This window comes from Taurulus bubalis (assembly GCF_910589615.1).
Source record: "Taurulus bubalis genome assembly, chromosome: 6".
Classification (NCBI taxonomy): Eukaryota; Metazoa; Chordata; class Actinopteri; order Perciformes; family Cottidae; genus Taurulus; species Taurulus bubalis.
This window is the reverse complement of record NC_136594.1, coordinates 302,501-404,948: the sequence shown is the minus strand read 5'-3', so window position 1 is coordinate 404,948 and position 102,448 is coordinate 302,501. Positions and strand designations below refer to the sequence as shown.

General features: G+C 48.3%; 6 protein-coding genes across 8 annotated transcripts in view; 5 read left to right on the top strand and 1 right to left on the bottom strand.

Moving 5' to 3' along the window:
• Positions 1-534: 534 nt before the first annotated feature.
• polr3f (polymerase (RNA) III (DNA directed) polypeptide F) lies at positions 535-5,286 on the top strand. Its single transcript, XM_079219852.1, has 9 exons — positions 535-674; positions 1,014-1,131; positions 1,739-1,806; positions 2,036-2,103; positions 3,440-3,552; positions 3,651-3,794; positions 4,278-4,385; positions 4,502-4,693; positions 5,085-5,286. Exons 1-9 carry the CDS (start codon positions 613-615, stop codon positions 5,160-5,162), a joined length of 951 nt encoding a protein of 316 aa, XP_079075978.1. The 5' UTR covers positions 535-612; the 3' UTR covers positions 5,163-5,286.
• Positions 5,287-13,262: 7,976 nt separating this feature from the next.
• On the top strand, positions 13,263-37,761 carry LOC306737322 (spectrin beta chain, non-erythrocytic 1-like; the record flags this gene model as incomplete). Its single annotated transcript, XM_079219040.1, has 35 exons — positions 13,263-13,410; positions 14,520-14,671; positions 15,099-15,272; positions 16,414-16,505; positions 16,883-16,963; positions 17,069-17,184; positions 18,638-18,750; positions 19,359-19,546; positions 19,667-19,784; positions 19,978-20,136; positions 20,233-20,535; positions 20,679-20,832; positions 21,059-21,929; positions 22,014-22,151; positions 22,331-23,087; positions 23,910-24,112; positions 24,213-24,303; positions 24,440-24,586; positions 24,800-25,063; positions 25,236-25,460; positions 25,571-25,660; positions 25,782-26,042; positions 26,166-26,296; positions 26,393-26,597; positions 27,250-27,624; positions 27,712-27,956; positions 28,056-28,194; positions 30,565-30,649; positions 31,557-31,753; positions 33,484-33,590; positions 34,156-34,207; positions 34,322-34,548; positions 36,699-36,872; positions 37,059-37,101; positions 37,271-37,761. The coding sequence occupies 35 exons, from the start codon at positions 13,263-13,265 to the stop codon at positions 37,460-37,462; spliced, it is 7,017 nt and encodes a 2,338-aa protein (XP_079075166.1). The 3' UTR covers positions 37,463-37,761.
• A 5,168-nt stretch (positions 37,762-42,929) lies between these two features.
• On the top strand, positions 42,930-82,653 carry LOC306738021 (echinoderm microtubule-associated protein-like 6; the record flags this gene model as incomplete). Its single annotated transcript, XM_079219851.1, has 41 exons — positions 42,930-43,126; positions 46,554-46,713; positions 49,238-49,336; positions 51,053-51,121; positions 52,137-52,322; positions 53,045-53,180; positions 53,456-53,657; positions 53,792-53,929; positions 54,204-54,460; positions 54,626-54,835; positions 55,101-55,268; positions 55,914-56,020; positions 56,106-56,206; positions 56,336-56,522; positions 56,598-56,703; positions 57,552-57,645; positions 57,960-58,060; positions 59,096-59,298; positions 63,425-63,536; positions 65,110-65,237; positions 65,738-65,879; positions 66,760-66,912; positions 66,996-67,127; positions 67,425-67,513; positions 67,588-67,755; positions 67,829-68,030; positions 68,357-68,483; positions 68,601-68,679; positions 68,758-68,887; positions 68,972-69,070; positions 73,107-73,280; positions 73,675-73,883; positions 73,966-74,123; positions 74,647-74,761; positions 75,106-75,294; positions 75,381-75,553; positions 75,638-75,800; positions 76,015-76,118; positions 76,630-76,783; positions 82,102-82,202; positions 82,629-82,653. The coding sequence occupies 41 exons, from the start codon at positions 42,930-42,932 to the stop codon at positions 82,651-82,653; spliced, it is 5,847 nt and encodes a 1,948-aa protein (XP_079075977.1).
• Positions 82,654-86,761: 4,108 nt separating this feature from the next.
• mtif2 (mitochondrial translational initiation factor 2) lies at positions 86,762-95,309 on the top strand (the record flags this gene model as incomplete). Of its 3 annotated transcripts, none has more annotated exons than XM_079219486.1 (14): positions 86,762-86,854; positions 87,435-87,580; positions 87,713-87,836; positions 88,670-88,841; positions 89,414-89,574; positions 91,096-91,272; positions 91,373-91,512; positions 92,038-92,162; positions 92,469-92,673; positions 92,933-93,185; positions 93,289-93,429; positions 93,791-93,955; positions 94,098-94,238; positions 95,140-95,309. In XM_079219486.1, the coding sequence occupies exons 2-14, from the start codon at positions 87,437-87,439 to the stop codon at positions 95,307-95,309; spliced, it is 2,118 nt and encodes a 705-aa protein (XP_079075612.1). In that variant the 5' UTR covers positions 86,762-86,854; positions 87,435-87,436. The 3 variants fall into 3 exon arrangements, with proteins under 3 accessions (XP_079075612.1, XP_079075613.1, XP_079075614.1); XM_079219487.1 differs by lacking the exon at positions 86,762-86,854 and adding an exon at positions 87,143-87,260; XM_079219488.1 differs by lacking the exons at positions 86,762-86,854; positions 87,435-87,580; positions 87,713-87,836 and having other exon boundaries at positions 88,745-88,841; positions 89,422-89,574.
• Positions 95,310-95,588: 279 nt separating this feature from the next.
• sde2 (SDE2 telomere maintenance homolog (S. pombe)) lies at positions 95,589-100,379 on the bottom strand. The gene is made up of 8 exons (XM_079219489.1): positions 100,274-100,379; positions 99,680-99,800; positions 99,489-99,600; positions 99,222-99,391; positions 97,619-97,748; positions 96,151-96,240; positions 95,861-96,074; positions 95,589-95,786 (listed from the first exon to the last, which is right to left on the bottom strand). The coding sequence occupies exons 1-8, from the start codon at positions 100,373-100,375 to the stop codon at positions 95,592-95,594; spliced, it is 1,134 nt and encodes a 377-aa protein (XP_079075615.1). The 5' UTR covers positions 100,376-100,379; the 3' UTR covers positions 95,589-95,591.
• Positions 100,380-101,718: 1,339 nt separating this feature from the next.
• The window catches only part of LOC306738379 (small ribosomal subunit protein bS1m-like), a 908-nt gene continuing 178 nt past the window's right edge, over positions 101,719-102,448 (top strand). Inside the window, exon 1 of the mRNA XM_079220224.1 lies at positions 101,719-102,448. This exon is cut by the window's right edge and continues 178 nt beyond it. Coding sequence (XP_079076350.1) covers positions 101,756-102,364 — 609 coding nt within the window. The 5' untranslated portion in view covers positions 101,719-101,755 and the 3' untranslated portion in view covers positions 102,365-102,448.

The following is a 102,448-nucleotide window of genomic DNA, read 5'->3' as shown; positions in this document are numbered from 1 at the left end:
ACATGAATGTACATGAATAGTGCAGTAAAAGTACAATAGTCCCGTGAGATAGAAGAAGTACATCAGATGTAAACACTCATCATACTACTGCTCACAGACTGTGTATAAATACTATATATATATATATATATATATATATATATATATATATATATATATATATACTACTACACCCGTCAGAGCCGCGTCGCACTGCGCATGTCCGCATAATTACACATAAATACAGTAGAATAATAAATAATCTTACTTCAGATTCAAGAAGACTCGGAGGACACTTCCGTGTACCGACGCGTCACCATGGCAACGAGCTCCGCCTTATTTAAATATATAAACACTTCCACAGAAAATAACTGACGATAAAATGTGCCTTTAAAGTGTTTTCATACTGTGTTTTAAATCAATAAAACAACAACAACAACAACAACAACAACAACAACAGAAGGCGAAGCGTTTCTTCTTTGGTCGCCCGTGTTTTATTAAACAGGCAGATCCCAGGACGCCCTACGGCAACTTTAAGGACCCCTGAAGTGGCGTGTCGGTCTGACACAACATTAGCTAACAAGCTAACAGGCTACATAACAGTCAGCTGGGAGGAAACGTAAGAAACTCAAGATGGCGGACGTCCCGCTGAAGAAGGAGACCAACACTCTGGACGTCGCGGAGGTGGAGAGCAGGTCCGTCTGGTGACGTCAGCGAGCTTTACCCGCCGCTCACGCGCTGTAGCGCCAAACTGCGCGCGCGTTCTGCCTCATTTAGTGTTTCCTCGCGCACCGCCGGACACACACGAGTTACATATTCATGAGAAACACATGTTCTGATCCGCGGAGAGGTGGTCGGGGGTTCGGCCTGCTGCCAACTCACGCACGCGCCTCCTGCTGCCCCAGAACCTGTGTTTACTCACGGGGTCTGACGTCAAAGTTCAGCTTTGTGTGTGTGTGTGTGTGTGTGTGTGTGTGTGTGTGTGTGTGTGTGTGTGTGTGTGTGTGTGTGTGTGTGTGTGTGTGTGTGTCCAGGATCAAAGTGCTGTGCCAGCAGTTCCCTCATGGCATCACAGACCAGGTGATCCAGAACGACATGCCTCACCTGGAGCCCCAGCAGAGAGCCATGGCCATCAACAAGCTGCTGTCACTGGTCAGTCTGACCGTACTGGTGTTACCTGTTGTGTTACCTGTTGTGTTACTGGTGTTACCTGTTGTGTTACCTGTTGTGTTACTAGTGTTACCTGTTGTGTTACCTGTTGTGTTACCTGTTGTGTTACTGGTGTTACCTGTTGTGTTACCTGTTGTGTTACCTGTTGTGTTACCTGTTGTGTTACTGGTGTTACCTGTTGTGTTACCTGTTGTGTTACTGGTGTTACCTGTTGTGTTACCTGTTGTGTTACTGGTGTTACCTGTTGTGTTACCTGTTGTGTTACTGGTGTTACCTGTTGTGTTACTGGTGTTACCTGTTGTGTTACCTGTTGTGTTACTGGTGTTACCTGTTGTGTTACCTGTTGTGTTACTGGTGTTACCTGTTGTGTTACCTGTTGTGTTACTGGTGTTACCTGTTGTGTTACTGGTGTTACCTGTTGTGTTACCTGTTGTGTTACTGGTGTTACCTGTTGTGTTACCTGTTGTGTTACCTGTTGTGTTACTGGTGTTACCTGTTGTGTTACTGGTGTTACCTGTTGTGTTACCTGTTGTGTTACTGGTGTTACCTGTTGTGTTACTGGTGTTACCTGTTGTGTTTCTGATTCCAGGGTCAGCTGGACCTGCTGAGGAACAGCTCAGGTCTCCTGTACAGGATGAAGGACATGCAGAGCGCCAGGTACACACACTCAAAGTACTACTGTCAAAGTACTGTGTAGTACTGTCAAAGTATTGTACACTACTGTCAAAGTACTACTGTGTAGTACTGTCAAAGTACTACTGTGTAGTACTGTCAAAGTACTACTGTGTAGTACTGTCAAAGTACTACTGTGTAGTACTGTCAAAGTACTACTGTGTAGTACTGTCACAGTACTGTGTACTTGATGAGTCTTCTTCTGGCATTGCAGTAAGATGAAAGGCTCAGACAACCAGGAGAAGCTGGTCTACCAGGTCATCGAGGACGCAGGAAACAAAGGTAACGCACTGGTTATGATGGTTGTGATTGTTGTGATGGTTGTGATTGTTGTGATGGTGATGATGGTTGTGTTATGATGGTTGTTATGATTTTTGTGATGGTTGTGATGGTTATGATTGTTGTGATGGTGATGATGGTTATGATTGTTGTGATGGTGATGATGGTTATGATTGTTGTGATGGTGATGATGGTTGTGTTATGATGGTTGAGATGGTTGAGATGGTTATGATTGTTGTGATGGTTGTTATGATTGTTGTGATGGTTATGATTGTTGTGATGGTGATGATGGTTGTGTTATGATGGTTGAGATGGTTATGATGGTTGAGATGGTTGAGATGGTTATGATTGTTGTGATGGTTGTTATGATTGTTGTGATGGTTGTGATTGTTGTGATGTTATGATGGTTGTGTTATGATTGTTGTGATGGTTGTTATGATGGTTGTGATGGTTATGATGGTTGTGATTGTTGTGATGGTTATGATTGTTGAGATGGTTGTTATGATTTTTGTGATTGTTGTGATGGTTGTGATGTTATGATGGTTGTGTTATGATTGTTGTGATGGTTATGATTGTTGTGATGGTTGTTGTGATGGTTGTGATGGTTATGATGGTTGTGTTATGATGGTTGTGATTGTTGTGATTGTTGTGATGGCTGTGATGTGATGGTTTTGATTGTTGTGATTGTTATGATTGTTGTGATGGCTGTGATGTGATGGTTTTGATTGTTGTGATGGTTATGATTGTTGTGATGGTTATGATTGTTGTGATTGTTGTGATATGATTGTTGTGATGGCTGTGATGTGATGGTTTTGATTGTTGTGATGGTTGTGATGTTTATGATTGTTGTGATTGTTGTGATGGTTGTGATTGTTGTGATTGTTGTGATGGTTATGATTGTTGTGATTGTTGTGATGGTTGTGATTGTTGTGATTGTGACCTTATGATAGGAGCGGCTGTAGCTCAGGGGGATGAGTGGTCGTCCCGCAACCACAAAGTAGCTGGTTTGATCCTCAGTCCCCCCATAGCTCACATGTCGAAGTGTCCCTGAGCAAGACACCCAACCCTCAACTGCTCCCCGGGCGCCTCTCAGGGCTGCCCACTGCTCCCCATCCAGGGATGGGTCAAATGCAGAGAAGAATTTCCCCAAGGGGATTAATAAAGGATACTTTCTTCTTCTTGTTGTGATGGTTATGATGGTTGTGATAGTTATGATGGTTGTGATTGTGATGTGATGGTTGTGATGGTTATGATTGTTGTGATTGTTGTGATGGTTATGATGTTGTTCCTTCAGACCAGCAGCCTGTGAACGGTTCTCGTGTTCTTGTGTTCTCTGCAGGGATCTGGAGCAGAGACATCCGCTTCAAGAGCAACCTCCCTCTGACGGAGGTCAACAAGATCCTGAAGAACCTGGAGAGCAAGAAGCTCATCAAAGCCGTCAAGTCCGTCGCCGTGAGTCCAACGTCTAGAACGTAGAGATGCGACGGCACGAGGGTTCCTCTGACTGTGTGTGTGTGTGTGTGTGTGTGTGTGTGTGTGTGTGTGTGCAGGCGTCCAAGAAGAAGGTGTACATGCTGTACAACCTGCAGCCGGACCGCTCGGTGACTGGCGGCGCCTGGTACAGCGACCAGGACTTTGAGTCTGAGTTTGTGGAGGTTCTCAACCAGCAGTGCTTCAAGTTCCTGCAGAGCAAGGTGTGTGTGTGTGTGTGTGTGTGTGTGTGTGTGTGTGTGTGTGTGTGTGTGTGTGTGTGTGTGTGTGTGTGTGTGTGTGTGTGTGTGTGTGTGTGTGTGTGTGTGTGTGTGAGTGAGTGAGAGAATACGGTGCAACAGCAGCATGTGTTTGTGAGAGAATACGGTGCAACAGCAGCATGTGTGTACATAAAAAGTACAAAAGTATTAGCATCAAATTATATATGCAGAATAATATGTATTTTATATTATTGCACTATAAATATTGAAACATTAATGTGTTCATCACTTTAATATCACGTATCTCGCTGCCGTTGCACCGTGTGTATGCTAATGTTGCACCGTATGTATGCTAATGTTGCACCGTATGTATGCTAATGTTGCACCGTGTGTATGCTAATGTTGCACCATGTGTATGCTAATGTTGCACCATATGTATGCTAATGTTGCACCATATGTATGCTAATGTTGCACCACTGTGTCCAGGCTGAAGCAGCGCGGGACAGCCAGCAGAGCCCCATGGTCCAGAGGAACAGCTCCTTTGCCACCTCGCATGAAGTCTGGAAGTACATCTGTGAGCTGGGGATCAGCAAGGTGCCACAGCCCCGCCCCCCTATGACATCACACCCCTTCCGAACCAGACTCTGAGTCTTAGTCGAGCGTGAATAACACGTCTGTCTCCAGCTTGAGTGACGGGTGTGTTCCCGCAGGTGGACCTGTCCATGGACGACATCGAGACCATCCTCAACACGCTGATCTACGACGGGAAGGTGGAGATGACCATCATCGCCGCCAAGGAGGGGACGCTGGGCAGCGTGGACGGGCAGATGAAGCTGTACCGCGGCGTGAACCCCGTGCTGCAGCCCACGGGCCTGGTCAGGACGCCCTGCGGACTCTGCCCGGTAACAGAGGGACCAGTTCTGACCTGGGACCGTCATGAGTTTAAAATGGTTATCGCCAGGCCTGGAAAAGTCATGAAAAAAAATATAATCCGAAAAGTTTAGTAAATGTGTTGTATTCATGTGTTCATGACGTTCATTCACGCATCCATACAGGCATCTATATAAATGTTTATTCTTTTAATCAAACTATCATTTAAGGTTTACTGTATGCTTTGTATTTTCATTGTTAGTTTAAATACTACATTTACTCAATTATTTCTGTTTACACCCAGATTTCACTAAATGTTTGTAATGACATTTGGTTTAAAGTCATGGATCCACTGGTCAGGATGTGCATGAGGTCGTTGGGGTTCCGTGTGGCGAGCGCTGACTTCCTGTTTCCTGTCCTCAGGTGTTTGACGACTGTCACGAAGGAGGAGAGATCTCTCCGTCTAACTGCGTCTACATGGCGGAGTGGCTGGACTTCTGACCGCCGCCCGGCTCTCGCTGCTCTTTTCTCTGTGAGGAAGTCTTCGGTTTATTTTCCCAGCGATCTGTGATCCTCTTTTTTATGTTTTATTTATCTGGACGTTGAAATAAAAGTCTAAAGGTGACTGTGTGCAGTGAGATTCATACACGATGAGCGGATGTTCTCATGATGTTCCATCAGAGCTGCTGACCGGCTCACGTTACACAGCCTCCTGCTCTATCGAGCCTTCCTCAGGAACCTCTGTCCTCTCAACACTACACTACCCATGAGCCTCAGCGACTGTCCAGCCAGGAGACAACCTCCAGTTTAGCCCTCTGCAGTCGGGGGGCATTTTATCTCTTTTACATCATTTCTTAAATTCACCTTTTAAAGTCACTTGCATATGATAGATACCATGTGTGTTATATCTAACATTACAGAACAACCTCATCTCTGTATAATGAGGCACCATGGACATACGGCACAAGTGTAAAGAGATAATATGACTAAAGCTGAAAAATTTAATCTCGAGGTGGTATATCGGTTTTGGAGATGGAAATAGTTTTACCAAAGGTCTTAGGTTCACAAATGCAGTGGAATATATATGAATAAAATGGAAGACACATGTAAATAAATGTGTAAAACCAGGTGACGTGTTGGATGCTGCATGTTGTCCTCTGGACCCTCACTGTGAATCCTCTCTGTAAAATACTTTACTACTAGTCAGTATGAGTTCACTAAAAGTAATTTTAATAATTACACACCAACATGTAAGGAAGATCCAACACTGACTATGATCAAGACATGAGCTACATGTGCTAACGTTGCTAAGCTAACGTCAACAAACTATCGATAGTTACATTCTTACAGTTCAGTAAATACTTACCTTCTTCAAATGGATCCTTTTATTGGCGTAGTCAACTCCCTGCTCTCTCCTCTGGTTGTATAGAAGTCTATGCTTCATGTGTTAAAGCTGCATTCTCTCTCCTGACCACCAGGGGGTGACTCCTCTGGTTGTATAGAAGTCTATATAAATGACTCTACTTCTCTTGATGTATTCCCTCAGTAAACATTGTAAACATGAGTTTATGTCTCAATCTCTAGTTTCAAGTCTTCTTCAATACAGCATGATGTTCATTTAGTACATTATGGTCATTTAGAGTCAAACAGACCATAAAGCAGGGGACGCTTTAGGGCGGGGCTGAAGGTGATTGACAGTAGAAGAACCCATACGGCTGGAGAACGTTCCCTCGGCCTCCACGACCTCTGAGTATGTTCTGGTATGACGTCATCAGACGTTAACGTTCCTTCATGGGAGGAATAAACTACACTACCCATAAGGCTCAGCGGCCGTAGCTCTGGACAGCGCTCAGTGAAATCACAGACAAACTGCAGCTCCGTTGAGCTCATTCATTATTCATGACCACCGAGCCACGCCCTCGCGTGACATCACTTCCGGAATCCAGCCCAAAACAAACCAGTGTTCCTGCTGTAACATCTATTGTTATTATTATTGTTCTCTTGTAACAATAACATTCATATCAAATATATACTGTATTTATATAAATACATATATATAAATAAATATATTTATGTAAATACATTTATATAAATATATTTCATTCATATCAAATATATACTGTATTTATATAAATACATATATATAAATAAATATATTTATATAAATACATTTATATAAATATATTTATTTATTTTTATTTATTTATATACATATATATGTATATAAATACATTTATATATATATATAAATGTATGTATTTATATATATATACATATATATATATGTATATATATATAAATATATTTATATTATATATATATAAATGGGTTAGGGTTAGAGGAAGAGGAGGAAGGAGAAGAGAAGGAGGAGGAGGAGGGAGAGGAGGAAGGAGAAGAGAAGGAGGAGGAGGAGGGAGAGGAGGAAGGAGAAGAGAAGGAGGAGGAGGAGGGAGAGGAGGAGGAGGAGGAGGAGGGAGAAGAGAAGGAGGAGGAGGAGGGAGAGGAGGAGGGAGAAGAGAAGGAGGGAGGAGGGAGGAGGAGGGGCAGTGCGGATTCCTCCGTCATTCTCTGCCGCAGCAGCCGCAGCAGCAGCTCGTCTCCTCTCCTCTATCCTCCCCTCTCGTCTCCTCTCCTCAGCAGGTAAGCAGCTCCTGCTGGTCTGTGCTGGTCTATACTGGTCTATACTGGTCTGTAGTAGTCTGTAGTGGTCTATGCTGGTCTCTGTTGTCGCTGAGCTGTGATTGGAGCGGAGCGACACACGGATCCTCTGCAGACTCCCCGTACCCGCACCCGGTCTGCTCCGGACCCGGTCTGCTCCGGTCTGGAGGTCCCCCCGGAGGCGCGGTCCTCTGTCGCCGGGCCGCGGCGCTCCTCCGCCCGCATGCCCGCGGCGCGCTCCCCGCCATTAGAGCCGGAGGATGGAGCCGAGTAACGGCGCGCGCGGCAGAGCAGGCGTGGCCGCGGGAGCAGTGTGCGCGCGCGCGTGTGTGTGTGTGTGTGTGTTTATTGTCCCGCACGCACGCGCGCACGGCACAATAAACAGGACGTGCGCGGTGTGTTTTGTTGCCCGGCCTCCAGCTGCTGTCCCCGGCGTGGGGAGGCTCAGCAGGCCGGGGACAGCGCTCCACACGTGGATAGGAGAGGAGGAAGACCGGAGGACTAGGGGGACGAGGGGTCCCCCTAGTTTTCCTGGTCCTCCTGGTCCTCCTAGTCCTCCTGGTCCTCCTGGTCCCCCTAGTCCTCCTGGTCCCCCTAGTCCTCCTGGTCCTCCTAGTCCTCCTAGTCCTCCTGGTCCTCCTAGTCCTCCTAGTCCTCCTGGTCCTCCTAGTCCTCCTGGTCCCCCTAGTCCTCCTGGTCCTCCTAGTCCTCCTGGTCCCCCTGGTCCTCCTGGTCCCCTTGGTCCCCCTAGTCCTCCTAGTCCTTCTAGTCCTCCTGGTCCTCCTAGTCCTCCTGGTCCCCCTAGTCCTTCTGGTCCTCCTGGTCCCCCTTGTCCCCCTTGTCCTCCTGGTCCTCCTAGTCCTCCTGGTCCCCCTGGTCCCCCTAGTCCTCCTGGTCCTCCTGGTCCCCCTAGTCCTCCTAGTCCTCCTGGTCCTCCTAGTCCTCCTGGTCCCCCTAGTCCTCCTGGTCCTCCTAGTCCTCCTAGTCCTCCTAGTCCTCCTGGTCCTCCTAGTCCTCCTGGTCCCCTTGGTCCCCCTAGTCCTCCTAGTCCTCCTGGTCCCCTTGGTCCCCCTAGTCCTCCTAGTCCTCCTAGTCCTCCTAGTCCTCCTGGTCCCCTTGGTCCCCCTAGTCCTCCTGGTCCTCCTGGTCCTCCTGCTCCTCCTGGTCCCCCTGGTCCTCCTAGTCCCCCTGGTCCTCCTAGTCCTCTTGGTCCTCCTGGTCATCCTGGTCCTCCTAGCTTTTAAAGGACTCGTTTTGAAAACCAGCCGCTCAATGTTCAGAGAACCGTGTGCTGGACCACAAAGGTTCTCCTACGGTCTCTACAGAACTTTGGATGAACGTTCCTAAACAGAACGTCCAGTCAATTAATTAACCTGGAGAACGTTCTATGGAGAACGTTGTTACTGATGGAACCAGGAAGTGGTACTGATAGAACCAGGAAGTGGTACTGATGGAAACAGGAAGTGGTACTGATGGAAACAGGAAGTGTTACTGAGGGAAGCAGGAACAGGAAGTGTTACTGAGGGGAACAGGAAGTGTTACTGATGGAAGCAGGAAGTGTTACTGATGGAAACAGGAAGTGGTACTGAGGGAAGCAGGAAGTGTTACTGAGGGAAGCAGGAAGTGTTACTGATGGAAGCAGGAAGTGTTACTGATGGAAACAGGAAGTGTTACTGATGGAAACAGGAAGTGTTACTCAGGAAAACAGGAAGTGTTACTGAGGGAAACAGGAAGTGTTACTGAGGTAAACAGGAAGTGGTACTGATGGAACCAGGAAGTGTTACTGAGGGAAACATTACTGATGGAAACAGGAAGTGTTACTGATGGAACCAGGAAGTGTTACTGAGGGAACCAGGAAGTGTTACTGAGGGAAACAGGAAGTGTTACTGAGGTAAACAGGAAGTGGTACTGATGGAACCAGGAAGTGTTACTGAGGGAAACAGGAAGTGTTACTGATGGAAACAGGAAGTGGAACCCGTAACATCCGCCTGTGTGAGGACCTTGTTGACTTGTTTACAGGCTGTAAACAAACAGTCGATCAATAACCCCTGAACATGAATAATGAAGGAGCCTTGCTCTCAGACTCTCACCTCTCACAGGTGGGCGAATCCAACGCACCCACTCGCCTTTACTGCTCCATGGGCGTCCATCATCGCTACTACTAGGTACATGTAGTACTGTATACTGTATACATCTCAGAGGTGCATGTAGTACTTTATACATCTCAGAGGTACATGTAGTACTGTATACATCTCAGAGGTGAATGTAGTACTTTATACTGTATACATCTCAGAGGTGAATGTAGTACTTTATACTGTACTACATCTCAGAGGTACATGTAGTACTGTACTAGATCTTAGAGACATATAGTACTTTATACATCTCAGAGGTACATGTAGTACTGTACTAGATCTTAGAAGCATATAGTACTTTATACATCTCAGAGGTACATGTAGTACTGTACTAGATCTTAGAAGCATATAGTACTTTATACATCTCAGAGGTACATGTAGTACTGTACTAGATCTTAGAAGCATATAGTACTTTATACATCTCAGAGGTGCATATAGTACTGTACTTCGTTCTAGATACACGTAGTACTGCAGTATCTTTGTTATTTGATCAGCTCCTCTGAACTTATTGATTAACGATCATCTGGTTGTTTCCATGTCTCGATGCTAAGCTAATCAGCAGCTTCATGTTTCTACAGATAAAGGGTGGGGTCAGTAACCAGGAAGTGTGTGTGTGTCCATTAACTCCACCCGGCTCTGTCCGGAGTGATGATGTCATTCTTCAACAGTCGACTCTCTGGTCTCATGTTCATAGTACCTGTATTTATACATCATATATGTACCTGTGTGTATTTATACATCATACATGTAGTACATTTAGCTGAAGCTTTTATCCAAAGGGACGTACATCCTTCTACAGCCACGGGGGAGTAGGGGTTAAGAGTCTCAAGGACACAACGACATGGACTAGCTGAGCCGGGGATTGAACCACCGATCCTCTGATTGAAAGAGGGGCATGTATAGGGGGGCATATATATATATATATATATATATATATATATATATATATATATATATATATATATATATATATATATATATATATGTATACATATATATATATATATATATATATGTATACATATATATATATATATATATATATATATATATATATATATATATATATATATATATATATGTATATATATACACACATATATATATACACATACATACATATGTATATATATATATGTATATATATATATGTGTATATATATATATATACACATACATAAATATATATATATATATATGTATATATATATATATGTGTATATATATATATATATATATATATATATATATATACACAATATAAATGTGTGTTTGACTCCAGCTGCTCTGTGTCGTCTTCATGAACACACACACACACACACACACACACACACACACACACACTCACAGACATGTCAGCATCCTAGTTCAGTGCTCCTCACGTGGCTCTAAAGGAGTGGAAGTATTGATTCTTCTATCTGATGAGCCTTAATGTTGATATGTACTCCTTCATATCCTGTTTAGTTTAATCTACACTAACGCTTCAAACTAAGTACAAGTACTACCAGCAAGTACTCGAGTTAAAGTACTGCGTTACGTTCCACCTCTGCTTCTTCTGGAGTTCCTCTCCTGACCTCTGACCCTTGGTCCTGAGCTGGTCAGAGAAGTGTTTCCATCATCCAGCAGAGGATTCTGGGAAGCCGGATCCATTAATGGTCCCTGAGGCTCTGATGTCTGAGTGCTCTGATGGATCCTCTGATGGATCCTCTGATGGATCCTCTGATGGATCCTCCTGCTGCGCAGTGCAATAACTGATGTGATCAAGGAGCTCTTTACTGCCTCCATTACCTCCAGTCAGCTGACCGAGAGCTATCGGCACGACAACACAACATCATGGTATCATGACACATCATCATCAACACACATCATTTAGCTGAAGCTTTTATCCAAAGCGACATAGAATAGAATAGAATACTTTAATGTCATTGTCAAAAACAACGAAAAACAGTTTAGCAGCTCATACAGTAAAGACAAACATTAAAAACAACCATAGAAACATTCACAACACAAGTAGACAGATAAATAAGTGGATCATCATAAAGTGCACGTGCTATTGAATATTGTTCAGTGTCCTCAGGTTTTGGGGGGGGGGGTTCTATACATTTGACAGCCTGTGGACATACATTCCTTCTACAGCGTAGTCACAGCCACGGGGAGCAGTAGGGGTTAAGCGTCTCAAGGACACATCAACATGGACTAGCTGAGCCGGGGATCAAACCACCAATCCTCTGATTGAAAGAGGGTCATGCTAACCACTGAGCCACAGTCACCCACATCATGACAGCTCATGACATCACATCATCATGACATCATCACGACATCATCGTCACATCATCATGACAGCTCATGACATCATCATGACAGCTCATGACATCATCGTCACATCATGACATCATCATGACATCATCACGACATATACTATACTATACTATACTACTATAGTACTGTACTACTATACTACTGTACTGCTGTACTACTATACTACTGTACTGCTGTACTGCTGTACTACTGTACTACTGTACTGCTGTACTACTGTACTACTGTACTGCTGTACTACTATACTACTGTACTGCTGTACTACTATACTACTGTACTGCTGTACTACTATACTGCTGTACTACTATACTACTGTACTGCTGTACTACTGTACTGCTGTACTGCTGTACTACTATACTACTGTACTGCTGTACTACTATACTGCTGTACTACTATACTACTGTACTACTCTACTGCTGTACTACTATACTACTGTACTGCTGTACTACTATACTACTGTACTACTATACTACTGTACTGCTGTACTACTGTACTGCTGTACTACTGTACTACTGTACTGCTGTACTACTATACTACTGTACTACTATACTACTGTACTGCTGTACTGCTGTACTACTGTACTGCTGTACTGCTGTACTGCTGTACTACTGTACTGCTGTACTACTGTACTGCTGTACTACTATACTACTGTACTGCTGTACTACTGTACTACTGTACTGCTGTACTACTGTACTGCTGTACTGCTGTACTACTATACTACTGTACTACTATACTGCTGTACTACTATACTACTGTACTGCTGTACTACTGTACTACTGTACTGCTGTACTGCTGTACTACTATACTACTGTACTACTATACTGCTATACTACTATACTACTGTACTGCTGTACTGCTGTACTACTGTACTACTATACTGCTGTACTACTATACTACTGTACTGCTGTACTACTGTACTACTGTACTACTGTACTGCTGTACTGCTGTACTACTGTACTACTATACTACTGTACTGCTGTACTACTGTACTGCTGTACTGCTGTACTGCTGTACTACTGTACTACTGTACTGCTGTACTGCTGTACTACTGTACTACTGTACTGCTGTACTGCTGTACTACTGTACTGCTGTACTGCTGTACTACTGTACTGCTGTACTACTGTACTACTGTACTGCTGTACTACTATACTGCTGTACTGCTGTACTACTGTACTACTGTACTGCTGTACTACTATACTGCTGTACTGCTGTACTACTGTACTGCTGTACTGCTGTACTACTGTACTACTGTACTGCTGTACTGCTGTACTACTGCATTGAAGTACAATGTTTAGGTACTTTGCTGGAGTACTTTTATGTTTCCATACAACCCGTCTTCAGGGTTTCAGTCTGCCGTCACGAACACAAAGTTCTGATGATGATGATGATGATGATGATGATGATGAGCCTGACTTCCTGTCGTCTTGCAGGGCTCGGCTGACGCTGCCGATGTGGACGCGTCCCCGCTGACTCAGGCGTCAGGTGAAAGGTCAGGATGACGACGGTGGCGGCGGAGCTGGAGCACATGGAGCTGCAGCAGCAGTACAGCAGCGGCACGGTCAACAACCGCTGGGACGAGGACTGGGACAACGAGAACAGCTCGGCTCGCCTCTTCGAACGCTCCCGCATCAAGGCGCTGGCCGGTAGGAGGGAGTGGCAATAATATCATATAGAATATATATATATATATATATATACACACATAATATATATATATATATATATATATATATATATATATATATATATATATATATATATATATATATATATATATGTGTGTGTGAGTGCAGGATGTTTGTTTCTTACTTCCTGTCCTTCAGGAATGTGAAGGAACAATGAAGGGAAACACCCCTGATGACATCATTGTCAAACTGTCACGTCATTGGCTGAGAGGTGAAGCTCCTCCCACACACTCTGAGACACGAAGGAATCTTGTTTTTAATTCATATTGAATCAGAATAAACGAATGATTAGTGAATAACAGAAAAACTACTGACGTCCTTCAAATGTTCACCAATCATTTACATCTTTAACAGTCTGCAGTGGGCGGGGCTTCACACACACACACACACACACACACACACACACACACACACACACACAGACCTCTGGACTAGTTTCTTTCTGCTCCTGGAGACACGAGGACGTCTTCGTGGACTTTTCTTTTCTTCTTCGGTGGTTTTCTTTGGGGTTTCTCTCTAGACTGGATTCCCTCGGTAGAGAATGGACAGCAGGTTTACGCTGAGTCAGCTGCTCCTCTCTGCGCTCTTCACTACTCGTCTTCCTCTCTGCTGGACCTGAAGACCATCACATATATATACATATATCATAAATATAAATAGGAGCTGAGGACTCGATGGAGGCGGAGCTGCTGGAGGGTCGGTTCAAACAGCTGCAAGGTAGGCAGAGGAAGAGAAGGAGGAAGAAGAGTCAAAGGGTTGAGGTGAAGGGTTCGAGGTGAAGGGTTCTGATCTGGTTCTGGTTTCAAGAGAATCTGGACCTCTTCCTGCAGCTGGAGGGGCCGACCAATCACAGCCTCCGCTGAATATACATGAATATGAAATACATCACGAGACTCCTCCTTCATTTCATGACGCTGACGTGTGTGTGTGTGTGTGTGTGTGTGTGTGTGTGTGTGTGTGTGTGTGTGTGTGTGTGTGTGTGTGTGTGTGTGTGTGTGTGTGTGTGTGTGTGCGTGCGTGCGTGCGTGCGTGCGTGCGTGCGTGCGTGCGTGTGTGTGTGTGTGTAGACGAGCGGGAGGCGGTCCAGAAGAAGACCTTCACCAAGTGGGTGAACTCTCACCTGTCCAGAGTCTCCTGCAGGATCTCAGACCTCTACGTGGACCTGAGGGACGGACGCATGCTCATCAAGCTGCTGGAGGTGCTGTCTGGAGAGAGGCTGGTCAGTACAAGTACACACAGTACACACAGTACACACAGTACACAGTAAGTACACATACAGTTAGTACACAGTAAGTACTGCATGACTTTACAGACTTTAGACTTTTCTGATGCTTTTTGGATAAATTGATCTGAATGTTTACTTTATTTACTTTGTTTACTTTATTTGCTTTGTCACCCTTAAAATATTTAATCTTCATAACATTTAAAAACAACAGACAGGAGCTTGAATTCATAGAAGAAGAAAAAGAGTGTAATGTAGTCAGTTTGCAGAAGAGGCTGCTGGGTAATGTAGTCTGTTTCTAGAGAAGTTTGAAGAGTTTGACCACAACAGCTCTACAACCAACTGACCTTCTTCTTCCTCTTCTTCCTCCTCCTCCTCCTCCTCCTCCTCCTCTTCCTCCTCCTCCTCCTCTCCTCCCCCCCAGCCTAAGCCCACTAAAGGCCGGATGCGGATCCACTGCCTGGAGAACGTGGACAAGGCTCTGCAGTTCCTGAAGGAGCAGCGGGTTCACCTGGAGAACATGGGCTGCCACGACATTGTGGACGGGAACCACCGCCTGACGCTGGGCCTCATCTGGACCATCATCCTGCGCTTCCAGGTAACTCACCTGAGAGGACAGGTACCTCACCTGAGAGACAGGTGTAACTCACCTGAGAGGACAGGTACCTCACCGGAGAGGACAGGTTCCTCACCTGAGAGGACAGGTTCCTCACCTGAGAGGACAGGTACCTCACCTGAGAGACAGGTGTAACTCACCTGAGAGGACAGGTACCTCACCTGAGAGGACAGGTGTAACTCACCTGAGAGGACAGGTGTAACTCACCTGAGAGGACAGGTACCTCACCTGAGAGACAGGTGTAACTCACCTGAGAGGACAGGTACCTCACCTGAGAGGACAGGTGTAACTCACCTGAGAGGACAGGTGTAACTCACCTGAGAGGACAGGTACCTCACCTGAGAGGACAGGTGTAACTCACCTGAGAGGACAGGTGTAACTCACCTGAGAGGACAGGTACCTCCTCTGAGAGGACAGGTGTAAATCACCTGAGAGGACAGGTGTAACTCACCTGAGAGGACAGGTACCTCATCTGAGAGACAGGTGTAACTCACCCGAGAGACAGGTGTAACTCACCCGAGAGGACAGGTGTACCTCACCTGAGAGGACAGGTGTACCTCACCTAAGAGGACAGGTGTAACTCACCTGAGAGGACAAGTGTAACTCACCTGAGAGGACAAGTGTAACTCACCTGAGAGGACAGGTGTAACTCACCTGAGAGGACAGGTGTAACTCACCTGAGAGGACAGGTGTAACTCACCTGAGAGGAAAAGTGTAACTCATGAGAGGACAGGTGTAACTCATGAGAAGACAGGTGTAACTCACCTGAGAGGACAGGTAACGGCTTTAGTAATTTAGTAAATATTCTGGTTTGCATTAACTTTAATAAACGCAGTTTAACTGTATGGTAAAGTTATTAAACAGCTCGTTATGGAAACCCGGACAGGTGGAGGTTATACACTCACTTGTAAGCACCAGACAGGTGTATACAGGTGGAGGTGTGTACAGGTGGAGGTGTGTACAGGTGGAGTTGTGTGTACAGGTGGAGGTGTGTACAGGTAGAGGTGTGTACAGGTGGAGGTGTGTACAGGTGGAGGTGTGTACAGGTGGAGGTGTGTACAGGTAGAGGTGTGTACAGGTAGAGGTGTGTACAGGTGGAGGTGTGATGATGTGCTTGTCTCAGATCCAGGACATCAGCGTGGAGACTGAAGACAACAAAGAGAAGAGATCAGCTAAAGACGCTCTGCTGCTGTGGTGTCAGATGAAGACGGCCGGGTGAGTGCAGTACCTGTACTTATACTACTACTACTACTACTACTACTACTACTACTACTACTGACTCTAGTACTACTACTACTACTACTGACTCTAGTACTACTACTACTACTGACTCTAGTACTACTACTACTACTACTGACTTTAGTACTACTACTACTACTGACTCTAGTACTACTAGTACTGACTCTAGTACTACTACTACTACTGACTCTAGTACTACTACTACTACTACTGACTTTAGTACTACTACTACTACTGACTCTAGTACTACTAGTACTGACTCTAGTACTACTACTACTACTGACTCTAGTACTACTACTACTACCAATACTTCTACTACTTGTTGACTGAGCTCGTCTTCTTGGTTTCTTCAGATATTCCAACGTGAACATCCGTAACTTCAGCACCAGCTGGAGAGACGGCATGGCGTTCAACGCCCTGATCCACAAGCACAGGTACCTCTTCATCACCTTCATCATCATCATTACATCATCACCAGTATCACCATTACATCATCACTTTAAACCATTTGTGTAAATAAAGTTGTTTTTAATTTTCAGACCTGATTTGATTGATTTTGACAAACTGAAGAAGTCCAACGCTCATCACAACCTGCAGAACGCCTTCAACCTGGCGGAGCAGCACCTGGGCCTCACGCGGCTGCTGGACCCCGAGGGTAGGCCTGAGTCTAACTAAGCCTGGCTGAAACACAGTCTAACTAAGCCTGGCTGAGACACAGTCTAACTAAGCCTGTCTGAAACACAGTCTAACTAAGCCTGGCTGAGACACAGTCCAACTAAGCCTGGCTGAAACACAGTCTAACTAAGCCTGGCTGAGACACGTCTACCTAAGCCTGGCTGAGACACAGTCTAACTAAGCCTGTCTGAAACACGTCTAACTAAGCCTGGCTGAAACACAGTCCAACTAAGCCTGGCTGAAACACAGTCTAACTAAGCCTGGCTGAAACACGTCTAACTAAGCCTGGCTGAAACACAGTCTAACTAAGCCTGGCTGAAACACGTCTAACTAAGCCTGGCTGAGACACAGTCTAACTAAGCCTGGCTGAAACACGTCTAACTAAGCCTGGCTGAAACACAGTCTAACTAAGCCTGGCTGAAACACGTCTAACTAAGCCTGGCTGAAACACAGTCTAACTAAGCCTGGCTGAAACACGTCTAACTAAGCCTGGCTGAAACACAGTCTAACTAAGCCTGGCTGAGACACAGTCTAACTAAGCCTGGCTGAAACACATCTAACTAAGTCTGGCTGAGACACGTCTAGCTAAGCCTGGCTGAAACACAGTCTAACTAAGCCTGGCTGAAACACAGTCTAACTAAGCCTGGCTGAAACACAGTCTAACTAAGCCTGGCTGAAACACAGTCTAACTAAGCCTGGCTGAAACACGTCTAACTAAGCCTGGCTGAAACACAGTCTAACTAAGCCTGGCTGAGACACAGTCTAACTAAGCCTGGCTGAGACACGTCTAAGCCTGGCTGAGACACGTCTAACTAAGCCTGGCTGAGACACGTCTAAGCCTGGCTGAGACACGTCTAACTAAGCCTGGCTGAGACACGTCTAAGCCTGGCTGAGACACAGTCTAACTAAGCCTGGCTGAGACACGTCTAATCCTGGCTGAGACACGTCTAACTAAGCCTGGCTGAGACACGTCTAAGCCTGGCTGAGACACAGTCTAACTAAGCCTGGCTGAGACACGTCTAAGCCTGGCTGAAACACAGTCTAACTAAGCCTGGCTGAAACACAGTCTAACTAAGCCTGGCTGAAACACAGTCTAACTAAGCCTGGCTGAAACACGTCTAACTAAGTCTGGCTAAGACACGTCTAACTAAGCCTGTCTGAGACACGTCTAACTAAGCCTGGCTGAAACACAGTCTAACTAAGCCTGGCTGAAACACAGTCTAACTAAGCCTGGCTGAGACACGTCTAACTAAGCCTGGCTGAAACACAGTCTAACTAAGCCTGGCTGAGACACGTCTAACTAAGCCTGGCTGAGACACGTCTAACTAAGCCTGGCTGAGACACGTCTAACTAAGCCTGGCTGAGACACGTCTAACTAAGCCTGGCTGAAACAGCCAGTAACTAGACCTGAGTTTAACGTTGTTGTGTTGCAGATATCAGCGTGGACCATCCTGATGAGAAGTCCGTCATCACCTACGTGGTGACGTACTACCACTACTTCTCCAAGATGAAGGCTCTGAAGGTGGAGGGCAAACGCATCGGAAAGGTTTGACCACAGATTCAAACCAACAAAGCTTGACTTACAAATATCTGTTCAATGACGGTGTGTTTTCAAGCAGAAAGTATCGACATGAAACCTTCAGGAATACATAAATACTTTAAAAACATGGATTTAACAGCATTTTACTGGAGACATGTATTATCTCTATGATACAGCAGTGATGCCCTTAGTGGACACCAGGAGAATAACATGTATTATCTCTATGATACAGCAGTGATGCCCCTAGTGGACACCAGGAGAATAACATGTATTATCTCTATGATACAGCAGTGATGCCCCTAGTGGACACCAGGAGAATAACATGTATTATCTCTGTAATACAGCAGTGATGCCCCTAGTGGACACCAGGAGAATAACATTATCTCCATAGATCAAAAATTACAAAATGGATCAATGTGGTAGAAAATGTATCTGCATTGACAAACCTTACTTACTAGAATACATGAGTTCATGCTGTAATGGTTAAACACTGTGGTTACAATGGGACATGTTGTCTTTACTGACCTGAGTGTCAGGTTCAGGACAATAAAAGGAGAAGCATTTAAGCGATCTGAAGAATCAAGCATATGACACGTCTCTGTTTCTCTGTCCAGGTGTTGGATAACGCCATCGAGACGGAGAAGATGATCGAGAAGTACGAGTCTCTGGCCTCAGACCTGCTGGAGTGGATCGAACAGACCATCATCATCCTCAACAACAGGAAGTTTGCCAACTCTCTGGTCGGCGTCCAGCAGCAGCTTCAAGCCTTCAACACCTACCGAACAGTGGAGAAACCCCCGAAGTCAGAACCTCTGGCTTGTAGTTTCATCAAACAAAACATTTCAGAACTCAAACTGACGGCTGTATGAAATACTACCTCTGTTTGCTCCTCTTAACTCTTGTCCCTCTCGCCTGTCTTCAGGTTCACAGAGAAGGGAAACCTGGAGGTTCTTCTGTTCACCATCCAGAGTAAGATGAGAGCCAACAACCAGAAGGTTTACACGCCCCGAGAGGGAAAGCTCATCTCGGATATCAATAAGGTGAGAGCTGCTCCACCTCCAGGCCACAGGGTCAGATCCTCCAGTCATGAACGTTAAATACGAAACACCGCCAGTACCTCGACCACAACCGGAGGAGAGCGCTCTGCAGGATATGCATATTAAACAGGGAATTGATTTAATCAGTACAATCATTTGAGAGCAAGTGTTTGATGGTGATGGTGTTCGCCGGCAGACCTGGGAGCGACTGGAGAAGGCGGAGCATGAGAGGGAGCTGGCTCTGAGGATGGAGCTGATTCGTCAGGAGAAACTGGAACAACTCGCCAGACGCTTCGACCGCAAGGCGGCCATGAGAGAGACCTGGCTCAGCGAGAACCAGAGGCTGGTGTCGCAGGTGAGAAGACGCACAGCCAGCAGCGGCATGCAGGCGCAACTGAAAGGAAACTGCATGTGTTTGTTTCATGAGCGCCGCTGTTTCCTTTCTCTCCAGGACAACTTTGGGTTTGACCTCCAGGCCGTGGAGGCGGCCACCAAGAAGCACGAGGCGATAGAGACGGACGTCACGGCGTACGAGGAGCGCGTCCAGGCCGTGGTCTCTGTGGCCAAGGAGCTGGAGGTGGAGCACTACCACGACATCAAGCGCGTCACAGCCAGGAAGGACAACGTGATCCGGCTGTGGGAGTATCTGCTGGAGCTGCTGAAGGCCCGCAGACAGAGGCTGGAGATGAACCTGGGCCTGCAGAGAGTCTTCCAGGAGATGCTCTACATCATGGACTGGATGGACGAGATGAAGGTACGCTGATGGAACAAACCCAAACATAGAGAAGATGGAGATCGTCCAGCGAAGGAAGCCCAGGAAGTGTTTAGCTCAAAGACCAGAACCGGAAGCCGATCACTGCCATCCTAACTCGTCCTATGTCTGTCTTTGGTTTCCAGATGTTGCTGCTGTCTCAGGACTATGGGAAGCATCTATTGGGTGTGGAGGACCTGCTGCAGAAACACGCCTTGGTGGAGGCTGACATCGCCATCCAGGCTGACCGGGTGACGGCAGTCGGCACCAACGCCACCAAGTACTCCGTCAACGATGACGGTGAGCCGCGCCCTCGTCCCTCTGTTGAAACATTCTGTCTAAATTAGAAGGTGTTTTCACAAATGGTTTCCTAACGAGGAGCATGGACAAGCATTTCACTTTGTCCAACCAGTAAAAGCTTCTCGTTCTAGTGGTTTGTGGCAGCAGTGTAAAGTTGAGATTACTTCAGAACTTAAAAACCAGAACTAAATCAGCTAAGTCCTGATAATAGTGTGTTCTTGTCCAGGCTACAAGCCCTGCGACCCTCAGGTCATCCAGGACCGGGTCTCCCACCTGGAGTTCTGCTACCAGGAGCTGACCCAGCTGGCCGCTGAGCGCCGCGCTCATCTGGAGGAGTCCCGCCGTCTCTGGAAGTTCTTCTGGGAGATGGCCGAAGAGGAAGGCTGGATCCGTGAGAAGGAGCAGATCCTGTCCTCCGTCGAGCACGGCAAGGACCTGACGGGGGTGCTGCGCCTCCTCAGCCAGCAACGCGCCCTGGAGGACGAGATGAGCGGCCGCGCCGGCCACCTCAGGCACACCATTGCAGAGGGCCAGGTAATGGTGCAGACCGACCACTTCGCCGCCACCAAGATCCAGGAGCGTATCGATGACCTGCAGGCTCAGTGGGCGGTGCTGGAGCAGCTGGCAGCGGTGAGAAGGAAGAGGCTGCAGGAGGCTCTGGCACTGCACCAGTTCCAGGTCGATGCAGACGATGTCGACGCCTGGACGTTGGACGCCCTGCGAATCGTCTCCAGCGGAGAGACGGGCCATGATGAATTCTCCACCCAGGCTCTCTTCAGGAAGCACAAGGACGCAGCGGCGGAGGTGGCCAGCTACCGGCCGGTCATTGACTCGCTGCACGAGCAGGCTGCCTTACTGCCTCAAGAGGAGGCGGAGTCGGAGGAGGTGCGTGGACGTCTGGCCGGCATAGAGGAGCGCCACAAGGAGGTGACAGAACTGACGAAGCTGAGGAAGCAGGCACTGCAGGATGCTCTGGCACTCTACAAGATGTTCAGTGAGGCCAATGCCTGTGAGGTCTGGATCGACGAGAAGGAGCAGTGGCTGAACAGCATGGAGATCCCAGAGAAACTGGAGGACCTTGAGGTCGTACAGCACAGGTAGGACTACGAGATGCTGCATGCATAGTCACTGTCCATCCCGTTCTGTCAGCACTGTATTCATGTGGACTGTCTCCTTGGCAGGTTTGAGAGTCTGGAGCCGGAGATGAACAACCAGGCGTCTCGTGTTGCTGTGGTCAACCAGATCGCCCGGCAGCTGATGCACAACGGTCACCCGAGTGAAAAGGACATCAAATCCCAGCAGGACAAACTCAACAACAGGTACAAACGGATAAAACGTGTGAAATCTAAGTCCGTTTGTCTTCGGTGTAAACGCCATGAAACTGTTGGTGTGATCGTACCTGTGGACCGTGATGATCGTTTGTCTTCGGTGTAAACGCCATGAAACTGTTGGTGTGATCGTACCTGTGGACCGTGATGATCCTGTCCTCTACTTCTAGGTGGAGCCAGTTCCGAGATCTGGTGGACCAGAAGAAAGAGTCCCTGAACTCGGCTCTGGGTGTGCAGAACTACCACCTCGACTGCAACGAGACAAAGTCCTGGATCAAAGAGAAGACCAAAGTCATCGAGTCCACCCAGGAGCTGGGCAACGACCTCACTGGGGTCATGGCCCTGCAGCGCAAACTGACCGGCATGGAGCGCGACCTGGCTGCCATCGAGGACAAACTGGGCGACCTGCGAGGCGAGGCTCAGCGGCTGGCAGAGGAGCACCCCGACCAGGCAAAGGCCATCACGGGCCGCCTGGCCGAGATCACCACCGTCTGGGAGGAAATGAAGAACACTCTGAAGAACCGCGAGGAGTCCCTGGGCGAGGCCAGGAAGCTGCAGCAGTTCCTGCGCGAACTGGACGACTTCCAGACTTGGCTGTCTCGCACTCAGACGGCCATCGCCTCCGAGGACATGCCCAACACTCTGGCCGAGGCCGAGAAGCTCATGGCCCAGCACGAAGGCATCAAGAACGAGATCCGGAACTACGAAGAGGACTACCAGAAGATGCGGGACATGGGGGAGATGGTGACACAGGGCCAGACGGACGCGCAGTACATGTTCCTCCGACAGAGGCTGCAGGCGCTCGACACCGGCTGGAACGAGCTGCACAAGATGTGGGAGAACCGACAGAACCTGCTGTCCCAGTCTCACGCCTACCAGCTGTTCCTCAGGGACACCAAGCAGGCAGAGGCCTTCCTCAACAACCAGGTAAAAAAAAGAAACATGCACATTGTGTAAACATTGTAAATAGTTTGTTTTTCTATAGAACATATTCTGACTCAAATATATAGTAAATATTTTGTTTGAAAACAAAAGCAGTTGAAAAATGAATTGTTCATTTGCACACACCATGAAGCTTGGTCTGTACATGAAGTCATTCTTCAGTCTCTCTCTTTGATGAAAGTAGTGACAGGCAACACTTCTACTCAAAAAACATAATACAACATTCTACCATTTTATTCATATATTCCACTGCTTTTGGGAACATAAGACCTTTGGTAAACCATAGTCCATCACCAACACATTTCATCCACATGAGTAAAGTTATGTTTTCACAAGAGATATGAAGAATTTCAAAAATGATCACTTTACACTTGTGCTTTATGACAATGGTGCCTCATTTTATAGAGATGAGATTGCAAATGTATGATATACAACACAGGGGTATCTATCATATGCAAGTGCCTTTAAAAAGGTGAATTAAGAAATTGTGTAAAATCGAGAAAAATGACCTCTGACCCCAAATGTCATGGGGATCAGGATTGGACCCATTCTAGCAGGTTCCTCAGTGATAAACTCACTGCTGACCAGAGAACCTGAAACAAAGTGAGCCTCTAACAAGAACCCAGTCTTTGGTGGCCACATCCCACTTGTGGCTCAGGACTTGTATTTTCCTGACCTGCATGGATGTGCAGGTCCTCACAGGACCATCCCCACAGCATGCAGGCACAGATAGGTACAGATACCCAGAAGAAGAACCCACCTTTCCCCACACAAACACGGTACTGAACCCCGTGTCCTCGCCCACAGGAGTACGTCCTAGCCCACACCGAGATGCCCACCACTCTGGAGGGCGCAGAGGCCGCCATCAAGAAGCAGGAGGACTTCATGACCACCATGGACGCCAACGAAGACAAGCTCAACGGCGTGGTGGAGGCCGGCAGGCGGCTGGCCAGCGACGGAAACATCAACGCCGAGCGCATCCAGGAGAGAGTGGCCTCCGTGGACGACAGGTGGGCATCAGCTTCAGATCCAACTTCAGACATTAGAGCAATCACCCCAGATCACAGAGTCCAGTAAACGTCTTGATCTGACCTCGGCCTCATGTTTCAGACACAAGAGGAACCGGGAGGCTGCGGTGGAGCTGCTGATGAGACTGAAGGACAACAGGGATTTGCAGAGGTTCCTGCAGGACTGCCAGGAGGTGAGTTCCATTGCTTTGTTTGGCTCTAAGCAAAGTAACTTTTTACAATCTGGTTTCTGCTCCACTGGAGGGTACAGATGGCCATGAGTGATATCAATGCATTAATCGCAGGAGGAACCTTTGTGTTTGTGTCCAGCTGTCTCTGTGGATCAATGAGAAGATGCTCACGGCTCAGGACATGACCTACGACGAGGCCAGAAACCTGCACAGCAAGTGGCTGAAGCACCAGGCCTTCATGGCCGAGCTGCAGGCCAACAAGGAGTGGCTGGACCAGATCCAGAAGGTACGGAGCTCTCTGTGTCGAGAGACTCTCATGGACCAGTCGACAGACATGCATACTATGTATAGAGATATGCATGTATGTGTATATACCTATATATACATATACAGATACATACATATATGTATCTGTATGAACACATACAGATACATACATATACACACAGATGTGTGAACACATACAGAAGGTGACGGGTCTTGGGTGGGGTGCCTGCAGGATGGGATGCTGCTGGTGTCGGAGAAGCCGGAGACCGAGGCAGTGGTGAAGGAGAAGATGGCGGCGCTGCACGCCATGTGGGAGGAGCTAGAGTCGACCACGCAGACCAAGGCTCAGTGTCTGTTCGACGCCAACAAGGCCGAGCTGTTCACGCAGAGCTGCGCCGACCTGGACAAGTGGATGGGAGGCCTGGAGGGCCAGATCCAGTCCGACGACTACGGCAAGGACCTGACCTCCGTCAACATCCTGCTGAAGAAGCAGCAGGTACAGTACCAGAGGTAGTACTGCAGTACTGAGACCAGAGGTAGTACTGCAGTACTGAGATCAGAGGTAGTACTGCAGTACTGAGGCCCTCCCTAGATGCTGGAGAGCAGGTTGAGGTGGGGTAGTAGTACTATCAGTACTAGTACTATCAGCAGTGCTGTGTCCTCCCTAGATGCTGGAGAAGCAGGTGGAGGTGCGGCAGAAGGAGGTGGTGGAGCTGCAGACCCAGGTGAAGGCGCTGGGCCAGGAGGTGCAGGACCCGGAGGAGGTGGACGGGCGCCGGCAGCTGGTGGAGGACAAGTTCCAGGAGCTGCTGGAGCCGCTTCGCCAGCGCAAGAGCTTCCTGGTGGAGTCGAGAGAGGTTCACCAGTTCCACCGCGACGTGGAGGACGAGATCGTGAGTACAAGTACTCGTCTCCTAGTAGAACTACTCGCCTCGTAGTAGAACTACTCGTCTCGTGGTACAAGTACTCGTCTCGTGGTACAAGTACTCTGTGTGTCTTCCAGCTGTGGGTCCAGGAGAGGATGGCCGTCGCCACGTCCTCCGACCACGGACACAACCTGCAGACGGTCCAGCTGCTCATCAAGAAGAACCAGGTGAGTCCTGTAGACCTGGACCAGGTCCCGGAGACCGGGTCTGATGCATCCATCTATATATCTATGTATGTATGTATATATATATATATATGTATATATATGTGTGATGTCTGCTCCTCAGACCCTGCAGAAGGAGGTGCAGGGCCACCAGCCTCGTATCGATGACATCCTGCAGCGCAGCCAGAGCCTCCTGAAGGACGAGGTCCGGCAGCGCCTGCAGGACCTGCAGCAGCTGTGGAGGCGGCTGACGGAGGAGGCGGAGCTTCGGCACGGCCGGCTGGAGGAGGCGCACAAAGCCCAGCAGTACTACTTCGACGCCGCCGAGGCCGAGGCCTGGATGAGCGAGCAGGAGCTGTACATGATGTCAGAGGAGAAGGCCAAGGTGGGCATCGTGTTCTCCTTGACCATGGTCAGATCCAGCTGGTGATCAGTAAAGAGATCAATGTTCTCCTTGAACATGATCAGATCCAGCCGGTGATCAGTAACAGGGTGCTCTCCCCCTCAGGACGAGCTGAGCGCCGTCACCATGCAGAAGAAGCACCAGACCGTGGAGCAGGCGGTGGAGGACTACGCCGAGGCCGTCCACCAGCTGTCCAAGACCAGCAGGGGCCTGGTGGCCGACGGGCACCCAGACAGGTGGGTGTTACTGCACCTGTGAGGACGCGCTCTGGTCACTGTGTCTGACCTGTGTGTGTGTGTGTGTGTGTGTGTGTGTGTGTGTGTGTGTGTCAGTGAGCGGGTCAGCATGCGGCAGTCTCAGGTGGATAAGCTGTACGCTGGCATGAAGGACCTGTCCGAGGAGAGGCGGGGCCGACTGGACGAGAGGCTCCGCCTCTTCCAGCTGAACCGAGAGGTGGACGACCTGGAGCAGTGGGTCGCTGAGCGGGAGACGGTGGCCGGGTCCCACGAGCTGGGCCAGGACTACGAGCACGTCACGGTACCAGAGCCTACATATACATATATATATAAATATATACTACATATATATATATATATATACTACATATACATACATATATACTACATACATATATATGAGCTGGGCCAGGACTGCGAGCACGTCACGGTACCAGAGCCTACATATACATATACATACATATGTACTACATATGTATACATATATATACATACACATATATACATATACGAGCTGGGCCAGGACTACGAACACGTCACGGTGAATGTCTCCTGTCACTTCGTCTCCTGTCTCCTCATCTCCTGTCTCCTCATCTCCTGTCTCCTCGTCTTCTGTCACTTCGTCTTCTCGTCTCCTCGTCTCCTGTCTCCTGTCTCCTGTCGCCTCTCTCCTCATCTCCTGTCTCCTGTCTCTTCATCTCCTCGTCTCCTGTCTCCTCATCTCCTGCCTCCTGTTTCCTAACCCCTGTCTCCTCATCTCCTCATCTCCTGTCTCCTAACCCCTGACCCCTGTCTCCTGTCTCCTGCCTCTCGTCTCCTCATCTCCTGTCTCCTGTCTCCTGTCTCTTCATCTACTCGTCTCCTGTCTCCTGTCTCCTCATCTCCTGTCTCCTGCCTCCTGTCTCCTAACCCCCTCCCCCTGTCTCCTAACCCCTCCCCCTCCCCGTGTCCAGATGCTGCAGGAGCGTTTCCGTGAGTTTGCGCGGGACACCGGGCTCATCGGCCAGGAGCGCGTGGACGGCGTGAACCGGCTGGCGGACGGGCTGATCACCGGCGGCCACGGCGACGCGGCCACGGTGGCGGAGTGGAAGGACGGGCTGAACGAGGCCTGGGCCGACCTGCTGGAGCTCGTGGACACGCGCACGCAGATCCTGGCCGCCTCCTTCGAGCTGCACCGGTTCTACCAGGACGGCCAGGAGGTTCTGGGCCGCGTCCTGGACAAGCAGAAGAAGCTGCCGGAGGAGGCGGGCCGCGACCAGAACACGGTGGAGACGCTGCAGAGGATGCACAGCGCCTTCGAGCACGACGTGCAGGCCCTGGGGACGCAGGTCGGTGCCCGAGGGCCGCCGGGTGTACAGAGACGCGCCGGTTCGCGAACGCAACCGGTCGCCTCACCTTGACCTTTGACCCCGCAGGTGAGGCAGCTGCAGGAGGACGCGGCGCGCCTCCAGTCGGCGTACGCCGGGGACAAAGCCGACGACATCCAGCGGCGGGAGGGCGAGGTGCTGGAGGCCTGGAGGCGCCTGCTGGAGGCCTGCGACGGGCGCAGGGTCCGCCTGCTGGACTCAGGGGACAAGTTCCGGTTCTTTGGCATGGTGCGGGACCTCACGCGCTGGATGGACGACGTGATCCGGCTCATCGAGGCCCAGGAGAACCCCAGGTATGCCGAGTCCTCCACGGCCCGCGGGCGCCATCTTGGATCTGAAGCTGAGCGGCTGTGTGTGTGTGTGTGTGTGTGTGTGTGTGTGTGCGTGTGCAGAGACGTGTCGTCTGTGGAGCTGCTGATGAACAACCACCAGGGCATCAAGGCCGAGATCGACGCCCGCAATGACAGCTTCAGCGCCTGCATCGAGCTGGGGAAGAGCCTGCTGGCCCGCAAGCACTACGCGTCAGAGGAGGTGAGGGAGGGGGAGGAGTCAGGAAGAGGGGGAGGAGTCAGGAGGAGGAGGGACGAGGGGGAGGAGGAGGGAGGAGTCAGTAGGAAGGGGAGGAGTCAAGAGGAGGGGGGAGTCAGGAGGAGTAATAGATTTAATTTAAAGAAAGGTTTTAGGATAAAAGTCATACAGGTCTAAGTCAACATATAGAACATGTAGAACAGGTAGAACATGTAGAATATGTAGAACAGGTAGAACATGTAGAATATGTAGAACAGGTAGAACATGTAGAATATGTAGAACAGGTAGAACATGTAGAATATGTAGAACATATAGAACATGTAGAACAGGTAGAACATGTAGAATATGTAGAACAGGTAGAACATGTAGAATATGTAGAACATATAGAACATGTAGAACAGGTAGAACATGTAAAACGGGTAGAACATGTAGAACAGGTAGAACATATAGAACATGTAGAACAGGTAGAACAGGTAGAACATGTAGAACATGTAGAACAGGTAGAACCGGTAGAACATGTAGAACCGGTAGAACCGGTAGAACATGTAGAACATGTAGAACAGGTAGAACCGGTAGAACATGTAGAACATGTAGAACCGGTAGAACAGGTAGAACATGTAGAACCGGTAGAACATGTAGAACAGGTAGAACAGGTAGAACCGGTAGAACATGTAGAACCGGTAGAACATGTAGAACAGGTAGAACAGGTAGAACCGGTAGAACATGTAGAACCGGTAGAACATGTAGAACAGGTAGAACAGGTAGAACCGGTAGAACATGTAGAACCGGTAGAACATGTAGAACAGGTAGAACAGGTAGAACCGGTAGAACATGTAGAACAGGTAGAACAGGTAGAATAGGTAGAACCGGTAGAACAGGTAGAACCGGTAGAACAGGTAGAACATGTAAAACATGTAGAACAGGTAGAACAGGTAGAACATGTAAAACATGTAGAACAGGTAGAACAGGTAGAACCGGTAGAACAGGTAGAACATGTAAAACATGTAGAACAGGTAGAACCGGTAGAACCGGTAGAACATGTAGAACAGGTAGAACAGGTAGAACCGGTAGAACAGGTAGAACAGGTAGAACATATAGAACATGTAGAACAGGTAGAACATGTAGAACAGGTAGAACATGTAGAACAGGTAGAACAGGTAGAATATGTAGAACAGGTAGAACATGTAGAACCGGTAGAACCGGTAGAACATGTAGAACAGGTAGAATATGTAGAACAGGTAGAATATGTAGAACAGGTAGAACAGGTAGAACAGGTAGAATATGTAGAACAGGTAGAACAGGTAGAATATGTAGAATATGTAGAACAGGTAGAATATGTAGAACAGGTAGAACAGGTAGAATATGTAGAACAGGTAGAACAGGTAGAACCGGTAGAATATGTAGAACAGGTAGAACAGGTAGAATATGTAGAACAGGTAGAATATGTAGAACAGGTAGAACAGGTAGAACATATAGAACATGTAGAACAGGTAGAACATGTAAAACGGGTAGAACATGTAGAACAGGTAGAACAGGTAGAACAGGTAGAACCGGTAGAACATGTAGAACCGGTAGAACCGGTAGAACATGTAGAACAGGTAGAACCGGTAGAACATGTAAAACATGTAGAACATGTAGAACCGGTAGAACCGGTAGAACATGTAGAACAGGTAGAACCGGTAGAACAGGTAGAACATGTAGAACAGGTAGAACAGGTAGAACATGTAGAACCGGTAGAACCGGTAGAACATGTAGAACATGTAGAACAGGTAGAACCGGTAGAACAGGTAGAACAGGTAGAACAGGTAGAACCGGTAGAACATGTAGAACAGGTAGAACCGGTAGAACATGTAGAACAGGTAGAACATGTAGAACAGGTAGAACCGGTAGAACCGGTAGAACATGTAGAACATGTAGAACCGGTAGAACCGGTAGAACAGGTAGAACATGTAGAACATGTAGAACAGGTAGAACAGGTAGAACAGGTAGAACAGGTAGAACCGGTAGAACCGGTAGAACAGGTAGAACAGGTAGAACCGGTAGAACAGGTAGAACAGGTAGAACCAGTAGAACATGTAGAACAGGTAGAACATGTAGAACAGGTAGAACCGGTAGAACCGGTAGAACATGTAGAACAGGTAGAACATGTAGAACCGGTAGAACATGTAGAACCGGTAGAACAGGTAGAACATGTAGAACAGGTAGAACCGGTAGAACAGGTAGAACAGGTAGAACCGGTAGAACCGGTAGAACATGTAGAACAGGTAGAACATGTAGAACAGGTAGAACCGGTAGAACCGGTAGAACATGTAGAACATGTAGAACCGGTAGAACAGGTAGAACATGTGTGCTGAGTCGTGTGTTTGTGTTCAGATCAAAGAGAAGCTGCTGCAGCTGACGGACAAGAGGAAAGAGATGATTGATAAGTGGGAGGACCGATGGGAGTGGCTACGACTCAGTAAGACTCACTCATTCATCTGCATGAACACAGAGGTCAGAGGTCACAGCGGGCTGACAGCCGATTGGACGCTGAGGTGATGAGTCAGCGCTGATGAAGACTCCTCATGAGGTGGTGAGTCAGTGCTGATGAAGACTCCTCATGAGGTGATGAGTCAGCGTTGATGAAGACTCCTCATGAGGTGATGAGTCAGTACTGATGAAGACTCCCCATGAGGTGGTGAGTCAGTGCTGATGAAGACTCCTCATGAGGTGATGAGTCAGCGTTAATGAAGACTCCTCATGAGGTGATGAGTCAGTGCTGATGAAGACTCCTCATGAGGTGGTGAGTCAGTGCTGATGAAGACTCCTCATGAGGTGATGAGTCAGTGCTGATGAAGACTCCTCATGAGGTGGTGAGTCAGTGCTGATGAAGACTCCTCATGAGGTGATGAGTCAGTACTGATGAAGACTCCTCATGAGGTGGTGAGTCAGTACTGATGAAGACTCCTCATGAGGTGATGAGTCAGTGCTGATGAAGACTCCTCATGAGGTGATGAGTCAGTGCTGATGAAGACTCCTCATGAGGTGATGAGTCAGTGCTGATGAAGACTCCTCATGAGGTGGTGAGTCAGTACTGATGAAGACTCCTCATGAGGTGATGAGTCAGTGCTGATGAAGACTCCTTATGAGGTGATGAGTCAGTGCTGATGAAGACTCCTCATGGGGTGGTGAGTCAGTACTGATGAAGACTCCTCAGGCTCTTCTGAACGAGCAGGAAACGCTGCAGCTGCTTGTCTCCTCGTCTCCTGTCTCCTGTCTCCTCGTCTCCTGTCTCCTTCTTCTCTCCATACTGACGACTCACTCAATGCATAGTATGAATAGGAAGTCTTGTTGAGGGCTGACTACTCCCCCCCACCCTCCCTCAGTCCTGGAGGTGCACCAGTTCTCCCGTGATGCGGGCGTGGCGGAGGCGTGGCTTCTGGGTCAGGAGTCGTACCTGTGCAGCAGGCAGGTGGGTCAGAGCGTGTCGGAGGTGGAGAAGCTCATCAAGCGGCACGAGGCCTTCGAGAAGTCTGCCGCCACCTGGGAGGAGCGCTTCTCTGCCCTGGAGCGGCTGACCACGGTGAGAACTAACTAACCCACCTGTAACCAACCCACCCAACCCACCTGTAACCAACCCACCTGCAACCAACCCACCTGTAACCAACCCACCTGTAACTAACCCACCTGTAACTAACCCACCTGTAACCAACCCACCCAACCCACCTGTAACCAACCCACCTGCAACCAACCCACCTGTAACTAACCCACCTGTAGCCAACCCACCTGCAACCAACCCACCTGTAACTAACCCACCTGCAACCAACCCACCTGTAACCAACCCACCTGTAACCAACCCACCTGTAACTAACCCACCTGCAACCAACCCACATGTAACTAACCCACCTGCAGTCACTACCCCACCTGTAACTAACCCACCTGCAGTCACTACCCCACCTGCAGTCACTAACCCACCTGTAACCAACCCACCTGCAGTCACTAACCCACCTGCAGTAACCAGCCCACATGTCACCAACCCACCTGTAGTAACTAACCCACCTGCAGTCACTAACCCACCTGCAGTAACCAACCCACATGTCACCAACCCACCTGTAGTAACTAACCCACCTGCAGTCACTAACCCACCTGCAGTAACCAACCCACATGTCACCAACCCACCTGCAGTAACTAACCCACCTGTAGCCAACCCACCTGCAGTAACTAACCCACATGTAACCAACCCACATGCAGTCACTAACCCACCTGTAACCAACCCACCTGCAGTAACTAACCCACCTGCAACCAACCCACCTGCAGTCACTAACCCACCTGCAGTAACTAACCCACCTGTAACTAACCCACCTACAGTAACTAACCCACCTGCAGTAACCAACCCACCTGCAGTAACCAACCCACCTGTAACCAACCCACCTGTAACCAACCCACCTGCAGTCACTAACGCGGCTGTGCATTGACTTAACATGTAATCTGGACGCGCGAATATTTCGCAACTGTTTTGGTGTGAACACGGAATTACTCACCTACAGTAACTAACCCACCTGCTGTAACTAACCCACCTGTAACCAACCCACCTGCAGTAACTAACCCACCTGCAGTAACTAACCCACCTGTAACCAACCCACCTGCAGTAACTAACCCACCTGTAGCCAACCCACCTGCAGTAACTAACCCACCTGCAGTAACTAACCCACCTACAGTAACTAGCCCACCTGCAGTAACTACCCCGCCGACAGTAACTAACCCACCTGCAGTCACTAACCCACCCGTAACTAAGCCACCTGCAGTCACTAACCCACCTGCAGTCACTAACCCACCTGCAGTAACTAGCCCACCTGCAGTAACTAACCCATCTGCAGTCACTAACCCACCCGTAACTAACCCACCTGCAGTAACTAACCCATCTGCAGTCACTAACCCACCTGCAGTAACTAACCCACCTGCAGTAACTAGCCCACCTGCAGTAACTACCCCGCCGACAGTAACTAACCCACCTGCAGTCACTAACCCACCCGTAACTAAGCCACCTGCAGTCACTAACCCACCTGCAGTCACTAACCCACCTGCAGTAACTAGCCCACCTGCAGTAACTAACCCATCTGCAGTCACTAACCCACCCGTAACTAACCCACCTGCAGTAACTAACCCACCTGCAGTAACTACCCCATCTGCAGTCACTAACCCACCCGTAACCAACCCACCTGCAGTAACTAGCCCACCTACAGCTACCTGTCCTGCCTCTGGGCGGGGCCAGGGTCCTCTCAGCCAATCACAGCTGTCCGTGTGTGTCTGCAGCTGGAGCTGCTGGAGGTGAGGAGGCTGCAGGAGGAAGAGGAGAGGATGAGGAGGCCTCCGACTCCAGAGCTCCTGATCCAGCAGGAGGAGGAGGCTCAGCCGCAGAGGTGAGACTCACTCACTCACGCCCTCACTCATTTACTCACTCACTCATTTACTCACTCACTAACTCCCTCACTCATTTACTCACTCACTCACTCATTTACTCACTCACTCACTAACTCGCTCACTCACTCATTTACTCGCTCACTCACTAACTCCCTCATTCACTTACTCACTCACTCACTCAGACACTCACTCGTTCACTCACTCACTCAGACACTCACTCATTTACTCACTCACTCACTAACTCGCTCACTCACTCAATTACTCGCTCACTCACTAACTCCCTCACTCATTCACTTACTCGCTCACTCACTCATTTACTCACTCACTCAGTCACTTACACACTTATACACTCACTCACTCATTTACTCATTCACTTACACACTCACTCACTCATTTACTCACTCACCCACTCACTTCCATACTTACACACTCACTCACTTACACACTCACTCATTCACTTCCTCACTAGTTCACTCACTCGTTCATTCACTTATACACTTTCTCTCTTACTCGCTCACTCGCTCATCGGCTGGTGGAGTAAGTGCTGTGTTTGTGTGTCCCCAGTGGCCTCCCTCAGACCGGACCCCCGTGGGACCAGGACCAGGACTCTCCTCGGGTCAGTGCTCTCTTTGATGACTGGCTGATTGTCTCTCTGATGACTGGCTGAGTGTCTTAAGGTGGACCTGCAGGTAGTTTTGTTGATACCTGTCCCTGTGTGGTTCCGGTTCAGGACGGTGATCTGGTGAACGGTGTCGGCGAGCGGAGCTCCAAGGAGCCGAGTACCGGCGGCTCCCCGGCCTCCAGCAGGAAGAGGACCAGCCAGTCCTCCACGCTGCCCCCCAGGGACCAGGACTCACACAGGGACCAGGACTCACACAGGGGCCAGGACTCACAGCTGGAGGGGCTCCTGCACCGTAAACACGAGTGGGAGGGCCCCAACAAGAAGGCCTCCAACAGGTGACCCCTGACTCCTTACTCCCTGACCCCTGGACCTTCTGACTCCCTGACTCCCTTGACTCTCTGACCCTCTGAACCCCTGACTCCCTGAACCCCTGACTCCCTTGACCCTCTGACCCCCTGAACTCCTGACCCCCTGAACCCCTGACTCCCTGAACCTCTGAACCTCTGACTCCCTGAACCTGTGATCCCCTGAACCCCTGACTTCCTGAACCCCTGACTTCCTGAACCTCTGACTCCCTGAACCCCTGACTCCCTGACTCTCTGACCCCCTGAACCCCTGACCCCCTGAATCTCTGACACCCTGAACCTCTAACTTCTGGAACCTCTGATTTCCTGAACCTCTGACTCCCTGAACCTCTAACTTCTGGAACCTCTGACTTCCTGAACCTCTGACTCCCTGAACCCCTGACCCCCTGAACCCCTGACTCCCTGAACCTCTGACCCCCTGAACCTCTAACTTCTGGAACCTCTGACTTCCTGAACCTCTGACTCCCTGAACCCCTGATTCCCTGAACCCCTGACTCCCTGAACCTCTAACTTCTGGAACCTCTGACTTCCTGAATCTCTGACTCCCTGAACCTCTGACTCCCTGAATCTCTGACTCCCTGAATCTCTGACTCCCTGAACCCCTGACTCCCTGAACCCCTGATCTCCTGAACCTCTGACTCCCTGAACCTCTGACTTCCTGAACCTCTGACTTTCTGAACCTCTGATCCCCTGAACCTCTGATCCCCTGAACCTCTGAGCCCCTGAACCTCTGACTCCCTGAACCTCTGACTTCCTGAACCTCTGACTCCCTGAACTTGTGATCCCCTGAACCCCTGACTTCCTGAACCTCTGACTCCCTGAACCCCTGACTCCCTAAACCTCTGACTCCCTGAACCCCTGACCCCCTGACTTCCTGAACCCCTGACTTCCTGAACCTCTGACTCCCTGAACCCCTGACTCCCTGACTCTCTGACCCCCTGAACCCCTGACCCCCTGAACCTCTGACACCCTAAACCTCTAACTTCTGGAACCTCTGATTTCCTGAACCTCTGACTCCCTGAACCTCTAACTTCTGGAACCTCTGACTTCCTGAACCTCTGACTCCCTGAACCCCTGAACCCCTGACTCCCTGAACCTCTGACCCCCTAAACCTCTAACTTCTGGAACCTCTGACTTCCTGAACCTCTGACTCCCTGAACCCCTGATTCCCTGAACCCCTGACTCCCTGAACCTCTAACTTCTGAACCTCTGACTTCCTGATTCTCTGACTCCCTGAACCTCTGACTCCCTGAATCTCTGACTTCCTGAACCTCTGACTCCCTGATCCTCTGACTTCCAGAACCTCTGATCTCCTGAACCTCTGACTCCCTGAACCTCTGACTTCCTGAACCTCTGACTTTCTGAACCTCTGATCCCCTGAACCTCTGAGCCCCTGAACCTCTGAGCCCCTGAACCTCTGACTCCCTGAACCTCTGACTTCCTGAACCTCTGACTCCCTGAACTTGTGATCCCCTGAACCCCTGACTTCCTGAACCTCTGACTCCCTGAACCCCTGACTCCCTAAACCTCTGACTCCCTTAACCCCTGACCCCCTGAACCTCTGACTCCCTGAACCCCTGACTCCCTAAACCTCTGACTCCCTGACTCCCTGACCCCCTGAACCCCTGACTCCCTGACCCCCTGAACCCCTGACTCCCTGAACCTCTGACTTCCTGAACCTCTGACTCCCTGAACATGTGATCCCCTGAACCCCTGACTTCCTGAACCTCTGAACCCCTGACTCCCTGAACCCCTGACTCCCTGAACCTCTGACTCCCTGAATCCCTGACTCCCTGAACCTCTGACTTCCTGAACACCTGACTTCCTGAACCCCTGACTCCCTGAACCTCTGACTCCCTGAACCCCTGACCCCCTGACTCCCTGAACCCCTGACTCCCTGAACCTCTGACCCCCTGAATCCCTGACTCCCTGAACCCCTGACCCCCTGAACATCTGACTCCCTGAACCTCTGAGCCCCTGAACCTCTGACTCCCTGAACCTCTGACTCCCTGACCCTCTGACCCCCTGAACCCCTGACTTCCTGAACCCCTGATTTTCTGAACCCTCCAACCCCTTGACCCCCTGTCCCCTGACCCCCTGACCCTGTCTGTGATTGGCAGGTCGTGGCACAACGTGTACTGCGTCCTCAACAACCAGGAGGTGTGTTTCTACAAAGACAGCAAGGCGGCGGCCCAGAGAGTCCACTACCACAACCAGGTCCCTGTGGACCTGAAGGCCGCCACCTGCGACGTGGCAACGGACTACAAGAAGAAGAAGCACGTCTTCAAGCTCCGGTAACGAGTCTTCCTCACGCTCTTCCTCGCTCTTCCTCACGCTCTTCCTCACGCTCTTCCTCACACTCTTCCTAACACTCTTCCTCACACTCTTCCTCACACTCTTCCTGACTCTTCCTCACACTCTTCCTCACTTTTCCTCACGCTCTTCCTAACTCTTCCTCACACTCTTCCTCTTCGTTTCAGAGTCCTGGATGGAAACGAGTTTCTGTTTCAAGCCAAAGATGAAGTGAGTGACTTTAATGACTTTATATAATCTATAATAAAACATAATGTTTTAGTTAATAATCTGAATCTGTAAAGAAACTAAAGATAAATGTAGTAAATAGATATTTAGTATAAAGTAGCAGGAAGTGGAAACACTCAGTTCTAAGTGCAGTACTGGTGTCGCCCTGCAGGAGGAGATGAGCACCTGGATCCAGGCCATCCTGAACGCCGGCAGCAGCCCTGGCACGCCGACGTCCGGCCGCGCTCACACGCTACCGGCCGCCGTCACGCTGGCCACCGAGTCGAGTCCCGGCAAGAGAGAGAAGGACAAGGAGAAGGACAAGGAGAAACGCTTCAGCCTGTTCAGCAAGAAGAAACAGTAGAACCCAAACCCTTCAGGGGGATCCTGACGCACGCTCCTCTTTACCGCCAGCCGGGAACCCGGACAACCGGAACCGGCTCCAGAGCGCGAGTCCAGATTCCCGCTGCCGTCGGCTTCATGAAAGTTTTCTCCGAAAGAAACATCAAAGGACAAGCGAACCCATCGCTCACCTCGCTCTGAGAAGACCTTCGTTAGCCGGTACCTTACCCTGCGGCACTAACGTTTAGTCGGCTGACACTCACGATGACACAGAACCCGTTGATCCACAAATTGTGTTTTTAAATTGAATTTGGTGTAAAAAGTCTCTAATTTCTAAATCTAGATTATTATTAATGGGATTTTGAACCGCCAGCAGTCATTCAAACAACCCTACAGTGCCGCTGTCGCTCTGATGTCACTCTGATGTCACTCTGATGTCACTCTGACGTCACTCTGATGTCACTCTGATGTCACTCTGATGTCACTGCTGATGTCACTCTGACGTCACTCTGATGTCACCGCTGATGTCACTGCTGATGTCACTGCTGATGTCACTCTGATGTCACTGCTGATGTCACTCTGAGGTCACTCTGAGGTCACCGCTGATGTCACTCTGATGTCACTCTGAGGTCACTCTGATGTCACTCTGATGTCACTCTGAGGTCACTCTGAGGTCACTCTGAGGTCACTGCTGATGTCACTCTGACGTCACTCTGATGTCACCGCTGATGTCACTGCTGATGTCACTCTGATGTCACCGCTGATGTCACTCTGATGTCACTCTGATGTCACTGCTGATGTCACTCTGAGGTCACTGCTGATGTCACTCTGAGGTCACTGCTGATGTCACTCTGAGGTCACTACTGATGTCACTGCTGATGTCACTCTGATGTCACTCTGATATCAGTCTGATGTCACTCTGAGGTCACTCTGATATCAGTCTGATGTCACTCTGATATCAGTCTGATGTCACTCTGTCACTACTGATGTCACTGCTGATGTCACTCTGATGTCACCACTGATGTCACTCTGATGTCACTGCTGATGTCACTCTGATGTCACTGCTGATGTCACTCTGATGTCACTCTGATGTCACTCTGAGGTCACTGCTGATGTCACTCTGATGTCACTGCTGATGTCACTGCTGATGTCACTCTGAGGTCACTGCTGATGTCACTCTGATGTCACTCTGAGGTCACTCTGAGGTCACTGCTGAACAGCCAATGACAGAGGTGTCCAGCTGCAGCAGAGAACTGTCAAAGTTTTACCAAAGTGCGCCGTCGGGTTGTTTTTGTGTTTATTCTCAAAGCAGTTTTGTTTTGTTCCGTCTGTGTTTTTATATTTGCTGTGTGATTCTCTTGGTGGGTTCAGACGGTTCCTCCTCACACGTTGAGTAACTGCTGGTTAAAACGTTGCGATGTCATTATTTTAGTTCTGACGTCGGTCAGTTTGGGACGATTCGCCCGTTTGCCGACGATCAGCCGCTGTTCCTCCACGCCATCTAACCCACCGCTCCGCCTCCAGCGACGGCAGCAGGAACCACACACACTTTCCTTTGTTTGATTTATACTTTGGTTATTTTTGTACTTTTTTTATTTAGATTTTTGACACGTCTTCAGTTTTGAGAGGACGTCTTCCTTCTTCCTCTGCCGTGGAGAAATTGGACCAATAGTGCATTTAGTTTTTATTGTTTCCACTCAGTGATTTTCTTTTGGTCTTTAAAATCATCTGATCACCTGGGAGGAGGAGCTCCATTAGAAGGTCCACCTGCATGCTCGGTCCGGCCTGAACCGCTCACCTGAAGCTAAACGGCGCTCATCTTTTCCTTTGGGTCCGACGCAGGGCTGTGCGGTATACCGCTTTCAAATATCCAAGTTTGTAACACTAATAATTGTACATTTATAAAAATTACACCGCCGAACTGCATGCTGGGTACAGCTCGCCCACTATCACAACAAGAAGGGACTTGTTCACCTCCATTCCCCTGGGTCCTAAGTCCCTCCGTGTTTAGCTAATACCCTCTGTGTACCAATGTACAAACAGCTGCTGAATGTGACATACCGTGAAACCACCAGAATCTTACAAAATACGGTGACATGAATTGTTGGCCCTGCCGCCCAGCCCTAGTCCGACGTGTCCCGATGAAGAAGCTCGCTCGTCAGCGCCGGCTCTTTGGTACTCGTGCTGCTCTCCGTCTGTGTGTCTATCGTACCCAACATGTATGGAAGTTACCCATCTTACTGCACAATCAGAACCACATCTATAGGAATGAAGAAGAAGCTGAATATTTAGCCCATAACGGCTTTTCTCATGTATGAAACTGCACCTGTAGACTTTAACGCTCTCTGTCCAATATGTGCGATGTCATTAAAGCTTTTAAACTTCACGCTTCCTGTTTCCTCTTTTTCACTCAGCGTCTTCATTCACCATCTCTCATTTGATCCAACATCTAAAGGTCTTTAGTTTACGATCGCAGAAGACAAGACCTGGAACCAGAAACTGGTTCTGAGGCGTCAGGTTGTAGTCCTGCTAGAAGGACTACAACCTGACGCCTCAGAACCAGTTACCACATCTCTACTGCCTGCTCACGGTCCTGGAGGGTCCTCAGGGTCCTGGAGGCATAAGGGTCCTGGAGGGTCCTCATGGTCCTGAAGGGTCCTCAGGTCCTAGAGGCATAAGGGTCCTGGAGGCATCAAGGTCCTGGAGGGTCCTCAGGGTCCTGGAGGCATAAGGGTCCTGGAGGGTCCTCATGGTCCTGAAGGGCCCTCAGGTCCTAGAGGCATAAGGGTCCTGGATGGTCCTCAGGGTCCTGGAGGCATAAAAGTCCTGTAGGGTCCTCAGGGTCCTAGAGGCATAAGGGTCCTGGAGGGTCCTGGAGGCATAGGGGTCCTGGAGGGTCCCCAGGGTCCTGTAGGGTCCTGGAGGGTCCTCAAGGTCCTGGAGGCATAAGGGTCCTGGAGGGTCCTGGAGGCATAGGGGTCCTGGAGGGTCCTCAGGGTCCTGGAGGCATAAGGGTCCTGGAGGGTCCTCAGGGTCCTGAAAGCAAAGGGGGTCCTGTAGGGTCCTCAAGTTCCTAGAGGCATAAAGGTCCTGTAGGGTCCTCAGAGTCCTGGAAGCATAGGGGTCCTGGAGGGTCCTCAGGGTCCTGTAGGGTCCTCAGGGTCCTAGAGGCATAAAGGTCCTGTAGGGTCCTCAGGGTCCTAGAGGCATACATGTCCTGGAGGGTCCTCAGGGTCCTGTAGGGTCCTCAGGGTCCTAGAGGCATGAGGGTCCTGTAGGGTCCTCATGGTCCTGGAGGGTCCTCAGGGTCCTAGAGGCATAAAGGTCCTGGAGGGTCCTTGTGGTCCTGAAGGGCCCTCAGGTCCTAGAGGCATAAGGGTCCTGGATGGTCCTCAGGGTCCTGGAGGGTCCTAGAGGCATAAAGGTCCTGGAGGGTCCTGGAGGCATAAAGGTCCTGGAGGGTCCTGGAGGCATAAAGGTCCTGGAGGGTCCTCAGAGTCCTGGAGGCATAAAGGTCCTGTAGGGTCCTCAGGGTCCTAGAGGCATGAGGGTCCTGGAGGCATAAAGGCCTTGGAGGGTCCTCCGTTACCTGGAGGGTTCTCAGGGTACCGAGGTTCTACGGTAGCCCAGAACGGACAAACCACACGCTGGAGCGTTCTCTGCTGGACTCACAGGAAGTGTTCTACTATTATTATATCTGATGGTTCATATTACAATATAAACTACAATATAATATCTTATCTCACAATAAAACACAATGTTTCCTCTGAGGTGTAGTGGAGGAGTAGGAAGTACTCTATTGAAGTACACTGAAGTTGTACTAATACACAGTAGCCGAGTAAATGTACTTGGTTACTTTCTACCAGATGACCCTGTATTCACATTCAGTCAGTAACGATAATACTCATTTAACATACTGTACGTTATCAGTAAAGTAGCCTGACTACAGCTCCCATCATGCACCGCGGGCCGCTGCGCTAAAGCCGCACCTGACCTGACGCTCGCGGAGGTCACCGTGAGAAAGACCGGAAACAGGTGTATGGGCCTTCAACATAAAAGTGATTTAAAAAGAAATTACTCCACGTCACACATTCTATCAAAATACACACATGTGTAATGTAGATAATTTAAATAATACAACACATTCCTTTATTAAACATACAACCTGAAAAAGTGAGACGTTCTTCACTGTGAAATATTGGCTGTAGATGAAATAACCTCAATAACCAGATATGTTTTCCTCTACAGACACTTTTGTTGTTAAGAGGTTAAATAATCCAACGAGTCATTATTGTGAGCTATTACTCAAGTTTGTATTACGAGAAAACGGCTTTTTAACCCCAAAACGCTGCCAGTGAGAACTTTATTCTGAAAATCCCAGCCGGAAGTGTCGGTATTTATTCTTTCGGTTTGACGCGGTCGGTGATCCCCGGGGTTTCCCGTTAATATCCCGGCTTTCCGTCACCATCTTTCACGTTTCTCCGGTCTCTCTCGGAGCCGCGCAGCTGCTGCAGGTCCTCGCCGGGTTCCCGCGTCCCTCCGCCGGCCTCCCGCTGTGCGAGCGCTCGGTGTCGGAGCGACGGGGATCAATCTGCGCCGTAATCTCTCCGGATCTTCTTTCCCCGCGAAACCGCGAGCAGACGGGGTTTCCTCTGGTTTCAGCTTCCGCACGGGGTTCGTTTGTGGAACCGCGTTAAAAAAATGAATTGACGGATGTTTTAACGCACATGCGCAGTGAACGCGTTCTATGAGATTTAAACACGGCTTCCGGCATTCCTCCATAACCTTCACACCTCGGGTCTCCAGTTCTCCACACCTTCTGGTCTCACCTCAGGAGCCTCAGAGGAACCCTGGAGAACAGCTAGAACCTGTTGTGGTCGTCCATGTGATTCAGAACCATCACCTGCAGAACCCATTGTATTTCTTTGGGTTCTTGTTTGACAGTTCAGGCAAAACGTGAGACTTAACAAAGATGTCAGGACTACAGAACATCCTGAGAACGTTTCACTTCATGAGACGTTAAAACATTACAACACAAATACAGTCCTGCTGTGACCTCACTGTGACCTCACGTGATCCTGGCGTCCATGTTGGTCAGGTGACTTCCTGATCAGTCAGTGTTTTAGTCGTTAACCTTGAACCTCCGGTTGGTTTCCATGCCGACGACCTCCGCGTCCTTCGTTAGCTAACGAGAGTCCGGACTCGTTAAGGACAGAAACAGGAAGTGCACACGTTTACACTTCTCGTTAAAGAACAACTGGTTGTAGTGGACGAAGCAACACAAACCGTAATAACATGAGTTAGCGGCGCCGAGGCTGCCGCTCGGCATTATGGGACCTGTGGTTGGCTGTTGCTCAGTTAAATGGACTGCAGCTCCCGGCAGCGCTAGCTGATGCTACAACGAGGAGCCGGCTCGCTTCCCGTCACACTTCCTGGTTTGGACCGAGAAGCCGTGAACACTCGAGCCCGAGCTTCAGCGGGAAGCCGCCATGTCGGACAAGACGGCGCCGCGCTGCCAGCTGAGGCTGGAGTGGATCCACGGCTACAGGGGTCACCAGTGCCGCAACAACCTGTACTACACCGCCGGGAAGGAGGTGGTGTACTTCGTGGCCGGGGTGGGCGTGGTCTACAACACCCGAGAACACACCCAGAAGTTCTACCTGGGACACAACGATGACATCATCAGGTGAGGGGAAACGCATGTCTGATGAAGACGCCGACGTTCAGGTTTCACAGCGTATTAGAGCTAATATTATATAGCTAACATTTATGAGAAAAACGTTTTCAAGGAACCACATCGCTTCATTTTATCAACGACTTCCCACCAGACATCGCCTATCCATTCATCTATATGGATATATAGATATATAGATGAATGATAGGTCTAATCACTGTTAGATATATATCTAACAGTGATTAGACCTATCATCAGTGTTGGGGTAGTTACTCAGAAAAAGTAACTAGTTACAAGTTTCTAGTTACTTCTGATAATTGTAACTAGATTACTTTACTAGTTACTGCATTTGAAAAGTAACTTCACTACTAGTTACTTTACTTTCCATTTTTTTAAGCAAATGTCCAAATTAACCGTAAAGATACCTGGACAAACATCATGGCCCTTTCATCACTTTATGTTCAATAAAGGGCATCTCTTAGCCTTTCCACAGAGTGTATTGTAAACATGTAAAACAAAATGGCATAAAACTCAGCCATTAACTTGAAGGAACATTAACCCTGTTCACACTGTCTGACCAAAGAAATATGCCTCACTTTAGAATCCACAACCAACAGGATCCAAGAGGCTGTGTGTGGTGGGGACATTCAGGTCAAACAGCATAACACATTAAAACAGGCTTTTGGAAACATGAGACCCACTAAACCAAATGTTTAAGAACAAAACCAGCTTGTTGTAGGAATCATTGTAGTGGTTTAACAATACTGCCCAGGCTGAAAGCCTTTCCACAGTGTTGTAACTTGTTTTATTACATGATTTACTCTTATTGTGAAGAGCAAACAGGAAGTGCTTTTACTTTGAAGGCATAAAGTACAGTGATACGTGCTTGTTGTGTCTAACTGATGTTGATGTTACGTGTGGAAAATATATACATGTCTGGTGCAAGAGCGCGTTCTCAATGCTTTAACAGCTGTAATACTGCAGTTCACCAGTAGAGGGAGTCCGTTCATACAGACGTGTCTTGTCCTCACTAGAAGCTCCACGTCATTACAGACAGGTGCACTTGATGGTATTGAGTGTTGTATTGCTTTGCAATATCCTTAATCCTAGGGAACCTGGAGAGAACCTCCCAGTTGGATCCGGGCTCTCCGTCTCCGTCTCCTCCATTCCCCGCTTCCCTCCTTCTACGCACCAGCAGCTACGTCACTCAGATCACTCAGATGGAGTTCTGTGATTGGCTGTTCATCAGGAAGTGTCGTGTGACTCGCGCGCCGCTAAAAGAGAACTTTTCGGACTGGTACAAATGTCTTGAGTAACACAGGAACGCGCGTTACTGAGGTCTAGTAAAGTAGTGTAGTTACCAATATGTTGAGTGTAATGCGTTACTTTACTTCGTTACCTATACAAGTAATTACGTTACTGTAATCCGTTACTTTGTAACTCGTTACCCCAACACTGATTACCATCATATAGATGATAGGTCTAATCACTGTTAGATATATATATATCTATCAAAAATGATTATCAATGGAAATGTCTACAATGAAACATCTGTATAATATATACAGTAGGAATATATATTGAAAATACAGCACAGTATTTATAAATATATTGTAATGGGTGGTGGCAGAGGCAATGTGAAGAAGTCCACCTGGTTACTGACTGGTTTCTGTATGGTTACTGACTGGTTACTAGATGGTTACTAGTTACTGACTGGTTACTGGATGGTTACTGACTGGTTACTAGTTACTGACTGGTTACTGGATGGTTACTGACTGGTTACTGGATGGTTACTGGATGGTTACTAGTTACTGACTGGTTACTGGATGGTTACTGACTGGTTACTGACTGGTTACTAGTTACTGGATGGTTACTGGATGGTTACTGGATGGTTACTGACTGGTTACTGGATGGTTACTAGTTACTGACTGGTTACTGACTGGTTACTGACTGGTTACTGGATGGTTACTGGATGGTTACTGACTGGTTACTGACTGGTTACTGACTGGTTACTGACTGGTTACTAGTTACTGACTGGTTACTGGATGGTTACTGGTTACTGTCTTGTTACTAGTCACTGTCTTGTTTAGGGGTGGGTATCGTTTGGGTTTTTTCCGATACCGGTGCTAAACCGATACTTTTAAAACGATACCGGTGCCTAAACGGTGCCTGAACCAATACTTTTTTTTGCCATGGCCATTTTTTTTCTTCAAATTGAACAATATTATGAACTGTTTAAAGTATACTATAGATATAAATAAATAAGTACATACAAAACACTTGACTTCAAACTACAGCTTCAAACCTTTTAACTTCAAACTATAAAAATATATATTTAAAAAAGAACAGACACCAGCATCATGGCCTGATGGGACCGTGTGCAACAGAACTCAGACTCTGTTGATCCTAAAACTGCTGCTTTACTGGACTACACGTCACCATTAATATCAACTGGAGAGATTTGTTCCATCAAGCCGAGGACGGCGTTCAAAAGCTCGTGCTCGTGTCTCCAGCGGTCTCTGTGTGCACGCACTGTGTGTGTGAGCGCTGGAAGCCCCGCCCCCTCGAGCCCCGCCCCCTCGAGCCCCGCCCCCTCGAGCCCCGCTCTGCATGCAGGCAGACAGAGAGCAGAGCAGCAGTGTGCTCTGATCCTCTATTTTAATAATCGTTTTTAGCGTGCGGGCACCGCGCTTCCTTTTTAGTATCTATATACCGAGCAACTTTACAGAGTAGTGTAAAAAAAAAAAGTACCGGAAGGAAGCACCGAAATCTGCGTTGCTTTTCGGTCCGGTAGGTACCGGACGTGTTGGAAGCTCGGTACCCAACCCTAGTCTTGTTACTAGTCACTGACTGGTTACTAGTTACTGACTGGTTACTGTATGGTTACTAGTTACTGACTGGTTACTGTCTTGTTACTAGTCACTGACTTGTTACTAGTTACTGACTGGTTACTGTCTTGTTACTAGTCACTGACTTGTTACTAGTTACTGACTGGTTACTGTCTTGTTACTAGTCACTGACTTGTTACTAGTTACTGACTGGTTACTGGATGGTTACTAGTTACTGACTGGTTACTAGTCACTGACTGGTTACTGTATGGTTGCTAGTTACTGACTGGTTACTGACTGGTTACTAGTTACTGTACGGTTACTAGTTACTAACTGGTTACTGTATGGTTACTAGTTACTGACTGTATGGTAACACACACTATCCTCAGAGTCTGTATAACTGTCCCAGGACCTCACGGTGGGTCAGGAAACACTCAATGTGCTTCTTCAGCCCACTGGTCTGACGGGACTCCAGTCTTTCCTTGGTGTTTCCTCCAGCTACACCGTGACGTAACCGTGACGTCGGCTGTAAAGGTTCATGGGTTAGCCGGTCGCACGCCTTGGTCCTCTCTCTCTCTCTCTGACTGTGTCCCCATCTGTCTCTCTCTCAGTCTGGCGATCCATCCAGATAAGGTCCAGGTGGCGACGGGCCAGGTGGGTAAAGACCCGTTCATCTGCATCTGGGACACCTACTCCATGCAGACGGTGTCCATCCTGAGGGACGTCCACACCCACGGAGTGGCCTGTCTGGCCTTCGACTCCGACGGAGAGGTCAGACACTGTTCCTGATCGGTTTACACTGATGAGGGTATTCAGTTTAACGTACAACGACCTCATCCTCAGTGAATCCCTCGTGGTTCTATTGTGTGTGTCTAAGCGTCCTTCGTCTAAATAAGTCAAAGTGTAACATTAGGAGCTAACGGATGTATGTCATCGTGTTCCAGTGGTGGAGGACTTGTTGGACCTTTCATTCCTCCAGCTTCTCTATAGGTTCTCTATGTAATGTGTTCCAGTGGTGGAGGACCTGTTGGATCTCTTTCATTCCTCCAGCTTCTCTATAGGTTCTGTAGCGTGAACGGTGGTCTTGCCAGGGAAAGAGGAGGGTAGGGGGCAGAGTAGGAAAGGCAAGACCTCGCACCTAACTCGGTGGCACTCCGTCGGCTAATTATCCTAGTGATCCCGGAGGAAATAATAATCCTCATCCGATATTGGCATAACGCCTTCGGTCTTTTATCTCACCCCGTGCTATATCGTTAGGTTTTTGTGTTATTTTCAAATTAAGTTATAGGTTTTGTCGAGGGTGTTTAATGCCGTGTTCACACCGGACGCGACACGAATTTGCGGCGCCGCGTCCACCGCGGAAGTTTACTCGCGCGAGTAGAAAGAGGGCGTTCACACCAAACGCGAATTCGCGGCGCGACCAAAGGGGCGTGGCTTAGCTCTGTTGCTTGCCTCTGTGAGAGACAAGCGACGAAGCTTTCATTTCCGCTATCGACCATGGAATAAATAACCACTAGTTCTGCTTTATACTTGTTGTGGAAGTCCTAAACATGTCGGAACATGAAACCCTCGTGTTTGGGTTCATAACATCATCCGTAGCCGCACACAGCTCGGTGAATTTCACCGACTCCTCCAGGAACAGCGTCTCGCGTATCTCCGTAAAACGATACCGATTATGCCATCCAGCATGGAAATAACCACCAGTTCTGCTTTATACTTGTTGTGTAAACTCCACATATGTCGGAACATCAAACTCCATGGTGTCTGGGTTCATAATATTACCCGTAGTCCCACAACAGCGTCTCAATGAAGCCGCTGTCAGCGCTGGTTCAGGCGGAGCAGCAGCAGTGTCATTCAGAACCGGGGAGAGGCGGTGGTGACGGGCGGAGCTTCTCAACGCTGATTCTCAACGCTGATTGGCTGCCGCAACTTTGCGTCACGCGATTTCTCCGCCAGAGTTGGGATAATTCAACTCACGCGAATTCGCGCCGCGTCCTTCGCTTTGTTCGCCCCAGGTCAAACGTTCTGTTTGCGCCGCCTCCAACGCGTCTATCTCGCCGCAAGTTCGCAAATTCGCGCCGCAGCGCGTCTGTGGATTGACTTTACATGTAAACTGGTCGCGCCACAAATTCGCGTCGCGTCCGGTGTGAACACGGCATTACAGCTTGCGCTCTAGGTCCCCTGCAGTAGGCTGTAACTCCTCTCAACCCTTATCAAGCGAGTACGTATATCATCTATACCTTCTCTCTACCTATTGACACCATCTCATCATTATGACAAACACTGCAAAAGTCTTCACCCAAAGATACTTACCTTAAGTCTCTTTGGTAGATTCAGTCGTCACTTCTGTATCTCACAGTGATGGACAGGGAAAGAGGGTTTAAATTGTTTTAAAGAACCAGAACCTTTGGTTTGGTTTTAAGTCCCTTACAAATGGTAAGGCCGAGTTTTTATTCAAAGTTTATCTTACATACAAAAAAATAAATTCAATCAAACAGTTTAAAAGTCACAAGTAACTAAGAGAAAGGGTTAAGTTTTTAGAGCTGGTGAGTGAACACCTCTTCTCTCTTGTCTACTCCTGCACAGAATTGCCAGGCACCCCCCTCCTGATAGCAGAGGTTTCTTCCAGACTCTAAAGCTGGAGACCTGTCCAACCCCTAAGGGCTGGGACAGGTCCAATCTGATTTTTCTCCTTTTCTAGTAAAGATGCATATTAATTAACTAAGAGAAAGGGTTAAGTTTAGAGCTGGCGAGTGAACACCTCTTCTCCTCTTCTACTCCTGCACAGAATTGCCAGGCACCCCCAAAAAACATGCATTTCTACCCCCTCTTTTATACACCAGAGTACATAAGTCATCCTGTCACCAGAGTTGGACAGAGGAGGTTTCACTACCTTATTTGGTAATACTGCCAATGCATGCTTTTAACAAAGGAGAGAACATTTAACACATCTCATTCAAAAAGAGTATATAGCAACTTATAGCGTCCTATGAATTTTATGTGGTCTAATCACAAACTATAATGAAAAGAAAAACCAAACAGTATATATATATATATATATATATATATATATATATATATATATATATATATATATATTCAAATGGTTATATAGAAAAAGAAAATGATTATACGGTTATAATAGTTAGACCTTTTTACTTTCATATTTTTCCTCGGACACTCAACAGTTCCCTATGTAATGTGGTTCTGCGTGAGGAGCTCCAGTACTACACTGTAGTGGTGGGCAGAGCTGCTGCTTTCAACTCTCCTGTGTTTGTTTCTGGTTCTGTTTCAGAGGATGGTGTCTATTGGTCTGGACGCCAAGAACACGTTGTGCGTCTGGGATTGGAGGAGAGGACGAGTCCTCGCCATGGCAACCGGACACTCAGACAGAGTACGACTCCTCATTCACTGAAGCTGTTTGAACTGTGTTTAGCCCTTTTGTTTGCTGAGGCACCTGGTACCTCTGATAACTACTGTAGTACCTCTAGTACTTCAGGTACCTCTGATAACATTAGTACCTCTCATAACACTAGTACCTCTCATAACACTAGTACCTCTAGTACCTCTCATAACACTAGTACCTCTCATAACACTAGTACCTCTAGTACCTCTCATAACATTAGTACCTCTCATAACACTAGTACCCCTCATAACACTAGTACCTCTAGTACCTCTCATAACACTAGTACCTCCAGTACCTCTCATAACACTAGTACCTCTAGTACCTCTCATAACACTAGTACCTCTCATAACACTAGTACCTCTAGTACCTCTCATAACACTAGTACCTCTAGTACCTCTCATAACACTAGTACCTCTCATAACACTAGTACCTCTCATAACACTAGTACCTCTAGTACCTCTCATAACACTAGTACCTCCAGTACCTCTCATAACACTAGTACCTCTCATAACACTAGTACCTCTAGTACCTCTCATAACACTAGTACCTCTAGTACCTCTCATAACACTAGTACCTCCAGTACCTCTCATAACACTAGTGCCTCTCATAACACTAGTACCTCTAGTACCTCTCATAACACTAGTACCTCTCATAACACTAGTACCTCTCATAACACCAGTACCTCTAGTACCTCTCATAACACTAGTACCTCTAGTACCTCTCATAACACTAGTACCTCTCATAACACTAGTGCCTCTAGTACCTCTCATAACACTAGTACCTCTCATAACACTAGTACCTCTAGTACCTCTCATAACACTAGTACCTCTAGTACCTCTCATAACACTAGTACCTCTCATAACACTAGTACCTCTCATAACACTAGTGCCTCTAGTACCTCTCATAACACTAGTACCTCTCATAACACTAGTACCTCTAGTACCTCTCATAACACTAGTACCTCTAGTACCTCTCATAACACTAGTACCTCTAGTACCTCTCATAACACTAGTACCTCTAGTACCTCTCATAACACTAGTGCCTCTCATAACACTAGTACCTCTCATAACACTAGTACCTCTAGTACCTCTCATAACACTAGTACCTCTCATAACACTAGTACCTCTCATAACACTAGTACCTCTAGTACCTCTCATAACACTAGTACCTCTCATAACACTAGTACCTCTCATAACACTAGTACCTCTAGTACCTCTCATAACACTAGTACCTCTAGTACCTCTCATAACACTAGTACCTCTCATAACACTAGTACCTCTCATAACACTAGTACCTCTCATAACGCTAGTACCTCTAGTACCTCTCATAACACTAGTACCTCTAGTACCTCTCATAACACTAGTACCTCTCATAACACTAGTACCTCTAGTACCTCTCATGACACTAGTACCTCTAGTACCTCTCATAACACTAGTACCTCTAGTACCTCTCATAACACTAGTACCTCTAGTACCTCTCATAACACTAGTACCTCTCATAACACTAGTACCTCTAGTACCTCTCATAACACTAGTACCTCTAGTACTTCTCATAACACTAGTACCTCTAGTACTTCTCATAACACTAGTACCTCTAGTACCTCTCATAACACTAGTACCTCTAGTACTTCTCATAACACTAGTACCTCAGGTACCTCTGGTTTCAAAGGCGCTGTAGGAATAAGGTGTTCTTTGTTTTCTGCAGATCTTTGATGTTGCCTGGGATCCATTCCAGTCCAACCGCCTGGTGAGCTGTGGAGTCAAACACATCAAGGTGAGACGGATACGGTTTGAGATCCATACATGTTAACAGTAGCGATCATGAGATCTACACATGTTAACAGTAGGGATCAGGAGATCCATACATGTTAACAGTCGGGATCATGAGATCTACACATGTTAACAGTCGGTATCATGAGATCCATACATGTTAACAGTAGGGATCATGAGATCTAAACATGTTAACAGTAGGGATCATGAGATCTACACATGTTAACAGTCGGGATCATGAGATCCATACATGTTAACAGTAGCGATCATGAGATCTACACATGTTAACAGTAGGGATCAGGAGATCCATACATGTTAACAGTCGGGATCATGAGATCTACACATGTTAACAGTAGGGATCATGAGATCTAAACATGTTATCAGTAGGGATCAGGAGATCTAACATGTTAACGGTCGGGATCAGGAGATCTAAACATGTTAACAGTAGCGATCATGAGATCTAAACATGTTAACAGTAGGGATCAGGAGATCCATACATGTTAACAGTCGGGATCATGAGATCTACACATGTTAACAGTAGCGGTCATGAGATCTAAACATGTTATCAGTAGGGATCAGGAGATCTAACATGTTAACGGTCGGGATCAGGAGATCTAAACATGTTAACAGTAGCGATCATGAGATCTAAACATGTTAACAGTAGGGATCATGAGATCTACCACTCATCCCACTGAGCTACAGTCGCCCCCATAGCTACAGTCGACCCAGTAGGGGCGACTGTAGCTATAAACAGTAGGGATCAGAAGATCTAAACATGTTAACAGTAGGGATCATGAGATCTAAACATGTTAACAGTAGGGATCAGGAGATCTACACATGTTAACAGTTGGGATCAGGCTCTTTTATATCGATATGTTCAGTCTGGTTCAGATTGAAGTGATGAAGTGATCTGGTGTTGACTCAGTCCGCTGTGGTCTGTTCTGATCGTGAACACGTTACATAGATGATAATGCCGACGTGTCTGGAATGCCGATGATCATGATGGTTTGTGTCTGTAGTTCTGGACTCTGTGTGGGAACGCTCTGACGCCGAAGAGAGGCATCTTTGGGAAGGCAGGCGACCTGCAGACCATCCTGTGTGTTTCTGCAGCCAAAGAAGAGCTGACGTACTCCGGAGCTCTCAACGGAGACGTCTACGTGTGGAAAGGGATCACTCTGGTCCGGACCGTCCAGGCTGCACACGGGGTGAGTCACAGCTGCTGGTGCTGCACCTCTACCCGCTCACCCTGACCTCCACTGCACCACAGGGGGCGCCGTCACCTTTCCAGGGGCCAGACTCCTGTGTGGAGGGCCAGGGTTCTTCGGCTCATGGAGAACCTGGAACAGTCATGGAATTTTAAAATGGTTATTTCCAGGCCTGGAAAAGTCCTTGAAAAAAATATAATCCCAAAAGTGTAGTGAAAGTTATGTAAATGTGTTATATTCATGTGTTCATGTCGTTCATTTACGCTGAGTTTGAAATAATGAATATGCTTTTAAAAGAAAGACTCAAAATATAAGCAGGCATACATACAGGCATCTATATAAATGTTTATTCTTTTAATCAAACTATTGTCTCATTCATTTGAGTCATTTAAGGTTTACTGTATGCTTTGTGTTCTCATTGTTAGTTTAAATACTACATTTACTCACTTTTTACTGTTTACACCCAGATTTCACTAAATGTTTGTAATGGATATTTGGTTTAAAGTCATGGAAAAGTCGTGAAACCCACTGGTCAGGATGTGTCTGAATCCGGAGGGACAGACTGTGAGTTACAGACTGTGAGTTATAGACTGAGAGTCACAGACTGAGAGTTAGAGACTGAGAGTTATAGACTGTGACAGTACATGTTTAGTTCAGAGACGGAGCACTCGCAGTGTTCAGAATAATCTCAGAACTATGTTGTTTCTGCGTAACTTGTTCAGGCGGGGATCTTCAGCATGCACTCCTGTGAGGAAGGATTCGCCACGGGAGGACGGGACGGCTGCATCCGGCTGTGGGACGTCGACTTCAAACCCATCACCAAGATCGACCTGAGAGAGGCCGAGCAGGGGTACAAAGGTCTGTTAGCAGTTATCAAAGACTCTCAAACTAAATGAAACTCACTTCTGCTGACGAGTAGTCAGCAAGAAGTGGAAATTCATAATTTGGTCAGAGTTTTGGTTGGACAGCAGCAAAGTAGATCTGATTATGTGGTGAAGTCACACTGTTGGTCGGTCGACCCATTGGCGGTTCCTCTTTAAGGAGGAACACGTCCGGCTTCAATGCACCTCATTCACACGGCGGCCATTTCCCTGTGTGCTTCCTGTTTCAGGCAGGTGTGCTCTTTGTTTCAGGGTTGTCGATCCGCAGCGTTTGCTGGAAGGCCGACAGGATCCTGGCGGGGACGCAGGACAGCGAGATCTTCGAGGTCATGGTGCGAGAGCGCGACAAGCCGGTTCTGCTGATGCAGGGTCACAGCGAGGGCGAGCTGTGGGCGCTAGACCTGCACCCCAAGCAGCCGGTCGCCGTCACAGGGAGCGACGACCGCTCGGTCAGGTCGGTCTGACCCGCCAATACCGCCAATACCGCCAATACCGCCAATACCGCCAATACCGCCAATATCGCCGCCTGGCTGCTAATCCTCTTCGTGGACCTCTCACCTGTCTGTCTCTCCCCTGTCTGTCTCTCAGGCTGTGGAGTCTTCCTGACCACACCCTGCTGGCTCGCTGTAACATGGAGGAATCTGTCCGCAGTGTTTCCTTCAACAATGATGGCTCTCAGCTTGCTCTGGGCATGAAGGACGGATCCTTCACTGTGCTACGTGTCAGGTGACCTCCCTCACTCGGGCCTCAGGATGGTGTTGATAGTAGTTCAACCAGCTAACCACCAGCTACATTGGATGAAAGTAGATCCCTGAACACATGATCTAGTAGTTAATCCAGCAGGATAGTCACTTGGATGCATGGTTGCTATAGTTTGGGACCTGAAATACTTCTGGCTGGAAGAACACCATGAAAATCTAATGGCATTTGTTCAAAACCTCCGATTGAGGTTTAATTGAATTTGCTGAGGAACTTGCGGTAACAAGCTTTTTTTCTTCAGGGACATGACAGAGGTTGTGCACATCAAGGACAGGAAGGAAGTAATACATGAGCTGAAGTTTTCACCAGATGGTTCCTTCCTGGCGGTGGGATCAAACGACGGTATGGTGGACGTGTACGCCGTCGCTCAGCGTTACAAGAAGATGGGCGAGTGCAGCCGCTCCACCTCCTTCATCACCCACCTGGACTGGTCGGTCGATAGCCGCTTCCTGCAGACCAACGACGGCACCGGAGAGCGGCTCTTCTACCGGATGCCAGGTACCGTCTGATTCTGAGGCTCCAGCACACTGAAACTTAAACATTGTCCCAGTGATTCAAGTAGTACTTTGGGACTTACCTGTCTAAACTTGGACCTGACTTGGGACTTACCTGTCCAGTCTGGGACCTGACCTTCTGACCTTTTGAATCGTCCTGGTCCTGCAGCGGGGAAGCTGGTTCCTAAAGAGGAGGCAAAGGGGATCCACTGGATGACATGGACAGGTGTCATCGGTCCAGAGGTGAACGGCATCTGGCCCAAATACTCCAACGCCTCCAACGTGAACTCTGTGGACGCCAACTACAGCAGCGCCGTGCTGGTGACCGGAGACGACCTCGGCCTGGTCAAACTCTTCAGATTCCCTTGCCTCAAGAAAGGTGGGTGAACCTCGACAGCCTTTCTTCCAGTGAGAGCAGCTGAGGCTCATGGGACTGAACTGTACCGACTCTGTGGGAGTACTTTCTAAAGCGTCCACAACCGTACGGCCACTCTTGATCCTTGGCTTGTACTTATTTATAATGTGAACCTTAACAGATTTGATTGCTTCAGGATTCAGACTCTCTGACGTGCCCCCACCCTCCTCAGTAGCAGACCATCAGTGAGTTGTTTCTCTAAACTCTTTGCGGCTTCGTCCTCAAACAGGTGCCAAATTCAAGAAGTACATCGGCCACTCTGCCCATGTGACAAACGTCCGTTGGTCCAACGACCTGCAGTGGGTCGTCAGCACCGGCGGAGCCGACCACGCCGTGTTCCAGTGGAGGTTCCTGCCCGAGGGCGTCATGAACGGCGTCCTGGAGCCCCTCCTCCAAGGTAGCACCTTTTACTACCGCAGGGTTTATCTGACAAGGACTGGAGTCCCTCAAATCAGAGGTGTTCACTTCCTGTGGCTCCTTTTGGTTATCCTTAAATCACGATCTGTGACAGTATCGTTTGCTATCCCATCTGCAAATTACTATGTATGACTACCTTAAATCACCATTGTGATCCCAGAACTGCTATCTGTAAATAATACATGCACTGGACACGGACCCTGTATCTCATCTGTAAACACAAAAACATTTTAGAAATGAGTTACCATTTGTATCATCTGTAGAACCTCATCCAACAACAATCTATAAACTCTTCATTTGTTATCCCTAAACTTCCATTACCAGCCAATACCTGTGCACCATTTGTATACTTACTTGTCCTCCCTAGATTACCATACTGCCCCAGAATATATAATAATTCATTAATTATCTGATTCAAAGTGTTAGATTACCAGAACTCCACGACCATTGTAATCCATTTAGGGGTGTGGGGGTACATTATTACATTGCTGTCGGTTATCCCTTCAGAGATATTTAGAAACCGCACACATAGAAACACAGATACATCTTCCTTGCTTACTGAAAAACAGAAATTTAAATAAGTAAAAGAATAATGAATGAGTTTTTTCCGTGTTGGTGTGTTCAGAGGGTTACGCCGATTCCAACAGCGGAGAGTCGGACTCTGACGTGTCGGACGTCCCGGAGCTCGACTCAGACATCGAACAGGAAGCTCAGACCAGCTACCAGCGCCAGGTGACCAAACACACCAGTAACTGTCTGTCTGTCTGTCTGTCTGTCTGACTGACTGACTGACTGACTCACCTGTGTCTGTCTGCAGGTGTATAAGGAGGACCTGCCTCAGCTGAGGAACAAGCTGATTGGTTCCCTGAAGCGTCAGAAAGCTCCAGAGGAGGGGCTTCGCCTGCAGTTTGTTCACGGGTAAAAACAGACGGTCAAACAACCCGTTGGGTCCTTTATTGTGGCGGTGCTGTTTCCTGCAGGTACCGGGGCTTCGACTGCCGTAACAACCCGTTGGGTCCTTTATTGTGGCGGTGCTGTTTCCTGCAGGTACCGGGGCTTCGACTGCCGTAACAACCTGTTCTACAGCCAGACCGGAGAGGTCGTGTACCACGTGGCCGCCGTGGCCGTCGTCTACAACCGGCAGCAGCACAATCAGAGGTTCTACCTCGGCCACGACGACGACATCCTCAGCCTCACCGTCCACCCGCTCAAAGACTACGTGGCCTCAGCACAGGTACGGCCAATCAGAACCCAGCATGTGACCGTCAGCCCGACTGAGAGCGTTTCTGATTGGCTGTCTGTGTTTCAGGTGGGCAGAGACCCGGCGGTCCACGTCTGGGACGTCCAGACTCTGAAATGTCTGTCTCTGCTGCAGGGACACCACAGCAGAGGAGTGTGCGCCCTGGAGTTCACAGGTACGCACCTTTGCCTGTAGAGCGCCTACAGGTACGCACCTTTGCCTGTAGAGCGCCTACAGGTACGCACCTTTGCCTGTAGAGCGCCTACAGGTACGCACCTTTGCCTGTAGAGCGCCTACAGGTACGCACCTTTGCCTGTAGAGCGCCTACAGGTACGCACCTTTGCCTGTAGAGCGCCTACAGGTACGCACCTTTGCCTGTAGAGCGCCTACAGGTACGCACCTTTGCCTGTAGAGCGCCTACAGGTACGCACCTTTGCCTGTAGAGCGCCTACAGGTACGCACCTTTGCCTGTAGAGCGCTCTGTAGAGTCTCTGGGAGGTTGTTAATGCAGCTTCTAATGTCTCTCTGTCTCTGTATCTTGTCTCTTTGTCTCTCTGTCTCTTTGTCTCTCTATCTCTCTATCTCTGTCTCTTTGTCTCTCTGTCTCTGTCTCTTTGTATCTATGTATCTTTGTCTGTTTGTCTCTTTGTATCTCTGTCTCTGTCTCTGTCTATCTCTGTCTTTGTCTCTCTGTCTCTCTGTCTCTTTGTCTCTCTGTCTCTCTGTCTCTTTGTCTCTCTGTCTCTCTGTCTCTTTGTCTCTTTGTCTTTGTCTCTCTGTCTCTCTGTCTCTTTGTCTTTGTCTCTCTGTCTCTTTGTATCTCTGTATCTTTGTCTTTGTCTCTCTGTCTCTTTGTCTCTTTGTCTCTTTGTCTCTCTGTCTCTTTGTCTCTCTGTCTCTCTGTATCTTTGTATCTCTGTATCTTTGTCTCTCTGTATCTTTGTATCTCTGTATCTTTGTCTCTCTGTATCTTTGTCTCTCTGTATCTTTGTATCTCTGTATCTTTGTCTCTCTGTGTCTCAGCGGACGGGAAGAGTTTGGTCTCAGTTGGAATTGATGAATTTCACTCCATCGTCATCTGGGACTGGAAGAAAGGAGAGCGACTGGCCAAGGCCAGGTACACCTGTCTGTCTGCTGCTCTGATGCTGCTATGTTTGGACTCAAGCCAACAGTGAACGTATCCTGATAGATCTTCATCAAAACTCCTTCATCGTCATCGTCATCATCATCATCATCATCATCGTCACACATCGTTCATTCTGACTGAAAATAGTCCCAAAAAAACACGTTTTCCTCCTGTTGGTTTGATAACAACTGGAGTGAATGATTGATTAAAAGATTAAAGTCAGACAGGAAGTGAGACCAACATGTCGTCTGTTGATGATGATGATGATGACGATGATGGAACGTAGAATAACTTGTGTCCTTCAGGGGTCACAAAGACAAAACCTTCGTGGTGAAGAGTAACCCGTTCAGGATGGACAAGCTGGTGACGGTCGGCATGAAGCACATCAAGTTCTGGCAACATTCAGGTAGTCCTCTTGTTCCAGAGTTCACAGGTGGTCCTCCTCCTCTTCCTCCTCTTCCTCCTCCTCCTCCTCCTCCTCCTCATCATCACCTTCATCACGAAGCAAACCAACAGCAGTGGAACTGAGAGTGATATTATATTCTGAACCGACACAGAAACCTTTATTACTCCTTTCAACCACATCCTCTCCTTCCTTCTCACCTTTCACAATAAGAGCTCCAGACATGTTTACAGCCGGAGGATTTAATTAGTGAGAGAAACATCACAACAACGTCGTCATCAACAACTGACTGTTCAATTCAATAATTATATTTCAACAATATTTATTGGCAGTTTTCAAATTTAACCTCTAAAAATAGATGAATGTTCAAGTAAAATAACGTCTGCGTTAGAAGCAGCTAGCTTCAGGCTAACGCTGTAATTCAGACGCTGCCTTCCATCCCTTCTCAGACGAAGCGTTTCTGTACATAAATACTGCTCACCGTATGAAGATGATCTCGGGCTTTGTAAACTCCAGTCGCCCCATTTTGACCTCAAAACAAAGAAGAACCTCCGGGGCATCTAACGGGGAGTCTGGAGTTACAGCGCCCTCTTGGGGTCGGTTTCAGGGTCGGCTGATCGGACGCTCCATTGGGAGATTCATCTAAACCGTGTGTACTAAATAAATAAACTTCACTTCATCAAAGAGACTCTAAACATAGTGAGCTGTGATGACTGAGCGTTTGAAGCAGTCTGCTGCGTCATTCTAAGAGATATTCATCCTGGACGTTTTTCCGTCTTTTTCCGTCTTCATTAACCTTTAACCAGTAACACGTATACTGCTATATACACAGATGAAATACTCACAAGGGTTTCTTTATTATAGCCCTTGTGGTTGAGGAGATAACCCCGTTTTTCTATGGGAATGAAAACATTTGCAATTTTGTCGAAACACAGGTGTTTTTCATCAGGTTGTACTAATAACCAAATAAGACCCGGATCAGCATAGTTCTGGTCTCCACCCGCAGCTGAACTAACACACGACCCTCATCGCCTGCAGGCGGCGGGCTCACGTTTAAACGGGGAATCTTCGGGAACCTGGGCAAGCAGGAGACGATGATGTCGGCGTGTTACGGCCGATCCGAGGACCTGGTCTTCTCCGGAGCCACAAACGGAGACGTCTACATCTGGAGAGACACGACGCTCATCAAGACCATCAAAGCCCACGACGGCCCCGTGTTCGCCATGTGCTCCCTGGACAAGGTAACACCTGGGTCACCTGGGACACCTGGGTCACGTGGTACACATATGGGTCACCTGGGTCACCTGGGACACATATGGGTCACCTGGGACACATATGGGACACCTGGGTCACGTGGTACACATTTGGGTCACCTGGGTCACCTGTTACACATTTGGGTCACCTGGGTCACGTGGTACACATATGGGTCACCTGGGTCACCTGAGACACATATGGGTCACCTGGGACACCTGTTACACATATGGGTCACCTGGGACACGTGGTACACATATGGGTCACCTGGGACACCTGTTACACATATGGGTCACCTGGGACACGTGGTACACATATGGGTCACCTGGGACACCTGTTACACATATGGGTCACCTGGGACACGTGGTACACATATGAGTCACCTGGGTCACCTGGGACACGTGTGACACATATGGGTCACCTGGGACACCTGGGACACATATGGGTCACCTGGGACACCTGGGTCACCTGGTACACCTGGGTCACATATGGGTCACCTGGGACACATGGGTCACCAGGGACACCTATGGGTCACCTGGTACACCTGGGACACATGGGTCACATATGGGTCACCTGGGTCACCTGGTACACCTGGGTCACATGGGTCACATATGGGTCACCTGGGACACATGGGTCACCAGGGTCACATATGGGTCACCTGGGACACATATGGGTCACCTGGGACACATAGGTGTCACCTGGGACACATATGGGACACCTGGGTCACATATGGGTCACTTGGGACACGTGGGTCACATATGGGTCACCTGGGACACGTGGTACACCTGGGTCACCTATGGGTCACCTGGGACACCTATGGGTCACCTGGGACACGTGGTACACATATGGGTCACCTGGGACACCTGTTACACATATGGGTCACCTGGGACACGTGGTACACATATGGGTCACCTGGGACACCTGTTACACATATGGGTCACCTGGGACACGTGGTACACATATGGGTCACCTGGGTCACCTGGGACACGTGTGACACATATGGGTCACCTGGGACACCTGGGACACATATGGGTCACCTGGGTCACCTGGTACACCTGGGTCACATATGGGTCACCTGGGACACATGGGTCACCAGGGACACCTATGGGTCACCTGGTACACCTGGGACACATGGGTCACATATGGGTCACCTGGTACACCTGGGTCACATGGGTCACATATGGGTCACCTGGGACACATGGGTTACCAGGGTCACATATGGGTCACCTGGGACACATATGGGTCACCTGGGACACATAGGTGTCACCTGGGACACATATGGGACACCTGGGTCACATATGGGTCACTTGGGACACGTGGGTCACATATGGGTCACCTGGGACACGTGGTACACCTGGGTCACATATGGGTCACCTGGGACACCTGGGACATACAGGTAAAAGCCAGTAAATTAGAATATTTTGAAAAACTTGATTTATTTCAGTAATTGCATTCAAAAGGTGTAACTTGTACATTATATTTATTCATTGCACACAGACTGATGCATTCAAATGTTTATTTCATTTAATTTTGATGATTTGAAGTTGCAACAAATGAAAATCCAAAATTCCGTGTGTCACAAAATTAGAATATTACTTAAGGCTGATACAAAAAAGGGATTTTTAGAAATGTTGGCCAACTGAAAAGTATGAAAATGAAAAATATGAGCATGTACAATACTCAATACTTGGTTGGAGCTCCTTTTGCCTCAATTACTGCGTTAATGCGGCGTGGCATGGAGTCCATGAGTTTCTGGCACTGCTCAGGTGTTATGAGAGCCCAGGTTGCTCTGATAGTGGCCTTCAACTCTTCTGCGTTTTTGGGTCTGGCATTCTGCATCTTCCTTTTCACAATACCCCACAGATTTTCTATGGGGCTAAGGTCAGGGGAGTTGGCTGGCCAATTTAGAACAGAAATACCATGGTCCGTAAACCAGGCACGGGTAGATTTTGCGCTGTGTGCAGGCGCCAAGTCCTGTTGGAACTTGAAATCTCCATCTCCATAGAGCAGGTCAGCAGCAGGAAGCATGAAGTGCTCTAAAACTTGCTGGTATACGGCTGCGTTGACAACGTGGATCCTGTGCCTCTCCTGTCCTCCTCCAGACTCTGGGAGGCACAGGATCCACGTTGCCTGAAGTCTAGTGTAAAGTTTCCCCCATCAGTGATGGTTTGGGGTGCCATGTCATCTGCTGGTGTCGGTCCACTCTGTTTCCTGAGATCCAGGGTCAACGCAGCCGTATACCAGCAAGTTTTAGAGCACTTCATGCTTCCTGCTGCTGACCTGCTCTATGGAGATGGAGATTTCAAGTTCCAACAGGACTTGGCGCCTGCACACAGCGCAAAATCTACCCGTGCCTGGTTTACGGACCATGGTATTTCTGTTCTAAATTGGCCAGCCAACTCCCCTGACCTTAGCCCCATAGAAAATCTGTGGGGTATTGTGAAAAGGAAGATGCAGAATGCCAGACCCAAAAACGCAGAAGAGTTGAAGGCCACTATCAGAGCAACCTGGGCTCTCATAACACCTGAGCAGTGCCAGAAACTCATGGACTCCATGCCACGCCGCATTAACGCAGTAATTGAGGCAAAAGGAGCTCCAACCAAGTATTGAGTATTGTACATGCTCATATTTTTCATTTTCATACTTTTCAGTTGGCCAACATTTCTAAAAATCCCTTTTTTGTATCAGCCTTAAGTATTATTCTAATTTTGTGACACACGGAATTTTGGATTTTCATTTGTTGCAACTTCAAATCATCAAAATTAAATGAAATAAACATTTGAATGCATCAGTCTGTGTGCAATGAATAAATATAATGTACAAGTTACACCTTTTGAATGCAATTACTGAAATAAATCAAGTTTTTCAAAATATTCTAATTTACTGGCTTTTACCTGTATATGGGTCACTTGGGTTACTTGGGTCATCGCTTCTTTTTTTATACTAATAGTCCTTATTTTAGATTTAGTTCTAATTAGGGGTGGGTATCGTTTGGGTTTTTTCCGATACCGGTGCTAAACCGATACTTTTAAAACGATACCGGTGCCTAAACGGTGCCTGAACCCATACTTTTTTATTGCCAAGGCAATTTTTTTTCTTCAAATTGAACAATATTATTAACTGTTTAAAGTATACTATATATATAAATAAATAAGTACATACAAAACACTTGACTTCAAACTACAGCTTCAAACCTTTTAACTTCAAACTATAAAAATATATATTTAAAAAAGAACAGACACAAGCATCATGGCCTGATGGGACCGTGTGCAACAGAACTCAGACTCTGTTGGATCCTAAAACTGCTGCTTTACTGGACTACACGTCACCATTAATATCAACTGGAGAGATTTGTTCCATCAAGCCGAGGACGGCGTTCAAAAGCTCGTGCTCGTGTCTCCAGCGGTCTCTGTGTGCGCGCACTGTGTGTGTGAGCGCTGGAAGCCCCGCCCCCTCGAACCCCGCCCCCTCGAGCCCCGCCCCCTCGAGCCCGGCCCCCTCGAGCCCGGCCCCCTCGAGCCCGGCCCCCTCGAGCCCCGCTCTGCATGCAGGCAGACAGAGAGCAGAGCAGCAGTGCGCTCTGATCCGCTATTTTAATAATCGTTTTTAGCGTGCGGGCACCGCGCTACCTTTTTAGTATCTATATACCGTGCAACTTTACAGAGTAGTGTACAAAAAAAAAAGTATTTAAATCGGCTCAGGCACCGGAAGGAAGCACCGAAATCTGCGTTGCTTTTCGGTCCGGTAGGTACCGGACGCTCGGTACCCAACCCTAGTCCTATTGCAAGAAGATCAAATTGTCATATTATTAGATTACGTTGTAATTTGTCACAATAATATTAGAAAGAGTTGAGACTAAAATATAGTTCCCAGACTTTTCAAATTTTACATTGACACAAAGAGTGGATTATTTTAATCGGAGAAATTATTTTCCAGTTGAATTTTCATTCTTGCAAACATTTAAGTTGAAATATGATTTTAGTTTTGTGGCTTTTATTCACAAACTGAAAAACTGAATTTTATTTAGAGTTTAGTTTGTTTGGATCAGCAGCTCTTTTCTTAGTGTGGATGTTAATAAACTCTCTGACATGTTTCCGTGTGGCGTTCACTGTCCAGGGTTTCGTGACGGGAGGGAAGGACGGCGTGGTGGAGCTCTGGGACGACATGTTCGAGAGGTGTCTGAAGACGTACGCCATCAAGAGAGCCGCTCTGTCTCCGTCCTCCAAAGGTCTCACTGTCTTTCCTTTTCATCATGGTTTTATGATTCACTGTGAACTGCCTTGATGGTCCTGGACTCAATTATGAACTTTGCAACCCTACTGTTCTGCAGTGCTCTAAGCTACTGGTCTTGAGATGCTTAAATTTACATGGAATATTATATGGCTAGGTGGCAAAAAGCATAGTGCATTTGGAGTTTAAAGTACATACAGCTGAATAAAAATGCACTTTGAAATGACATTTACAAAGAGGACCATCCAGGTCCATAAGGGACCCAAAGAGGTTCCTTATGTCCTGACCTCTTCTACATAGAGCCGTGCTCTGTGGTCTCTCGTCCCCGATTCTGTTTTCATGGACAGGATATCAGGGCCCAGGCGGGGGAGGGTAGGGTCTGGTTTGAGGACCTTTAGAACTGTGTCTCGTCTCTTTGCAAATGTTGTTCTGCCGGCTCTGGTCTTGTTGAGATGGAGGATCAGTGAGGAAGACGTAGTCCCTCTGGTCTTGTTGAGATGGAGGTTCATTGAGGAAGACGTAGTCCCTCTGGTCTTGTTGAGATGGAGGTTCATTGAGGAAGACGTAGTCCCTCTGGTCTTGTTGAAATGGAGGTTCATTGAGGAAGACGTAGTCCCTCTGGTCTTGTTGAGATGGAGGTTCATTGAGGAAGACGTAGTCCCTCTGGTCTTGTTGAGATGGAGGTTCATTGAGGAAGACGTAGTCCCTCTGGTCTTGTTGAAATGGAGGTTCATTGAGGAAGGCGTAGTCCCTCTGGTCTTGTTGAGATGGAGGTTCATTGAGGAAGACGTAGTCCCTCTGGTCTTGTTGAAATGGAGGTTCATTGAGGAAGACGTAGTCCCTCTGGTCTTGTTGAGATGGAGGTTCATTGAGGAAGACGTAGTCCCTCTGGTCTTGTTGAGATGGAGGTTCATTGAGGAAGACGTAGTCCCTCTGGTCTTGTTGAAATGGAGGTTCATTGAGGAAGGCGTAGTCCCTCTGGTCTTGTTGAGATGGAGGTTCATTGAGGAAGGCGTAGTCCCTCTGGTCTTGTTGAGATGGAGGTTCATTGTCAGCAGTGAGGAAGACGTAGTACTGGAGTGTGGTGGTGACGAGGGAGCTGAGCCAGGAGACAAAGGTCTGGATTCACCAATGTGTCTTCGATCTCATGTCGTAACATAAAGAATGAGATCGAGGATCCAATCGTCTGAAGGATCTCGTAGGAAGTCTGGACTTAGAGTTAAAGAGAGATGAGTGGACCGCCAGGTCTGAAGAGACCAGCTGAGGATTCAGCATCTGACCAGTAGACCCAGAACAGACCTGGATAAGAGCAAGGTAGTGGATCCATCATGTTTCTGAGGTTCTCCAATGCAGCTGACCTCAGATCAGTCAGACTGATAATGGAGACACTCGGACTACATGGGATCTGACAAAGACTTAGAACAGCTGATCAGCTTCAAAGGGTTTGTCTCCGTTTAGCATCCATCAGAAACAATACACTATAAATGTCACATGACTGAGATCCACTTGCAGACACAAGATGTATCAATATAATACACAATATAATAATAATAACCTGTTCTGATGGTCAGGTCTGCTGCTGGAGGACAACCCGTCCATCAGAGCCATCACTCTGGGTCACGGACACATCCTGCTGGGAACCAAGAACGGAGAAATCCTCGAGATCGACAAGAGTGGACCGATGACGCTGCTGGTTCAGGTGAGACGGGAAGTATCAGTCATGGTCACCTGATCACTGGGTCTCCTGATCACCTGGTCACTTGATCACCTGGTCACTGGATCACCTGATGATCACCTGGTCACTGGGTCACCTGGTCACTGGATCACCTGGTCACCAGATCACCTGATGGTCACCTGGCCACTGGGTCACTTGATCACTGGATCACCTGGCCACTGGATCACCTGATCACTGAATCACTTGATCACCTGGCCACTGGATCACCTGGTCACTGGATCACCTGGTCACTGGATCACTTAACCACCTGGTCACTGGATCACCTGGTCACTGGGTCACCTGGTCACTGGATCATCTGACTACTTGATCACTGGATCACTTGACCACCTGGTCACTGGATCACCTGGTCACTTGATCACCTGGCCACTTGACTCTACTTACCTGTAGATGGAGGGCGAGGTGTGGGGGCTGGCGGCTCTACTTACCTGTGTGTTACCTGTGTTTTACCTGTGTGTTGTGTTCAGGGTCACATGGAGGGCGAGGTGTGGGGGCTGGCCGCTCACCCTCTACTTCCTGTCTGCGCCACCGTCAGCGACGACAAAACTCTGAGGATCTGGGAGCTGTCGGCCAATCACCGCATGGTCGCCGTCCGCAAACTCAAGAAAGGTGAGAATATAAATGTGTGTAACACACAGATAACACACACACAGGTAACACACACAGGTAAAACACACAAGTGCTACCTGTGTGTTACCTGTGTGTGTGTGTTACCAGAGTGTTACCTGTGTGTGTCACCAGTTTGTGTCACCAGTGTGTGTTACCTGTGTGTCACCAGTGTGTGTCACCAGTGTGTGTTACCTGTGTGTCACCAGTGTGTTACCTGTGTGTCTTACCTGTGTGTCACCAGTGTGTGTCACCAGTGTGTGTTACCTGTGTGTCACCTGTGTGTGTTTCCTGTGTGTCACCAGTGTGTGTTACCTGTGTGTCACCAGTGTGTGTCACCAGTGTGTGTTACCTGTGTGTCACCAGTGTGTTACCTGTGTGTCTTACCTGTGTGTCACCAGTGTGTGTCACCAGTGTGTGTTACCTGTGTGTCACCTGTGTGTGTTTCCTGTGTGTCACCAGTGTGTTACCTTTGTGTGTTACCTGTGTGTTACCTGTGTGTTACCTGTGTGTCACCTGTGTGTCACCTGTGTGTTACCTGTGTGTGTTACCAGTGTGTTACCTGTGTGTCACCTGTGTGTCACCAGTGTGTGCTACCTGTGTGTGTCACCAGTGTGTGTCACCAGTGTGTGTTGCCTGTGTGTCACCAGTGTGTGTTACCTGTGTGTGTTACCTGTGTGTCACCAGTGTGTGTTACCAGTGTGTGTTACCTGTGTGTCACCAGTGTGTGTCACCAGTGTGTGTTGCCTGTGTGTCACCAGTGTGTGTTACCTGTGTGTGTTACCTGTGTGTCACCAGTGTGTGTTACCTGTGTGTGTTACCTGTGTGTCACCTGTGTGAGTTACCTGTGTGTCACCAGTGTGTTACCTGTGTCACCTGTCAGGTGGGCGGTGCTGTGCCTTCTCTCCTGACGGTAAAGCTCTGGCCGTGGGTCTGAACGACGGCAGCTTCCTGGTGGTGAACGCCGACACGCTGGAGGACATGGTGACCTTCCACCACCGCAGGGAGCTCATCTCAGACATCCGCTTCTCCCAAGGTACCTGAACTCACCACGGAGGTGTGGCACGGGACGAAGACGATTGGCCCGTCTGTGATGAGTCACAGCTCTGTGTGTTTCAGATGCGGGGAAGTACCTGGCCGTGGCCTCCCACGATTCCTTCGTGGACATCTACAACGTCCTGACCAGCAAGAGGGTGGGCATCTGTAAAGGAGCCGGCAGCTTCGTCACCCACATCGACTGGGACTCTCGAGGTGAGGGACTTTAAAACTACACCACGCGTTAGTGAGGAAGAGCATCGCCCTCATCATCCTCACTCCTCGCCCCACTGTGTTCCTGATGAAGAGTCTCCTCGTCCTCATCACTCTGTCTGATGATAAGATGGAGCTTCTAGGTTAAAATCACCAGTTTATGATATTTACAGTTACAACGTTGACATCATATCATTAAAAGATGGCGGCGGGAGGTTGATCCAACCTCCAGTTCTTTACTCATGAACGTATGACTTTCATTATTTAATATCCCCCTTCATGGAGTCTGTCCTTGCTCAGGTAAACTGCTGCAGGTGAACACCGGAGCCAAAGAGCAGCTGTTCTTCGAGGCGCCGCGAGGACGCAAACAGAGCATCAGCGTGGCGGAGGTCAGACTCTGGACGCATGTTCCCGCCTTGTGTTTCCGTTCTGCAGACGAACACGTTTGCTTGTGTGTTCCCAGTTTGAGAAGCTGGACTGGGCCAGCTGGACGTCCGTTCTGGGTCCGACCTGTGAGGCAATATGGCCGCCGCTCAGCTTGGTTAACGCCGCGTCGCTCAGCGGAGACGGCTCGCTGCTCGCCACCGGAGACGACTTCGGCTTCCTCAAGCTGTTCAGCTTCCCGTCCAGGGTGAGGCCCGGTCCTGCACGCCGCCGTCCGGTCCAGTCCTTCTCATTCTGACTTGTCTCCGCTCTGACCTCAGGGCCAGTTTGCCAAGTTCAAGAAGTACGTGGGGCACAGCACCAACGTGACCAACGTCCGCTGGTCCAATGACGACGCCGTGCTGCTGTCGGTGGGCGGGGCCGACACGGCGCTGATGATCTGGACCCGAGAGCCGGCGGGTCACAAAGAGAGCAAAGCTGTGGACAGCGAGGAGTCGGACGATGACGCCGAGGAAGACGGAGGTAACGGAGACCGAAATAGACCTCAGAGACCCTCAGAGACCGAAATAGACCTCAGAGACCCTCAGAGACATCAGCTCCTTTCAATCCAGATGTGCTGTTGCCTTTAATTGAACCGGATTCAAGGATTTTAATTAACTTCTGCATCGCATTTTATTTCTTAACCTGCAACTTTTATTCTATTTTTAGCTTTTTAATACTGACTGTTTTTAACGTTCTAATGAATGTTCTTAATTGTTTTTAAATCTTCTTTTCTTGTCGTTTTGATGCTTTAAATGGTTTTATGTGAAGCTCCACAATGAACGCGCTTTGCCTCGTGGTGTTTCCAGGGTACGACAGCGACGTGGCCCGGGAGAAGGTGGTGGACTACGTCACCAAGATCTACTCTGCCAGCATCAGGAACATGTCAGGAACCAGACCTCACCTGCAGCTCAAAGAGCTACCTGTGGAGGAGAGGTGACCAGATGACACACACACACACACACACACACACACACACACACACACACACACACACACACACACACACAGTGTTTCACCATCTGAACTGGTTCTGGACCGGCTCCTGTCCAGGCCTCCTGTGAGCCGAGCCGCCCCGCTGCCAGACAAGCTGCTGAAGAACAACGTGACCAAGAAGAAGAAGGCGGTGGAGGTCAGTCTGGACCTCCTCTGCAGCGTCCGGTCCACTGGCGGTGACTTCCCCTCAAACAGCTGCTGTGTCTGGTTTCAGGAGCTGGTGCTGGAGCACGTGTTTGGCTACAGAGGCTTCGACTGTCGCAACAACCTGCATTACCTCAACGACGGCGCTGACATCATCTTCCACACCGCGGCCGCCGTGGTTATCCAGAACCTGTCCGCCGGTCAGTGCAGCCCTCAGACCGGCCTCTAGTGTTGCATGTTGTTGTTGATGATGACGTCACAACACCTGCTTCCCGTCCCGACAGGAACCCAGAGTTTCTACCTGGAACACACCGACGACATACTCTGTCTGACCATCAATCAACACCCAAAGTACCAAAACATCATCGCTACGGGACAGATCGGTGAGTAAAGACTGGACTGTGTTCATGCTATCTTCTTACAAACAGTAAGTAGCTTTAATATCTGCAAAATCTTTTCAACTGCAGAAGACCACAAAGAGACTTAAAACAACCACAAATAGACACTTAACAACCACAAAGAGACTTAAAACAACCACAAATAGACACTTAACAACCACAAAGAGACTTAAAACAACCACAAGGAGATGTAAAACAACCACAAGGAGACGTAAAACAACCACAAGGAGACGTAAAACAACCACAAGGAGACACTTAACAACCATAAGGAGACACTTAACAACCACAAGGAGACACTTAACAACCACAAGGAGACGTAAAACAACCACAAAGAGACACTTAACAACCACAAGGAGACGTAAAACAACCACAAGGAGACACGAAACAACCACAAGGAGACTTGAAACAACCTCAAAGAGACACAAAACAACCACAAGGAGACTTAAAACAACTACAAAGAGACACTTAACAACGACAAGGAGACTTAAAACAACTACAAAGAGACACTTAACAACCACAAGGAGACGTAAAACAACCACAAAGAGACTTCAAACAACCACAAGGAGACACGAAACAACCACAAGGAGACTTGAAACAACCTCAAAGAGACACAAAACAACCACAAGGAGACTTAAAACAACTACAAAGAGACACTTAACAACCACAAGGAGACGTAAAACAACCACAAAGAGACTTCAAACAACCACAAAGAGACACTTAACAACCACAAAGAGACACTTAACAACCACAAAGAGACACTTAACAACCACAAAGAGACTTAAAACAACCTCAAAGAGACACGAAACAACCACAAGGAGACTTGAAACAACCTCAAAGAGACACAAAGAGTTGGCACAAAGGGAAGGGAACAGTTTAGAGTGGGGATACAACAGATGAACAGTTGTGCTCATGCATGACCGCACTGCTTTTTGCCCATTGCACTTCTTTTCTTTTCCACTGCTTCCTCATTGTCACTCCTCACCTCACCTCCAGGCGACATGGCCGACCTGCCAGGTAAGTCTGCTGTCACTCAGCATCCCGATCATCCACACACACATTCTGTTGACGTGTGGGAACTGTGTGTTTGACGTGTTGGTGTCGTGTGCAGAGGCTGAAGTGTCCGGTGAGTATCTGCAGTCAGGATCCAGTTCAGGTCTGGTTCTTCTGTGTAGCTCCACCCCCAGTCTGTCACAGACCAGGTCCACACTAACGTGGATTCAGATGAAAACACAGCTTCTTTGTGGAATCCATTCACAATAAACCAAAGACCCCGTCAGCTCTGATCCTGGAGACTTCTTTCTTCCTTTGGATAAATCGTGGTCCAAGTAATAAAAGTCTGAAGACAACCAGACTGGACCACTGGCAGTGCTTTGAGCCGGAGCAGCGGGGGAAACGTGTGAACGTTCATTCTAGAAAGTTCTTTAAACGAGTTGATAGTTTTGTTGTGATGTCGCAAGAAGGAAACCAGACGGTGAAGCTGTGACGAGGCCTTAAAGGGCTCAGAGGGGAATTCATTGAATGTTTCCAGGATTAGAGTTCGACGCAGTTACTGTGAACTTAATGGACCATTCAGAGCTTCCTGTGGAGGAAGACGAGGAAGAGATTAATATCATACAAACAGCAATCTGAAGCATTAGTGTGGATGGAGAACCTTTTTGTAAACGGTGTTTTCAAATGAGTCCACTTCAGAGTGAGCGTGGCAGGAGAGAAACTAAAGCAACCACGCCTTGCTTAGCAGCTCCTATTAGCATGTCAACATGGGCTGCTGCTGGTGACACTGTGATTCAGAGCTGCTGGACCCGGACCTCTGGTACTGATGCAGGAGATCTCAGGGATCTTTCATCACCCGGTCTGATTCAACTCGACAGCCGTGATCACACCCTTCATTTACTGGAGATGTTCACGGTCCCCAGAGGAGGAGTCTAATGAAAGAACATTATAAATGTACAAACACAGATATTCACAGTCCCCAGAGGAGGAATCTAATGAAAGAACATTATAAATGTACAAACACAGATATTCATGGTCATCAGAGGAGGAATCTAATGAAAGAACATTATAAATGTACAAACACAGATATTCACGGTCCCCAGAGGAGGAATCTAATGAAAGAACATTATAAATGTACAAACACAGATATTCATGTTCCTCAGAGGAGGAAGCTAATGAAAGAACATTATAAATGTACAAACACAGATATTCATGTTCCTCAGAGGAGGAATCTAATGAAAGAACATTAGAAATGTACAAACACAGATGTTCATGGTCATCAGAGGAGGAATCTAATGAAAGAACATTATAAATGTACAAACACAGATATTCATGGTCCTCATAGGAGGAATCTAATGAAAGAACATTATAAATGTACAAACACAGATATTCATGGTCATCAGAGGAGGAATCTAATGAAAGAACATTATGAATGTACAAACACAGATATTCATGGTCATCAGAGGAGGAATCTAATGAAAGAACATTAGAAATGTACAAACACAGATGTTCATGGTCCTCATAGGAGGAATCTAATGAGAGTACATTAGAAATGTACAAACTAAGAAATGAGATATACAACTTAATGATGTTAACTGAAGGGACTAAACAGAAGTAGGTGGCCACAGCTGAAGGAGGGGTGGACCGTTTAAAGGTCCGATCACATTTGGAGGAGAACCTGATGACTCGAATAGACGTCGAAGAGGAATTACGGACATTGGAGATGGAAGCTGCTCTGACGCTTCTAAATACACAACTGGTCCCAACTGGCCGACTTTAGCCTTCAGGTCATGTGACTATGACACAAGGTGGAGGGGAAAACAAGCAGTTTGTACTCTGAATCAAAACAGTCTCTTACCAGACGTTCTCTGTTGAGTCAGCATGTCAGTGCCAGATAGAAGACTGATCCCCTATCTCCTCAACTCCTGTTTCCTAGCCTGTTCTCCCTGATACTCTCCTCACTGCCTTTTGGTTCCCGCTATCCTTTTCTTCAACGGTTCCTTACCTCTTCAGTCCATTGTTTCCATTATTATTTGGTGTTTTGCATCCTTGATTCCATGGCTTTTTGGTTATTTGGTCCATCAACTCCTTGATTCCATGATTCTCTGTTTCTAATTGTTCTGCTGTTTCTCTGTTCTTTGCTTCCTCTTGGTTCCCTTATTACCTTAAGTCCTTGATTCCTTGTGTGTTGCTTCCACATTGCCTAGGACCCTCTAGTCCTGTGCTCCTTGGTACTGTGGGTCTTAGGTTCCTTTGTTCTACTGTTCTTTGAATCCTCGATTCAACAGTTTCAAGGATCCAAGCAAATAACCAACGATGGTGCTGAACAGCTAAGGATGGTTCCTTGGCTGCCTTAATGCCGTTGGTCCTTGGTACCACAGTCCCTGGGATTCTTGGTTCCTTGATACTGTGACATTTAGGTTCTTTGGATCTTATGGTTCCTCAGCTTCCTTACTGTCTCATGGACTTAGGCCTTTGGTTCTATATTTTCTGGGTTGCGAGGGTCTTTGCCTGCAACAACAAATCGATTAAATTGACTAAACTCAATTCTAAAAATAGTTGGCAATGAATTTCATCATCAATTGGTTGGGTCAATGTTACGATGCCGTGGAGCCAGCCAATGAGGAGCTCACATGTTGAGCTGTTCTCTTGTCTCATGAAGCTGTTTTAAAGTTAACACTGGATGAAGCTAACGCCCTGATCAACCTTTTTAATGTTATTAGATTCATAATCGATTAATCAAAGTAATAATTGACAGAATAGTTGACTATCAAAATAGTTGTTAAGTGCAGCACTAGATAGGTCCTTTGGTTCATTGAGTCCTGGACTACCACAGTACCTCAGGTCTCTGGTTCTACTGTTCCTTGGCCCATTGGTACTGTAGTTCTTAGGTTCCTATGTGCTATGGTTCCAGGGCTACCTTACTGCCTCAGGTCTCTGGTTCTACTGTTCCTTGGCTCCTTAGATGAGTTGCCTTGGTTCTGTGGCTCCTCAGTTCTTTGGTTCCTACATATCTGGTCTCCTCTATCAGGCCTTGCTCCGTCCATCCATGTATGGGATGCCATGACCAAGCAGACGTTGTCCATCCTCCGCTGTTCCCACGCTAAAGGTGTCGGCTACGTCAACTTCAGCGCCACAGGAAAGCTGCTGCTGTCAGTGGGAGTGGAGCCTGAACACACCATCACCGTGTGGAGGTGGCAGGAAGGTACATCGGTCTTCTTTATCACTTTTAGGACGGCTGTGGTTCAGGAGGTAGAGCGGTCACCATTAGGATGCAAGAAGAACCCCAAAGAGTGAATGTTAATCACTCCTGAAGGGTGTGTGTGTGTGTGTGTGTGTGTGTGTGTGTGTGTGTGTGTGTGTGTGTGTGTGTGTGTGTGTGTGTGTGTGTGTGTGTGTGTGTGTGTGGACTGTCACAGGACATGTCTGTTTGTGGCTAATAAACACACAAATGTAAAAAATTGCTTTATTTTCATACATTAAGCAGTTTTAAGGATATTTTGACCAGTAAGGACTAACGTGAAGCAAAGAGCCTTTCTACATGTAACACCAACAGAGTTCACTGTGACTTGAGACGTGACCTTTGACCTCTCTGCCAGGCACCAAGGTTACCTGTAAAGGTGGCCACGCTGAGCGGATCTTTGTGGTGGAGTTCAGACCGGACTCCGACACCCAGTTTGTGTCGGTGGGAATCAAACACATCAAGTTCTGGACTCTAGTCGGAGGTTCGCTCGTGTACAAGAAAGGCGTGATCGGCTCGGTGGAGGACGGCCGCATGCAGACCATGCTGTCTGTCGCCTTCGGTGCTGTAAGACCACAACCTAGCTTTGGCTCACCTTCTAAAATAAGATGTTGAAATCCGGATATTGAGCCAGTGTTTTTGTCTCCAGAGCAACCTGACGTTCACCGGCGCCATTAACGGAGACGTTTACGTGTGGAGGGAGCACTTCCTGGTTCGAGTGGTGGCGAAGGCGCACAGTGGTCCGATCTTCACCATGTACACCACCCTGAGGGACGGACTCATCGTCACCGGAGGGAAGGAGCGGCCGTGAGTACCCTGGAATCAACGGGCTTGACCCCAGCTACAGTTAGAAGTCACAGACCAGTTCGCTTTCAGTGGTAACTTCTGATCCACCTCACTGAGGGCAGCGGTTCTCATTGAGCTAGCTATAACATAACAGTGCATTACCTCCATCTTTGAATCCCAGTTATGTTGAGGCTGACTCTGGGGGGCCAGCAGGTTGAGTTCCAGGTGACAAACTGTGGCTCTTGACTCCTGTGATGGGTCAAGATGATTAGAGATAACTGTGACAGGACTATGGACATGAGGGCCAACTCTTTGTTTCGGGTGAAAGACCAGACCATTGGTTCTTTCCTGACTCCCATATTTGGTTGAAGCAGGAATAGGGACAACCGGAAACGTGGGGGGGCAGTTGGTTCAGTTCTTCTGGATCCACAATGGCTGCTGATGTTCCTGGCGGTTCATCTGGCAGCATGGGAGCAAAGGGATTGGCTTTTATGACACATAGAGAAGCAGTGCACTGAGAACTGTCTGTTGGTGCATGTGACAGAACTAAAGAGGGCGGCGCTGTGAAGCTGTGGGATCAGGAGATGAAGCGCTGCAGAGCCTTTCAGCTGGAAACCGGCCAACCGGTGGAGAACGTCCGGTCTGTCTGCAGAGGGAAGGTACGAGGCAGTGGCAACAACCACTGCAATGTGAAGACGAAATAGTCAAAACGTTCTAGAGCAGTTGGTAGCATTATATAGAAGGTCTTTGTAGGAATAACTAATGGGTTAACATTTTATTTACCAAGTTTCTATCTGCTCGATGTACTCAAGGAGACATCTGTGTGAAGTAGCAGCAACTGATTTTTAGCTTCGCTAAATGATACAATTCAGAGATTTCTTTAAAAAAAAAGTGGTTTGAAAGAGGGAAGACTAATTCTTCAGCCGCAGGCAGGATGATCTTAAATGTCGTCACTGAAACAACAATCGCAAACCTTCCGTGTCCTTTGTCCCCGGGGATCCAGGGTAAGATCCTGGTGGGCACCAAAGATGGCGAGATCATCGAGGTTGGAGAAAAGAACGCCGCCTCCAACACCATGATCAACGGACACACTCAGGGAGGGATCTGGGGTTTGGCAACTCATCCTTTCAAAGACGTCTTCATCTCCGCCAGCGACGACGGGACCATCCGGATATGGGACCTGGCCGACAAGGTAGCGGCCCGAAGGCTGACACGGAGACGTCTGTTCAACAGCTTAACAGTCTTCTCACTCGGTCTGTTCTTGGTTTTCTGTGTCAGAAACTTCTGAACAAGGTGAGTTTGGGTCATCCCGCCAAGTGCACCTCCTACAGTCCCAACGGAGAGATGGTGTCCATCGGCATGGAGAACGGAGAGTTCATCGTGCTGCTGGTCAACTCCCTCACCGTCTGGGGCAAGAAGAGAGACCGCAGCGTGGCCATCCAGGACATACGGTACGACATTGGGTCTTTAGCGCCTCTGTGTTGAACCTGAACCGACTACACATGTCTCTGGGGTCTGGGGTCTTTGTGGTTCAGGTTCAGTCTAGACAACCGGTTCTTGGCGGTGGGTTCAGTCGAGAGCGCCGTGGACTTCTACGACCTTTCTCTGGGGCCGTCCCTGAACAGGATCGGCTACTGTAAGGACATCCCCGGCTCCGTCATCCAGATCGACTTCTCGGCCGACAGCAAACACATCCAGGTTAAAAAGACTACAATTCTGAGAATTATGACACATTATGACGGGCTCAGTTTCGTCAGGAGCAACGGTTTGGGCTGTGACCTCTGACCTTTCACTAACAGCTTCTTGTTATGTGGTGGAGGTGCCTTTACTACAGTTAAGCTCAGTGAAACTCTTTCATGAGATCTGCATCAGTGAACTGACTACAGCGTGAACTCCTTCATTCCCTCCCCAGGTGTCCACCAGCACCTACACTCGGCAGGTGCATGAAGTTCCCTCAGGAAAGATTGTCACGGAGCAGTCTGTATTTGAGAGGATCACCTGGGCTACCTGGACCAGGTGAGGCTGTGGCACAAAACCAATGCTCTATTCTACTGTGTGGTGTGTTGCGTTTAGGGAACATGCTGCTGGGCCTCAGGAACGTATGGAAGAACTTATCCTGCGGTGCTAAAGGAAAAGATACTAGTGGAAATACACTTTCTTTACACCTTACAACTGGAACTAAACGCTAGACGCGGTTCATTTGATTCAGGACCGACCATGAAGATCAGTTCACATATTGTAGAACTAATGAGAGAAATACACCATGCAGGCAAAAGAACATCATGTAGAGATCAGGGAACCGTAGAACATGCTGGGGAAAGTTTTAGGGAACATGCTGGGGAAAGTTTTAGGGAACATGCTAGAGAACATGCTGGGGAAAGTTTTAGGGAACATGCTAGAGAACATGTTCGGGACCATGTTGAGGAACATGCTAGAGAACATGTTAGAGAACATGCTAGGGAACATGTTAGAGAACTTGTTGGTTCCCCTACTGACCCTGACCTTGCTGGTTCTGGTGGTTCCTCAGCATCCTCGGGGACGAGGTTCTTGGCGTGTGGCCTCGTAACGCGGAGAAGGCCGACGTGAACTGTGCGTGCGTTTCCCACGACGGCCTCTACCTGGTGACCGGGGACGACTTCGGCCTCATCAAGCTCTTCGACTTCCCGTGCACCGACAAGTTTGTGAGTGACCTCTGTTTGTGAGTGACCTCTGTTTGTGAATGACCTCTGTTTGTAGATGGCCTCTGTTTGTAGATTACCTCTGTTTGTAGATTACCTCTGTTTGTGAATGACCTCTGTTTGTGAATGACCTCTGTTTGTAGATGGCCTCTGTTTGTAGATTACCTCTGTTTGTAGATGACCTCTGTTTGTGAATGACCTCTGTTTGTGAATGACCTCTGTTTGTAGATGGCCTCTGTTTGTAGATTACCTCTGTTTGTAGATGACCTCTGTTTGTGAATGACCTCTGTTTGTGAATGACCTCTGTTTGTAGATGGCCTCTGTTTGTAGATTACCTCTGTTTGTAGATGACCTCTGTTTGTGAATGGCCTCTGTTTGTAGATTACCTCTGATTGTAGATGACCTCTGTTTGTGAATGACCTCTGTTTGTGAATGACCTCTGTTTGTGAGTGACCTCTGTTTGTGAGTGATCTCTGTTTGTAGGTGACCTCTGTTTGTGAATGACCTCTGTTTGTAGATTACCTCTGATTGTAGATGACCTCTGTTTGTGAATGACCTCTGTTTGTGAATGACCTCTGTTTGTAGATGGCCTCTGTTTGTAGATTACCTCTGATTGTAGATGACCTCTGTTTGTGAATGACCTCTGTTTGTGAATGACCTCTGTTTGTGAATGACCTCTGTTTGTAGATGACCTCTGTTTGTGAATGACCTCTGTTTGTAGATGACCTCTGTTTGTAGGTGACCTCTGTTTGTGAGTGACCTCTGTTTGTAAATAAACTCTGTTTGTAGATGACCTCTTTTTGTAGGTGACCTCTGTTTGTAGGTGACCTCTGTTTGTAGATGACCTCTGTTTGTGAGTGACCTCTGTTTGTAAATGACCTCCATTTGTGAGTGACCTCTGTTTGTAAATGACCTCTGTTTGTAAATTACCTCTGTTTGTAGGTGACCTCTGTTTGTAGGTGACCTCTGTTTGTGAGTGTCCTCTGTTTGTAGGTGACCTCTGTTTGCAACTGACCTTTGTTTGTAAATGACCTTTGTTTGTAGATGACCTCTGTTTGTAACTGACCTTTGTTTGTAAATGACCTCTGTTTGTAGATGACCTCTGTTTGTAGATGACCTCCATTTGTGAGTGACCTCTGTTTGTAAATGACCTCTGTTTGTGAGTGACCTCTGTTTGTGAGTGATCTCTGTTTGTAGGTGACCTCTGTTTGTAAATGACCTCTGTTTGTAAATGACCTCTGTTTGTAGGTGACCTCTGTTTGTAAATGACCTCTTTTTGTAGGTGACCTCTGTTTGTAGATGACCTCTGTTTGTAAGTGACCTCTGTTTGTAGATGACCTCCGTTTGTAGATGACCTCTGTTTGTAGATGACCTCCGTTTGTGAGTGACCTCTGTTTGTGAATGACCTCTGTTTGTAGATGACCTCTGTTTGTAGATGACCTCTGTTTGTAGATGACCTCCGTTTGTGAGTGACCTCTGTTTGTAAATGACCTCTGTTTGTGAGTGTCCTCTGTTTGTAGGTGACCTCTGTTTGTAACTGACCTTTGTTTGTAACTGACCTTTGTTTGTAGATGACCTCTGTTTGTAACTGACCTCTGTTTGTAAATGACCTCTGTTTGTAGATGACCTCTGTTTGTAGATGACCTCCGTTTGTGAGTGACCTCTGTTTGTAAATGACCTCTGTTTGTGAGTGACCTCTGTTTGTGAGTGATCTCTGTTTGTAGGTGACCTCTGTTTGTGAGTGACCTCTGTTTGTAAATAAACTCTGTTTGTAGATGACCTCTTTTTGTAGGTGACCTCTGTTTGTAGATGACCTCTGTTTGTAGATGACCTCCGTTTGTGAGTGACCTCTGTTTGTAAATGACCTCTGTTTGTGAGTGACCTCTGTTTGTGAGTGATCTCTGTTTGTAGGTGACCTCTGTTTGTGAGTGACCTCTGTTTGTAAATAAACTCTGTTTGTAGATGACCTCTTTTTGTAGGTGACCTCTGTTTGTAGATGACCTCTGTTTGTAGATGACCTCCGTTTGTGAGTGATCTCTGTTTGTAGGTGACCTCTGTTTGTAAATGACCTCTGTTTGTAAATGACCTCTGTTTGTAGATGACCTCTGTTTGTAAGTGACCTCTGTTTGTAGATGACCTCTGTTTGTGAGTGATCTCTGTTTGTAGGTGACCTCTGTTTGTAAATGACCTCTGTTTGTAGATGACCTCTGTTTGTAGATGACCTCTGTTTGTGAATGATCTCTGTTTGTGAATGACCTCTGTTTGTAGATGATCTCTGTTTGTGAATGACCTCTGTTTGTAGGTGACCTCTGTTTGTAAGTGACCTCTGTTTGTAGGTGACCTCTGTTTGTAGGTGACCTCTGTTTGTAGGTGACCTCTGTTTGTAAATGACCTCTGTTTGTTGGTGACCTCTGTTTGTAAATGACCTCTGTTTGTAGGTGACCTCTGTTTGTAGGTGACCTCTGTTTGTGAGTGACATCTGTTTGTAGGTGACCTCTGTTTATAAATTACCTCTGTTTGTGAGTGACCTCTGTTTGTAGGTGACCTCTGTTTGTAGATGACCTCTGTTTGTAAGTGACCTCTGTTTGTAGATGACCTCTGTTTGTGAATGACCTCTGTTTGTGAATGACCTCTGTTTGTAGATGATCTCTGTTTGTGAATGACCTCTGTTTGTAGGTGACCTCTGTTTGTAGGTGACCTCTGTTTGTAAATGACCTCTGTTTGTAGGTGACCTCTGTTTGTAGGTGACTGCTGTTTGTAAATTACCTCTGTTTGTAGGTGACCTCTGTTTGTAAGTGACCTCTGTTTGTAGGTGACCTCTGTTTGTAGGTGACCTCTGTTTGTAAATGACCTCTGTTTGTTGGTGACCTCTGTTTGTAAATGACCTCTGTTTGTAGGTGACCTCTGTTTGTGAGTGACATCTGTTTGTAAGTGACCTCTGTTTGTAAGTGACCTCTGTTTGTAGGTGACCTCTGTTTGTAGGTGACCTCTGTTTGTAAATGACCTCTGTTTGTAGGTGACTGCTGTTTGTAAATTACCTCTGTTTGTAGGTGACCTCTGTTTGTAAGTGACCTCTGTTTGTAGGTGACCTCTGTTTGTAGGTGACCTCTGTTTGTAAATGACCTCTGTTTGTTGGTGACCTCTGTTTGTAGATGACCTCTGTTTGTTGGTGACCTCTGTTTGTAAATGACCTCTGTTTGTAGGTGACCTCTGTTTGTGAGTGACATCTGTTTGTAAGTGACCTCTGTTTGTAAGTGACCTCTGTTTGTAGGTGACCTCTGTTTGTAGGTGACCTCTGTTTGTAGGTGACCTCTGTTTGTGAGTGACATCTGTTTGTAAGTGACCTCTGTTTGTAAGTGACCTCTGTTTGTAGGTGACCTCTGTTTGTGAGTGACCTCTGTTTGTAGGTGACCTCTGTTTGTAGGTGACCTCTGTTTGTAGGTGACCTCTGTTTGTAGGTGACCTCTGTTTGTGAGTGACATCTGTTTGTAGGTGACCTCTGTTTATAAATTACCTCTGTTTGTGAGTGACCTCTGTTTGTAGGTGACCTCTGTTTGTAGGTGACCTCTGTTTGTAGGTGACCTCTGTTTGTGAGTGACATCTGTTTGTAAGTGACCTCTGTTTGTAAGTGATCTCTGTTTGTAGGTGACCTCTGTTTGTGAGTGACCTCTGTTTGTAGGTGACCTCTGTTTGTAGGTGACCTCTGTTTGTAGGTGACCTCTGTTTGTAGGTGACCTCTGTTTGTGAGTGACATCTGTTTGTAGGTGACCTCTGTTTATAAATTACCTCTGTTTGTGAGTGACCTCTGTTTGTAGGTGACCTCTGTTTGTAGATGACCTCTGTTTGTAAGTGACCTCTGTTTGTAGATGACCTCTGTTTGTGAATGACCTCTGTTTGTGAATGACCTCTGTTTGTAGATGATCTCTGTTTGTGAATGACCTCTGTTTGTAGGTGACCTCTGTTTGTAGGTGACCTCTGTTTGTAAATGACCTCTGTTTGTAGGTGACCTCTGTTTGTAGGTGACTGCTGTTTGTAAATTACCTCTGTTTGTAGGTGACCTCTGTTTGTAAGTGACCTCTGTTTGTAGGTGACCTCTGTTTGTAGGTGACCTCTGTTTGTAAATGACCTCTGTTTGTTGGTGACCTCTGTTTGTAAATGACCTCTGTTTGTAGGTGACCTCTGTTTGTGAGTGACATCTGTTTGTAAGTGACCTCTGTTTGTAAGTGACCTCTGTTTGTAGGTGACCTCTGTTTGTAGGTGACCTCTGTTTGTAAATGACCTCTGTTTGTAGGTGACTGCTGTTTGTAAATTACCTCTGTTTGTAGGTGACCTCTGTTTGTAAGTGACCTCTGTTTGTAGGTGACCTCTGTTTGTAGGTGACCTCTGTTTGTAAATGACCTCTGTTTGTTGGTGACCTCTGTTTGTAGATGACCTCTGTTTGTTGGTGACCTCTGTTTGTAAATGACCTCTGTTTGTAGGTGACCTCTGTTTGTGAGTGACATCTGTTTGTAAGTGACCTCTGTTTGTAAGTGACCTCTGTTTGTAGGTGACCTCTGTTTGTAGGTGACCTCTGTTTGTAGGTGACCTCTGTTTGTGAGTGACATCTGTTTGTAAGTGACCTCTGTTTGTAAGTGACCTCTGTTTGTAGGTGACCTCTGTTTGTAGGTGACCTCTGTTTGTAGGTGACCTCTGTTTGTGAGTGACATCTGTTTGTAAGTGACCTCTGTTTGTAAGTGACCTCTGTTTGTAAATGACCTCTGTTTGTAGGTGACCTCTGTTTGTAGGTGACCTCTGTTTGTAGGTGACCTCTGTTTGTGAGTGACCTCTGTTTGTAGGTGACCTCTGTTTGTAGGTGACCTCTGTTTGTAGGTGACCTCTGTTTGTAGGTGACCTCTGTTTGTGAGTGACATCTGTTTGTAAGTGACATCTGTTTGTAAGTGACATCTGTTTGTAAGTGACCTCTGTTTGTAGGTGACCTCTGTTTGTAGGTGACCTCTGTTTGTAGGTGACCTCTGTTTGTGAGTGACCTCTGTTTGTAGGTGACCTCTGTTTGTAGGTGACCTCTGTTTGTAGGTGACCTCTGTTTGTAGGTGACCTCTGTTTGTGAGTGACATCTGTTTGTAAGTGACATCTGTTTGTAAGTGACCTCTGTTTGTAGGTGACCTCTGTTTGTAGGTGACCTCTGTTTGTGAGTGACATCTGTTTGTAAGTGACATCTGTTTGTAAGTGACCTCTGTTTGTAAGTGACCTTAGCGTGCCGGTGGTTCCTCGACGTGCGCGGGTTCCCTCACGGCTCTTTGTGCTTCCTCCCGGTTCCACAGGCCAAACACAAGCGCTACTTCGGCCACTCGGCTCACGTCACCAACGCTCGCTTCTCCTGCGACGACAAGTTCGTCATCAGCGCCGGAGGCAGCGACTGCAGGTGAGATAAACACCTGAGGCCTCGGAACACCTGAGACCCAAACACTCACATACTCATTGAAAAAAACGCTGCTAACGTTACTAGCTCTCCTCCTGTTGGTTCTCCATTAGCGGTGCTGCTAATGTTACTAGCTCTCCTCCTGTTGGTTCTCCGTTAGCAGTGCTGCTAACGTTACTAGCTCTCCTCCTGTTGGTTCTCCGTTAGCGGTGCTGCTAACGTTACTAGCTCTCCTCCTGTTGGTTCTCTGTTAGCGGTGCTGCTAACGTTTCTAGCTCTCCCTCTGTTGGTCTAAACACTGATTGGTTGTTCACAAAGTCACATGATCAGAGATCAGAGACTAGAGAAACATCCATGATACTGGATACTGGAGGATAAAACCGTATTTACACCCTGATGGTTAACGTTTTTTCTGTTTCTTCCCTTCAGTTTATTCGTGTGGAAATGTCAGTGAGATCCACAAGAACCCTTCTGGGTCCTCCACCTGGGTCCTCCACCTGGGTCCTCCACCTGGGTCCTCCACCTGGCCCTCCGGAGCCGGCGGTGCTGTGTTTTATTGTGACGTAGCTCAGATGCATTTCATGTGAAACTGGTTCATGTTTCAGGTCTGTGTTCCTTTGTGTTGTTAAAGTTTTCTGGTTGAACCGGTTTGAACGAAGTGGAATCTGTTTCATGTGTTATAATAATATGTGTATTATATGGTATATAATGTGTATACTATGTGTATTATATATTATATATAATACACATAGTATATTCCATGTTTCTGTTTGTCAGGATGTGCCTTTTTCACAAACTCTGACCAAACATTTGATACAACTTTATTTATAATGGTGCTATGAAACGTGATCATTTAGGGCTTTTTACAGATGTTGTATTGTTTTGTATCTTGTACTGTGATGAAGATGAAGTTCTATATTACTGCACTGAGTACTGAAGTGAAGAAGATGGATCTGAGTTTGATCCCAGTGGGAAAAAAGTCTTTCTACCTCAAAATGCATAATGTGAAACTTATAGTAAAAAAGATTTAAGGTAGAAAATATTAATTAAATTCATTGAGCAGAACAGAGACTTGGGAACGTTTTCTATCCACAGAACCGTGTTCTCTCTGAGCAGAACCGTGTTCTCTCTCTGGTGTTTCTAAACGTGAAGAAAGTGAACGCTGCTTGTGAACGAGGATTTAAAGAGAAACACCAGCGGGTTAATTACCTGATGATCCTCTGTCCTGTCAGGAACCGTTCTATATGGAGCTGTTCTGTAAGCAACTGTTCTGTTTTAATCTGTTCTATAAGGATTTGTCCTGTCAGGAACCGTTCTATAAGGTACCGTTCTATAAGGTACCGTTCTATAAGGTACCGTTCTCTAAGGAACCCGTGCAACAACAGATATGTATCCTTGAGTCCATGACGTTTACGTTCTGTCTGTCAAACTGCTTTGAGTTATTTACCTAATGATCCTCTGTTCTGTAAGAACTGTTCTGTAAGCAACTGTTCATTAAGGAACCGTTGTCTAAGGAACTGTTCTCTAAGAAACCGTTGTGTAAGGAACCGTTGTGTAAGGAACCGTTGTGTAAGGAACTGTTGTGTAAGGAACCGTTGTGTAAGGAACCGTTGTGTAAGGAACTGTTGTGTAAGGAACCGTTGTGTAAGGAACCGTTGTGTAAGGAACTGTTGTGTAAGGAACCGTTGTGTAAGGAACTGTTGTGTAAGGAACCGTTGTGTAAGGAACCGTTGTGTAAGGAACTGTTGTGTAAGGAACCGTTGTGTAAGGAACCGTTGTGTAAGGAACTGTTGTCTAAGGAACTGTTGTGTAAGGAACAGTTGTCTAAGGAACTGTTGTGTAAGGAACCGTTGTGTAAGGAACCGTTGTGTAAGGAACTGTTCTCTAAGAAACCGCTATGTTAACCATTGTGTAAAGAACCGTTGTGTAAGGAACCCGTGCAACCACACAAAGAGTCCACAATGTTACGGTTCAGGTCAGGAGGGAAGTTAACGGGTTCTAAATGTAAATCTCTGTTTGGATCTAAACTTCATGAACAAACTGCTCCACTAGTCCTGTTCATCTTTAGACTTTAGTGGAACTCAAGAATATAAATACTCGTATGTATAGGACTGGTTTGGTAAAGGACTGGTTTCTGGTAAAGGACTGGTTTCTGGTATAGGACTGGTTTCTGGTAAAGGACTGGTTTGGTATAGGACTGGTTTCTGGTATAGGACTGGTTTCCGGTAAAGGACTGGTTTGGTATAGGACTGGTTTCCGGTATAGGACTGGTTTCCGGTAAAGGACTGGTTTGGCATAGGACTGGTTTCCGGTAGAGGACTGGTTTCCGGTATAGGACTGGTTTGGTAAAGGACTGGTTTCTGGTAAAGGACTGGTTTCTGGTAAAGGACTGGTTTCTGGTATAGGACTGGTTTCTGGTAAAGGACTGGTTTGGTATAGGACTGGTTTCTGGTATAGGACTGGTTTCCGGTAAAGGACTGGTTTGGTATAGGACTGGTTTCCGGTATAGGACTGGTTTCCGGTAAAGGACTGGTTTGGCATAGGACTGGTTTCCGGTAGAGGACTGGTTTCCGGTATAGGACTGGTTTGGTATAGGACTGGTTTCCGGTAAAGGACTGGTTTCCGGTAGAGGACTGGTTTCCGGTATAGGACTGGTTTGGTATAGGACTGGTTTGGTATAGGACTGGTTTCCGGTAAAGGACTGGTTTCCGGTAGAGGACTGGTTTCCGGTAGAGGACTGGTTTGGTATAGGACTGGTTTCCGGTAAAGGACTGGTTTCCGGTAGAGGACTGGTTTCCGGTAAAGGACTGGTTTGGTATAGGACTGGTTTCCGGTAAAGGACTGGTTTGGTATAGGACTGGTTTCCGGTAAAAGACTGGTTTGGTATAGGACTGGTTTCCGGTAGAGGGAACCGTCGTCTTCATAAGTTATGGCAGAACATTAATGTTGGGACTTTGAGGCTGTAAACAAAGAAACGGGGAACCACTTCAGAGCTTCTGGGTCGTACTTGTGGAGCTCCACAGGGTTCTGTGTTGGGTTCCGTGTTCTTGTGTTCTCTTACTTCATTATTTACGTGAACAAACATGAGAACGTCAAGGTAACCATGGCAAAATGTTAAACACGGAGACCGTGATATTATAGAGATTTAATTATGAACGTCAAGGAATTAGTAAAAAAATGAAAGAGATGACGTCTCTTTATATAATATAATAATATAATGTCTTTACTTTGTAGAATCAAAGGTGGAAGCTGTTGAGTGATTAATAAAGTAAACTTGACTTGACGAAAAATGTCTGACCGTATTAATGTGTTTGTGGTTCATTCAAAAAATGAGATTTTCACAGTTTGATGACTTTACAGCAGTTTGATCACTTAACAGGAGTTTCCCAACAGATTATTGAAAGTTCATCTAAACATTTCCAAGTTATGCCCACGGTTAATTTTATGATCTGCGTTTGTCTTCATGATCGTTTGTTCTCGTGACTGGCCGAATGATACGTCACTTTAAATTACCACAGAATTACCTCTAGTACAGGAAGGTATGGTGTTTCCTATGCTAAAGGAGCTAGTAAAGGAAGGTACAGTGTTTCCTATGCTACAGGAGCTAGTAAAGGAAGGTACAGTGTTTCCTATGCTACAGGAGCTAGTAAAGGAAGGTACAGTGTTTCCTATGCTACAGGAGCTAGTAAAGGAAGGCACGGTGTTTTCTATGCTAAAGGAGCTAGTAAAGGAAGGAACGATGTTTCCTATGCTAAAGGAGCTAGTAAAGGAAGGAACGATGTTTCCTATGCTACAGGAGCTAGTAAAGGAAGGAACGATGTTTCCTATGCTAAAGGAGCTAGTAAAGGAAGGCACGGTGTTTTCTATGCTAAAGGAGCTAATAAAGGAAGGTACGGTGTTTCCTATGCTAAAGGAGCTAATTAAGTAAGGTACGGTGTTTCCTATGCTAAAGGAAGGTCCAGTGTTTCCTTTGCTAAAGGAGCTAATAAAGGAAGGTACGGTGTTTCCTATGCTAAAGGAGCTAATAAAGGAAGGTACGGTGTTTCCTATGCTAAAGGAAGGTCCAGTGTTTCCTTTGCTAAAGGAGCTAATAAAGGAAGGTACGGTGTTTCCTATGCTAAAGGAGCTAATTAAGTAAGGTACGGTGTTTCCTATGCTAAAGGAAGGTCCAGTGTTTCCTTTGCTAAAGGAGCTAATAAAGGAAGGTACGGTGTTTCCTATGCTAAAGGAGCTAGTAAAGGAAGGCACGGTGTTTTCTATGCTAAAGGAGCTAATAAAGGAAGGTACGGTGTTTCCTATGCTAAAGGAGCTAATTAAGTAAGGTACGGTGTTTCCTATGCTAAAGGAAGGTCCAGTGTTTCCTTTGCTAAAGGAGCTAATTAAGTAAGGTACGGTGTTTCCTATGCTAAAGGAAGGTCCAGTGTTTCCTTTGCTAAAGGAGCTAATTAAGGAAGGTACAGTGTTTCCAATGCTCAAGGAGCTAAAGGAAGCAGGTCCGCTCCAGACCAGCAGGAGGCGCTGTCGGTCTGGAGCGGACCCGTCCCGGAGAGCAACTGTCATGGCGGCGCCCTGTCGGACTTCACGGTGAAACTGAAGCAGCGGATGAACAGGAGTTCGTTTCAGGATGAGCTGAAGGAGAAGCGCGTGACCGTGAGGTGAGACACCGTTCACCTGCGAGCTGTTCCTGTGCACGCGCTCACTGTTACTGTCCGCGCGCTCCCTGCTCCCGTGCACGCGCTCCCTCTGACTCTGAGCCCACACACACGTCCCTCGCACCAGACTCCACTGCCGCTCTGCGTGCTTCAGTGCCGGCAGGTAAACGCACCTGCGCGAGCTCCACCCCGACAGGGTTTCTGAAACTTGTGTTTCTAATAATGGATTCGGCCCTGAACTAATCCACCAAACACCTGTAATCTCAGGTGAGCGTCAGGATTTACGGGAGCCTGGTCTCAGAGAGCTGCTGGCATACGTCACAGGTGAAGGACGTGACGTCACGTCCTTCACCTGTGCATCGCAGAACTCTTTCATGGTTATTGATTAGGACACCTGCTGGAACCAAAGGTTGGTCCACACTTCATTATTCATATACTTCAGCTGGAGGTTCAACAGTGAACAGACTGAACTTCCTGTGTTTTATTTTGAAAAGTCTCATTAATATGTTTTCATGTTGAGATTCTTTGTTCACCAGAGCACCAATCAGAGAGCAGCTCCCTTTCTGCACCTGTGCCTCTGCAGGTATGAGTGTGATGTCATCAGTGATGCGGGGGGCCCGCCGCCTCGTCCTCGCAGACCACTTCCTGTCTGTGCCCCGCCTCTGTCCTGCTGGAAGCCACGCCCCCCTGCTCTCCGGTCAACACAACAGGAAGTTCGCCTCCAAACAGGTGAGTGCGCCTGACGCGCCCGTCTGCTATTGGCCGATCTCAAACTGCTCGTGATGCCATTGAAACATCTGTCGGATTACATATGAAATTAAACACATCGACATTATATTTCAACATGTTGTGTGTCTGCAGGTCAAAGGTCAGAGGAAAGATCAGAAGAACCAGAAGGTCAAAGCCAAAGTGGACAAACAGGAAGTGGAGATCAGACAGAGGATGACGGTGGCGTCTCTCGCCGAGGCCATGAACAAAGACTTTGGTAAGAAACGATACATTTATTTAATGTGTTGAGTATTTGTAGCTTAATGTGTATTCATGTGTTGAGTCTTTGTAGCTTAATGTGTATTCATGTGTTGAGTCTTTGTAGCTTAATGTGTATTCATATGTTGAGTCTTTGTAGCTTAATGTGTATTCATGTGTTGAGTCTTTGTAGCATGGTGTGTATTCATGTGTTGAGTCTTTGTAGCTTAATGTGTATTCATGTGTTGAGTCTTTGTAGCTTAATGTGTATTCATGTGTTGAGTCTTTGTAGCTTAATGTGTATTCATGTGTTGAGTCTTTGTAGCTTAACGTGTATTCATGTGTTGAGTCTTTGTAGCTTAACGTGTATTCATGTGTTGAGTCTTTGTAGCATGGTGTGTATTCATGTGTTGAGTCTTTGTAGCTTAACGTGTATTCATGTGTTGAGTCTTTGTAGCATGGTGTGTATTCATGTGTTGAGTCTTTGTAGCATGGTGTGTATTCACGTGTTGAGTCTTTGTAGCATGGCGTGTATTCACGTGTTGAGTCTTTGTAGCATGGCGTGTATTCACGTGTTGAGTCTTTGTAGCTTAACGTGTATTCATGTGTTGAGTCTTTGTAGCATGGTGTGTATTCATGTGTTGAGTCTTTGTAGCATGGTGTGTATTCATGTGTTGAGTCTTTGTAGCATGGTGTGTATTCACGTGTTGAGTCTTTGTAGCATGGCGTGTATTCACGTGTTGAGTCTTTGTAGCATGGTGTGTATTCACGTGTTGAGTCTTTGTAGCATGGTGTGTATTCATGTGTTGAGTCTTTGTAGCATGGCGTGTATTCATCGTTTCCTGTCTTTAGACCACGTCTTGGAGGCTCTGCTGAACACCTCTGTGGATCTGGACTCTCTGGAGCCGGACTCGGTTCTGGAGGAGAGGTGGATTAAGGAGGTGGTGACTCGATCAGGGATGAAGTTCAGATGGGCCAAACTGAGTGAGAGCAGAGTGAAACCCAACAGGGACGTCCACAGGAAGTAGGAATCCTCCTTTCACATCACATGATTTCATGATGTTCATTCTTGTTGTTGCACATCCAATGAGAAGAGGACTAGACGACAGAACAGGAAATACCATAGCAAAGATAAACTAGATTAAATGATGTGGATCCTGGTTCTGGTTCTGGTGTGAAGCCCAGCTGCTGAGTTCTGTAGTCGGAGGAGATGAAAGCATCAACAATAGTTTCTCTTCTCTTTACAGTATTTCTCAGCTCCATGTCGGTGTGTTCGGTTTGTTCTGTTGTGTTTCAGTAGAAGAAGAGTCTGTTATGTAGAGAACCAATGAACGGGTTCAACAGAACAATGAACAGGGATGACGTGTAGGGACCACTAAGTGACCCTTGATGGACACCATACCGAGACACGGAACCGATCGAGTACAGTACCAGAGACGAAAACCAGATGAAAAAGCTTCAGAATACAAACCAACCAATCACAACATAGCAGGAAGTGATGCAGAATACACTAAAGCTTAGCTGTTGATTGATCACCACTCATATTATCATATAATCAATATAATCAGTTTGAGACTTTGACCTCTGACCTGTCAGGCCTCTAGCAGACCCGTCTCTCCTGGCGCCGCGCAGCCCGGTGGTCACCATCATGGGTCACGTGGACCACGGGAAGACCACCCTGCTGGACAGTCTGAGGAAGAGCCAGGTCGCCTCCACGGAGGCCGGAGGGATCACTCAGCACATCGGGGCCTTTCTAGGTAACGTCCCCCGAAGGGTCTCGTCTGATGTTCTAGTTCCCCCGAAGGGTCTCGTCTGATGTTCTAGTTCCCCCGAAGGGTCTCGTCTGATGTTCTAGTTCCCCCGAAGGGTCTCGTCTGATGTTCTAGTTCCCCCGAAGGGTCTCGTCTGATGTTCTAATTCCCCCGAAGGTTCTAGTTCCCCCGAAGGCTCTAGTTCCCCCGAAGGCTCTAGTTCCCCCCCGAAGGCTCTCGTTCCCCTGAAGGCTCTCGTTCCCCTGAAGGCTCTCGTTCCCCTGAAGGCTCTAGTTCCCCCCTGAAGGCTCTAGTTCCCCCCTGAAGGCTCTAGTTCCCCCCTGAAGGCTCTAGTTCCCCCCTGAAGGCTCTAGTTCCCCCCTGAAGGCTCTCGTTCCCCCGAAGGCTCTAGTTCCCCCCTGAAGGCTCTAGTTCCCCCCTGAAAGCTCTAGTTCCCCCCTGAAGGCTCTAGTTCCCCCCTGAAGGCTCTAGTTCCCCTGAAGGCTCTAGTTCCCCCCTGAAGGCTCTAGTTCCCCCGAAGGCTCTAGTTCCCCTGAAGGCTCTAGTTCCCCTGAAGGCTCTAGTTCCCCCCTGAAGGCTCTAGTTCCCCCCTGAAGGCTCTAGTTCCCCCCTGAAGGCTCTAGTTCCCCCCTGAAGGCTCTAGTTCCCCCCCGAAGGCTCTAGTTCCCCCCTGAAAGCTCTAGTTCCCCCCTGAAGGCTCTAGTTCCCCCCTGAAGGCTCTAGTTCCCCTGAAGGCTCTAGTTCCCCTGAAGGCTCTAGTTCCCCTGAAGGCTCTAGTTCCCCCCTGAAGGCTCTAGTTCCCCTGAAGGCTCTAGTTCCCCCCTGAAGGCTCTAGTTCCCCCCTGAAGGCTCTAGTTCCCCTGAAGGCTCTAGTTCCCCCCTGAAGGCTCTAGTTCCCCCCTGAAGGCTCTAGTCCCCCTGAAGGCTCTAGTTCCCCCCTGAAGGCTCTAGTTCCCCCCTGAAGGCTCTAGTTCCCCTGAAGGCTCTAGTTCCCCCCTGAAGGCTCTAGTTCCCCCCTGAAGGCTCTAGTTCCCCTGAAGGCTCTAGTTCCCCCCTGAAGGCTCTAGTTCCCCCCTGAAGGCTCTAGTCCCCCTGAAGGCTCTAGTTCCCCCCTGAAGGCTCTAGTTCCCCCGAAGGCTCTAGTTCCCCCCTGAAGGCTCTAGTTCCCCCCTGAAGGCTCTAGTTCCCCCCTGAAGGCTCTAGTTCCCCTGAAACGATTGTTTTTATTATCTGTTTTCTTGAATTGTTCTTGAATACATTTTTTATTAAATGTTTTTTTAAAAGCTCACATTCAAATTCAGCATTATTTCTTTATTATATTGTATATTTTCTGTCGATTTTAAATGATTTATGGACTGTTTTGGCTCTAGTGTGTGTGTGTGTGTGTGTGTGTGTGTGTGTGTGTGTGTGTGTGTGTGTGTGTGTGTGTGTGTGTGTGTGTGTGTGTGTGTGTGTGTGTTTTTCTGACGTGTCTATAAAACCAGACTGGTGGGTTTTGTCTTCCAGTCCAGCTCCCAACTGGTGAGAAGATCACCTTCCTGGACACTCCGGGTCACGCTGCCTTTTCCTCAATGAGAGCCCGCGGGGCCGACGCCACCGACATAGTCGTTCTGGTGGTGGCGGCCGACGACGGCGTCATGAACCAGACGGTCGAGTCCATCCAGCATGCCAGGAGAGCCAAAGGTATGGGCTCCACCTGGCGGTTCAAACTGAGGGACTGTTTCCACTGTTTGCGCCCCATTTCCACTGTTTGACCCCGTTTCCACTGTTTGTTGTGTTTCAGTTCCGATAATTGTGGCGGTGAATAAGTGCGATAAGCCTCAGGCCGACCCTCAGAGAGTCAAACAGGAGCTGTTGGCTCATGATGTCGTCTGTGAGGAGTTTGGAGGAGACGTTCAGGCGATCCACGTCTCAGCTCTCAAGGTGAACTCAATATAAATACATTTTGTTTAGTCTTAAAGCTGCATTCTCTCTCCTGACCACCAGGGGGCGACTCCTCTGGTTGTATAGAAGTATATGCTTCATGTGTTAAAGCTGCATTCTCTCTCCTGACCACCAGGGGGCGACTCCTCTGGTTGTATAGAAGTATATGCTTCATGTGTTAAAGCTGCATTCTCTCTTCTGACCACCAGGGGGCGACTCCTCTGGTTGTATAGAAGTCTATATAAATGACTACTTCTCTTGATGTATTCCCTCAGTAAACATGAGTTTATGTCTCAATCTCTAGTTTCAAGTCTTCTTCAATACAGCATGATGTTCATTTAGATTCATGTAGATTATTGAGCAATAACCAAGAGGGAGACGGACAACAAACTCAAGGCTTCAGATTAGATTAAATAATGTAATAATATATGTAATAGTTCTCAAACCAATGGGTGATGTCACGGAGTCTAGGCCACTTCATACACGTCTACGTTCAGGATGGTGACATCGTTGTCGGTGTTCTAGGGAGACAACCTGCTGGCTCTGGCCGAGGCCACGGTGGCGCTGGCCGAGGTTTTGGAGCTGAAGGCGGAGCCTAGCGGTGCCGTGGAGGGGCTGGTCATCGAGAGTCGCACCGACAAAGGCAGAGGGTGAGTTCTCTGGGTCCTACGTACCTCCACTTACATGTAACTGATTCTCTGGGTTCTACATACCTCCACATACCTCATGTAACTCTGGTTCTCTGGGTTCTACATACCTCCACATACCTCATGTAACTCTGGTTCTCTGGGTCCTACATACCTCCACATACCTCATGTAACTCTGGTTCTCTGGGTTCTACATACCTCCACATACCTCATGTAACTCTGGGTTCTACGTACCTCCACATACATGTATCTCTGGGTTCTACGTACCTCCACATACATGTAACTGGTTCTCTGGGTTCTGCCCCTCAGCCCCGTGACATCGGCCATCGTCCAGCGTGGCACGCTGCGGCGCGGTTCTGTCCTGGTGGCGGGGAGGAGTTGGGCTAAAGTCCGTTTCCTGTTCGACGAGAACGGGCGCGCGCTGACGGAGGCGGGGCCGAGCACCGCGGTGGAGGTGGTGGGCTGGAAGGAGCTGCCGTCGGCCGGAGAGGTCATCCTGGAGGTCGAGTCTGAGGTGAGACGGAAACCACGACGCACCGGCGGTTCGATCCCCGCGTAGCTCTGAGTTGGGGCTGGGCGGTATGGCCAAAAATTCATATCACAGTATTTTTTTGTCCTGTTTTTTGTTCACCTACATTCCCCTGGGTCCAAAGTCCCTTCTTGGTGTGATAGTGGGCGAGCTGTACCCAGCATGCAGTTAGGCGTACATGTATACATTTATCAATGACGAGTGTTCACGTTGGTTCTGGTCTCGTTGGGTTTTTGGCGAGCAGCAGCGAGCGAGGGAGGTGGTGGAGTGGAGGATCTACGCGGAGGAGCAAGAGAAGCTGCAGGAGGAGCAGAGCGCCATCGAGCTCAAAGCGACACTGCACCTGTACGAGTACCGGAAGGAGAGGGCGGGGCTAGCGCACCTGAGCTGGCGGCAGAGGAAGGCGGCGCTGTACCGAGCCAACAAGTCCAAGTTCGCCACGCGGACGAGCGAGAGGACGCAGAGGGACGAGCCCAACCTGTCGCTCGTCATCAAAGGTACACGCCCACTGGGCTCTGATTGGCTGCCCAGAGTTATTAAAGCACACCTGGTGGATGGTTTATGATGCGTTATGAGTTACTAAAGCTCCGCCCCCTGCAGGAGACGTGGACGGCTCGGTGGAGGCGGTGCTCGGCATCCTGGACGGGTACGACCAGCAGCAGCAGTGTCGGCTGGAGCTGCTTCACTTCGGCCTCGGGGACGTTTCAGAGAACGACGTCAACATGGCCGACGCCTTCGCAGGTAACGGCGGCCCGGAGGCGGGGCCAGACCCGTGACCCAGACAGGAAGTGACCCGTGACCCAGACAGGAAGTGGCCTGTGACCCTGACAGGAAGTGGCCTGTGACCCTGACAGGAAGTGACCCAGACTCTGACAGGAAGTGACCTGACAGAAAGTGACCCGTGACTCTGACAGGAAGTGACCCAGACAGGAAGTGACCCGTGACCCTGACCGGAAGTGACCCGTGACTGACAGGAAGTGACCCAGACAGGAAGTGACCCGTGACCCTGACCGGAAGTGACCCAGACTCTGACAGGAAGTGACCTGACAGGAAGTGACCTGTGACTGACAGGAAGTCCTCCTGACGCTCCGCCTCTCAACAGGTTCCATCTACGGCTTCAACGTGGCAGCCAGCAAGTCCATCCAGCAGCTGGCGGCGGCGCGTGGCGTCTCGCTGAGGCTCCACCGCGTCATCTACAAGCTCATCAACGAGCTGAAGGACGAGCTGAGCAGCAAACTGCCGCCGCTGCGCTCGGAGAACGTCGTCGGTGAGGAACCTTAGACCTGTGGAACCTGCCTCCAAGATCCTGTTCTGTAGTTCAGGAGATGTTCTAACTAAACTCTGTTTAGTACCTGATGCGTCCTTCATGTCAAGAACCAGGACACCAACAGGAAGTGTTTTCTCCCCAGGGGAAGCCACGGTCCTCGCCATGTTTGACGTCTCCGTGGGGAAGAAGAAGGTTCCTGTTGCCGGCTGCCGGGTCCAGAAAGGTCAGCTGGACCGGCGCCTGAAGTTCAGACTGATCCGAGGCCGAGACACCGTCTGGGAGGGTGAGTCAGACCTGGACCCGTCACCCAGTACTGTCTGCCCTTGGACCAGGAACTAGTTAGGACAGGAAGTAACGCTGTACTGGTCCAGAACAGCTTTACTTCCTGTCCTAACTAGGCCAGTAAAGCTGTACTGGTCTAGTGTGTTCCCTCACTTCTTCCTCCCCGCGTTCCCTCACTACTCCCTCTTCGCCTTCCCTCACTACTCCCCCTTCGCGTTCCCTCACTACTCCCTCTTCGCCTTCCCTCACTACTCCCTCCACGCGTTCCCTCACTACTCCCCCTTCGCGTTCCCTCACTACTCCCCCTTCGCGTTCCCTCACTACTCCCTCCACGCGTTCCCTCACTACTCCCTCCACGCGTTCCCTCACTACTCCCTCCACGCGTTCCCTCACTACTCCCTCCCCGCGTTCCCTCACTACTCCCTCCCCGCGTTCCCTCACTACTCCCTCCCCGCGTTCCCTCCCCGCGTTCCCTCACTACTCCCTCCCCGCGTTCCCTCACTACTCCCTCCCCGCGTTCCCTCACTACTCCCTCCACGCGTTCCCTCACTACTCCCTCCCCGCGTTCCCTCACTACTCCCTCCCCGCGTTCCCTCACTACTCTCTCTTCGCCTTCCCTCACTACTCCCTCCCCCTTCCCTCACTACTTCCCCTTCGCCTTCCCTCACTACTCCCTCCCCCTTCCCTCACTACTCCCCCTCCCTTCGCCTTCCCTCACTACTCCCCCTCCCTTCGCCTTCCCTCACTACTCCCCCTCACTACTCCCCCCCCCCGCCTTCCCTCACTACTCCCTCCCCGCCTTCCCTCACTACTCCCTCCCCGCGTTCCCTCACTACTCCCCCTTCGCGTTCCCTCACTACTCCCCCTTCGCGTTCCCTCACTCTTCCTCCCTGCTTCCCCAGGTTCTCTAGCGGCGTTGAAGCACCACAGAGACGAGGTGCCGGTGGTGAAGTTGGGCGTGGAGTGCGGCGTGTCGGCGGTCGGCGACGTGGACTTCAGACCCGGCGACGTCATCGTCTGCTACGAGGAGCTGGAGGCTCGGCAGGTCACTTCCTGGGACCCCGGCTTCTAAACACCGCTTCCGACAGCTCAACAGACTTAACTGATGTAAACGTGATAATTTTCTTTGTTTGGACAAATCATCTGCAGCATAACATCACTGGTCTGCTGGTTTAATGGCTTACTGGGATGAAACCAGTTCAAACTAATGAATCAACAGCTGTTTTTCTTTCAGAAACATTTTAATGCAAATTTTAATGTGACAGTTGCAAAGAAAATCAATAAACCAAATAGGCGTTACAATATTTAAAAAGTGAATCCTGCATTCTGATTGGACGAGGCCGGCGCTGTGACCTCACTTCCTCCTGGCCGGCTTGGCGAGCAGCGCCGGGGGGATCTGGGTCAGACCCCGGACAGAGAAGAGCCGCTCGGCGCGCTCCTTCAGGGTCCCGCCACACTTAAGACCCCGAGACATCAGCTCCTCCTTCAGGAGGTCCAGACCCAGAGACTCCAGCTGGGCCACGGAGGACTGGTCCACCTGAGCCCGGCCCTGAGGAGGAAGACTGCAGGTTTAGGAATGGACCACCTCTGGTGAACTCTGATATTATGGGATGGACTACTGACCTGCTGCTGAGACAAACTCTGGTCCTCTGAGGATCTGCTGGTCTGGTCTTTTGGAGTTTCTGGGAGACCCTGGTCCTCTGAGGGTCTGCTGGTCTGGTCTCTAGGGGCGTCTGGGAGACCCTGGTCCTCTGAGGGTCTGCTGGTCTGGTCTCTAGGGGCGTCTGGGAGACCCTGACCCCCTGCAGGTCTGCTGGTCTGGTGGTCTGAGGACGAGCTGGAGGAGACGGTGATTTCAGTGAATAATAAATAGGTGTAAATGTTTGTGGTACTGAAGTGGATCTGGACTCTACCTGCCGCTCTGCTTGGGGTCCTCCGCCGCCGCCTCCTCCTCATAATCATCATCCTCATCCTCTGAGCTCAGCATCTCACCGACCCCTGTCCTGTAACAATGGCAACGTGTATCAATATAGTGACGCTAATCAATATTAATATATAATTATGCTGCCAATTAGGCGCGTCACGCTACAGGCGCGTCACGCTACAGGCGCTAGACCGCAGGCGCGCCACGCTACAGACTACAGATGCTACAGACTACAGGCGCGCCACGCTACAGGCGCGCCACGCTACAGGCGCTACAGACTACAGGCGCGCCACGCTACAGGCGCTACAGACTACAGGCGCGCCACGCTACAGGCGCTACAGACTACAGGCGCGCCGCGCTACAGGCGCTACAGACTACAGGCGCGCCGCGCTACAGGCGCTACAGACTACAGGCGCGCCGCGCTACAGGCGCTACAGACTACAGGCGCGCCGCGCTACAGGCGCTACAGACTACAGGCGCGCCACGCTACAGACTACAGGTGCGCCACGCTACAGGCGCGCCACGCTACAGGCGCTACAGGCACTACAGGCGCGCCGCGCTACAGGCACTACAGGCGCGCCGCGCTACAGGCACTACAGGCGCGCCGCGCTACAGGCACTACAGGCGCGCCGCGCTACAGGCACTACAGGCGCGCCACGCTACAGACTACAGGCGCTACAGACTACAGGCGCTACAGACTACAGGCGCTACAGACTACAGGCGCGCCGCGCTACAGACTACAGGCGCGCCGCGCTACAGGCGCTACAGACTACAGGCGCGCCACGCTACAGGCGCTACAGACTACAGGCGCGCCACGCTACAGACTACAGGCGCGCCGCGCTACAGGCGCTACAGACTACAGGCGCGCCATGCTACAGGCGCTACAGACTACAGGCGCGCCGCGCTACAGACTACAGGCGCGCCGCGCTACAGACTACAGGCGCGCCAGACGCTACAGGCACTACAGGCGCGCCAGACGCTACAGGCACTACAGGCACTACAGGCGCGCCAGGCACTACAGGCGCGCCAGACGCTACAGGCACTACAGGCGCGCCAGACGCTACAGGCACTACAGGCGCGCCAGACGCTACAGGCACTACAGGCGCGCCAGACGCTACAGGCACTACAGGCGCGCCAGACGCTACAGACTACAGGCGCGCTGCGCTACAGACTACAGGCGCGCCAGACGCTACAGGCGCGTCATGCTACAGACTACAGGCGCGCCAGACTACAGGCCCGTCACGCTACAGGCGCGCTACAGACTACAGGCACTACAGGCGTGTCACGCTACAGGCGCGGCATGCTACAGACTACAGGCGCGCCAGACTACAGGCCCGTCACGCTACAGGCGCGCTACAGACTACAGGCGCGCTACAGACTACAGGCGCGCTACAGACTACAGGCCCTACAGACTAGCGCGTTAAAGAACTAGGTGTTAAAGAACTAAAGAGTCTCACCAGAAACAAGCTGCAGCTGCCGTGTTCTTCTTCTTCTTCTGCGGCGGCTGCTCGCTCTGATCAGAGTTTGGTCTCTTTGCTGCAGAGACGTCGTCCACCTTCACCTGAGAGCTGGAGGACGCCTGCAGACCTGAGAGGAGGGCACACGACCCGTTAGTATCGATAGAGCAGCGGTTCACAAACTTTTTAGGCCACGCACCCCCCTCTACATCCCGACCGGGTTCACGCACCCCCAATCCCCCACACCTTAAAGAAAAACGCAACAGAGCTTATTTATAGCCGCATAAAATCGGACCAATGCGAGAACTGTTTGCTCTCGCGTGGCGTTTGTTACAAGATTTAGTCCGCTGTATAAATGTCAGTTACACAAGGCGTCACTTTTAAAGAGCAATAAGGATGGCGAGGACACACACACAGGCTCAGAGGCAGATTGCATTTCACATTTATTTACTTAAACACAGTAACCACGTAAAGAACAAAGAGTGGCACATGATAGGCTCAGAAACAGATATAAATAAAAAAGAGGCTCCAGGGGTGCGCACCACACTTTGGGAATCCCTGGTGTAGACCCAACACGTGGATGAGACTGCAATTGTTTTTGGCTGTTTTGTTTTGTCTTCCAATGTGGATCTAAAAATGTAAGGGGCTTCTGACTTGCACTGGCATGCTTGGTGTTCAGGTGGCGGCGCAAATAAGAGGCTTCAGACAGCTGTTAGCCAGAACCTCACTGCACAACACGCACTGTGGCTTCGGGCAATCTGCATTCCAATCCAAGTGAAGCCCAGACCCAGAGAATTGTCATCATGTTTCCTCTTTTTTCCCAGTCTGATGCTCACTCTCGTCTCCTCTTTCTTCACCTTGACTCTTCGATGGGTCTCTGTGCTCCCGGTTTGTCTGATGTCTCTTCCTCCTTCTCGGTCTCCTCCGTCTCCTCTTTCTCCGACTCCCGGTCGGTTTCTTCTCCCGGTCTCTCCCCAACGCACCTCTCTGTTTCTCTCCCTCCGGTTCCTCCCTCTCTCTCTGTCCCTCTCCTCTTTTATTACTGATAGCTTCAGATGTCCCACCTGACAGCTTCCCTGATTTCAGCCAGTTTCACATGTTTTCATGGATGTTGCTGAATGAATGAAATGACGTTAGGTGCACAAGCTAGGCTAGCTAGTGTGTACTAAAAGACAGTCTGTCGGCCGGACCGGAAGTGCATCTATTTATTAAATTGTACGTTTTTAATTGTAATTAAATGTAAATCTTACAAAGGGAATTTTTATAATTAAAAAAAAAAAATCCTACTTATTTTTTTTAAATTATGTTTAATATTAATTATTACACCATTAGACCACCATTACATTTTTCCTCTCGCGCACCCCCTAGAGGCAGCTCACGCCACACTTTGGGAATCCCTGGATTAAGATATGGTTTACAAAGAGTAAATGAGTCTGACCTTGGAAAATGGCTTTCCCACACTTTGGGAATCCCTGCGATAGAGGACGCCTGCAGACTGAGGAGGACGGGCCATGTGCCCTCCTCAGTCTGCAGGCGTCCTCTCTCGATACTAACGGGTCTCGCCTGCAGACCGAGAGGAGGGCACACAGAGGGTCTTCCTCACCCTTCATCACAGAGTCCTCCAGCCGCTCTGACAGGTCGTGGCACTGCCTCTGGTACTCCGGGTCGGTGAAGTGGTGTTTGGGTTCAGACAGTTTCCTCTGGAGTCGCTCCACGCGGCGCTGCTCCTTCTCCGCCTCGCGCTCCGTCGTCTTCTTCAGCCACTCCGCCATCCTAAACACCACAGAAGAAGAGTTACTTACTTCAACCCTAACCCTGGAGGAGGATCAGCAGAAGCCTCAGAAGAAGAATCAGCAGCCTCTTCACTCACTCCTTCTCGTGGTTCACGTCCCTCAGCCTCCTCCCGCTCAGGTCCCTGCAGGCTTCTCTGTTGGTGGTTTTCTCGATCTGAGCGCCCAGCGCTCGCAGCATGGAGCCGAACCCTGAACACCACAGAAGAAGAAGTTTGTCTCCCGGGCTCTTTGTTTGAGAGTTAGTTTGTGTCTATTTCCTGGAACACACCTCCCTTCCCCCCGCGCAGGCGGGGCTCCAGGTGATAGACGGCTCCACAGTGCAGAGGATCCTCCAGAGGAGACAGGCGGCCATTACGCACCACGTAGAAGTCTGCAGAAGAAGCAGCTCCCTGAAGACAACACACACAGTTTACACACACAACACACACAGTTTACACACACAACACACACACAGTTTACACACACAACACACACACAGTTTACACACACAACACACACACAGTTTACACACACAACACACACACAGTTTACACACACAACACACACACAGTTTACACACACAACACACACAGTTTACACACACAACACACACACAGTACACACAGTTTACACACACAACACACACACAGTTTACACACACAACACACACACAGTTTACACACAACACACACACAGTTTACACACCCTTGATACAAGTTAACTTAGAACTTCCCGTTTCATCGAATCAAAAACACTGTGTTTGTTAGCTAACGTTAGCATCACTAGCTAACTGCCATGCTAGCTTTAGCATCAGGGCGCTCTACATAGCATCCTTGAGCCGTTTGCTTCAGGTTTCCCGCCTCCACCTGCCGGTGACACTCACCTGCTGCCGGACGAACCGGGTCAGCACGTCCCGGACCAGAGACCCGTCCGGAAACACGCAGTGAGAGAAGCTGGACCCCGGAGCGCTCACGAACACCTCCATGTTGTTAGCTACAGCACAAGGCGCATGCGCTGTGCTGCCACTTCTTATGCGCTCCTGGCAAGAGAGGCGGCGTCTTACGTCATCACGTTACCACGACGCTCCCTCCTAACGTCTGATAAGCACGTCGTGACGTGTTCTGCTTATACGCGCAGGATCGTTTTCTACCGCGGAATGCGTCTTATTTATTATTTATATATATATATATATATATATATATATATATATATATATATATATGCATATGCATATATATATATATATATATATATATATATGCATATATATATATATATGCATATATATATATATATATATATATATATATATATATATATGCATATATATATATATATATATATATATATATATATATATGCATATATATATATATATATATATATATATATATGCATATATATATATATATATATATGCATATATATATATATATATATATATATGCATATATATATATATATATATATGCATATATATATATATATATATATGCATATATATATATATATATATATATGCATATATATATATACATATATATATATATATATATATATATATATATATATATGCATATATATATATATATATATATATATGCATATATATATGCATATATATATATGCATATATATATATGCATATATATATATGCATATATATATATATATATATATATATATATATATATATATGCATATATATATATATGCATATATATATATGCATATATATATATGCATATATATATATATATATATATATATATATATATATATATGCAGACAGTTTTCATGTGTTTTCATGTTCCATCTTTAATCCCTGATGTTGTAGATGTATTCTATCACGTGTCTCTTTGTTTACCTTTGTTTACGTCTTCATGCTTCCATTGGGATCTGCGTGTTTAACGTCACATTGCTATGAATTGTGGGTAATTTCCTTAGGCAAAGGGATCATAAAGAGTCAACATGGAATGGTAATGCACCTTAAAACCCCAAAAGAAGATTAAGTCAAATACAATTACATTAAATTAAAAATTAAAATATTAAAATTAAAATTAAATACGGCTCTATTCTATTATTGTTTTGTAAACCGGACGTGACGATGTTACTTCTATACCGGAAGTGACGGTGTTCAGCGTCCTGGTGTGGAGACAACATGGCGGCACTGTGAGGGCATGTGTAAACAGGAAGTGACGGTGTTCAGCGTCCTGGTGTGGAGACAACATGGCGGCACTGTGAGGGCATGTGTAAACAGGAAGTGACGGTGTTCAGCGTCCTGGTGTGGAGACAACATGGCGGCACTGTGAGGGCATGTGTAAACAGGAAGTGACGGTGTTCAGCTTCCTGGTGGGGAGACAACATGGCGGCCCTGAGGAAGGTTGTTTCCAGCTCCTGGTGGAGAGTCCGGCTCAGCTCCTGCAGGTTCTCCAGACCCTCCTTCAGCTCGGACTCCGGCAGAGACCAGACCCCCGCGGACATACCCCGGTCCCCCGCGGACATACCCCGGTCCCCCGCGGACAGACCCCGGTCTGGCTTCGCTGCGGCCTTCGACGTGCAGGCGGAGCTCCGGCGGGAGGCGGAACGCTCCTCGGCCGGCGGCAGCGCCTCCTCCCCCGGACACGAGCAGAGCTTCGCCTCGCTGCTGCGCCGGTCCCCGCTGGTCCAGATGGGCCCGGCTAAAGACCGGGTGGTGGTCGGGAGGGTGGTGCGCGTGGTCCGGGACGACCTGTACGTGGACTTCGGGGGGAAGTTCCCCTGCGTGTGCCGGCGGCCGGCCGACGCGGAGCCGCTGCAGCGGGGCAGCAGGGTCCGGCTGCGGCTGCAGGACCTGGAGCTCACGGCCCGCTTCCTGGGGGCCGAGGCCGGCACCACGCTGCTGGAGGCGCAGGCCGTGCTGCTGGGCCCGCTGGAGGCCCGGGGGGGCCGGGAGCAGAGCCGGGACCAGAACCAGGACCAGAACCAGGACTGAGCCGGACCGTCAGACCGCCAGAGACTATAGCACATGCAGTACTTCGTCAGTCCACAGGGGGCGCCAGAACACTCTGCAGCCCGT

Bases quoted from the DNA above. Each gene is read 5' to 3' on its own strand.
- polr3f (XM_079219852.1), top strand. From the start codon at position 613: ATGGCGGACGTCCCGCTGAAGAAGGAGACCAACACTCTGGACGTCGCG. The intron at 3,553-3,650 runs GTGAGTCCAACG...GTGTGTGTGCAG, and splicing joins AAGCCGTCAAGTCCGTCGCC to GCGTCCAAGAAGAAGGTGTA. The intron at 4,694-5,084 runs GTAACAGAGGGA...TCCTGTCCTCAG, and splicing joins CGCCCTGCGGACTCTGCCCG to GTGTTTGACGACTGTCACGA.
- sde2 (XM_079219489.1), bottom strand. From the start codon at position 100,375: ATGGAGGTGTTCGTGAGCGCTCCGGGGTCCAGCTTCTCTCACTGCGTG. The intron at 96,241-97,618 runs GTGAGACTCTTT...CCATTGTTACAG, and splicing joins GCAGCTGCAGCTTGTTTCTG to GACAGGGGTCGGTGAGATGC. The intron at 96,075-96,150 runs GTAGAGTCCAGA...CGTCTCCTCCAG, and splicing joins GACCCCAAGCAGAGCGGCAG to CTCGTCCTCAGACCACCAGA.